Genomic DNA, 144,179 nt, shown 5'->3' on the forward strand with positions numbered 1-144,179 from the left:
GAAGCGAATTTGGAAAAACATATCAAACAAGAACAACAATGGAGCGGCTTCAGACGCATGTGCAAATTACAGAATACCGACAATCTTTTTCACTGGTGGATGATTCAAGAGGTCTGATTAACTGTGCTTCCTGCTAGAACTGCTTCACTCCACGAAGGATAAAACCGTCTTTTAAGTCTGGTTAAAGCCGTAGTGTACTCTCCTTCAGTTCTAGATTACGTACACCCAAGGTTATTTACATTATATATATATTTGGGTGGGTGGGTGAATAATACTAGCTGTTAGTTACTTCCCCCCCCTCTAGAACTAAACGGTAAGTCTTAAGGCTTATAATGCCAAAAAGAGGGTTTCAGTACTTATGGTTGGCACAGGTAGCCCAGCAGGTAAAGAAACAAAATTTATTTTTACAAACGTCTGAATCACCTCTCCACTTGAATATTACCCCAACTCAAGAATGTGATGACTTGGAAACATAGCTAAACGAGTGTAAGATATTTGACTTTGTCACTATGATATATAACCCTAGTCGTAAGTAGAGATTAATGCAGGTTTGTAACAATTCCGATATACTTCATAAGAGCTTAATTAAGTACCGAATACAAGTATGAAAAGTCTGAAAATTTTACCCAAGTATTCTGACGAAAGCTACAGTCGTATTCTAATTACTGAGTGAAAGTAAAGAATACTGTAACAGTATGCACGCCACATTATATCCGGTATATCCAGTACCGATGATGCCTTTATGTGGAAAGTCGTAGTTATAAATGATGTATTTGTTAAGCGTACAGTTATCTCTATTTCTCTGAATTCTGTAAACGTTAAAAACACTTTATTTATTTCTTCTTATAATTTCATGCTTTTTCTTCTTTTTACTGTGGATAAGAAATTTCCATTTTATATATGTACAACCACTTCCAGTTTGATGCCTCCCTACTGACACAGCGGTATGCCTATGGAGTTATACTGCAAGAAACCAGGTTTCAGTACCCGTGGTAGGCAGAGCATAGATAGTCCATTGTGTTGCTTTGTTTTTAATTTAAATCAATCAATCCAATTTGATTGACATTTATTAACATACACACACACACATAAATATATTGACAATTTATTTTTCAATTGTAGAAGATATCACTACCGTCAATAAAGTTAAGAAACAAAAACAGCAAAAGTTAACAAAATAATTTATCAATGACCTAGGACTTGACCTGTCATAATGATAACATTTTTGGTAAAGATCAGCTTAAATTTTAGAAATATTGTTTCTCTTCAAGAAATAATAAATTTCTTTACTTATTCACATTGTTTAAATACGATAATTGTAACAATCATATTTCATAAATAACAATTTGAGCCATTAGTAGATGTAACTGTATCATGCTCGTAGAATAAAGTTTCTGAAGCTTTCGCAAAAATATAATTTTAAATAAGACCATTTTCAGAAACTGAAAGAATATCTAGAACACAGAAAACAACTTCGCAGATCCGTGGGTTTTTCATGCCTTCTAAACTTTCCATTCTATTCTATTGTGTTTTTCTGCAAGAGTTTTGACACTTTTTAGCAACAACATAAGTTAGTTATTATTAAATTCACTCCTCATTGACGTAAATACTTTATAATCTACTCTATCCAATGGCATTTGAATATTCTCTGCTGCTATTTTAGAAACTGTTTCACTAGCAGTCGTCGACATCGCATGCTGTGAGACTACGACAAGGTGGATTATAATAATAAAAAATAATAATCTCACACAGAAGTTTAAAAAAAATGAGAAAAATGTATTCTCAAGGTATGATAATTTTTATCAAGCAAAAACCTTTCATTTGAAAATGTAGAAAAATGCATTGTTCAAGGCGATACAAATTAAAGCTGTGTAGATACGTATGTTTGATTTTCACCATTTATCCCATACTACACTAACATTAATGTTACAAATTGACAAAAATATCACCTCTAAAATACTTGTATGTAAAAAAGTATTAGATAGACTCAGAATTATTATTTTTACTTAGATTTTGAAATTTGATATACAGATGTGCACTTGACACCTGAAAGATGCTAACCAGGCTAGATAAAGTTAAAAAATTAGCAAAAGATAAATTCATTGTCATAGAGCATTTGTATGATTATCAGTTTTTTTGACAGTGATGCAGCTGTCAATGGATTAACACCACAGCTTGCAAGCCGTATAGAGAAACAAACTAGACATAATGTTCAAAGCTTAAATCGGTGGGCCTAGGAAGGAATTGGTCATTAACACCACAGCTTGCAAGCCGTATAGAGAAACAAACTGGACATAATGTTCAAAGCTTAAATCGGTGGGCCTAGGAAGGAATTGGTCATTAACACCACAGCTTGCAAGCCGTATAGAGAAACAAACTGGACATAATGTTCAAAGCTTAAATCGGTGGGCCTAGGAAGGAATTGGTCATTAACACCACAGCTTGCAAGCCGTATAGAGAAACAAACTAGACATAATGTTCAAAGCTTAAATCGGTGGGCCTAGGAAGGAATTGGTCATTAACACCACAGCTTGCAAGCCGTATAGAGAAACAAACTGGACATAATGTTCAAAGCTTAAATCGGTGGGCCTAGGAAGGAATTGGTCATTAACACCACAGCTTGCAAGCCGTATAGAGAAACAAACTGGACATAATGTTCAAAGCTTAAATCGGTGGGCCTAGGAAGGAATTGGTCATTAACACCACAGCTTGCAAGCCGTATAGAGAAACAAACTAGACATAATGTTCAAAGCTTAAATCGGTGGGCCTAGGAAGGAATTGGTCATTAACACCACAGCTTGCAAGCCGTATAGAGAAACAAACTGGACATAATGTTCAAAGCTTAAATCGGTGGGCCTAGGAAGGAATTGGTCATTAACACCACAGTTTGCAAGCCGTATAGAGAAACAAACTAGACATAATGTTCAAAGCTTAAATCGGTGGGCCTAGAAAGGAATTGGTCATTAACACCACAGCTTGCAAGCCGTATAGAGAAACAAACTGGACATAATGTTCAAAGCTTAAATCGGTGGGCCTAGGAAGGAATTGGTCATTAACACCACAGCTTGTAAGCCGTATAGAGAAACAAACTAGACATAATGTTCAAAGCTTAAATCGGTGGGCCTAGGAAGGAATTGGTCATTAACACCACAGCTTGCAAGCCGTATAGAGAAACAAACTAGACATAATGTTCAAAGCTTAAATCGGTGGGCCTAGGAAGGAATTGGTCATTAACACCACAGCTTGCAAGCCGTATAGAGAAACAAACTAGACATAATGTTCAAAGCTTAAATCGGCCCAGGAAGGAATTGGTAAACTTGTGGATAATCTAAAAGCAAGCATGTAAAAGCATTACCAAACATGTCGCTACTGCTTGTAAAGATATTCTGATCAACAGGTTTGTAGGGTTTTGCATAGAAAATTCATAAAGCACAGTGGATCTCTCCTTTGACGGAAGCTACTTTTTGGCAGTGTGGTTTGAGGTAATTATACTGAATCAAACAATAACAGACAAGAATAATCCAGCAATAGTGATTACAGGCATTGATGATTCTGCTTTCAAGCAAACTCAAGGGCCTATAAGAGTCTCCAAAGTTTGATTTCAATCAATGGCATCAGCAAAGCTTCAACCAGTAGTAACACTACATGACACCAAAATGTGTCATGGTGCGGCCTTCATAGTTTCATTTGACTACCATGGCTTCCATATTCATTTGTCATGGTTGCGTTACTTAATCAACATAAATTTTCTTCTCAAAGATACCAGTATCGTGAAGCATGGAACATCTGTTTTTTACTGGGGCTTATCTAGTGATTGGATGTAAACTAGTTTATATCTTGTTAAAAGACAGGACTCGTTAGATTCAGATTTTATCCAGTGAGTGCTACAACAAATAAAACATTGTTGATGAAAAGCTGTAGCTGATGCGACTTCTTCTAATTCTAAGTGGTAGAACCTGAGTTAGGCATGTATATCCGCAAGCTCAAACAGGTGTAGCATTCAGTTTTCACATAGGGGTATGGCGTCTGATTTCAATATCTATTGCATGGCTTGTATCTGTGATAAAGTATGAACGTGAGGTTGAATTTCTAGTGGATACTGAAAAAAGAAGAATCTTACCCAATTGTACTGAGAAAAACCACTACTTTAACCAGTTGAAAAATTTTCATTCTTGTAATGCGAACATAATGGGTGTTAGTGAGTGAGAATGTAATTTTCTTTTATTTTTATTCGGGTATTAGTAGTTTAGAGTTTGTTCTACTTTACAATTTGTCAGCCAGTTGTGTTTTTTGGCGAAGTACAGATGTCTTCTACATAATCGTACCTGTCTGCTGAAGTGATAGAACTGATAAATGAAACAGGAAAGCAAGAACACATTAAGCAAGCTGTTATCAGTCGAACAGCTATGCGTTCAAGTATTGGTATTGTACCAGTACTCTTCTGTAACTATAAAGATTTAACAATTCATTTTTTAGCTGGAATGATCCTTATCACTTTAATGGAAGGAGATATCATGCACAGGTGCCATGTAACTGGTTCTGTTTGAGTTTTATCAGGTTCGAGGGTAAAAGGTAACACTTCCACATCTAAGGTCTCTAAGTTCAGATCGTGTGACCCATATGAGCTCAACCCAACATAGAGGTAGAGGTTCAGCAACTTGCTGATGAAAATTACTGATGTACTTCAAGGACCAGATAACCATATTGGTCAGATATCAATAATATAGCATTGAACTGGCACCATTCATGCATATGCATGCCTAAAAAAATCACAGCTGTGCAAATTTCCTTCGAACACTAGAAAAGTTGTTCATATTATAAATGAGTAAATTTTAAAGAGCAAATTAGGCTAACATATTTCTCTCCTTTATCATAAATCAATATATTTCTGGTATATTTGATGGTCTCATTGGTTCAACATATCAGGTCTCATTAGTGATTACTAGCAAGTTGAACTTATGATGAAAACATAAGTAAGACTGTTTCAGCACTCAGGAAGTAATGTTTAAAATCTACATCATATCATTTCTCTCAAGTTAAGTAATGCACCTGACATTTTTAAACATTAATAGAGCTCACACTTTGAGAAATAAAATGGGATGACATTTTATTTTTCAGGCTGCTGCACTGAACCTAATAATAGTATTTCAGGACGTTTCATAGTATCCAGAGAAGTGAGGATTCTTGGCCATGTAGGGATTAAATGCCAATAATTCTGTAAGAGCCATAGTGGTCAGTTATTATATCTATTCTAAGAAAAAATGAAAAATTCACATCTTTCTATGTTATGTATCATACTATCAACGACTTATAATAAATTTGTTAAAGGCAAGTGCATCACCATCTGCACTAAATATTCTGGGTGTTTGGACGAATGCCAGAAGTCATCCCAGTCTCGAAAGTGTACTTGGTGGAAGTACTGGTCTTGACTTATTCTCATTAAGGTTTTCCATTCATCATGGACGTCGATTGTAGTTATAGCAGAACTGGAACAGTGTTACCATAGACACAAAATGATATGATTATGGATGTGAGTCACACACTAACAGCTCCTGGGTGATGATACTATGAAAAAAAGAGCGAACTGTTCCCATTTGTTGTATTTTATAAAACATGTTTTATGTATGTTACTTGTATGTCAGAAATATCATCGTTTGATGAACGATGAATCGCTAAAATGGATAATGAACAACAACATTTTATAAAATATGAATAGATATTAAATAATGATATTGTATATACACAGGTTCATTCTATAATATCATCAAGGTTGGCAGCACTAGAATATCAATACATTATCTCACTAGATGATGAGAGAACACATGAGTTAAAGTAAAGTATAATATGTTTTAATATGCCAACCACATTACACCTGACATATGAAATGTTGACGAGGCCCTTCTTCCAATAGCATGGCTCATCAGGGCGGATGAGACATAAAATACAGTTTTCTAGGTTATATATATGTTTTGATGAATAATGACTACTATGCAAATGAAATGTAATTACTACCAATTTTATTTAAATCATTTGCAAAGATTTGATATTTTAGACACGGTACACATTAGAATAAACTGGTCCCAACTGGCATGTACCTGCTGGACAGCCTCTACTTAGGAATGAGGGCAAAATGAAAAGACTGAAATGTAGAAAACTGTGTAAAAATGTGTGAAACGATTCAAGAAAGATCAAAAGGTTGACTAACAACTTAGCTGAATTGTAAAGAGCAATAAAGGACATTTAACACAACTTTCACAATAATACATTGATAAACGTACAATAGTATCAAAAGCAGATGTATGCTCTGTTTAATGCAAAGAGGAATATTAGTACATTATATAATTCATCTGCTTTTGTTTAGTATTTTCTGTAATAAAATTATTATAGTAATTATAGATACTGATTATCCATTCTTATGTGACCCATTTATATATATATTTATATATATGTAACTGTACACTGTGGCTTTTACAGTTACTATATCTATACTAAGAAAAAATGAAAAATTCACATCTTTCTATGTTATGTACCATTTACATATTCCTTCTGACACTGTATATTCACACTTGCGTTGCCTACAAAATGTATCCCAACCATCTCGAAACGTCTAGTTCAACAGGAAATGCACTTGACTAACAGAGTGCCACTCTGCCTGATAAATGGTAACTCCCTCGTGCTAGTATGGTTACAAATTACATGTTGTGGGTCTTCCATTACTGTCTGGTTGTTTAAAACAGAATTTAAATAAAATGAAGAAGGAATGGGGTAAAACTGTTTGTGGACTGTCTTACACAAGTTATTGAAATCAGCCACTTTATTGAGACCAATCATAATTTCTTTGCAGTGATTATACTAACACAAGCATCATACATTTACAAGATTATTTATATGCAAAAACGGCTCGTTTGGGTTGAGAAAATATTTTACATAGAAGAGCGAACAACGTTTCGACCTTCTTCGGTCATCGTCAGGTTCACGAAGAAAGAGGTAACTGACCGGAAGCTGACCACATGTTTGAAAGGGGTTGTGTAACTGTGTGTCGAAATGTAGAGGGCGGTATTAGATGTTTGAATATATAATTTTATTTATTTTATTATATTAATATAGGTATAAAGGCGTTCTTTTATATTGGTTTATTTTGGGTTTAAGTTGTTGTATAAGTAAGGCTTCTTTAATTTTGCGTTTGTTTATGTTTGTTTCTTTATTTAGTATTTGAGTGTTTTCTATGGTTATGTTTTGTTTATTTGACTTGCAGTGTTCGAAAACGTGTGAAGGTGACTTTTATGTTCTTTGAATCTGGTTTCCATTTTCTACTTGTTTCTCAATATAGAAGTCGTGGCAGTTATCACATTGTATTTTATAAATAATGTTGGTGTGGTGTTTGTCAGTGTAGTTTTTACAAAGTATAGACCTCAGTTTTGTGCCTGGTTTTTGAATAAATTTGGTATTAACTGGAATGTCATATTTTGTTACTAATTTTTGCCAAATGTTGGTTATTTGTTTGCTGATGTCAGGAATATATGGTATACAGCAGTATATGGTTTCGTGTTTTTTTTATTCGTGAGCTGTATTTACTTTAGTTGGTTGATTTTGCTTTCTGTCTAGGTGTGTGCGTATAATGTTTTCTACGGTTTGTGGAGGAAACTTATTGATGTTGATGAAGTATTGTTTTATTTTGTCTAATTCATCGTTAATTTTATCTGGTGAGCATAGTTTTATGGCTGTGTTTATTTGGTTTCTTAGTATGTTGAGTTTTTGTTTTGTTTCTGAGTCCCAAGGAATGTATAGTCCAGTATGGGTGATTTTTCTGTGGATTTCTGTTTTGAATTGTGTGTCAGTTCTTGTAATTTTAAGGTTAAGAAATAATATTTGATTGCTTTCTTCCTGTTCATATGTGAAGTTAATGTTGGGATGTATAGAGTTAATGTGATTGAAAAAATTAAGTATGTTTTCTGTAGATTTGAATCCCGCAATATGTGTCATCTACATATCTGTACCAGTATAGTGGTGGATGTAATACTGTGTTAATTGCTTGTGTTTCAACTTGTGTCATAAAAATATTGGCTAGAACTGGTGATACTGGGTTGCCCATGCTTAGGCTATTTGTTTGTATATAGTTTTGGTTGTTGAACACGAAGTTTGTCTTTATCGTGGTGAATTCTATGAGGGTTGCTAACTGGTTACTGGGAATTTCTATAGTTGGGTTAGGGTCTCGGATATAGAGTTCTAAGGCTATCTTGCAGGCTTCAGTGGTTGGAACTTCTGTAAAAAGGGATATAACATCGAAACTGGCCATTAAGGCTTTATGATTAAGTTGATTTAGATTAGACTTGAAATTAAAAGAGTCTTTGATGAATGAGCTGGCTGATGTTACCTATTTGGAGAATGCCCATGCTATGTATTTACCAAGATTGTAATTAAACGATTCATATCTGGACATTATTGGTCGTAATGGACAATCTGGTTTATGAGGTTTGGGGATGCCGTATATTTGCGGTGTACGTGAGTCGGTTTTACGTAGGTAGGAATAAAGTGTTTGTGAAATTGTGTTGGCTTTTTTCATTTGTAGTAGTAATTTGTTCAGTTGCGTCTCGTGTGTCTTTGTTGGATTTGTGTGTATTGGTTTAAATTTGTTCGTGTCTGATAGGATGTTATTCATTTTTTGGATGTATTCATTCGTGTTCATTATGACTATAGCGTTACCTTTATCTGCTTTTAGAATTTTTATGTTTTTGTCTTGTTTTAGGTTTTTAATAGAATTAATGTCTCTTTTTGTAAGGTTGTTTTTTAGTTTTCTGTTTTGTGAGAAAATTCTTTGAAAAAATCGTTTAAGATGTTGTTTTTTGGTGTTTCTGGAAAATATAAATTTGTAATTTTTACCTGGGAAGTTTGGCTGTTGGATGTCAATAAAATTATCTAAGTTGTCTTCTTTCTGTTGGTTGTGTTTGGTTGTTTCCTTGTTTTTCTTCTCTGTAGGAAGTATCACAAGTCTCCTGGCTAGGTCTTCTAAACATGTTTTGATTTCTATGGTTGGAATGTACCTAGGTGCTATTGCGAAGTTGAGTCCTTTGTTAAATAGATGTTTCTCGTCTGTGTTTAATTGACGGTCGGATCTGTTAATTATGAGGTTAGTCAACGGTTTGTCGTTTTGGTGTCTTTTCTGTTGTTTGCATCTTAGTTTTTCTAGTTTTTTGTTGTGGCAGATCTTTTTGTCTCTGTCGTTCTAAGTATTGAGACAAATTATATATTCAAACATCTAATACCGCCCTCTACATTTCGACACACAGTTACACAACCCCTTTCAAACATGTGGTCAGCTTCCGGTCAGTTACCTCTTTCTTCGTGAACCTGACGATGACCGAAGAAGGTCGAAACGTTGTTCGCTCTTCTACGTAAAATATTTTCTCAACCCAAACGAGCCGTTTTTGCATATATATTTCTCTACAAGTGGGTTTTCTCGACATCACTGATTTACAAGATTAGTTACACCTTGTGAATACAGGAAAGCTGGACCTATGACTTCTGACGGCAAATCTTTCGTTTAGTTTGTATAACCAATTTATGATGGGATTTAAGTTTGAATTACTATTAGAATGTTAATATTTATGTTCACCTGTAAGTTGTTTTTTAACATTGTATTTCCCTATGATATTAGTTCACCAATACTTGTTTTTGTTTATAGGACTTATAAATAAATTTAAAACCAGGTACTGTCTTTTCTATGGCATCTTTTGCCTTCGCTAGATAAGTTTGCATATCTAATCTGAGATTCAGCATCAGAACTACTACTGTCGTTGAAATTATTACCACTCAGAACATCACAGTGAAATTTTCTAAGATTTGGTTTTATTGGAAATACAAATTTAATGAAAGTTACATATTTTCACTCGAAGTGTCATATATATATCCGTATATAATATTTTCATGCATTTAACAAGTAAAGGTTTGGGTAAAATACCTTATACGTATTTTGCAATTTGACTCCATTACAGTAAAACGGTTGTTCAGACTAATGTCGAAAGTATAAATTGTTTACACTCATGACATTAGTGAGCATGAGCAGTTGAACTGTTCATGAACAGTCGGAGTTATACTCAGATCATTTATGAGATCCTAACAACTAGTGTTAATTACTCTTAAACTGCTTACAAAAGATAAGAGATAGATATATTTTTCACTAAAAATGATAAAATTGCTAATTGATGAAAACAAAACAATAAGAGCCTTCCAACAGAAGTGAAATTTAAAACAACTGACGGGGTAACAATGTTTGACCATCATTGTCTTTTTTATTTACCCAACTTCAAATTGTATTGTATATGAAAGTTTTTAAAAGTTAGGCTGGACCTGGCATGGCCAAGCGCGTAAGGCGTGCGACTCGTAATCCGAGGGTTGCGGGTTCGTGCCCGTGTCGCGCTAAACATGCTCGCCCTCCCAGCCGTGGGGGCGTATAATGTTACGGTCAATCCCACTATTCGTTGGTAAAAGAGTAGCCCAAGAGTTGGCGGTGGGTGGTGATGACTAGCTGCCTTCCCTCTAGTCTTACACTGCTAAATTAGGGACGGCTAGCACAGATAGCCCTCGAGTAGCTTTGTGCGAAATTCCAAAACAAACAAAAATTAGGCATACATTACAGTTTATACAATCTTATTATTCTGGTACTGCTGGTTAACACTAGTTTAGTGTAATGAATTGCTTGAAGTTATATCCAATCAGCAAGGTAATTCTAAGTGTTGGGTGTGTAATATAATTAATTAAACGGATGTTGTTACTTACTCCTGGAACATGTTTTATATAAAACCGGCTTATGCCTGGTAGAAGGTTTCACACATTATACCTATTTTCAGCTATTCAAATAATATTTCAAAATTTGTTTGTATTTAAGTACAATGCTACACAATGGAACATCTGTACTTTGTCACTGTATCAAAACTTTTTATTCAGAATATACGTCTTCAAGCTTACCACTGGTTTACTGGGAAAATGATACTCTGAAGCACGTTTATTTACATAAAAATATCTCATAAGAAGTTTAGAATATATCTAACAAAAAAACACCGTAGAAAGGGTATGAGTTTCATCCTACAATATTATTAATTATTTGAATCTAAAAAGCAAGCTACTTAATTTCAAATACATTATGATATTTTGAGTAACTTAAAATCCTTCCGCCATAAACAGTATTTTTATTTTTAATGTGGTAGCAAAAATAAAGCGTAAACTAAAGCTGTAAAAATTACTCTATGTAATTTTAATTAAAAAATAAACGAATAGAAGTACGAAGTAATAATATGAATTACATATGAGTTCATTAATTTATGGAAGATCCTAGTTATTCGAGGACCTTACCTTTACGATGAGAAGGTAAATAATTAGCGTGCAAAGAAGCATGTGTCAAAAAACGACCACGTATGGGCTATACTATATGTTTTCCACTCCTTTTATTTTGAAGCTAAGTACACTAAAATGTTATTTTCCTCTATACATCCTAGGGTTGGAAAATAACATTGCTCAAGTACGTTTCTAACTTCAACGTTGTCAAGGGGTTGATTAAGTCAAGTGGAGAATAGGTGTCTTCTTGTCTGGTTAATTTACAAGAATAATAATGCGCATTTTAATTAGCATACCGAGTTATTCTTGTCTATAAGTCTGACAGTAGTTGAGAATGGGTTTATCCATTGTCCACCTAATTTAATAAGCACCAGTCATTTTTTCTTTTGTCGGAAACTCAAAGGCTTATTGTCATATTTTAAACAATTTTGAGGCCCTAGATAGCATATTTTACAGTCTTTAAATAGACTTTATCTAACATTTACATAGTTTCAAACAAAATTTACTAAATTTTTTAAATTTAGATCTGACCCGTGTAGAAAGATATTTAGAAAGAAAACAGAGTTAGGTTAATTTTAGACTTGAAGAGTGTTTCTGTAATTTTAATTCCTAGTCTACTGTTAAAGTTCTTGCTTTTGATAGCTGGTCACGGATCTGTGTATTTTTGTATTGTTTTACTTTCCGAGAACTTTTGAAGTTCTCTTGTAACTTTAAAGTTCACTTTCATTTTTGTTTCTTATGGTATCGTTTGGCATTCGTCTATAATTTGGTTAAGTATTTACTTAAGTTTGCCAGCTAGCGAATAGTGTATACGCTTCCCTACAGAACAGATTTTTATTTAAAGTACACGGTACTATTGTTATTTGATAAACGCATTTAATTCAGTTCTTCTTAATAAAAGTATGATTTTGTGGGGGGCACTTCCGTTTGTCTCCACGTCTGTATTTGCTTTTAGGGCATTGGATTTACAGACACCAACTGTCTTCTTAATTTCTGGATCTCCTTCTTTCCTCTTGCAACAATTTAATTTTTATATAGTAACTTTGTCCAGGGTTGATTGGATTAAGGGGAAATTAAGCACCTACTTGTTTAGTTCCTTTAGAGGAATAATAATATGGATTTTAATGAGAATAACGAATTATTATTGTCCGCAAATCAGTCAGAAGCTGATCTAACTGGTACCAATAAAAAAGGTGGAAGTTAAGAGTTTAACATTGTAACAAGTTAGGGTGTTTTATTTTAATTTTAAGGTTGTATCTGAATTTTAAGGGCAACTGTCTTCCTACAGTTGGCTGCAGTAGGAGCTGAGATGTTATGGGTTCAAGTACTCAACTGCTAATCCTTAGAAGATTTTCAGTTGCTGGCTAGTTTGGCATTGGTACTTGGATCTTGGCTGGTAGATCGCATTTGAGTGCTATGGCCTCATATATTTTCCGTTATGAGTTTTAATGATGATAACAAGGACTGGCAATGATGATGTAATTTTGATTTTTAAGTCTCTACGTAAAGTTTTGATTAATGTTAATTCCATCATCATTGTTTTATAGCGCTAGTTAATTAAAAAATCGTTTATTTACAATTAATGTCGTTGATAGCTTTAAAACTATTGGTTTATTTATGCACACACACACAATTTTTATTTATTTTTCCTTCCTTACGGTTAGCTCTTTAAACTAATTATCGTGTGCTGGGAAAAGGAGAATTGTTTAGTCTTCGAGCTTTTCCACCTCTAAACTACCATATCTATTCACACACATTTTTTTGATACACAAGTAAAGACATATTTACTTAGATTGTATTGTATAATAGGGCATTGTTGTTTTTGTAAATTTTGAAAACTACTATTAAATATTGATTCCTTTTGTAAATATGTGTGTCCTGCATCATTAAGAAACACATCCACATACGAGACCTATGAACCTCCTGTTTTTATAGACAGGATATCTCTGCTTTGCTGGATGTTCTCAATATACTACATTTTTTTACATAGCCTAAGGATAATTGCAGAATATGATTAATGAAATCATTATTCGTTGCATGGAAATAATTATGACATATTATTGATAAGTATATTAATAACTCTCTGGAGTTAATTACTGAAGATGATTAATAAGGCCATTTATCATAGTATGAGGCTATGATGCTATCTAATATGGCCGCGGCCACTGGGAGCCTCCATGTCGGTGAATGTGATGTCATCCACTATGGCTGTGACCATGAGGAGCCTCTCTGTTGACGAGTGTGACATCACAGTTCAAAAGTCAAACTGATCTAGCCTCTAATAGAACCTGAAGGAACTTAGAGCAACGCTACACAAATGGTACTCACATGCCTTAAATCAAATATAACTTGTGTTAATTAACAAATATTAACGAATAACAGAATGAATAAATCATTCACTATCATTAATTAATACTTCGTGTAGCACCGTATATTGCAGTGATTATAAATACGAACGTTTGGATAAAAATAAGTAAGGTTGTATAATACTACGTCAACTGACTAGTCTTAGCGACAATTTTCTCTTTTTTTAACCTTTCCATTGAAAACTAAGTAAAGTTTATAATGATTTGGATCTAGAAACTTAACATATTCATACTGTCTAACCAAAACCAATGAAAATAAGGGGTAAAACCAAATCGTCCCTTAATGAGGCACAGATTTACTTTTTATATCTCTACATTATAACATTCTGGTTAAATTATTTTGTGATTTTCCGTTCCTTTTCTGTATATTTTCTTAATGCATATTAAAATTAATTGGTATTTAAGTGACTTATTTGTACGCGACTGTAACCATGCACAAACTCGTGCATATTAGTATTAAATACTATCATATATGCTTACAGTAACAGTCAGACTGCTTGGTGAATTGTTTACTTTAACCACAATAACCCAAACAACCATCTCATCGGAAATATCTCGATGTTGACATGCAAAATATGTAATTGCAGAATTCAGCTGAACTGAGATTTTTCTGATAGAATCCACAAAACATGAATAAATATATTTCTTGACACATTGATAGACATTAATACACCATAATTCTAATGAACAATAAAACAATAATCAACAGTAAAATAAATTTACTCATGCAAAGGAGCTGGCCTGTAACTATACTGTCTCGCCATCTATGGGCTGATCAACTCACTATAGTCAACATCACAGAAAAAATAAAGAAAGAAGTATATGTAAAAATCTTGTGAAACAATGACTTTTTCCACGATTATACGTCGGATCCTGATCCATATCTGATGCTATTTCAGAGAAAAACTATCAATGTACACTGTTAGAAATTTGTAAAGTCCTAATACAACAAGGAAATAATAACTGCGTAGATATTGCTTAAATTCATTGTCATTCATACACGTGTTATAATTTAGTTTATTGTATGAACGTTCAATTAATGTTCTTCATACAATACCACCAGAGTGTTCGGTAAACAGGAGCTACAAAGAGGCTTTAACTGCCTTAGAATTCCTAGCGATAATATTAATTGACCATTACATATAAAAGTATCAGCTTCCCCAGTTATCAAGTGAAACTCTACTTCGTAGAAAAAAATTGAGGGTTATCCATTGAACTATCTACATTAACTGCACTATAATTTCAGATACCACAAGATCAAAACAGGAATAACAACGCAATAACTTTAAATGAAAAATGTGGCACTTGTCTTTGGTTGTTAGTTTAGCAATTACACTATGTAACACAAATTTTATTCCTGGATAGTATGTGTTATTTATTAATTCTTTTGTTGTAAAAGTACAGAAAATGGCCATTATTCCCTTCAGACTTTGTTTTTGTGACCTGGATAATGAAATTTAGAAATTATGTAAAAACAAGCAAATTTGCACATTTTCATTTACATAAGGTCTGAATAAAACAACACATGAATCAAGATTTACATGTATTTATACTAAAGTTATACAAAAATGAACAAAAATTTTAGAAGCGAGTAGTTTTTCTAGATTTTGACTGTAATGAAAGTCACTTTCACGTATCAGACCGCAATTATAGCCTCTCATCATGTTTACGTTATACGCTCCTTGTTAGCAGAGTTCAAAGTCCAGCATATCTTGGTGTAAGCGTTCGCCTTATTCCTCTATGTATGCTCCCATGTTCTCCTTGAATTTATAAAGATGAGCGTCAAGGATATGGACTTTCAGGGACATCCTGCAGCCCATTTTGCCGTAGTTTTTCACCAGAGCCTCAACTAGTTCCACATAAATTTCGGCCTTGTGATTGCCCAAGAAGCCCCGAACCACTGCGACAAGGCTGCCCCAAATATTTTTCCTTCCTACTGATATTTTTGGAGAATTTTGTGCACTCCAGCATCTTCTTTATTGGTGGTCCAACGAAGATACCAGCTTTGACCTTTGCCTCAGACAGCTTAGGGAAGAAGTCTCGAGGGTACTTGAAGGCTGCAGACTCCTGTTGAAGAGCTGTGATAAATTGTTTCATAAGACCCAGTTTTATGTGCAATGGTGGGAACAACACCTTTTGGAGGTCCACTAGTGGCTCACACTTGACATTGTACCTCCCCACAATGAACTTGGTCCGTTGTTGCCAGTGCTTTCTGTTGTAGTGTGCTGTAGTGTCCCAGCTGTCCTAAAATCAAAGATAACAGGGAAACTTGGTAAAGCCTCCTTGGAGACCCATCAGGAATGATATACTTTTGAAGTGTTCGATAACCTCCCATCCGTACTCATCGTACTTCAAGGCTTCTAGCGAGGTCTTGACACTGTTGTATTCCTCTTTGAGGTGCACCGAATTTTAAAAGGTCTAAAATTTGTATAATATAAAATCTTACTATTCAAGCAAGCAAAAATTGTCCATCTTACCTTCTAGAGTGTTTTTACAGTGTTCATAGGTAAAATGAGGTGCCCAGGGTTTATTTTGATCCATGACAGACATGCCAAAATATGTCTTGTAGGTTTCACACATTTTAACAGATGCTGTTACAGAATACGTTTTTGCTTTTGTCTTCATAAATTGGCCACATACATATCAGAATGCGTCTGGAGAATGCTTGCAGCTTCTTGATGCCCTTTCTGATAAAATCAGATAGGTTTATGTGTTCATTTAGGCAGCTAGAACTAAACTGAAGCCGTGAGTTGTGAGCCTCTGTACATATATTACTATGGAAAGTTCTAGAAAATTCTAAAAGATTCTTGAACATTATTGTAAGTTCTACAACATTCTAGAAAGTTCTTGAAACTTCTTGTAAGTTTGAGAAAATTCTCTTTCAGCTACTCAGCCCTGAATCTACCTGGAATGTTCTGGAAAATGGGTAAATTTGAAAATTTCATTATTCAGGTTATAAAAGCGAAGATTGAAGAGAAAAATAGGTCTTTTCCATTTACTTTATGCATAAGCAATTGGGAAATAAACTTTATGCCCAAGAACAAGAAAAAGCAAAAATTTTGTTATATAATGTTATCCGACCGCTCTAAGTGCTTGTCAATTAGCTGGATATCATAAAGTAAGTAATGATTCAAAACTCACAAAAACATAAAGCTCACTAGTATTTAGTCAACAAAGATGAAGTGTAAAGTCGTATTTAGTGCACATCAATTGTACGCAAAAATCACACGTTAAATAATGAATACAGTTTAACCTGGTGAAAACAGAATGAATGCTAGTTGAGTATGAAAACAATGATAAATAGCTTGGATTATTAGAGAAATGCAATATCTTATATATATATATACACACACATATATTGTTTGTGCTCAAACACAGTTATGACTATTAAAGGTCTCAAAGGGCGACCAAATCTTATATATAAATATCTCATCAGATATAAAAAGACAAATAAAAGGGAAAAGAAAGTATTCTTAGTGAATATGGTTAGAACCTTGACAACAAGATCTTAACAGCTCTTGTGTTTGTTGCTTGGTAGATAATTTGCTTTAACATTCACCAGATCCTGATTATTTTGATCATTTCTGTCCAAACATGGCAAAAGTCTTCAACCACTCGGGTCTAGGTTTCTGTTCGCTTAGCTATCTGAACCTGACAGCAGTGTTTTAGATCTGATTTATCTATAGGGTGTAGTATGTTAATATGATTATGGAAACCATTTTTGGGAATTTTAGATGGATAGAATGCTACTGGAGAATTCTGGGTTGGAGCACCCCAAAAAAGCAGATGTACACAGCAGTAGTAGCAGTCTTTGTCATCATAGAAACAGCTGGAATTGATTTCGAGATTGTTAATGATTACATGCCCTCACAGGACGTCTTTATCTCAAACCTTATCACTAGAAACGTCTTTATCTCGAACCTTATCACTAGAAACGTCTTTATCTCGAACCTTATCACTAGAAACGTCTTTATCTCGAACCTTATCACTAGAAACGTCTTTATCTCGATCCTTATCACTAGAAACGTCTTTATCTCGAACCTTATCACTAGAAACGTCTTTATCTCAAACCTTATCACTAGAAACGTCTTCTTTGGCTTTACAAAATAGAGAGACATCACTTAGATGTATGCATTTATTTAACCTTTTTCTGTCTGTTATAATAAACAAAGCCTAGTTTCATTGAGGAAGAATGGACGCTAAAACTATATATATTGACTCCTATATTAATAAGTGAAATAAAGCTAACCAATGTTTAACTGATGACCTCTATCTTCTGACCATTGGAATAGTTTAGCACAAATATCTTAGTCCTATAACAATTCACTCAGAACAAGTGTAGTATAGTTTTAAATGAGTTTACAGAAATGATACAGTAATATTACCTTCTTTCTTGGCCATACAATCAGAATTCACAGTAGTGTATGTTCTAACTGCGACTTGTATCAAAATAAGTGTAAATAAAATATTCACTAAAGTAATTTGCTTATGGGATCTATCAATATGCATAATTTAACTTATTGTTTCAAAGCATATAAAACAATAGGTATACCCAGTTTGCTATTGAAACATAAATACTTAAATTTAGTCCATCGATACATATTAACCATGCTTTCTTGAAATGTCAGGCGAACTTACTTGGTACTTTTATTACTGGACAAAAACATTCACTAATTTTCAACAACACTGTCGAAACTGAAATTTTCATCAACAAAAACAATAAAAATATCTTTTAAAGATACTATACTGTTCAATAATCACAGTTTAATATGATATTGGCATCTTAATAACATATATTTTCCTTTCTATTCATTTGTTGCCTGAACATTTGTTGTTTTCATTGTCGTAATACAATATGCAGAATCACCACCCATATACAAATCCATACATGGATAATTCTGTACATAAAAACGTCACATTTCTCACTACTTAAGCTGACAATAGCAGACAGTTTGCTCATGTCTATCATGGTATCTGTGGTAACCTTGACGCGCTGTTCCAACAATCAGCATTTCGACAAACATGCTATCCAATACTTTTCCGTTATCATAGAGTCGATAAATTCGACTCTTTATTAGCGCAAATAGATAATTGTAAGCAGGCATCAGGTGAACAGATACTTTTATTTAAGATTCATACCGTAAAAATGATATTCATTAGAGCACACATCAAAACACAGCCAGACTAAAAGAAAGTGTAACACAGACTAAGCACAGTATGTATTATTAAAATACGTTCACGGTATTACTTAGCCTCAATCTCCAGTTAACTGTCAAAAATTTTAGCACAACTCGTAGAAGTCTCTCCACTCACTTCAGTGAATACCACAGAAAAATTAAATACATTAACACAACCCCATTTATTTTGTGGATATATTATTATTGAAAGATATTGAACATATCTTAGTAGCTCACAAAGTAAGGGGTAAGTACTTTACATGCTCACAAATGTCAAATTTCTAATATTCACTAACATTCATGAAAGTTGTCAATACCTCAGCAATTACATCTATTAAAATCAACTCTTGTAACTGTACAAGAATTTAACACACATTATCCACTTAATACCTCTCAATTGTAGTATTCTTAATAGCTCAGAGACAGAAAGTCTCAATGTTACTTCGGTACCATTAATCTTGTAATCAAGTGGCTATTGTAAGTAAATAATAATTAAGTAGCTGTGAAATGATGTAGTACATACATCCTGTTCTGAAGCACTGCTAGACAGTTTAGAAACTGATGAACTGAACTTTCTTTCGGCCATTAATTCTCAAACCAATAGTCCATTGTAACTGCTGGTCAGGTAGTTAATTTCAGACGCATTGAAGAGATTGGTAGTGATGTCTTAGTTAATCATCAGAGCTATCATAAACTTCTTCTATTGGTACTTCGTTGTCTTACGTACTCCTAATTTACAGATAAATAAGCACTCCATCATTTTCCTTCTTACCAGATGAGATCAGATGAGATAGAACAATACACTTCACATCTAATTCTTGATCAGCCAATGCAAAAGTTTCGTCTGTAACATTTAGATTTAACTTGTCAATATGATCAACTTGTTTATGTTCCTACACAGCTAATACAACTCAATATTAGATGAAGTGAGTTGTTGAAGAATGTGACATATAGATTTATTTGGCCAGAACATAGTAGCTTTCATGTCACAACAACAAACAATTTGCACGCTCGCGTTTTAATTCCTTCATTGCCTTTTCATAAACGATTTTCTAACGCATTGAAGCCTTAATCAGGCGAATTTATCTATGTAAACTAATGCAACCTAGTCCTCATGTTTTTCCAGGCATTATGATATAGATGGAAAACCATACATCACGTCTACATAGAGCTATAGTTTTTGACTCAGTGTGAGTACGTTTAGTAAACAATCATTCATCTCCTTAGGTGTTGCATGACACATTATTAGCATATATGGTATTTGCTTCAATTACTTCTTTCAATATCAATAGATTTTCTAGGCTATATTTGATGGTCTGAATAACTCATTCTTTTAAGAAATCAAACTGGAGCTGATAAGAAGAAGTGAGGTTCTTCACTACGATTAAACTTGACTCAATTGAAAAAAATTGGCTGTTAAAATTATCCCTCTCTTCCAGTTTCTCCATATTCATCTCGTTAATCCATTGTTCAACTAGCACGCCAAAGATATGCTTCAAATTTATTGGAAAAATAACTGATAATGACAACTTAAGGTTTTGGATAGAGCTCATTACTCCTTTCCATGCAGCAAAGTGGAGCCACAAAGAGTAGAATATAAATCATGTTCACACGATCTATGGTACATATTCAACAAGCTAGGAGTGTAGAAAAACGTGCACTACATTTGTTATAAGATATTGAAATATGTTTCTCAACATGTGATGAAGCTAGTTTTATCCAGAGTTTTCAATCAGGCACTTTTAGAATTTGCATTATGGAAAGATTATAGTTCACCAACACATAAATTCCATAAGTGTTATTGTTTGAAAGTGTTTATATCTTTCTGGCTATACCTAATCGAGACATATAACAACAATGCTATCACTGTGTATGCTGCTGAGAGGATGAAACAGAAAAAAATTCCAACAGAGAGATTTAAGCTCTGCTTGTAGAAATAGCTTTGTATGCAATTGGTCCTATCCTAGTGACTGAAACAATAATAAATACGTGTTTGACATTATTAATTACCTTGTCAAGTTGGTTGAAGCTTATCTTTGGTTGATACCTTTGTAGAGTCCATCTCTGATGTGTTAGCTGAACAATGGTTATGGTGGTTTGAAGCACCCCAAAAATATCGCATGAAAATGGAAGCTAACTTCAACAACCAGCTATTTTCTGAGTTAATTTTAATTACAGTAAAGATCTTCATCTTTTCGTATCACTTCCAGAACTCCTGAAGCATTATTTATATTGTATATTCACGAGGAAATGATCATTTCCTGTATAAATTTTCATTTAGGCTGTTAAATAGATAAACCTTTATTCTACGGCAAAACAATCTTTTCAGATTTCTATTTGGTAGGCTTAATTGATAAACCACAATAACACCATACTCTTTCCATGTTGCAATTAAACATGTAATCGTTTTCTCCAGATTTTTAAAGTTCAAGTATTATTTAAGCAACACATGATCCATTAAAATAGTAAGCGTCTTACCATTCAAGTGATTTTTGTAATGATTAACAAATACGACAACAGAAAGACGTGCTTCTTTTTTTTGCAGTATTTCCATTCAGATATCATCAGCAAATGATTATCACACATTACCATATGTTTCACTCCATCCTGGAGCCACAATACTGATCCAGTTCCACTACTGTTAGAATCAGTATGTAATAAGAGTGGACAGGTATTTCTCAAGTATGATACACTAGAACTTCTACAAAAGGACAACTTTGTTACTGAAAGTCTTTGATGACAGTCTTAAGTGCATCTGAAATGTATTTCAGCTTTATTCAAATTGAATAATAGTGCAACAAAAATCTTGGGAGCTAGCCATGAATGATCCGTACTACAATGTAAAATGTATGAAACTGTGAATTTCTCATTTAGTCGTGAGTGAAGACCAGTTTCTAACTGTTGAGATCTTTGTAAAATTAGTAGACATCCTGAAATGTGACCAACGGATTCTATCTATGTAAACATGAAATAATACTCCATTAGTTATAATTTCAAGCTTCATTTTCATATCAATTGAAGTATTAGTAATAGACTAAAGTATGTAACAAAACTTAAGAGGTAATCAATATACACCAGCCATCTCTTTCGTTTCAATTCACTCAGTGTGTGCTCTATTAGCCACTTGAATGTGATGAGCACATTATACAAGCTGAACGACATGACCAAAAATGTACATGACCAATCTAGAGCACTGAAAAAAGTTTTGGTGTGCTTTCTCGAACCTAAAAATTAGGTCTAAATGTTGAATAACTAGGCATCTTCCAGTACATGCAGATATCCATCTGTTTGTTGGAATCGATCAATGAGGATCATTGGCAAGGTAAATTTCTGTCTGACAAGAGATAACCAAGCACTTTATGAAAGCTTTAACATTCTATTGTTGAATATCTGCTATATCTCACTTCTGACTATATATCCTTAGCTCTCTAGTGAAGTCTGTGCAGTAGTTGTTTGCTATACATGACCACATTAGCATATTAAACCGGTAACACCTTATATTTTTGATATTGTGTTGTATATATATATTGCTTAAAAAATCATCCACTAATAATAAACTGTTCTGGTAGCTATGCGTTTGTTCTCGGATGTGGTGTGTGTGTGAGACGCAAGCAACTGTAGTGGTACCACTAGTTCCAGCTACTTCCAGTTCACATTTGTGTCAATAACCATTCTAGTAGAAAAATTAATGGCTGAGAATACATAAATCCAGAACAAAATTGGGACATTACTCCTATTCAGAGATATAACTGTTTTTCAAGTTCAGCCTGCCTTTCATATGTCGATTCCATAACCACAGCAAATGTTTGTTTGTTTTTTGAATTTAACGCAAAGCTACAAGAGGGATATCTGCGCTAGCCATCCATAATTTGTAGTGTAAGACTAGAAGGAAGGCAGCTAGTCATCATCACCCACCGCCAACTCTTGGTATACTCTTTTATTACCGGATAGTGGGATTGGCTGTCACTTTATAACACCCTCACGGCTGAAAGGGCGAGCACGGTTGACATGACGGGGATTCGAACCCGTGACCCTCACTCAGGTTACAAGGCGAGCACCATAACCACTTGGCCATGCCGGGTCTTCCACAGCAAATGTCAATAATATACTAAACAGTATTCAGAAAATAACAACACACCATTTATAAATTTGGAGGTACTTTTACTCCCTTCTTAACAATAACTTGTACAGTCTATCGCTCTTGGGTTGACAATGGATAGCGTGCCGCGAAAACATAAAAAAAATGTAATAGTTGAAAGTTTCTATCAGGAGATTCATATTCAGTGTTAGAAACAACTGCATTAATAGTAAGCGACACTTCCTAGATTTTTATGTGTAGTCACAGACGTGTTTCTTCATTTACATCAAGTTAATCATTATTTCTCAGAATCTTTGACACACTGTAAAATAAACCAGTGTTCTAAAACATTTAAATCAACCAGAAACTAGACCTTATGTAAATGTACTTTAAGGGCACATAAGAATTAATACCTTTTCTTGAAAGAACTGGGCTAAACTTAAACATTTAAATTCAAGCTGGTTACTCTGCTCCTAGATCAGTGACTAAAGCCAACTTAAACTTGACAAGTGTTTCTGTTTTCCAGAGAAGAGCAATATACTTGATACTGATGTACAAGTTCACAACTAAAAAAAAAAAAAATTCATTTTCTCATCCAAACACCATTTGATGAGAGACATTTAGAGCATTTATTATTGCCAAACCATGGAACTCCTGTTCCCTCACATATAATTACTGCATCTTTGTCGAAGGGTTGGGATGTGTTTATAGCTTGGTAGTTTTCAATAGAACATGGTTTTCTGTGATACGGTAACCTGCCAAGGAATAACTATCACACTTTTATTAATTTCTTGCGACCTACTCAAAGTTACTTCTTCAAACCTAGTTACTACGGATACTACCTCTGTTAGGGTTTAGACACGTTGTCTCTAAAATCAAATTATATCACACCATTTGTAGTTAATCTATCTACATATTTCTCTATGGTTATTCACACAGTTTGCTGATGATATAGCAAGATATGCCTTCCTACCGAGGCAATGCAAATTCCTCTACATAAGTAAACACATTATCCTTGTGATCCTTCTTTCGAGTGTTGAACTGAGTTTTATGAATATCAGGTTCTCTAATTTTTCAGACTGTATTAACCAAAGCTGTATTCTTATCATTAGGTTGCTTCTCATCTAAGTGCTCGTCCATAACATGTTTTTTTTAATGAATATTAGACATAGTTATACCTATAACTGACTCCAACTGTTCTAGTGACCTGTTTCATATGTTTAACAAAGCATTCCAGACTTCCTTAGGTGTAACATTAAATAGTGGGGAAGAAGTATGCTTCATCTCACCCAAAGACTTGAGCCACATCATTTAACTAGTGGCTTCTTATCTAATATCAGACTGAGGTTTCTATAACATTAATGGGGGAATAATTCTGTTGGTACTCAAGCCTGTTTTCATTTAGACAAGATTTAATCTATACTCCTTGATTACAGAATAATAAATTGCCATCAGACATTCATCCTCATATATTGCATAATGCATGACTATAGTGGTTAGAACAAAATGTTTCTCATGGCAGAGAAGTTCCCACTGTGGGTCAACATGTTGAATACTTCTGATAGAACAACAAATATAGCTGCTAGATTTCATCCTGCATTGGCACCTCCAGTATTCTTCTAGAAACAACAACGTTCATAGTTGGGCTTAGTCTGTCCTGATCATTGACAGTCTGAGAGTCACTGCACTGACTCTTATTCATCGGTGGCTTTTACACCCTAAAGTATAACCTCAAGGGTAGAATCAGTTCTCGTTTATAGATGTATAGATTGAACTTTCTCAGCCTGATGAAGGCCCGTCATTCAGAATATTATTTCTTCTGGACCTTACCATTCTTTTGGAAAGCCGTCTACTCTCAACCACAAACTTCCTTGTGCTTATAAATTATTCAACTTGTGATAAAAGCCATTTTCTCTTCTAAGAAGATTTAAACTTATACTACACAAGAGCTGAGAAGATAGCCAAAATACATCCACCAGAAAAATAAATTCTGAAATTAAGAAATTCGATGGTCATGGTGTCAAAGGATAGGTCCTCATAATTGCTAGTCTTAACTCTAAAATTCAGTGAACAATAAAATACTGATAAAGGGAATAGTAAGACTTTTTGTCGCTAGTTATGGTGTTACACGGCCTACCAGCAAGTGAGTATTACAATTCGTGCAAAATATTTCACAATACGGGACGTATATTATAGGTATTTAATCAATTTCCGCTAAAAATCGGTCATTTACAAACAAGTTCGACATTAATATCAAGAACATGGATACACTACCACAATATTTGCACAGTGTATGTAATGGGATAAAAGATATACACTGCTGGCCAAAATCTTAAGGCCAATGAACAAAAAGAAAAAATATGCATTTTGCGTTGTTAGACTCAACCACTTATTTGAATAGAGCTTCGAAAGATGAAAATAAGAAAAATGAAAATACAAATAACTGTTTTAGCATTTAATAGTGAAAATGTGAACACTATGAAATTAGCCTAAATACAAGCTGGTCAAAAGTTTAAGACCATACTGAAACGAAGCGTTAATCGGTAAACACGTAAAGAAATTTAGTCTTTTGTGTTCAAGCATTAGCGTTGTCAACATCTCCCACTGACATCTCCTGTGTTACATTGGGTAAAAACATGGCAAAGGCTAAAAAGTTTACAGAGTTTGAATGTGGCAGAATTGTCGAGCTGCAAAAGAAAAGTCTCTCTCAACGTGCCATCGCTGGTGAGATCGGGCGTAGTAAAACCGCTGTTGCAGATTAATTAAAAGATCCTGATGGATACGGAACGAGAATTTCAAGTGGTCAGCCGAAGAAAATTTCGCCGGCATTGAGCAGGAGAATTCGACGGGTTGTCCGGCAAGAACCAACCGATCGTCGAACCAGATTAAGGCCCTTACGGACGCAGAATGCAGCTCAAGAACAATAAGACGGCATCTACGAGAGAAAGGCTTTAAAAACCGTAAACGTCTTCAAAGACCACGCCTCCTTCCATACCTCGAAACAGCTCGGTTAAACTTTGCTGAAAATCACCAAACATGGGACATAGAAAAGTGGAAGAAGGTTTTGTTCTCTGATGAGAAAAAATTATTCTGGATGGTCCAGATGGCTTTCAACGTAACTAGCACAATAAGGATATCCCACCGGAGACATTTTCTACACGACACAGTGGAGAAGGTTCCATTATGATCTGGGGTGCTTTCTCCTTCCATGGAACAATAGAACTTCAGGTTATACAGGGTCGTCAAACAGCAGCTGGTTACATTGGCATGTTGGAGAGAGAGTACTCATTGCTGAAGGCCCTCGCTTGTGTTGAAATGACTGGATCTTTCAGCAGGATAACGCTGCAATCCACAATGTCCGCAGGACAAAGAACTTTTTCATGGCGAATAACGTGATTCTTTTGGACCATCCAGCGTGTTCGCCCGAACTGAACCCCATTGAAAATGTTTGGGGGTGGATGGCAAGGGAAGTCTACAGAAATGGACGTCAATTCCAAACAGTGCATGATCTTCATGAAGCCGTCTTCACCATTTGGGATAACATTCCAGCCAGCCTTCTGCAAACGCTTATATCGACCATGCCAAAGCGAATGTTTAAAGTTATTCGCAATGACGGCCGTGCAACTCACTATTGAGACCTTTTGTTGGGCATTTCCTATCCTGTTTAGGACTTCTTTTTTAGTATGGTCTTAAACTTTTGACCAGCTAGAATTTAGGCTACTTTCATAGTATTCACATTTTCCTTATTAAATACTAAAAAAGTTTTATATTTTTATTTTCCCTTTTCTTATTTTCATCTTTCGAAGCTTTACTCAAATAAGTGGTTGAGTTTAACAATGAAAAATGCATAGGTTTTCTTTATGTTAACTGGCCTTAAGATTTTGACCAGCAGTGTATCATATACAAAAATGAATATTGCATGTACATATGCTCAGAGTGTGAGGGCAATAAATAAATTGTCACAAAGTTTGATAAACTCAGTAACCATAATATTGAATTTTCATGTATACAGTAACACCATATATACTCTTACATTCACAATACAGTAACATCACATAAACTCTTACATTTTGAATACTCTAACTTCTCTTATTTTTCAAGCTTGAACCGCTGACTTGGCTAAATATCGAGGACATGACATTAGTCCAAGGATGCTCACAGGATTCCTGAATTCTTTGTTTGCTTGTTTTTTAATTTCACGAGAGCTATCCGCACTAGCTGTCCCTAATTTAGCAGTGTAAGCCTAGAGGGAAGGCAGTTAGTCATCACCACCCACCGCCAACTCTTGGGCTACTCTTTTACCAACGAATAGTGGGATTGAGCATCACATTATAAAACCCCCATGGCTGAAAGAGCGAGCATGTTTGGTGTGATGGGGATTCAAACTCGCGACCCTCGGATTGCGAGTCGAGTGTCTTAACCACCTGGTCATGTCGGGCCTCTTCCTGGATGCTTTCAAGATAACATTATAGACGTGACAACGAAGTAGTACTTATGATGACACCGATATTCAATGTTTTAGTGATACAGTATGGACATGTGGGTTTCATATATTTCGCAGCTCTATGTATTGTTAAATACGATCACGATAGTTATACTTTCTTTGGGTTATAAACATAACATTGTGATTTTATGTATATGTTGTTTCTTTCGTAGTTCCTTCTTTAATAACACCCTAATAAGATAAACAAAGGAGTTTTTGTAGCTAGTACATGTCAGGCTATTACGTATTTGCCAGCGATTGAAATCCACAAAGAATTCAAAACATCCCTTACGGGAACGCATCTTTCATCTTTACTCTTTGATATTTTCACGTCATTGCTCACCTTTCATGTTGAAACAGTAATCAATAGAGTAAATGGTAAAATTTATATTTGGAATTTTAACTGAATTTATGACTCTGAGTTCCACGTAAAACTAGGCTAAACACAGTTTTGAAACAAAGAAACAAAATAATCGTTGTTAATACCAAGCAAAAGTGAAAGTCAATAAGCGTACAAAAACAATGGATACACCATTATTTAAGGACTAAAGAGAGCACTTGATTCATAAGATCCAAAGGAGAATCTGTCTGAGACTGAGAGAGCTGATGACTATACACAGAACCCACAGCATCAGCTCTCACAGAACGGGTGAAGAGAAAGAAATTTTCTGAGCATCCCCGGTTATCTCTGTTTCTAAGCACTGGGGACAGAAATATTTAAACCGAAATATCTGTCAGGTTTTTCTTTAATAATTAATAAGACAAATCAAATAAATCGGTAAGTTTATGTGCTTACAACGATAAACTTTAGGGGGGCCGATTACCAGCGATAGACACAGAAAATAATCCATTGCTGCTGCCAGAACGCAGCTCCGGTACCTGAAATTGAAGCCGGGACCCGACATTCTAAAAACTAAAAATATGTCTGTAAAAATAGTTTGTTAGTTTTCTACACAAAACTACATTTATTTATATAAACAAAGTCAGATTGTCAGAGGACACTCAAATTATTTGTGAACCTCGTGTTACCCGCTGGTACTGGTAGAGTTTTCTCGAACCTTCTAGAATATGTTAAACATTGTTCGACCTTCTCACTTTGAAGCAGGTAGGTGTTAGATTATTAAAATGGTGATAATATTTCTGTCATATGTTTCGTGGATATTAAAAGAGTTAAAGAAACTCTGTTTTACGATAATAATGTGTTAAAAACGTATACGTTATTATTCACACAGTATATGACAAAGGTAAAGAAAAAGTGTTCTTTAGTTATTCGTGTTGACAGACAATGCATAAAGCATTGTAAAGAATGAAAGCTATCAATACTGTAATGCAGTAACAAGTAAAGTATGTTATTAAGATATGCAATTTTAAAGCTTGTTTCAATGTTAATGATTTCAATTTAGCATCCAATTCTTGTTTGTTTTGTCTGTACTGCTTAATGTAAATTGAGTAGCTTGTTTTCCCTCAGTAATACATGCGTATTTCATTTAGTACTAATATAAGTAATATCAGATAATTAATTATACATTTATCTTCTTTATTTAAAATTGGCTCATAAAAATCGAAATGGAATTTAGGTATTAGGTCTTTGCCCTAACTGGGACTCGTCAAAACTCTCCAACTATTTAGCAATACATCCACCATTTTTTCTTGGTTATAACATCACTTTTTCGGATCAAAGCTATGAATTGACACTTTTTTCGGAGGGTTAAACTCCTCCATCAGTATTGTAAACCTTTTTTGTTTAATTTTAAGATAAAAAAGATCCCCAACTTCCTTGTGCAGGAAGCACGCGAACTAGCACGTGATTTTGTTTTGTTGAGCAGATTATGGGCTGGTTAGCTTCGGCGTTCATCGAATAGCAGTTAACGCACTGAGCGCTTTAGTAACGTGTTGATAGTACAGCACGTGACAACCCACAAGCTAAGCAGTTTCGAAATTTCTGTTTAAGGAAGAACGTTAAGAGATGACAAAACATCAACTTATTGCAACCTTCCAAGGTATTTTATATTCTCGGAGTTAATCATCTATTATAAGCCCTAAGACTGAGTCACTGGGAAATAGAGAAATGTAATGTTGTTATTCCTAATATAGTGCACCCCAGCGGCACAGTTTTTTCATCAACAGAAAGCTCTCTGTGCATCTTTGTGCTTAATTACAAACAAACAAACCTAATGTAACACTATTTTGTAAACTTGTTTTCTCTTCTACTCTGCGAAACACTACGTTTGATGATTAAATAAAGAAGTTTCTAGCTTATTGTGTTTATTTTTTTGTTTTGATAACATTTGCATGAAAAAAACCAAAGAAATAATGTTTCCACAGCATTCATACATTAAAATTAGCACATAGAGAATTCCATAATTCATCTACGAAGATTTCGAAATTATATCCTTTTTTTTTATCATGAAAGGAATTTTTATAAACCGTGGAGAAAAAAAACTCTTACTTAGATCGTGGCCTGGCATGGCCAAGCGTGTTGAGGCGTGCGACTCGTAATCTGAGGGTCGCGGGTTCGGATCCCCGTCGCGCCAAACATGCTCGCCCTTTCAGCCGTGGGGACGTTATAATGTGACGGTCAATCCCACTATTCGTTGGTAAAAGAGTAGCCCAAGAGTTGGCGGTGAGTGGTGATGACTAGCTGCCTTCCCTCTAGTCTTACACTGCTAAATTACGGACGGCTAGCACATATAGCCCTCGAGTAGCTTTGTGCGAAATTCAAAAACAAACGAAACAAACTTACTTAGCTCACATTATTATTTCGTTTATCACAATGAACATTGTTTAAGTATTATGTTTGTTACGTTTGGATCCTAGAACGATTGATAAAAATCTCAAGTCATGACTGGTCCAGAGAAATCTACAGCTAATAGTTATCAACATTTTGAATATAACAAATTGTGACTAGATTTCAAAATAAAATGACTCACTTGTATAAAAGTTCATATTACGTTTTGCGAAAAACAAACAAACCTGTACGTGATGAAGAAAAATGGATATTATTTTTGGATTCAGCGTACAGGAATTATTGTAGAACAGGCATGTGTAATTAATAAATAATATGATATTTATATGCATAACTATATTGTATATATAATACTGTTTAGTGTAAGAGCTATTTCTTAGTTTATTTAGTGATTTGATATTAAATGATTATTTAATAAGAGTGTTAAAAGTTGATTATTTTGAAAGTATAGTTATGAAAAGTTTTGTGAAGCAGTCCGGTAAAAATTGTACATGGTGTGTTTAGTTCAATAGTTTTGTTGACGCCATCCTTCTAGAAACATCTAAGTTTTTCATTAAGTAAGTAATGCTGCATCATAGCGTATCCTAGTTGGTGGAAAGTTCGAGGCTTCAGTAAGATAACATACATATATATATATATATATATATTTAAGGTTTCTTACTTTACATGCACACACACATATATATATAGGAGACCAAACAAATGCAAGTTAATAAAAGTTAGCAGGTGTAAGTGATTAGCCTCAACAGGTGATTTCTTTAGTTTGTTTTACAGCTGGAGATAGGAAAATCATCTCTTTGTTATTTTGAAATTAAGCACAAAGGTACACAATGGACTATCTGTGCTCTGTCCACCATGGGTATCAAAAGCCGGTTTATAGCATTGTAAGTCTGCAGACATACTGCTGTGCCAGAAAAAATAATTTTTCCTGTCTAATGGGTTCTAAACTAATTGAACCAGCTTATGATAAAAAGAGACAATTATTTAAAGCTCTGGAAGCAACTGTCGTAACCAACAAAAGTTAAGGAGCTCAGAAAAGGTTAAGTTAGAGGAAATGAGGTTACACTGCGAGATGGTTAGTCTGTCTAGCTGTAACGAGCGACGTCATAAAGTGACTTTTACAGTTTTACAGACAGAAGGATAATAATTACTCTTTGTAAAAGGTGTCCTAAAGTATATAAATCTGCCTGTGTGGACTTTAACGAAATGGAAAAATTATTGGCTTTAAGATATTGGTCAGCACTGTATTATGTCGTATATACGGAAAAGAATCACCATGGTAGTCTGTTTGTTTGTTTGTTTTTAATTTCACAAAGAGCTACACGAGAGCTATCTGTGCTAGATGTCAACACTAGATGCTACTTTATAACACTCACACAACTGAAAGGGCGAGCATTTTTAGTGTGACGGATATTCGAATCCGTGATCTTCAGATTAATCTTAAGCACCCTAACCATTTCGGACCCCATGGTAGTCAAGAATGTAAACCATCACTACTTCTAACTATTAAAAATTAAAAACACAAAATTAAGTTCTTGATACTGAATCAATAAACAATTACAAAATAGAAAGGGAAATTTAACACATATTTTACATGGTTAGAAGAAGTTTTCTGAGACTGACGTTCTTGATTAAAGTGAACAAAAGTTTCTGTATAAGAATTATTTCATTAATTATCTAAAATGTATTGCAGCTTTACTGAGTTGTTTTTTTAAACTGGTTTACAGTGTGTTACACAGGTGTAACTTGAAGGTGTCCCACATCATTTTAAACTGGTTTAGGGTGTCACACGTCGAATTAAACAGCTTCACAGTAACGGGTGTCTTAACATTTTATCAGATTTATTTATCTTGTCGGCTATCCCACATAATGCTAGATTAGTTTGCCTTAATGGGCGTCCACCACTGTGTTGTATTGGTTTGCCTTGACGTTTGTCTCACATTGTATTGTATTGGTGTTCCCTAACCGTTTTATGTTGGTTTGCCTTGATGAGTGTTCCACATCGTGTTATACTGATTTGCCTTTTCTAGTGTACCAAACAGTGTTGAACTGGTTTACCTTGACGTGTTCCAATTCATGTTGACATGGTTTATACTGACCAGGTTTCTAATTCAGGTTAAAGTGATTTACAATGACGGATGTCCAACATTGTGTTAAGGTGATTTACCATGACTGGTGTTTAACATCCTCCAAGTTGAAGGAGACTCACGAACCACTCAAAATCAGCGTTTATCAAGTGTGCTAACTCATCACTCTTAACTTACGACCATAAGGTTCATTAAAAATGTTCTTTCTTTCGATGTCTTATAAAGTTTTTCACCTAAGCTAGAAATATAATCAAATCAAAACAAAAGAAAATTCTCAAGAGCTGCAGCACTTGAAATTATTTTAGGTAGGAGTGGAGTAAATTAAGCTATGACACATTCGTATCTTACAGTACAACTATTTTGGAATTTTGCTTAAGGATATTTTATATACAGAAAGATACCTTTTGTTAAATATGGTAGGTTGCACCTATTCAAATATCAACCAATCTAATGAGTATTAACGTTGAAACATTTCATTTTTTAACGTTGTTATTTTAAAATTGGTTTTCTTCTTTTCATTAACGGGAGTTTGGTCTTTGTAGGCCAGGAAAGGTCAGGTTTAAAACTAGTTGTTTACTAATGTTGGTTTGTTTTGAATTTCTCACACAGCTAGCTGTCTCTAATTTAGTAGTGTAAGACTAGAAGTAAAGCAGCTAGTCATTAAAACCCCCTGCAAACTTTTGGGCTACTCCTTTAATAACGAATATTGGCACTGAACGTCATATTAAAACGACCCCATTGCTGGGACGGGGATTCGAACCCGCGGCCCTCGGATTGCGGGTCAAGGGCCCTAACCACCTGGCCTTACTAATCTAATCATAAAGCGCAACACCTTAAGACGTATCTTACATTTGTTATTTTAAGATTAGATACACTTTTTTCATTAGGTAAGTGAAGTATCCGTGAAGTGAAGTATTATCTGAACGTACACTTATAATCAAGAAACTTCGAAAAGTGAGAAAATATTTTTCTCCTCTGATGAGTACGACCAACGGGCAACACGTATGTCTAATTTTGTATACTACGATTTACAGAAAGCAATATTTTGCATGATTTTTTTTTTTCATTTTTAATCTGCTGAAACCCATATTTCTAATAGACACTACTAGAAGGTTTTAAAACACGCTCCTCTTGCACGTGAGCTTGATATTTGCGTGGGGGCATGACGAGTAAAGCATGAATGTGCGCGTGACATTAGGCACGTTTAAAGAAACGAAACATTAACGCTACGTTTATTCACGAGGAAATCAATGTGACATTTTTTATTTTGTTGTAAACACTGAATGTATTCGGTTTGGATGAATTTAGTCTTTACCGTGTTTCTATGGAGATATGTACATTAGAAAATAGTTCAACACTGCTTTTTCAGTCGGAAAGGGATTTTAATACATGTATGTAGGATAAACCAGAAATAACACAAGTTTTGTGAGAATGGAAATAAGAATACATAAATGGAAAAGATCGCCTGATGCCCAGCAACAACAGCTGAGATTTAACAAGTAAGTCTACTTTAAATATTACTACACGTTTCTGAATGTTTGTGCTTTTGTTTCCTTTGAATTTGTGAAGTATAATATTTCTTTGAAACACGAACCTTTTAAAGGAGATATTTACTCCTTTAGAAAGAAAAGTTGAAAACAAGTTTCAGGAGTGGAAATTTAATACAAATCGAGAAAATACAGAAATCTACCTCAAAACATGTTTGGATCACGTACAATTAATTTATTCAAGCGGTACGTATAAAATCCATGCTGTTTGTATGAAGTGTTAAAACGTTTTAATTACATCACATTGACCTGTGGCCTGGCATGGCCAAGCACGTAAGGCGTGCGACTCGTAATCCGAGGGTCGCGGGTTCGCGCCCGCGTCGCGCTAAACATGCTCTCCCTCCCAGCCGTGGGGGTGTATAATGTTACGGTCAATCTCACTATTCGTTGGTAAAAGAGTAGCCCAAGAGTTGGCGGTGGGTGGTGATGACTAGCTGCCTTCCCTCTAGTCTTACACTGCTAAATTAGGGACGGCTAGCACAGATAGCCCTCGAGTACCTTTGTGCGAAATTCCAAAAAAACAAACAAAACAAAACATTGACCTGAATCTCTTTGTAAGCGGGTGCGTAAATGACTACATACATCATACTTATTAGGAACGTTTATGCAAGCTACAGCATAAACAGCTAGGACGCATTATGAATGGTGTGGTAAAAGCCTATCAGGCTTCGTGTTTTTGTGTAGGAAGGTGAAAACTTATAAATATTTGTCATCTGGAAAGAAAGAAACAAAAAAGTACGAAATATCAATAAGAATAAACGGAAGTCTAAAACAGTTTTTACAAACCGATTCAGACACTGAGATTTTCGGGCGTATCTTGATACAACTATCTAAACCGTGGGCTTATGGGTCACATTTACAGAACCGTTTAATTCAACTTGAAGGCTTGAACTACTATTTTGCACTTTTTCTAAATTTATTATAATTGCCGCTATAAAGCAATCTTAATTTCCTTAACCAAGTTACGAATGGTAATTAGTAAGCCAAATTTGGGACCTGCTTTGGAGGAATATCGTTGAAAATGTTTCCGAGAAATCCTTGGATTCTCTGAGGAGTTGTGTAAAAAATTTTACCTTTGTGTAAGCCTAGGGACAGAGATGATTCGTTTGGTGTGAGCGTGACACACACACAGACACTTAATCTTATTATACAGTTGTTTCTTAGCCATCATTCCCCACCAATCACCGTGCTGGTTCGTGAAATTTTACTAACACAAAAAAATAAAAACTGTTAGAATACTGTTACTTCATTTTCGTTAAATTTAAAATATCGAGTTTAAAGTTGTCATTTTACTTTGGTCGATTAGAATCGAATCTAATTTCCATTTCTTTCAGGTTAATTTCTTTTTCGGCTTTAATAAGAGCTTGTTCGGCCTCGTGATGGTTAGTTTATCTTTCATCTTCGATACGGACTTGCTTTTTCTCAGCTTGATCTTTCTGAGTTACAATATAGGCTTGCTCTTTGTGGGTTTTAATACCGGCTTGCTCTCTCTCTCAGATTTGATGCAGACTTCTTCATACTCGAAACGTTTATTTTCTCTTTCAGCTTCGATACGAGATTGTTCAAACTCGATTTGTTTGAGTTTATGCTGGATTTCTAACTTATCTTTATTACTCAACTCTGATTGGCTAGTTGAGACACTAGAGTATTCTTCTAATACTTCCTTGCACAACAAATCATCATCGACTAGTATTTCAATAATACACTTTTTAGTTCATTTTCTCTCGTTGATTTCTTAACTTTTAATTTTAAAATTTTAACAATTTCGAGCAATTCTCTTCTGTTATATTTTTCTAGTTGTTTGATGAAGAGTGAATCAAGAAAAACTTGATAATTAGACGTGATCAAATCTTGTTAGCATTGATAAACATAAATTCGATCAAAATTTTAATTTTAATTTAGAACAAATTTTGTCTCCGATTCAGATACCAGACAAGCATCCAGTTTATTATGTTACATATTATAATTAATCTTGGACGAGTCTTCGATTTATCATGTTACGTGCGTTTCACGTTACGTATTATTATTTGAAATAAACGGAACCTGGAATTTGAAGGTAGAAGTTAATTGTAAGTCATTGTGCAACAAGTTTATGAAATTTGCCAACAAGATTAATACATGCATTTTTTCTAAACACAAATATGTTTTAATACACAAACAATAATACAATTCGTAATAACAGTTATTGCAAATAACGATTTATATACAGAGTGTTTTACAAATTTAAAAACAATCCTGAGTCTTCTATCTTGTCTGGAACTGAATATTTTATCGACGGATCACGGAGAACGAATTAATTCTAATTTATACACAAAAGTTTTACAAATTTATAAACAATATTAAATCTTCTATCCGGTCTGTAACTGAATACTTTGTCGACGGTTCAGCGGCCAAATTAATTTTTATGTTGATACACAGACACACTTTACTTGAAGGGAATGCTAGCCAGCTCTATTCTTCACACATGAGTTTCTTTTCTTGACGAAAATATTTAATGTCTTTGTAGAAGTATTAAGTTCTGAAGTTAATTCACTGAAGTTTGTAATGTTAGAAATCTATAAACATTCTTTGTGGAATATATGTAGTTTTCCTATAAATAAGCGTTTATCACAATTATAGCTTCCGAGGCTTATAGTATACTGACTGTAGCAGACCAACAATATTATTAAACTATGTCTCAGCATGTTGATTTATAAATTTTAAGGAGACATTCTAAAAAGTTCACTTGGAAACAATACTGTCAATCAATAATATTAAATATACATTTAGTACATTGTTGATTCTTACGCTCAAGAATATTCTACAAATTTAGAGAACGGGCGTAACTTTTGCGAAATACATTTAATGAGATAAGTTACATGCAGGGGCGTAGATCCTGGGGGGATGGGTGGGATACATCCCTCCTTTATTTTAGAAGGGGGATATGGTGCATACAATCATCCCCCCTACGGTTTGGTTTGTTGAATTGTTTTATTGCATCACAGGCCTACAAATTGTGTGTTTGTTCATGTGATTTTTGTGTTCTTACCAATCGAATTACATAATTAGTCCTAGATGTAGGCTTTTTAAGGAGCCGAAATGTACATCTTTAATATAGGCGTGCTTCTAAGCTTTTCGATCTAAGCGATAGTTCGTAAGTATCAGTCAGTAGGCATAAGTATACATGCAAGGCTTGCAAGCACTATCAAGACCTACGTCTTGTACGTAGTGTAAGATTAAGTAAAATTTTCATCACAACAGATTGAACAGAGCATGAAATTCGAAAATATAACTCCCAAGCGTAAACTCCTGTGACCAAGATCTGGCAGGCCATTTGTAGCTTGTAGCTGCATCAATCTTATGTGTATATTGTGCGGTTTTCCTACGCCATTTGTTCTTATGCATGTCTAGCCGGTTTTATTGTCGAACGCCTTACTCTCCTTAGCTGCCGAAGCTGCTGACCATAGTGTACGTTTAGTGCACAGCGAGCGACAGGTTCGGGCCGCTCGGATCCAGACGCGCCATACATCACTCCCCTCCGTTCCCTTTAGTCTGAGCTCACCTCGATTTTACAACAGGGCTCATTAGACCTGTGTTTGTGGCCCTCATTAATCCATGAAATTTCAGATTATCACCGCCCTCTAATAACGTGCTGGTGCTTTATGGTAAAAGAACAATATATTCTCCTATCATTGATAGTAAAAATATTGTATTTTCTTGTATAACAAAAGGAGCGATTTCAACGGCCTGAAGCCTCTACTCGAATTGTATTGCTAGTTTTTGTTTAGGTGTTTTTATTTAATAGACGTGCTTATAGACATTATATCACAACGTGTTTGCCTTTTGATGAGTTTTAACAGGAATATAATATATTTATGATTGTTTAAGTATTTTTCTAGAAACTTGCAATTACTTGTGTTGTAACTAGCACACATTATTGTCTCAGCGATGCCCAGGTGGTCAGTCGGCTTGGTAGTCACTGTGAGATTCGCGCGTTCGACTTAAATACATTGTACAGTTCAGTCCTACTTCCATTCTGTTCTATCTTCGTTCGTTGTACGTTAGAGTTTTTTAATAAAGACTGTATTTTAGGCTGTTCAGTCATCTGGGAAACAGATTCCAATTATGACAAGCAAGCGTCTGAAACTTTCCGATATTAGACAGTTCTGCAAGCCAGTTACTAGTACTACAAGTGACAATGTAGATGCAGATAATCCAACAACCTCAAGCAAAGGAATAGAAACTTGCCATACAGAAGAAATACCATGTTCATCAGAGGACGAGTCTGGAAATGCCTGTGCAACAATTGCACATCATGAACCACCAGATAGTTGTGAAACAAGTTTGTGCAGTAATGAAAAAATTTGACACTCCACAGATACATTGGGAACGCCATGTCATCCAGATGCACAACTAATACCCCAACAGAAAGCAAAATCTCAAAATATCAACTTACAGGGCAAGTGGTTTGATGAGTTCCCATGGCTGCACTTCGACAATCAGACTCAAAAAGTCACATGCTTTAATTGTGCAAAGGTGGAAAATAGAGGCCTTTTTACAGGGAAATTGGAGAGGCCAGTGGAGTATATCTTCATATCTACCAGGTTTTAGAACTGGAAAAAGGCAAAACAGAAATTCAACTAACACCAATCCTCCTCTCAGCACAGATTCACTATATCTCCAGAAGGTTCACTTGATGTAACTCCAGTGACTGTACAGCTACATGATGGAAAAACGAAGCAGCAGGAAGAATACAAAAGAAGTTTAGCTAAAATATTCAGAAGTTTACGTTTCTTACTGTGTCAAGGTTTAGCATTACATGGACATACTGATACGGAGGGGACCTTCCTGCAGTTAATGAAGCTCCTGGAAGAGGAAGATCCTGAGTTGATGGCCTATTTGTCAAAGAAAACCACATTCACATCACTCCAGGCTCAGAATGAAATAATGGAGATGTTCAGCCATCAAATATTTGAGGAACATAGCACATGAAGTGCAGCAAAGTAAAATCTTTGCATTAATGGTTGATGGCACTCAAGATGTTACAGGTGCCGAACAGGAAGCAATATGTGTACGATACGTAGATGAGAACCTTGATGTCCATGAGACATCTCTTAGTTTGTACAGTGTTTCCAATACAATTGGTGAAACAATATCCTCGACTATATTTGATGTACTGACTAGACTCAATTTATCACTATCAGGATTAAGAGCACAAACTTATGATGGAGCCGCTAACATGAGTGGTGCGTACAGTGGATGTCAGGCAAAAATAAAAGAGAAGAAACCGTCAGCTTTGGTTTTTCACTGTGGAACACACAAGGCTAATTTAATAATGCAACATAGAGTTGAAGCTTGTGAACGTGTTCGAGATTCTATCCAGTGGGTACATTAACTTGGTGTCTTGCTTCAGAGGTCAGGCAAAGAAAAGACAATCTTTGAAAATATTGTATCGTCAGACAGCCACAATGGTCCAGTTAAATACATTCACCTACTGTGTCCAACACGCTGGATGTGCCGCCTGTCTGCAGTTACATGTGCTAATGATCACTACAGTGACATTGTTGATTCTTTGTCTAAATTAGCAAATGAAAAATCAGATGTAGCAGTAAAAGCACGAGGTCTGCTGGACAGATTTGACAAAGGAAAGACAGTTTTAGGATTGTTGATGGTTCAGCATCCATTAGCTGCATTAGAGGAACTAAATCGTGCATTTCAAGCAAAATCAGCGACAGTATCTGGCATGATTGAAACATCTGCAATGACAGTTGAGCAATTGCGGGTATTGCGAACAGAGGAAAATTACAACAAGGTATTTGATGAAGCTGAGAAAAAAGGTAACTTTCCTGGATCTGGTGCCTATTGAACTATCACGCATTCACAGACCCCCCAGAAGGATCACAGGTGATGGCTCAGCACACCATTCTGCAACAGCTAGAGATTACTACAGAAGCCAATATTTTGAATTTTTGGACACAGTCATAAAACATCTGACCACTAGATTCAATGCAGACAACAATGACTTGAGGCAATATCTGGCACTTGAGAACATGATCACATCAGGCAAGATTGACAACTCGGTTATAAACTTCTATTCAGAAATCTCTGCACAACGGCTCGAGTTTCAGTTGCCCATGTTCAAAGGAACAACAAAAGCAGTATCTCTGAAAGGTGCGAAGGATGCTTACTGTAAAATGCATGAAACAAGGCAGAAGATGTTTAGTGAAGTGTTTCTTCTCATGAAAATTTTGCTTGTAAGTCCAGTATCCAGCTGCGAATGTGAACGCAGCTTTTCTGCATTAAATCGTTTGAAGACGTGGTCAACTATGTCTCAGTGCCGCCTCAACCATGTAGCAGTTTGTCACACTCACAAAGTTGAGGTCGACAAGATAAATATAGAAGAGCTTACGAAAGAATTCATAAACAGATCATCACAAAGGAGGTCTACGTTTGGGAACATGTAGACTAGAGGACTAAATGAATCTTACTTCAATGAAAAGTATGAATAATTATGTGCTACATTGTATTAATGTGTAATTTTCAAGAGTTCGCAAAGACATTTTAATTATTTTTATCAAACAATATGAACAGGTTTTCAGTAGATATAAACTTATCAAAGGTAATTACTAATTTTATTAATATTTGAAAACGTAATTCATGCAATGAAAGTTATTAGTAACCTTGTAAAGTATAATGGCCATCTTTTATACTGTGCAGTGTGCAGGAATAAATTCATGTGGCAGTTAATTTGTGACACATTTGTCTTTATCCTATAAATATTATGAAAACTGTTTACAACACCTCACTTATACAATCCTACATGGAAACCTTGAAGTATCGTGGCAACAAGATTACTCTGTGACTCCATGTTTACAGCTTTCAGGTTCACCTAATCAGAGATCACCAATTTGCAAATTGAACAGTCCACATAAGTGGTTGCAAAAATCACCCCTCTCATCGGGTGTAAAAAATCTACGCCCCTGGTTACATGCATTTTAAAACATATATATAAATGAAACAAACATTAAAACAAGTGCATACTAGTAAATCTGTTACAATACTAATTTTTAGATTTAACATTTTTTGTCGTTCTTGTATTTTATTGGTTTTTGATAGTTTATACAGCCATTCTCTGGTATCGAAAAGGTTGAGTAACTCTGTTCTAACTGAAATTTATCAAGTAAGTTATTGTATAAGAGTAGTTGGAGCTTCACAATGTGAAAGAAGGTTTAAACTAACTAATCTTTCAAGATGAACCACAAGAAACTATAGAAACCAGTCGAAACGTTTCCAAATAAAGACAAACATGTAATATATGATTATGAAGCCTGTTGAGTCTTTCAACACTACCTCCTTTTTATTACAATACTAATACATTTTTATCATCTTATTGAAAGTTAATTGTCAAGTTTTTATCGTGATTATTACTTGTAATTTGTTTTATGATAAAAAAGTAGATTTAATTATTCATAACATTTTAGGAGATATGCAGAGATTTGTTACTACTTTTACTTAGCTACTGGAAATACGGACAGTTATCTTTTGTCTCGTGTGGATAACATAGCTATTGTTAATAGTAATAAAAGCGGAGAGAACGAGTGGCGAGATTTTGTCATCCCATTTATGATAGATGACGGGAAGTTACGATATGCGCGCTTAGTATAACGATTCCTAATAATAACGATAGAATTGCACAGGTACACAATGGACTATCTGTGTTCTGTCTACCTCAAAGAAATGAGCCACGGATTTTCGCAATATAACACTGCAAACTTGCCTTTGACCAACCGTATTCGAATAAAGATGCTAAATGTATGTTTTTATTTATAGCAAAGTCATATTGGGCTATCTGCTGGTTCCACCGAGGAGAAACTAACTACTGATTCTTGCATTGTAAATCCCAAGGTGTTGAAACAGTTTCTCAATAAAGTAATTCTAAAATACAATTAGTCGAAAGTGTAAACGAAACTGGTCAAAAACTTGAAAATCTAGCATTAATTCGCATTATTCATGTGTTGGTTTATCCGCAGATTCCTTTTACAGTTGAGGGGCTAATAGAACCAAACTAGGCAGAAGGAAAAAGCCCAGGGTAGGTTCTTTATCTATACAACATAGTTCACTGTCGTAACCGGAGGGGGACTACAATGTTTTCAATAATTTATAATGGGCATAAAAGTAAATTTTCAGTTTCGCTGAAACTAAATCAAATTTTATATTTCTGTTTTCTACCCCTCCAGATTCCGAAGTTGTCTTGTTCGACACTGCATTCACACCTCTCATTCAAGAGCTATTTAAATAAAATGTGGCACACGAGGTCAGGTATTATGGGTGGTGTTATAACGGGCTTATTTTAATATATACATACTCCTGCAGTAGATATAGAGGTAATTGAATTATCTGAAGAGCTCTGTGAATAAGGAGAGAATTGTAGGTATATTATGCTGGTAATATTATTCAAATGAGAACCTCCTCGGAATTAGTTTGCTAAAAATTATAAGCAAACTTACCTTTACAAATACAGTAATATACAGTCCTGACCAAAATGTTTGCATACCGTTCTGTTTTGATGTTACATGCATGATGTATTTGTTGAGTAAATGTCCGGGTAGTAACAGAAAGTTATGATTCCATAAACATGTACGAAATGTTATTTTGGTATACATAATTTTTTGAGCATTTTTTGTCAAAATACACTTACACCCCAGTTTTTTATAAAAGGGTGTGCTTTTTATATAATCGTTTTCGAAATGCATCAACGCCTTGTTCAAACAATTTCTCTGTACTTGGTTTAGCGTCATGTTTTATCATATACAAGACGTTATAAGGCATCAAGTTGTTCGACTGTCCAGAAATGGTATGAACCAAACGTACATTTCCAAAACAGTAGGGCACCCCAGAGTACTGTTTCCAGAATACCGAAACATCATTGAACTACAGGAAACACTGTTCCATGAAATTCCACTGATAGACGCCTAAAAACTACTTCCCGAGTTGACTACGTTTTGATCAGGTTAAAAGGTTAAGTTCGAAAGAAGTCTTGCAATATCTTATGAGAGGAATGGCATGAACACGTTAATTTCATGATATCCAGAAGAACAGTGAACAGGAGACTGACCAAACAAGGCTATTTTATATGAAGGGCTATTTATAAATTAATATTAACCAGAATTTACCTCAATCACTGTGTTACTTGGGCAAGACAACATGCCAAGCTATACTCAGGACATTGATGACATTTCATTTTTTTCAGAAGAGTTCTGTTTCTGGTTTATTAAAGCTGATGGTAGGCTTCTTGTTTGTCATTTGGGTGTCATTTTTCCACAGGGAACATAGATGAAGTGGTTCAATGGATGTCTGGGCAGCTATTTATTATGGTGAAGAAACTTCTCTTCATGCCCTCTAAGGAAATGTTAATGGTATCTCCTACAGACACCACATGTATATAATATTTTCCCAAATACTAGAGCAAAGCTTGGCAACAGTTTTGCCTTTCTGGATGGCAATGCCACTTCCCACAGTGTATGTATTGTACAGATTTATATTGACCAGGAAGATGATACAAGATTGCCATGGCTAGCAAAGTGTATAGATTGTAATTTCACTTAGAATTGTCAACCAAAACTGAACCAGAAATTTGATAATCACGATATTAAATGAGCCAATAGCTGAGTTGCAGGATCTTCTGGTCACAAGTTTGGATGAAGTCACGGTGAATTGCATTAATAACCTCATTATATATAGCATGACACATCGCCTTGTAGAGATTATAAGAGTACAAAGAGGACCAACCAAGTACTGGAAACTTACTTTTTGGCCATTTATAATAACTTGGAGTTATATTTCATCATTTTTTTGTGTTTTGGTAAAGTTTTGTTGTGATAGATTAAATGCTGAATTACACATCTATAGGTTATGATAAAAAAATGTTTGCTGTTCTAAATAAATCGTTCATGTTTTATAGAATTTGTCTCATTATACAAATTATATATGTAGATGTTTAATATGACAAACATTTCTCAGTTTAACAGTTCTAAGTGTATTTGTTTTCCGTTTTACTAATAAAGATTGTATTGATTATAAAACGTGCAAACATTTGTGTAGTTGCAAATAGTTCGGGTTGAATACTATATGAATTATGTTTTCCTTTTGACAAGTTTTTTTTTCTATTAATTCCCACATTCATAAACTTTGGTATTCAAGTCTTTGTTTTGGTACTATTGAAACTGTAAACTATTCCATTATCTTAGTTGTAAATAAGTGTATTTAAGTTTGTTTATTTCCAGGTGGTTAGGGGTGCTTTACTTTCAAACTGAGTGTTGCAGGTCCAAATACCCGTCACATCAAACACGCTCGCCCTTTCAGCCCTTCCTTAGGAGGTGCTAGAAGCATGAGTTTAAAAAAAAAAAATCTTCAATTTTGTTTTAAGATTAGATTATTTGTTTGGAGTTAAGCACAAAACTACACATAGGACTATCTGTGATCTGCTCACCATAGGTATCGAAACGCGGTTTCTAGCTTTGTAAGTCCGCACACACACACCGCTGTGCCACTGAGGGACTCTTCTGTTTAGAATTTCAGTACACGAATAATTAAGATATGGTCATTACGTATAACCTTCCAAACTGAAAATAAAAAAAATTAAAGAATTAAAAAAAAGAAGCATATTTTGTATCTTCTCCATGTGCTTCTATGGTGATCTATCATGAGTCTAATGCTTGCAGACTTAATTATTTAAATAAATACATTGTACTTTACCTGTAACGGCATGATCTTTGAGTTTGATTACTCTTATAGGTGATACACTACTAAATATGAATATTATTTTACAACAAGAAAATAACGTTGCTAAAATGAAATTTGAACATTTTCCCTTTACCTAACCATCATTAATTAGTCGTGAAGATGAGAAGTGCTTATTTTAAAACCTACTTTGAAAGCAGCATGTTGATTAACCATTTATCAGTTATGACAGGTTTCTTGTCACTGGTTCCTAGTTCGACACATATTTTTTCTCTCTAACTCCATAACGATTCTCAGCTGATTTTGTAGCCAGGCAGCACACGAATAAATTGATGAAATGCGAGTAATGCAAAGTTGCTTTCTTTTATGTTTATTTACTCTTTAAGGTCAAGGAGGATTTGAGTTTTTGTCGCTTTTTTGGGTCGATTTCACGTATCTTTTGTGTGCAACTTTACTCTTGTAAGGCACTTGTAATTGTAATAATTATTACATAAAGGGAAATATTACTCTGTTCAGGATATTGTTAATATAGCATAAATTATGAATTACATTATACATGAGATTGAAAATGCGTTGCCGTTAAGGATGTCAACATGTAAGATACAATATGGAAGCAACATTAATACCAGCAGACACTCTCGTTAGGAACTGGATTATGTAAAATGAGTTTTGGGAATGAGAATAGCTGGATAAAGAAAGGGAGCGTATTTCTTATTTTTAGTAATTTATGTTATTTTTCATTCCCATCAGGGAAAGGAAAGAAGCAGTCACACAATGACAGTTACAGAAGGACGAATATTCAAGAATGGTATATAAAAGGCAAAAAAAAGAGCAGTGCCGAAGAGCAAGGTAGTTAAAATTGATGTGACAATATGGAGATACCAGAATAGCCAAACAAATAGAAACAGAAAAGAGAGACATCGCATTTATCAAAATAACTAAGGAGAACGAAGAGAAGTGCTTGACAAAAAAAGGCTGTAAAACAAAAATGGGAACAGTTCTACCAGAAGTTAATTAACACTTTGAAAATGAGGAAAATAATTGAAGGTGATACCACCAATAGCAGTTTAAATACTAGATGTAAGTAGAGTGGAATTAAAATAATAAATCAGAAAAATTAAGAAGGCAAGGTGGGAGGTTTATCAAATATTGAAATGGTCAAGGGACTAAGTGATGAGGAAGTTGAATGCGCATAAACCCTTTTGAAGAACATCTGGAGGGAAGAGTGAATACCTGAAAACGACTAGAACACTTATTGATATTCACATCTAAGCAGAAAGGAGATTTTTTTAAGGGTGAAACTGTAAATGATTAAAACTGGTGTAGCACTTGCTGAAAGTGAAATAAAAAGCTCTGAAAAGAACAATAAGGGAAATCGTAGACACTTAATAAATACAGTTTTGATATAGGCCTGGAATAGGAACAATAGATGCAGTCTCAATTTTGCGACAGTTGCAGTAGAGGTACCTTGAAGGGATTATAAACGAAGTTAAAGTATGGCAGAAGTGTTTGTAAAAAAAATACCTAAAAGTGAATTTTAGAAAAACGGAAATTTTGGTGAGCAGAAGGAGTAGACAGTCAATCTGATGTTAACGGGGTTGGTAGAATAACGGGAAGCCACCGGGCTTGGTAGAAAGCTTCATTAACGGGAAGCCACCGGGGTTGGTAGAAAGCTTCAGGCGAACGAGGATGTGAGAAAGCTGTTGAAGACAGAATCCTGGTTGATTGGAATAAACTTTCATTCATGACAAAAGTGTGCTATGGGTCCTAAAATCCAAATTGTATAAAATCGTCACTTCTTTATGGAGCCGAGACTTAGACTCTGAAGAAGAAGAAAAAAGACAAAAACAGAAACGAGAATGTTGCTGAAAGGGAAGAGAACAAATAAGGAAAATGAGTTAATGTGAATGACAAGAGAAGCGAGTAATGAGAAGAGAACAACCAATAAGGAAAGTACTAGAGCAGCCAGTAGCCGACAAAAGAAGATAATAAAGTTGGAATTAAAGAAAAGATTAATGACAAAGGATTTTTAGTTATGTTACAAATGGACACCCCTTGTAAGAATGAAATTTTGCCATGGCTGTATAAGATTGCTTATAATATTGCATATCTGGTAACAATTTGATTATCTTTCTTTTGTTCTTTTATCGAAATATGTATTAATGAAGGCACAGTTACATTTGATAACAAAATAATTCTAAGTAATTCTGAGTGAAAGTAAAGAAAAATGTTCATCAATACGTCAGCCACATTATATCTGTTACTTCCAATACTGACGAATCCTTTCGCACAGTGCCATGGCTTTTCAGGCCGTCTTGGATACAATAGACATAGAATCATATGGGACGTTATTTATATTAGCAAACTGCTTGACAACAACTTTTACAACGAAAACGACATTAAGATAGTAAAGCGTAAAATTTCATCAGTTTCATTGATGTCATAGAACACGTTTATAGCAAATCTCTTCTTGTCAGAATCTAAGCAAATCCCAATCATAACGAAAATTCTGAAATGCTTCAAAAGATTATTACTGTAAGAGCATAATTAGACAGATGACCACTCACAATAACCTGTTCCCGGTGGGGCAGTGGATAGATACAGATTATTAAAAAATAAATACCTTTTTTACTTTCACACTAGCTGTAAATAGTAGTTCTAGTCAATCCAAGCTATTAGATATGTCCCCCATTGGCAGAGCTGTATGTCTGCAAACTCACACCGCTAGAAACTGGGTTTCGATACCTGTGGTAGGCAGATCACAGATAGCCCATTTTGTAGCTTTGAGCTTAATTCCAAACAATCGATCGATTAGATTTGGATTTCTATACATTTAATATACATTCTTAAAATAATTGTTTTCAGCATCCACGCAATTAACCCGAATGTCAGACCTTTCAGTGCCATTAGTTGAAATTCGTTTTTTCAGAATATACTGTATGAAATACTTTCTAGTTCATTACGTTATAACCATGACGACAACAGTGAATGGTTTTATTATTTAATCCAACTTGACGAAAAAAAGTTTAAATCACATTTGACATATTTTATAAGTAGAATTAGAAAAGGGTTTCCCACCATGGGCTCAGTGATACGTCTGCGGACTTATAAACATCGGGTTTCAATCCCTTTTTAGAGATAGCATATATAATGATTTGTGTATCATTGTGCTTGACTACAAGCGAAAAAACATTTTAATATTTAGCATGGGCCAACTTTTCAAAATGCCAAGAAACATGTACATCATTAAAGGCAGAAACTATGTGATCTGGTAGTTGTCAAATGCCTATTTTGTTATCATCACTTACAACACTATTATTAATATTATTACAGAAATCGGAATTTCTTGTCCGTTATTCGTCATGGAGAAGAAAGAAATGATGAAGTTAACAGGAAAAACAGTATTCGGGTAAGTCAATTATATTCGACTTTCACAATAAGAATATTAGCTACGTTTTGAACATCCTGGGAGAATGTGAAACCTTAGGTTTTGACTGTTTTGGAAGGATGTTAATATATTTTATCGTTTACTTTACGCGCAATTTTACCAAATAAAATTACGTCTACGTAAGTTAGACTGTGTAAAAAAAAAAGCCAGGGTTTACCTGTATAAGATAATTCCTGCAAAAAAGCGTATCTTAGATGCATCGCGTGAAAATGATAGTGTATAGGACATTCCAGCAAAGGGCATGATAATTACTACAAATGTTTTGCGGGTAGCAGCTAGTATATATATTAATGTTTCACTAAGAATCGACACACACACATTAGAACTTCAATCTATTAAGCTTTGTCAACATTTTAACATAACATAAAATATACGTAAACCAAAAATTTAATCAAGGAAAACTTATAGGGGTTGGTCAACTGTACACACGATACAGTAAACAAAAAAACAAATCATGTCTAACGACACGATAAAGTAAACATTCAAAACACGTCGTACCTAACTAATGTTGTACAAATGTTAAGAATACTTCATGTTTACTAACGTACTAAACAGATAGAAAATATAATACCTAATTAACTTGTTATTGCAGTCATTTGCAATTCATCGTGTCTAAAATGTAATATTAAACATTTAAAACCCAGATCATTTAAATCCCGATACAGAATATATAGAGAGAATAGTATATATATATATATATATATAATTAACATTTTACGGTAAACGTTCAAACTATAGCATGTTTAATTTGCATGATAGAATGTACTTTAGGATAAAACATATCAAACCAAATTGTTACAACAAACATTTTGAACAATAAGAATGCAGGTTATGTAACTGATATGTTATGGTGCATGGCAAACTAAAATACTAGAGTAAAGGCATAGTTCACATGTTATAATAAACATTTAGAAGCCATCATGTGTAACTGGTTTGTTATAGTGAACATTTAAATGTATGATACAATATTATGCCAAAATGTTTGCATACTGTTCTGTATTGATGTTATTGTCTGTATGTATGTTACAATGCAAATGCCAGAGTAGTAACAAAGACCGTAACATATGATCGCATTAACATGTACGAGTTGTTATTATGGTATGTATAAGATGTTTTGAGCATTTGTACGCTAAAACACACACAACTAAACATAATGTTTAGCTGCATCTTGGATGTTTCATCCTCTAAGACAAATTAAACATATTAAAAACATTTAAAGCCAACACATATGTGTCAAGTTTCCTTTCAAACTCACTCACATTTACTACTTCCAAACCATCAGAAGGCAACTCATACAATAGGCCAATCACTCTATTTCAGAAATAAAATTGTCTTAGCTGAAGATAGTTTCTACCTTGCCTAAATCTATATTTGTATTCCCTAATTCTATAATTCTCTCTTTTAAGTATGAAAAATGTTGATGCATTAGCATTATCATCATCACAATCATAAACATTTCCATCAGATTATCTCTAACTCTTCTTTTTCCAAGAGAAAACAGTTTTAAGGATCTTATTGTCTCCTCATATGACAACTCTTCTATCCCAGGTACGATTTTGGGGTTAACAGTTTCCACTGAGCCCTTTCCAATAATTCGATGTTTTCTTAAGGTAAAAATACCAAGGCTGAACACAATACTCCAAATGTAGTTTAACCAGAAACCTACACAATGCAATTATAAATTATTTATATTTGTATTCAGTACTTCTGTATACACAATCTAAAATTCTATTTGCTGTACCACTAGTAACAGCACACTGCTTGGATGGCTTAAGAGAATGATCAGTCTTTACACCAAGATCCTTTTCTTTCACGTCACTATTAAGGTTATTCCCATCCAAATTATACTTTAATTCAAATTAAGATAATCCACATACAATATCTTGCATTTATCATAATTAAAACCCATCTACCATTTATTTGCCTAACTCACTAAATGATCTAAATCGTTTTATAAAGCAGCAGCATCTCCTTTAAACCCAGCAACACCCAAGACTTTGATATCATCAGTACAGTTAAGTAATTTATTGATTATTCATTTATCTTTGTTATTAACTAAATCAAAAAGAGCAATGGTTCTAAGAGTCTTGAGGTACACTATTTGCAACATCAATCCAGTTTGACTGAACTCCATTTATAATAACCCTCTGCATTCTTTCACCAAACCTCTCTTCTATTCAATTAGTTAACTTATCAGCTCACACCTACAGAGATAAGTTTCTTTACAAGCCGTTTTTTGTAGCACTTTGTCAAATGTTTTCTGAAAATCCGAATACACCTTACCCTCATATGCATAATCAGTAACCTTTTCAAAGAATGTCAAATGATGTTTAAGGCAATATTTCCCTCAGTGAAACTATGTTGACTATTCCATAAAATTCTAAACTTTGTTAATTGGCTTTGCAAAGTATCTTTTATTAGACTTTCCAAATCCTTTCCTACAACTGATGTAAGGCTAATAGGCCTACAATTAATTAGACAGCTTCTATTACTTCCCTTGAAAATAGGAATGACATGAGTTAATTTCCAATCACAGATTGGTACTTGTCCACTATTCAAGGACTTACAACAAATTGTGGCAAGTGGCTCACATATTCAATCCTTCGCCTCCTTTAAAACCCTTGAGGAAATATTGTCTGGCCCAGAAGCCTTATAATTATTTAAACTTCCCAATTTTATTTTAACAAGCTCAGAATTTATGCAGTTTTCTCATTCAACTTTATTTTCATTTATCAATTACTCAATATGAGGAATACTGCTCAAGTCTTCATTAGTAACAACTGAAGAAAGAACAGAATTTAATATCCTACTCATTCAAAAACATCAGATACAAGCCTTCATTTGTCATCCCTTGAAGATTCTATCCAAATACTAACATTTTGGCTACCCCTAATGTAAGAAAAAATATTACTGTTAATTTTTTATGTTTTAGACAAATTTGTTTCATACATCAATTGAATGTCCCAATTTCCTGTTTTACCAACTTTCTATAGGCCCGGCATGGCCAAGCGTGTTAAGGCTTGCGACTCGTAATCTGAGGATCGCGGGTTCGCATCCCCGTCGCGCCAAATATGTTCGCCCTTTCAGCCGTAGGGGCGTTATAATGTGACGGTCAATCCCACTATTCGTCTGTAAAAGAGTAGCCCAAGAGTTGGCGATGGGTGGTGATGACTAGTTGCCTTCCCTCTAGTCTTACACTGCTAAAAGTAGTTTTGTGCGAAATTCAAAAACAAACCATCTTTGTATATACTCAGTGATATTTTATATTTTCTATAATACCAGTCAATTTAAATTTCTTAAATTTGTGATGCTTTTCCTTAATTTCATTTCTTGTAACCTTCGTAAGCCAACCTGTTTTTCTTTACATGTAGCTATCCTTTTTTCTTTAAGGAATATATTTGTTTTAAATATTCAAAAATGTTTCTTTAAAAACATTCCACTTTTGATCAGTGTCTCCAAATAACTCAATTGCCCAATCCACAACAGATGCCATTTGTTACGTCCCCTCATTTTTTTTTAAATTTAAAATCCAAATAACGTTTTTTTTTTTCAATTTCTATATACAGCAATGATCACTTGCAGCTAGGTGTTCTACAATTTCTTCCCTTTCAACCATTTCTGTATTAGAAGTTAATAATAAATATAAAATAGCATTATTTCTAGTAGGTTTCTTCATCGATTAGTGAAGAAATACATCTTGAACAGTTTCCAGAAACTTTTATCCATCGTGGTTTGATTTTAGCTTTTCCCAATCAGTATGTCTAAAATTGAAATCACCTATAATTATGACTAAATTAACAGCTGAAATATTAACCTCACTGTAAAGTTTCGTCCTAATTTCATTAGTTTAATCTGATGGTGTGCGACAAATTCATACTAAAAGCTTTGTACATAACACAATTTTTTTTCCCAAAATATTTGCCTACTGTTCTAAATTAATGTTATTTTCTACGTTTATGGAGTAGTTATTATATAAATGCCACAATAGTAACAAAGAAGGTAAGGTTGGATTTTACAAATATGTATGAATTGTTATTCTAATCTTTAAGATGTGTTGAGCACCTGTTTGTGAAAATACACATATGCATCTGTTTTATATAAAAGGATGCGTTTTTGGTATAATCTTTTTCGAAACAGATCAACGTTTCTCTGTACTTGATGTAGAGTCAAGAATCATGTCTCGTCATGGTTCAGAGGTGAGAATCTATGTGAAAATAAGAAAAGATTTAGCTCCATCCTCTATGAGGGGATGTACAACAGCTATACCAGAGTTTAATGAGCACTATACTTAATCATAAGCATCAGACATAAAAGTCACAACACGTGTTAAGGATGTCCAATACCAGCACTCAGTCGACTACAGTTTCATAATACGAGCTGACTGATTGTGAAGAACCACACCTGAGCCACCTATTTACAATAATTCAAGGTCAAATGATGCGATGATTTGCGCATACCACTAATTAACACATATCAGGTACGTGAGTGGGGCCCGGCATGGCCAGGTGGTTAAGGCACTCGACTCGTAATCCGAGGATCGCAGGTTCGAATCCCCGTCACACCAAACACTCTCGCCCTTTCAGTCGTGGGGGCGTTATAATGTGACGGTCAATCCCTCTATTCGTTGGTAAAAGAGTAACCCAAGAGTTGGCGGTGGGTGGTGATGACTAGCTGCCTTCCCTCTAGTCTTACACTGCTAAATTAGGGACGGCTAGCACATATAGCCCTCGAGTAGCTTTGCGCAAAATTGAAAACAAACCAAACGTGAGTGGGTGTTCTGACCCCATGGAATGTAAACTACATACAGAACCTTCTCTGGGCATCCACTTTCCACCTACAGGAATCCACACAAGGGAGAAAGTTTTATATAAGACGAGAGAAATGGGAGAAAATCAACGATGAGAATTCACCTTCTGTCAGTAGAAGAAAGAAAACGATGATAGCATATGAAGGCACATGGAAAATAGGACAATGATAGTGACGGGGATTCACCGTCCAACAAAAGGAAACAGAAAAGTACAACAATACAAAAAACGCATGAGAGCTAGGTAAGAGGCAGCGATGGAGATTTACCATCAATCAAGGGGCTACTAATTTGTAAAATGAAAATCAACCCAATAGAACTACATAGAACAAATGAAAATAATAAAGATTTTGTAGTGTTTAAGAACTATTTTTTGTTCAGAGTAGTATGAACTCCACTAAGAATTATATTATTACTTTGATTTTAAATAAGTTCTGATTATTGTCGTTGCATTCTATTGTTCACAGACATTGTGACAAGTAAATTTATATACAAACTTCCATTGGGTTTACTAATTGCAGTAACTAAATACAGAGAAAATATATAGTTAAATATTACCCTTCATCTTAATGAACTTATATACTTTCAACAGCAAAATCATGAACTATTGTACTGGTTCGTAACAGGGATCACCCATTTGTTCTCCTTTGTTATTATTTAATATTCTTCCACCAACCTACAACAAAACTAGCTGTGAGTATTATAATAAAATCTGAGAAGCATTACCAAATGCATCATTGCGCATCGTGTACAATAGCTTTTATATTTATCTGACTACGAGGCAAGTAACAGTGACTATGTAACAGTTGACACCCAATCATTTTAATGTAGTCTGTGGTTTATAGTACGTTTGCCTCATAATCTGTTATATGACTGTGGATGTAATTTAACGTTTATATGGCGGGCATGATAAAGGTATCATAGCGATTATTAAAGTATTATTGCAACTGTATACTTGTCGCGTATCCTTTGCTTAGGTATAGGGTCCATGCTCTTTCGGACATGACGCTACTGACAGGATCACAGTATTTTCAACTTTATCCGTTTTACAATAACGCCTAGGCTGTGCCCCTCAATAAAAAATGTTAAGTCATAGTTTAAAAAACAGCATCAAACTAAAGTTCGAGCACTGGATCAGCAATCAAAGTGATGGCTGATGGTAAGTTTCGAATTATGGCCATACTGCGTGATTGCGAATGTTATAGATACTGAAGTTAAAGTAGCCATTCTTGAAACTGACTGTAAGGAATACAATAATAGTTCAAGCATGAGATGACGATTCTAGGTGAAACTGGGGCAGAAATTTTGTATCTATATATTTTATTTAGAAAATATTTAGTTTCAGACAAAGTACACATGAGCGACTGCTCACCTGAGTTTAGACTCGTCACAGTGGACGAGGGTCGTGGAAGTGTCACGACCTAAAGTTTATCAGATATGGAAAGGGAAGGTATATCGTTATAATCAATTCATAATTGCTAATAACTCGTTTTTGACCTTATATCATACGAATCATACTTGTAGCACCGCTATCAATGATAACATTATTGTAATGATATCAGGAGAAATAGTAATCCAATCTACATGAAGCAAATCTAAAAATGCCAATGTTTCCCGAGATAACATCATACACTAATTACGTATTTCATTAAACTAAATTGTTTCAAATGAGATAGTACTGCTATTATACAAATTTATATCTACGATGAAAAAGAAAGAAACTCAATAAATAAGATTATTAAAAAGTGTTAAATTAAAAATTAGAACAGGGATTTTCATAAGATCACAGAAACAAGATAGGAAGCTTAAAGTGAAAATGCTTTTGTTTGTTTTGTTTTTGAATTTCGCGCAAAGCTACTCGAGGGCTATCTGCGCTAGCTGTCCCTAATTTAGCGGTGAAGACAAGAGAGAAGGCAGCTAGTCACCACCACCAACTCTTGGGTTACTCTTTTAACAACGAATAGTGGGATTGACGGTAACATTATAACGCCCCTACGGCTAAAAGGCCGAGCCCTAGTAAAAATGCAATAAAAAAAAACGGTAAAAATTCTTATTTTTAACTCCATGTCTAAAAGCTGTAGCTACTAACGGTATTTAATGTTTTCCATATATTCTTCAATCTTCTGTTGAAGTATTAACATTTTTGGATTGAAATAGTAGCATGGCTCCAGACCCTCGTATGCTTTGTATGCTGATTGTACTCTACAAAATATATGTTGATTTTTTTATCTCACAAATTAGTACACAATATCAAACATTTTCCGTAGGGACCTGGACCTTAAACTTGTTGGTTTACTTTTTGCGATTGCATTTTCACTTTAATCTACCTTTGTTGTTTCTATAATTTTTGAAGATACCTATCCCCCCATTTTAAATTAACTATTTTAATAATATTGTTAATGTGTGTTTTCTTATAGTAAAGCCACATTGGGCTATCTGCTGAGCCCACCGAGGGGAATCATAACGCTGATTTTAACGACTTACTGCTGTACCAGAGAGGGACGATATTGTTAATATAAGTTTCACACCAGTAAGCGGATGACCCTGGGAACTACTTTGTTCACTCATTAAAGTGAAGAAGTCACGTACTTTAACACAGTACTACTGCACATGGCCTAGAAAAACAATTCAGTAATGCCTATCATTTATTTCAATTACTCGACCAGAAATAACAGTAGCTTCTGCCATCCTGTTTAGAGTTAACTTCTGCAGAAAGCAATATCATGTTCAGGGTTAGTTCCAGCAGACAGCCGTATCCTGTTGAGAGTATCGATAGAAATCAGTAACAATTCTTTGCCCCTTTACTCCGAAAATAATCAGTAGAGCAGTGAATGTAATGGATAAAACAATCAAAAACATTATTTAAATTACCATCACTTCGAGCAAGCTGGTATATGAAAGACACAGTATCATTGCTTTGATAGTTTTTAACTGATTTCGCACATAAAAGACTAGCTGGTTACAATACTTCCATTTTTATTGGTTCTGTACTAATCTCTAATACAAAATACTAGATGGTTGTAGCATCATCACTTTAATTGGTCTCGACTATATTGATATAGGAAAAGTAGCTTATCACAAAAAATGGTTCTTGCTTATTGATTGTTCTAGATGGTGAGTAAAATATCTACCGTTCTTATAAAACTACCTTGACAATGATAATGTTTATTGAAGGTATGTATTTTGTCAGTATGTAAAATGATTTATTTTACCTTAAAATAAATTTGTCAATTATAGTCTTTACCAAAGTGTTGCTCTTGATAATACCCACAATTATTAGTTTAGTTTTGTCTAAACCTAACCAGTAAAAACAAATCTTGCTGGAAGCAGCTTTCTTAGGAAAACGTAGATTAATTTACTTTCTTCAGAAAACACACTTGTCAGATAAAGTACTATCATAAAGTATTTTACTTTAGAATATTTAAAATGATCCATATTGTCTTAAAATTATCAATACCAGTGCTTAACGAAAGCTCTTTTCTTGTCGATAAAAAAAAAAAAAAAGATTTATTTTGTGACAACACTTATCAACCGTTAGGCTATTCACTCTTAGGCCCGGCATGGCCAGGTGGTTAAGGCGCTCGACTCGTAATCTGAGGGTCGCAGGTTCGAATCCCCGTCACACCAAACATGCTCGCCCTTTCCGCCGTGGGGGCGTTATAATGTGACGGTCAATCCCACTATTCGTTGGTAAAAAAGTAGCCCAAGAGTTGGCAGTGGGTGGTGATGACTAGCTGCCTTCCCTCTAGTCTTACACTGCTAAATTAGGGACGGCTAGCGGAGATAGCCCTCAATTAGCTTTGTGCGAAATTCAAAAAACAAAGCAACAATAAAGCTATTCACTCATACGACGGTTAATTTCAGCCGTTTTCTGACTTTTCTCTGAGCGTACTTCTCTTTCCATTGGCCCTACTTTTCTTTCTTTCCGCTCTTTTCGTTTTATCGGCTGTCTGGTCGTCTCTGTTTAGTTATCTCACTGAGGCGTTTTTGTAATATCCGTAGCCTTCACAGACCTACAGACTTCCAATAATCGTCTGCAGTTAGCTCTCTTATTATAATAAAAAAAACTACAATTACACAATCATGAAATATTAAATCACAAAGTAAATTAATTAAAACTGCCTACACTAAACAGCCGTTTATATCTGATAAAGTTATCAGTGATGAATAAAGAACTATAAATCAAAATCAGATATAAATAGCAGGTTACTAATAGTGCCTGCTGATGATATTGATCTTATAGATACATAAACAAATACAATTTTATTTTAAGGATAATTTGTTAATAACAGTATGAAGTTTCAGTATATTTTATGTTAACAGTATGACATTTTGGTACTGTTTATTTGAAGAAGAATGTATTAAGCATATTGAGAATAATAGGGTTCTATGTTACAAGTTTAGTTTCTAAATTATCATTCCTAAGAGATATGATTGTGATTTATTTTTAACGTTTCAGTTTGACCACCTATTGTAATATTCATAAATATATATTTCTTAATGTTACAGGATCCGATGTCTCATCGAATTATTGAGAAGAGAAGAAGAGATAGAATGAACAACTCTCTGGCTAACTTGAGGAAACTAATACCGACATGCTACATAAGAAAAGTATAAATTCAATCTTCTTCATGATTTAGTATTTTTTTATGTCGTTAAGATTCATGGGATTATTCATGTTTGATTTTAGAGTTCCACTTAAAGCTTACGAGTGCTTTTGGGCTATCTGCGCTAGCTAACTCCAATTGTGAAATGATAGACTAGAGGGAAAGCAGCTAGTTAACACAACTTATTGCCAACAAAAAAGTGGAATTGATCATAACATTATAACTCCCCCACGGCGAATAGATAATCAGGTAGTTCGAAGGTATACTGATAGTTGGAGACACAGACGGATACAGTTATTAATAAAGGTACGTAAACATGCTCCAACTCAGATAAGAAGTTGAGCGAGTAAAAACTATTAATATCTACTGTTTGTCAGCTGATTCGTATATTTAAAGTATTAACAAATATTTAAAAATGCCATTTCGATGAACAATCCCAGCCATCCCTAAACAGGCAGTATTACTGCCTACCTAATTAATTAGATATATTGGGTAATGGTAAAAGGTAGTTATGAACTGCAATCAAGATTTTAAAACAGTGAAACCAGTTAAAAGCTATTTTAATAAAATTGATAAAATAAGTGTTTTAGATCATAAGGTAAATAAAACTCCATGATGAATAATTTTCTTTTGCACAGGAATAATATGTAATGCAGAATAAATAATTTACTGAATAGTGATCTTATTTTTTTGGCATTGGAGTGCTAGGCAGTAGCTAATAAATACATCTTCAGTTCAGAAAATAGGGCCCAGCGTGGCCAGGTGGTTAAGACACTCAACTCGTACTCCGAGGATCGCGGGTTCGAATCCCCGTCACACCAAACATGCTCGCCCTTTCAGACGTGGGGGCGTTATAATGTGACGGTCAATCTCACTATTCCTTGGTAAAGAGTAGCCCAATAGTTGGCGGTGGGTGGTGATGACTAGCTGCCTTCCCTCTAGTCTTACACTGCTCAATTAGGGATGGCTAGCACAGATAGCTCTCGAGTAGCTTTGTGTGAAATTCAAACCAACCAAAACCAATGATCTTCTCTAAAGTTCTATGTGGCTAACAATAAGTAACATTTCTGTCATTTTGTAATAGATTACTATACAGTGAAGAACAGCAAATACTTGAAATGTCAATGAAACATTCTATTCTGTAGCAAAAGATGCTATGTATTGATGAATAAATAAAGCTTCACTTAACAGTGTTCTTCTGATACTGTGGTGTGCTATGTAGTGGAAACAAAAAGCTTTCCCTCAGTAATGTTCTACTACACTGGAATTTTATATGGTTGATAATGTATAAACATTTTGGGAAAAATACTTTGAAGTAGGGTGCGATGTAGTACAGAATAAATAAAGTTTCAGTCAATAATGTTTATCTGTTGTAATAGAATGATATACTGTGTAAAACAAGCAAAGCTTCAGTAAACAATGTTTTAAAAAAATGAAGTAAAATATTGTTGAAAATCATCAGAGCATTAATAAACAATGTTCTTTTAATATAATTATGTGTTATGTAGTTCAAAATAAATACGTTAAAGCTTCATTTATCAACGTTCTTCTGTCGTACTGAAGTACTACATAATGAAGAATAAATAAAGCTTCTCTGAACAAGTTTCTCCTATCACACTGGAATGTAAATTCTGTGAAAAATTTATTTTGTTTTGTTTAAGAAGAGTGCTATGTAGTGAACAATAAGTAAAGGTTTAGTGGATAATGTTATTCTGGTCCATTAACGTGCTATCTAGTGCAGAACAAATAAAGGTTCAGTGAAGTGGAAAATAAGTAAACCTTTAGTAAACGATGTTCCCTTAATATAATGTTATGTTATGTAGTTGAAAATGTATAAACCTTGAATGAACAATTTGTTTCGCTGCATGAAATACTATTTAACGGGCAATGATTAAAGCTTCAGTAACTAATATTTTTCTGTTGGACTTGAGTGTTGTGTAGTAGAAAATGAATAATGTTTCACTGAACAATATTCTCCTGTTGCAATGTTATATAATGGAGAATGTTTCACTGAACAATATTCTCCTGTTGCAATGTTATATAATGGAGAATGTTTCACTGAACAATATTCTCCTGTTGCAATGTTATATAATGGAGAATGTTTCACTGAACAATATTCTTCTGTTGCAATGTTATATAATGGAGAATGTTTCACTGAACAATATTCTCCTGTTGCAATGTTATATAATGGAGAATAAAAAAATTACTGAATGTTCATCTTTTGCACTGGGATGCAATGTAATGGAAACAAATAAAGTTTCAGTAAACAACGTGTTTTTGTTGCTCTGGAGTGTAGTTAAATTATGTAAAAGTTCAGTGAGTTATTTTGTTGTCTTGCACTGGAGTACAATGCAGTGGAAGACAACTACAGCTTCAATAAATTATGTTTTCACTTTACACTGGAGAGCTGTGTGCAGGGAATTAAAGAGTAAACAGTGTTTTTTAGTTGTTATTTAGTGGAAATAAATACCTTCTCTGCATTGGAGTTCAGTGTCATTCATATTCTGTAAAACTTATATTAATTTTTTCTTTTTTAAAGTAAAGTTCTAGGAAGTGGAAAATAATGTTCTTTTAATAATGGTAAATTGGGGGAAATAGATACATTTCAGTGAACAAAGTTCTTTTAATGTAAAGATATGTTATATAGTTAAAACTACATAATAAAACATAGTTAAAGTTTCCGTAATCTATATCTTATGATGCACTGGAGTGATACGTAGTTGAAAATATATAACTCAAAAGCAATATTTATTTTTTGCACTGGAATGTAATATAGTAGAGTATGAATAAAGTATCAGTGAACAGTATTTTGTTTGTCCTATTGTAGGCTAGGTAATGAATGTGAAATAAACCTTCATTTAACATTATTTTACTGTTGCACTGGAGAGACATGCAGTTGAGAATATATAAAACTTTAGTAAAAAGTATATTTCATGTCACTAGAGAGCTGTGTAGTTGAGAAACTTCAGGGAAAACATTTTTCTGTTGCATTGGGCTGATAATTAGTGAAAAAAAATCTTCAATGAAGAAAGTTTTTATTGCAGAGGAGCGTTTTATGATGGAGAATAGATAAACCTTCAGTAAACAAACTTCTTTTCTGTATGAACTGGAGTGCCTTGTAGGGTCAAATAAAAGCACTGTTGCACAGCCGGATATGCAATGAAATCCTACATCAAACATTTTAATACAATGGTTGAAATTTCTTTTGATATTAAACACTTAAAATCTGGTTGTTTTTCAATGATGTTACTGATAAGTTTGTAAAAGGTAAGTATATTGAGGCAAATGAGGGACAATATTGTTAGTTTTAGTGTCATGTAAATCTATAAACGATCATATGTGCTTTAAGAATATATATTTTGTTAACTATAACATAAGTATCACCCACCTAGCTTACTAACTGTTTCTTGCCATTATTGCAGGGCCATGGTAGAATTGAAAAGACAGAGATTATTGAAATGGCCATTAAGCATTTACAACATTTCCAGACTCACTCCTGTAAGGATCCAAGTAAGTCAGAAATTTTTATATTTAATAACTATATTAAATGTAGAGCAATTTCAATTTCAAAATGAAAACATTAATACTATGTTTATAAAAAGTTGTATTTTTATCTGTGGTGTCTGTCCTGTGTCTACCCTAAATTAGGTGTAGAGTTTAGAAAAGCATAATTGCAAATGTTTCATTTACCACAACTTCAGAGATGTATACGGATTTATCATCATTAACATTTTAAAAAGTGCAAAGATTTCAAAATTACAACCACACTGCTAAAGTTAGGACAAAGAAGGAGTTCAAGAGGTGCAATATATGAGTGATGAGATTTGTACATAGCACAGTGTGAGAGCTACTTCCATTTGATTCTGACCATTTATCACTACTAAGTGGTAATACATATTATTTTATTTTCTCCAACACTCAAAGTACGTGATTTGTGTCTTATCCAATAGTGTGGCTTAAGTGTAAAAATGTAATTGTATATACTGCAACTCTTTGTAGTGTATATGTATGTAAGGTTTTTGAAAACCATTCAAGATGTCTTTCTTCACCACTGTTGTTGTTGTTTTGAATTAAGCAAAAAGCTACACAATGGGCTATCTGTGCTCTGCCCACCATGGGTATTGAAATCCTTTAGCATAGTAAGTCTGCAGACATACCGCTGAGCCACTGGGGGGGGCTTTCTTCAACAATTAATCAATGAACCTACTAGAAACAATGTTATTTTAGAATTATTCTTAACTTCAAATATATAAATGATTGAGAGAGTGGAAATTGGGGAACATTTGGGTGCTAGTGATCATTGCTCTATTATGTTCAATGTTTTTTTTCCATATGGAGGTAAATAATAATAACATTTTGGTTACAAATTAAAAACAAAAAGCAAATTTTGAAGTAAAGCAAGAAGAATTATACGTTGTGAATTAGGTAGCTGAATTATTGGGAGACATTGATCAGATGTGGAAAATTTTTAATATTCAAAGTAAGCATATTCCATACAGAAAGAAAAGGGTAGCTGAAAGAAAAAAACAGGCTAGCCTTTAAAAGAGTATAAGAGATAAAATTAAAGAAAAGCACTATAAATTTAAGATATTTAAATTGACCGGTATTACAGGAGATTCAAAAAATTATATCAAGAAAGTTGATGTGACAGGAAATTAGGGTATCAAAAAGGATGCATAAAAAAGGTTCACTGACAATGTAAAAATTAACAGTAGGGATTTTTTTAAATACATTAATGGTAAACAAAATTTTAGGTTGGTGGTAGGACTCTTGAGGGATGATAAAAAAAAGGCTAATATATGATGATTATGAGATGGATGTGTTATTAAATTTTGCTTTTTTCTTCAGTTTTTACTAATGAAGATTTAAACAGTATTCCATATCTTAAACATTTGACAGATGGAAACAAGATCAGACAAGATGATTTCATAAATTATGAGCTGATTAAGAAAAAAATTGTGTAGTTTAAAGAACAATAAGGCTCCTTGGCCAGATATAATCTACCCAAGGATAGGATATTTGAGCCACTTGCTACTGTTTTTTTAATCAGTCCTTGAATAGTGGGCAGGTAGAGGAGGAAAGTATTTGACAAGATATCACATAAAAAGCCTTGCAAAAAAATTGTCTTTATTGTTGTGGGACATAAGTTAGCAAACTAAACGAAAGAGTAGCTTGATGGGAGAAAACAGAGGGTTGTTATAAATGAAGTTCAGTCAAACTGGAATAATATTACAAATGGGGTACTTTAGGGCTCAATCTGAGGAACTTTGCTCTTTGTGATTTACATCAGTCACATAGGTAAAGGAATTGTCAATAAATTACTTAAATTTACATATTACATTAAGGTCTTGGATAGTGCTAGCTTTTAAGAGGAAGCTGCTGCTTTACATAATGATTTAGATTATTTAGTGAGTTGGGCAAATAAACGATAAATGGGTTTTAAATGTAATAAATACAAGACAATGCATGTTGGTTGTCATGATTTAAATTACAAGTCTAATTTGTATGTGGATAATCTTAACAGTGTCAAAAAAGAAAGGAATCTTAGTATAATAGCTAATAAGTCTCTTAAGCCATTTAAGCAGTGCGCTGTTGCTAGTGGTAATGCAAACAGGATTTTAGGTTTTATCTACAGAAATACTGAATATAAATTTAAGGAGGTTTTAATTTCATTGTATAGGTCACTGATTAGGCCATATTCAAAATACTGTGTTCAGTCATGGGCTCCTTACTTTATTGAAAATGTCTAATTCTTGGAAATGGTTCAGAGAAGGGTTAATAGAATAATGCCTGGAATGGAAGGGTTGTCATATGAGAAGAGGTTAAAATTTCTCAAATTGTTTTCTCTTGAAAAAAAAAGAGTTATAGTGGATCTGATTGAGGTGTTTAAGACTGTTAAGGGATTTTGTAGAAGATACAATTATAAATTTTGACAGGATAAGAATCATCTTCAGCTAAAACAGGGTGGTTGGTTTTGGGTTGCCTTCAGATTTTGTGGAGGCAATAAATTTAAGTGAGTTTAAGAGAAAGTATAGTATGTATATGAATTATGAGGAATGGCTTTAAGATACTTATTTATTAATAGTTTCAGTTTAGAGAATGGAATAGCTAAGATATACCAACAGTTCCCATGCTGTTCTATAAAGGTAATATGATGTCTGTATGAATTTCTTGGTAAGTAGCCTATTCAAACAGACAATACAGAATCAGATACTATGGGCTTGACTATAATTGAATGTAGAACACTGGGACAAATATGTATCCTGTGGCCTTGAGGAATATCTGTCAATTTTTGGTGAACTAGAATATACAAGTCAGATATTTTCATAGTTCTATATTTTGATTTTTCTTGATTTTGGTTTTAACAAGCATCAAGATAAAATAAAATAAGAAGAACCTTCGCCAGTTTAGTTAAAAAAAGCATTTTGTTTGTGTCTAGTAGATAGCTATTCTTTCAAGTTTTGCTAGTGTTTTCTTCTTCAATTTATTATTATGGACTGTATCTTGCATTATTTTTACCAAATAATCTGAGATTACCTACACAATTGTAAAATATATTTCTAAACTTATGTTAGAAGTGGGATTATTTTGGTGAAAAAAAAAAAAAAAACAATGAGTAAATTTCAACTTTTAAGTTGGCTTCATAGAAATTGAGTTTCAAAATTAATTGTAATTAAAGAAGCAGTTAAATAAAGGTTAAAAAGAATGAGTCAGAAAATTTAAAAAATCAAGACGAAAGAGACAGACAAATAGAAGTACGAGAAAGAAAATTAAAAGAAGACAAAGAAGAAATTTATAAAAGATGCAAGACTATCAAGAGGTAGGAGACGAAAATTTAAGGCAATCATTAAAAGAAAAATTTGTAATATTTAACTAATTTAAAACAAAACTAAACCTGATTTAAGGGAAGTTTGAATGAGCTATAGAAAATGTGAAGATATTGGAAGAACAATATTTAAAACATACAGAAAGTTTTTAATTATCAAACTGAAGAAGTAAAAATACATAAATGAAGTAAAGAAAAACATAAACGAAGGACAAAAACTGAGAAAATGCACAAAAATCAATGGCAGAATAAAATATCTGTAAAACAAATTGGTAAATGCAAAGATATACCAGCCATGTCTCTTTCTGCATATGCCCAAGAATTCTTATCTAAAACGTCATCTACCACACAGTATGAAATATAAAAATGCATTTGGCCAACACCTATTGCCACTACTTTTGTGCTCTGTTATTTTAGGGCTTTCCTGAATACCTCCAGCTATATTAATACCAAATACATTTACAAAAGTTAGGCAGCCAGTTCAACAACATTGCCTGATAAATAAATCATGGAGCTTATCATAAATAGTTTCAAATAATTTTCAAAACAAATAGGTGAAATAGTAAACAACAAGCTATTCATCTTAAAGTCTATGTAAAAGTAACAGTTTTAATTATAATAAGAAATTTTCCAGCTGAGAACCATAACAAAGATGGAATCTGATAGCTGTCTTATCCAACAGGCTCAAAAGAACACACTGAATGAAATTATTTAAGGTTTAAAACAAGGAATATTGGGAACAAGAGACTTCAACTGATCTTGTGGAGATTTAGAAATACGTACTTAATTATCTTACCTAGATGTTCCATATGAAATGATATATTCTTCATGATGTAACTAATTTATAGATGTCATAATGCATGAGAATTAATTTGAGGCAGAAGAAATGTACATCATTAAAAAAAGCTGTGCAGTTGGCAACAAAACAGCCACAGAAAAACAACTAAAGATACTGTTTCAAAGCTGTCATTAGATTGAGTAGAACTGATATGGTCTGTATGAACTAAGAGGATTAGTTGCATGAAATGAAAGAAATAAACCTAAATACCTCAGATATTTCAATTGTAATTTGAAAGAACACATTGTCAGGAACTGTACATAACAGCTTGTGTGGAATAAGAACTTCTTTCAGATATTTCAATTGTAATTTGAAAGAACACATTGTCAGGAACTGTACATAACAGCTTGTGTGGAATAAGAACTTCTTTCAGATATTTCAATTGTAATTTGAAAGAACACATTGTCAGAACATGAGATAAGAGGGGCTTATTATAAGTTATTAATCCAAGGGGTCAGAGCCTATCCAGATCAATGGAAAAACAAATAACTAATCAAATATAAAGAAAACAGAAATTAATTCACATTATGAAGGGAAGTTCACCCAAATATATCAAGTCTACTCCATATGAGATAAAACATTTACCACAAAGTAATAAACACTGGTTTTAGATCTACAATACAGACGCTTAATGAAATGTGGCAACTAACCTCTACAGATGGAGAAGGAATAAGGATTGATGCATAAATAAACAGATATATAGCTCCAGTAAAAAGGAAGTTGGAAATTTCCATATTCTTTGTGATGTATGGGTAATTGAAGAGTGCATATTGGGAATTGAAATTCACACATGGATGTATATATAAGTGTGTGTGAAGTAAGACTAGCTTCAAAGTATATGACCAGAAAATCCTTATGTACTACATGGCAGTTACTATACTAGACATTGAGCTTCTAGTGACAATGGGGAAGTGGGCATTGTACCACTTGGAAATTAAATATCCATACTAGGAATTATTAGCAACAAACTGAGATACCCATCCCTTATCTTGGTTATGAATTTAAAAGAAAGTAGTGGCAGATACTATGACAAGTAACACAAAAATTCTAACATTCATGCAGTTTATTTATAACATTACATATTATTACAATAGTCATTATAACCCCACCACATACCAGTAAATCCACCAAGGACTGGCTGAAAATTAAGGAATGGAGAATCCTGGAATGGTCGAGTCAAAGCCCAGATTTTAATCCCATTGAGATGCTGTGGGGTGACTTGAAATGGGCTGTACATGCAAGAAACCCTTCAAACATCTCACAGCTGAAAGAATTCTGCATCAAGGAGTGGGACAAACTTTCTTCAGACCAATGTTAGAGACTGGTAGATGGCTACAAGAAGCGTCTCACTGCAGTTATTTCAGCCAAAGGGGGTAACACTAGCTATTAGGGGTAGGGTGTTCTAACTTTTTCCTCAGTTAGAATATGCATTTTTGTAGAATTACATTTACATAAGATCTTGAAAAGTCTTTTCTTCAGTTTTAATTGTTTAGTTATATTCCTATAATCTCTCAGTATTGTTGAAATTGAGATTAAATATCTATATATCAAAAAATGTTACACAAATACACAGGCTTTTATAGGGTGTCCTAACTTTTCACATGACTGTATAAGATGTTTGTGTACAATAGCTCATAATGTTTCTATGTTACAGCAAATTTAATAACATTTTTTGAAGGAAGGACATAGCATTATCCATATACATAGTTAAAGTTAACTTACGTCAAAAATAATAAATGCTCAATAACCAACTCAATAATGAATCCTCCATTAATATGCCTCTTCCAAAGTATTACCCACAAAGTTTGGTTTAGACTGGCCCAGTGACCGCAGAATAGTTATACAGGGTGTTCGGAAAGTCACTGTGCACTTATATATTTATTAACAGACAAAACTGCACAGTGACTTTTCGAACACCCTGTATAATGGACAAACAGATAGACATAGATTTTTGTTCTTTGTTGATTGCAATAAAGGCAACCATTTTTTTCCATTGCATTCCTAGGTTGGGAGTGTTAGTGCACTTTCTGAGATATATAAAACGTTTATGTACCTTCTCTCATACTATTTCCGTGTTGTATTATAGGAAATTTAATAACATTTTCTGATGTAAGGACGACGTCATCTGTGAATGTAATTAACGTTAAGTTACATCAAAACAATAAATACTCAATAACAGCAATAATGTGATGTGAAGGCAGTTGTGCCCCCATTAACATACCCCTTGGTTTAAACTATCAATCAGCTCACAAAGTCGGCCCGGCATGACCAGGTGGTGAAGGCACTCGACTTGTAATCCGAGGGTCGCAGGCTATGATATGTTCTATTTCATAATATTTTTATTGAAATGGGAAAAATGTGCCCGCTAGAGTTTTAATCCCAATTCTTCAAAGTAATGATATTTTATCACGAGTCATGCCATAAGTTCACGAACGTAGGTAGCGCCAATAAGCCAACCTGTGAAGCACGCTATTACTCTGGTAAAATTGGAAACATAAATTTAATATCATCATCATCATCATTCACCATTAGATTCCATCTAGGAACATAGGGCCGCAATCGCTTGCGGATTCTTCAACAGGTATTTAAGTGAGTAAGTTGTTAGCCCACTGCGCCGAGCCGTCCCTAATTTAGTAGTGTAAGACTAGAGGGAAGGCAGCTAGTCATCACCATCCACCGCCAACTCTTGGGCTACTCTTTTACCAACGAATAGTGGGATTAACCGTCACATTATAACGTCCCCACGGCTGGGAGAGCGAGCATGTTTGGCGCGACGCGGGCGCGAACCGCGACCCTCGGATTACGAGTCACACGCCTTACACGCTTGGCCATGCCGGGACCATAAATTTAATAAGTATGCAAATATTGTTAGCATTATGTTAACTGATAATAATACAACTTTCATAGAATAATTTGAAGTTAATAAGCTCGATACACAATTCACTGTTACATAAAATTTAATGCCCACTAGCTTATCCAAAGCCCACAAATGGTAGAGTACACTGAAATATAAATCTCAAACATGTTTTTGGGAAGAGAGCCACTATTATTTGTAAAAAAAATACTTATGTTCAGATAAGCTGTTTTTATAATATTTATTTGAAAACAAACAAAATTAGAGATAATATAATGAACGATGACCTGTATTTCGTATTTCATAATATTTGAGATAATTTAAACTTCCAAGTCGCTCGTTCAAACCAATGAGTTCACTTTGTTTCCTGCTGTTATATAACAATGATACTAAAGTTACAATGCCATTGAAAGTGATAAGCACAGGCAACAGTACTCACAATTGAGAACAGTCTCCGTGTACACAAGTTGCTTTCATGACATATCTGTTTAACTAACACTTCATTCACACAGCTGAAGAATGAAATAGATATTCTCATTATTCCGAATGACGATTTTAAATGCAAGTCTACAGATTTTTGTATACATCTAGGTACTTGTTATACTCTTAAACTGGATGACTTATGGAAAGCAAGCAGAGTGTAGTATTGTGTTTTAGGAAAGAGCCTGTTGCGATGAGAATTACGCTGCAGAGATATTGCAAAAGTGCATCATTGTTATGTAGAAAATGACTGAACGAGATGATATAGACTGTAATGATATGGCGAGCCTCCAAAATTCGTGTTAATATAATGTACTCAGCCTTTGAAAAATATATTTTTGGAGACTTGTATTCATTTACTATAATAATACCCAGTTTTTTTTCTGTCAGGAAAATGTGTGCACGTCTTACTATCTAAAAGTGCATGCAAACGCACTACATTTCAACAGATATAAACAAAAGACAGATGTAAATATACTTTAATAAACATTTGGTATAACAACATATTAAAAGCTTATCGAAGTTTATCGTGAACTAAGATTAAAGTTTATTTATTGAAAGTACCAGCAAAAATACTTAGGTTTGCTCGAGTTGGTATGTTATATATGATTATGTCAGTGTATTTTAAACCCATTTTAGCATAAAAATATAACCTATATACTTTTGTTGATAAGCAACGTGACATAAAAGACATTGCTGAAACACATTGTTACCAGAATACACTGGTTTTTTTTTCTATTTATTAGGAATTGTTATATAAGGAACGTCTTCTCTATGTGGTTTATCTCTAGCTTGCCACATTAAAAAATGTGCACACACACACAGTAAATATATGGTGTGGACACTTTTTAAATATGTTACATCACCTGGCTCCTTTTTCAAAGACTCTCTTAACTTTAAATTAATTCTTGACCAATTAAATTATAAAGCCTGAATGGCCAGTTTTCATGTAATCTTCCTATTCACAGAAGTCCCAACTCCTGAGACCTGCAAGATAGCTTTAGAACTTTATATACACATCGCCAGCGAACAATTAGCAATCTTTATAGAATTCACTACCATCAAAACTAACTTTATGTTCAATAACCAAAACAACCAATAAATAAATGGCATAAGCATGGAAAATCACGTGTTACCAATTTTAGCCAACATTTTCATGACACAGATTGAATCTCAAGCCATCAATTCAACCTTACACCCACCACTATACTGCTACAGATATGCTGACAATATAGTTGCTGGATTCACATCTACAGAACATGCACTTAGTTTTTCAACTATGTTAACTCCAAATATCATTTCTCAACCTTAAAATTACAAGAACTGATACACAATTCAAAATAGAAATCCATAGAGGAATCATCCTTACTGGGCTGTACATTCCTTGGGATTCAGCATATTAAACAAAACAAAAATTCAACATATTGATAAACCAAATAAACACAGCCACAAAACTATGCTCACCCGTTAAATTAACGATGAAATCAACAAAATAAAACAACACTTCATAAACAGATTTTCTCCAAAAATTGTGGAAAAAAATATAAACACACACTCCTAGCTCAACAACAAACAAACAATAATAAATCTCAAGGTGGAACAAACTACAAAACATTATACCCCTGCATACCATATATTCCCGATATCAGCGAAAAAATAATTAACATTTGGAAAAACTTATAACAAAATACAACATTCCAGTAATCACCAAATTTATTCAAAAACCAAGTACAAAACCGAAGTCTATACTATGTAAAAACTACACTGACAAACACAACACTAACATTATTTATAAAATACAATGCAACAACTGTTACGACTTCTATATTGGAGAAACAAGCAGAAAAATGGAAACTAGATTCAAAGAACACAAAAACACCTTCACACGTGTTTGAACACTGCAAATCAAATAATGAAACACAACATAACCAAAAAAACACCCAAATACTGAGTAGGGGAAACAAACATAAACAAATGCAAAATCAAAGAAACCTTACTTGTACAACAGCTAAAAACAATGTAAAAGAATCCCTTTATACTTATAATAATTAATAATCTAACATTTTCTGCAACGTCCCCTACAATCTCGTATCAGTTTTCACTTTTGTCCCTAAGACGTGGCCCCCAGTGGCTCAGCGGTATGTTTGCGGACTTACAACGCTAAAAACCGGGTTTCGATACTCGTTGTGGGCAGAGCACAGATAGCCCATTGTGTAGCTTTGTGCTTCATTCAAAACAACAACCCTAAGACGTGTGCCTGGTAATGGTCTGTTGCAAACTCTGTTAATCTGAAGATTATGTAACAAAGTCGAAACGTTGTGTTATACTTTATTTTAATACAAGTTTTAATACCCACATCAGCCATCTTGAGATACATTTTTACTTCAAGTGGGTTTCTTGTCATCACGAATTAATTAAACATGAAGTTTAAATATATTCTCTGAATATATACTCTTCAAAACAAGAAACGCAAAAGGGATATTTTTGTTATTTTAAAGAGAAATATATGTAATAACGTTACAAGCTCAGAGTATGTTATGTTACACGTGTTAAGGCACTGATTGTGAGACCAAAATAACAATAAAAGTTGTGCACTTTGAAAACGGAGGAAAACATCGGATTTTTCGCCAAAACGCATGCGTGTCCAATAAATTTGTTTGAGAGATCTGCATGTTCTGCAAGTGCAACATGTGCGAAATCCCTATAAAAGTGACGGGTTCTCGGTTTCCATAGCTCAGTGTTAAGCCACCGACGCGCAATACAGTTACACCAAGACTGACTGAAGCACAACGCAACAACGCCATTGGTCGCTTGGAAGCAGGCGAATCTCGATCAGTTGTTGCCAGAGCTGTGAATGTCCACCCAAGCACCATCATAAGGCTATGGAATCGTCAACAACAACATGGATCAACTCGTGACCGCCCACGATCTGGTAGACCTCGCGTGACCACGCCCGCACAAGATCGCTCCATCCAGTTACGTCACCTTCGGGATAGGACCACCACTGCGACGTCTACTGCCTCAACCATACCAGGGCTGTGTAAGATTTCCGATCAGACCGTACGCAACCGTCTACGACATGCAGGAATCCGACCTCGACGTCCAGTCAGAGGCGTCATCCTCACCCAGCAACATCGTCAAGCACGGCTGCAGTGGACTCGGGCACATCGAGTATGGCCTCATCGACGATGGAGGCATGTTTGGTTCAGCGATGAATCACGTTTTATGCTTCGTAGGCAGGATGGAAGGACCCGTGTTTACCGTCGCCGAAGTGAACGTTTTGCAGCAAACTGTGTGCAGGATGTTGACAGATTTGGTGGTGGCAGCGTCATGATGTGGGTTGCCATCGCCTACAATGCCAGAACAGACCTTTTGCACATTCGAGGGAATCTTACGGCTCAACGATACGTCGACGAGATATGTATCGTTTTTTATGTATGATAATAGACGCGTTTTAGTGAAATGTAGATTATGACATCATCGAATAAGATTGTAATAAAAGTCTCAGGAACACCTATTTTGAATAATAAATAAATACGTGAAATAATGCGCAGTACCTTTTGGGAATGTTACAATGCAGCACACATTTTATCTTATTGTTTATGCAACCCTGAAAATTCTTTAAAATAAAACGTTTATGAAGGCTGCAGTTTAGATACGAATGATATTGAATAGCAGAGCTAAAGCAGCAATTGTAAACATCTTTAATGAAAGTTTCGGAATCACAAATCTATGAAAATAATAAACTGTGTAGTCATGGAATTTTTGTAATTATGCTAAAATTCAGTTATAGTATTATTTAAACACTTAACTGACATTGTCGATGGTTTGACAGCTTGGGTAACAGTACTGTCATTCTGTTCTTCCTTTTTTGTGGGGCTCTACTAAAGAGGAAAACTATTACTTAGCAATGATTTCAGTATATAAGCATGTATTATTCCCTTGTTTCATAATAACAGTTTCATTTATGGCCTTTAGATGACAGCACAAATTGTTATTATGTAATGACCCAAATAAATATTCGCAGTGTCAAAGAAATCAAGTACTTACGCAGCTAACAGATCTATCTACATGTTATTGATTTCTGAGTTCAAAAATAATGTTTCTTAATTATCAAAACAATACATTATATATAGCAGTCTACATTTCTTTAAACTTTAAGTGGGGTGGAGCCTAGCAGCTTCTGCGTATGTGTGGTAACGAATTTCATGGTCTGGGATCTTTATTATGTCCTCCCTTTTAATTAATATAACCCTGTCATATGGTGGAGTCGATTGTGTACACATGGAGTGAGTTGGGGTAAGGTATGGGTTTTATAAATATTTCTTTAACTTAGGTCCAGCATCAGGAGTACTTATACCGTACCTGGAGGAACTATTTCAGCTTTGATGATCCTCAATGTATTTCAAAATTACAGAAATTAATATGATATTAACAATATGTATCACAATTGAAGCATAAAAATAAATCAAATGTTCGCTTGTCAACCTAAGTCAATTTTTTTTGAAAAATGAAAGATAACGTAGAGATTGCAATGCCAAAAAGTGCAGAAACAGAAAAGGGATGAATACGCAAAACCATACAGAAATTCCTAGATGAGTGTCCAGTAAGTACCAAGTCAATTTTACAAGCTATGCTTATTATCTACTGTAAGATTGCATGTAATATTCAGTTTAAATGCCTTTATTCAAGTTTGAATTCCTGCAACTGATAGGAGCTCAATATTTAGTAGTGAATAAAAGGTATTCTGGACAAATTGCGTTATTTATCTAGCGATATTTGTATGGTTTGGGGTATTTATACTCACCTTATTTCTGTACTTTTGGGAATTGTCATCCATACATCAAACGTCACTTATGCAAATTTTTATTACTTTTGTATAATTAGATATGTGGATATAGTAAAGCTGTTTAAAGGTCAGTTTATAGGTTTCTTGTAGTACACACTAAAATTGTAGCTGTTTAAACACATAATTGTTTATAGTTTATGCTTTAAATGCTTTGTTGAAATTCTGTAATCATTCATCTGTTCATATAAATAGTAGTTGAATATAGTTATTGTATTTTAGTAAAACACATCGTTATAATGTGTCACTGTTTGTAAATTGTCAACACATCGTTATAATGTGTCACTGTTTGTAAATTGTCAACACATCGTTATAATGTGTCACTGTTTGTAAATTGTCAACACATCGTTATAATGTGTCACTGTTTGTAAATTGTCAACACATCGTTATAATGTGTCACTGTTTGTAAATTGTCAACACATCGTTATAATGTGTCACTGTTTGTAAATTGTCAACACATCGTTATAATGTGCCACTGTTTGTAAATTGTCAACACATCGTTATAATGTGTCACTGTTTGTAAATTGTCAACACATCGTTAGAATGTGTCACTGTTTGTAAATTGTCAACACATCGTTATAATGTGTCACTGTTTGTAAATTGTCAACACATCGTTATAATGTGTCACTGTTTGTAAATTGTCAACACATCGTTATAATGTGTCACTGTTTGTAAATTGTCAACACATCGTTATAATGTGTCACTGTTTGTAAATTGTCAACACATCGTTATAATGTGTCACTGTTTGTAAATTGTCAACACATCGTTATAATGTGTCACTGTTTGTAAATTGTCAACACATCGTTATAATGTGTCACTGTTTGTAAATTGTCAACACATCGTTATAATGTGTCACTGTTTGTAAATTGTCAACACATCGTTATAATGTGTCACTGTTTGTAAATTGTCAACACATCGTTATAATGTGTCACTGTTTGTAAATTGTCAACACATCGTTATAATGTGTCACTGTTTGTAAATTGTCAACACATCGTTATAATGTGTCACTGTTTGTAAATTGTCAACACATCGTTATAATGTGTCACTGTTTGTAAATTGTCAACACATCGTTATAATGTGTCACTGTTTGTAAATTGTCAACACAAATTACTTCATTTCCTCCTTTAACACTTCTACAAACTTGAATACTTCTATAGTGTTGTACATTTTCTATAGATCTACGTTACAACCTCTTTTGCAGTAATTGTATTGTAATTTCTTAGACATCCTCTTGTAACAGACAATAAATCTATCTGAAGCTAACTCCACTTTGTCTCCAAATGAGGTCAGTTCACAAAATATACTCTTCCACAACACCAGTTACTCACACATCATGAGATATAGAAAAGCTTTCACAGTTTCTATTGCTGACATTGTCTTTTGGGTTATGGCCATGGATTCCTCGAGGTCTGCTCAGGCTCTCACTATGTTCCACAACAGCTTCATCTAGCTTGTCCCACAAGCACTGGGCAATTTCATAATATCACAATAGAGAGGTGCCTATATGCCTTAGCCTCACTTCTTTCCATACTACCATCCATTTAGCTGCACATTTCATGACAATGGTGCTTGAACGTTGAAATCTGCTCTAAAGTGGGCTAGTGCATGATCACTTTAGATGGCCCAGAAGGGAGTTTTGTGCTCGATTTCTTCTGAGATGTTTCTTGCGGTTTCTTCAGCGATGATGCCTGAAAGATTATAATGGCATATAGTGTACTGTATCGTCTGGTAATTAATAAAATCCATTGAAAAAACCATTACATTTTTAGTAGCATTTCACACGTACAGTTTCTTTAATTCCAATATATAATTTTGAAATTATCCTGCAGTTTTTCTTCACAGGCTTACAAACATGTCACTAAAAAAAAAACACAGTTTGTTTTTCATAATTCTGTACATATGACCAGGTCTTGCTAACCTCTTTCTGGTTCATTATGAAAACAATGGATAAATGGTTTTAAGATGATACTTTTGCAGTATTAAAGAAAAAAAGAACATGTAAACATTTTAAGACTACTTGAATAAATTTAGTGTTGAAGAAAGGAGCAACTTGAGGTCATATTTCTTGATTTAGAAACTAACTTTGGTACAGATTTAGAAGTAGGCATTTATTATAAACCTACATATATAGGGTTATATAGTAATTTAAGTAGTTTTACACCCAGCAGCTAATAAATAAACGTAATTATAGAGCTCACTACATTGTAGCCACAAGTGCCTCAGACGTATGACACTATAAACCAGGTTTTTTTTTGTATTCGTTGAGGGCTGATAACAGATAGCCCATTGTGTAGCTTTGTGCTTAACTTCAAACAAACAATACTACATTATAATCAAAGTTTATTTCCAACATGAATTGGATAATATTATAAATATATTATTTAAAAACAACTCTAATTTAACCTTGACAAGTAAAGTGTTGAAAAGCAGAATAAAACTCTTCCTAAAGTATGTCATGATGTATCCAAATGTGTTGCATACATCAGTGTATTGTTTGTGGGAAAAAACACATATGAAGTGAAGAAAAAGAACAAGAATGTCATCAATACAAACTATGCACACATATTTCTAGTAATGGTTCTTAAATATACACTCAGAATAGAGACATTTTTCTGAAATTCTACGACATCTGTGGTTATTTTTCATTGTTATGTTGTTGTTTGTCACTGAGTGTGTTTTCACTGTTGGCAGGTTTTTGTTGGTTCAACTATATTTTCCTTGGTACACTGTATAACAGAACATTTGAACACAACCCATGTGTCTACAAACAAGTGGACAGAGATTTCGAAGAAAAAAACACTGAAGGAGAAATTCAAAAATTGTGTGCATGACAGGCAGTGAAGAAGTTTTTCTGGTTAAAAAGATAGTGCATCAGAATACTAAAACCATAATTAAGTAACAGCCTTGTATTTCCAGTTCTGGCCGACATGACCAGGTGGGTTAAGGCGTGCGACTCGTAATCTGAGGGTCGCGGGTTCGCATCCCCAAACATTCGCCAAACATGCTCGCCCTTTCAGCCGTGGGGGCGTTATAATGTGACGGTCAATCCCACTATTCGTTGGTAAAAGAGTAGCTCAAGAGTTGGCGGTGGGTGGTGATGACTAGCTGCCTTCCCTCTAGTCTTACACTACTAAATTAGGGACGGCTAGCACAGATAGCCCTCGAGTAGCTTTGTGCGAAATTCAAAAAACAAACAAACAAAACTCTGCAGTTATTCAATTCCAGGGGTTCTCTGGACTTTCCAGTGTCATCAGCTTCTTCATCATTTCTCTTGGGCATTGTACCTTTTAGAAACATCAGTGTCCGCCCATTCACTAATTCTGTGAACTCTCCAAAGTAGGATGCATCAACAAGCAAAATATCTCTTAACACCAGTAAAAGTTATAACATTATTCTTTGGTTTCTTGAAGACTTCATCTTTCGTGTTGTAGTGAAAATCATGGTAACTAGGAAATGCTGTGAGGTTTCAAAATTTGATGAGGAATCCAATCTGTATCATTGTCTTATATAAATAAAACAAAACTATGATTGGAAGAATGGAACAGGTCAGTTTCAAGTTCATTGTGAGAAGTCTTCTGTGATTAAAACTTCATCTTTAATACTAAAAATCCATATTTAAATGCAAAGGTTAACTGAGTTAAAATTGGCCGAAGTTTCAGCTGAATGCATAGATTAAAAGGGTATTATAATGTTCGATTAAAACATGTACAAGATACTGGTCAGACAACACTCTTACACGTGTACGCGTGTTCATCATGCTGTTAGATCATGTGTCCATATAACATGAAGACTTCTTGATATTTAGTTTCTCTTGGTTTGCATTCGACCAGCCATTTGTGTGGCCATGCTGATTTCTATTACCCTTTCAAACAACGGGAATGTGCACAACAGTTTTCCAATCCAGTCTGTCTGGGTATCACGTAGATAAAGCTCAGTTCTTATACAAAAGAAAAAAAAGCTGATACAGGTCTAGGAACCATTATTCGGACCCTTTGTTATTCTTTGCTAATGTTCTGATTTTCTATTCTTACAGGTATATTTCAATTTGCAAATTGTGTAACAGTTATAGATCGAATTATAATATTTTGTCATGTAGATAGTATCTTTTGTCTTCTCCTATTACTTTTACAACCAGAATTTCAATGATTCAAAGCAATTTTAAGAAAATATTCAGTAAAACTGTTTTCATATTGAAAATATTTCTATTGTTCATAAAAAATAAAGAAACTGACATTTCAGTTACATTTCAACCTGATCAAATTAAAACACATTTATGACATTCTTATGATGATAAACACCAAATAAAACTCGTTTTCTTGAAACTTCAGAGAAAAGTGGTTACTTTATCTTACTGTAGTGTGACATCATTACATTTTATCGAGTTTTCTGCTAATCTGGTACATCGGAGAATTTTTATACTTGAAAAAAAAAAAGATCTTTACAATCTACAATTAGTTATCAAATTTCATCTAAATATAAGCTACATGTACAAAGTTATTCAGTTTTATCCATCCGCCCCCTTACCTGGTTAACTAATGAATAGATATTTGCTGTAGTTTTTATCAATGCTGTAAAGGTAGCCAACAGTTTGGATGCTAATTTAGATTTAATTCCTTTAAGTTGCACACTCAATTATTTTCTAGCCACACCTTCTTCGCACATGAGTATTTGTTATTAGTTAAATCTAGGTGGATCCCAACTGTTATTATGCAGCTGGAATGTTTCGCAACAACACTTAGTCGCAACATTGCAGTATCTGTTCTTTTACAGTCTAATCATATGATATATATTTTCGTTGTGTTGCCTTAGCAAGCTTCTGTTACCAAATTCTTATGCACATAGCTACTCTAGAAACTCTTGGAGACATTGGAAAGCTATACATCACATCCACAGGATGTAACACTACGCAAGGAAGAGTAGGTTTAAAATAAACTTCTCTTCCATTGATTAATACTATCAGTTAATTCTATCTGGAGTAACAAAATTCACAAGCATATTTTGATAGTTTTCATTGCCAGTTCTTCCAGTATCAGACTAGAAGTAATCAAGTAATAAGAAAGAAAGACAGGATTTAACAGATAAACTCCTTTGTTTGTCCAGTTGACAGTATTATTTTGTTACCTCGTAGCATTGGTTGGCTGTCACATAACTCAATATCATAATCAGACAGCAAGGGATAATAAAAGAGTAATTATTTCAATCCCACAGTAATGATAATAAATATGGACACCATAGATTATCTTATTCTGTATATTATAGTAAATGGTATTGTAGATAGTATAATCATTCATTACCCACTGATTCTCATTATAATATATCTTTCTTCTTTCATGCTTAATAAAATTTCTCACTTGCGGATTATTATACCATTATAATCATTAACTTCCTCTAGCAAAGATGTAACTTAAAACAATGAAAATATATCTTGCAGTAGTATTTTTTGCATGCTTGATATTGACATATTATGAAAGGAGTTCTTTGGAACTGGCCAAGTGGTTAAGGCACTCGACTTGTAATCCGAGGGTCGCGGGTTTGAATTCCCGTCATACCAAACATGCTTGCCCTTTCAGTCGAGGGTGTTATAATGTGACGGTCAATCCCACTATTCGTTGGTAAAAGAGTAGCCCAAGAGTTGGCGGTGGGTGGTGATGACTAGCTGCTTTCACTCTGGTCTTACATTGCTAAATTAAAGACGGCTAGCGCAGGGCTACTCGAGGGCTATCTGTGCTAGCCGTCCCTAATTTAGCAGTGTAAGACTAGAGGGAAGGCAGCTAGTCATCACCACCCACCGCCAACTCTTGGGCTACTCTTTACCAACGAATAGTGGGATTGACCGTAACATTATACGCCCCCACGGCTGGGAGGGCGAGCATGTTTAGCGCGACACGGGCACGAACCCGCAACCCTCGGATTACGAGTCGCACGCCTTACGCGCTTGGCCATGCCAGGTCCAGCCTAATTTTTAAAAACTTTCATATACAATACAATTTGAAGTTGGGTAAATAAAAAGACAATGATGGTCAAACATTGTTACCCCGTCAGTTTTAAATTTCACTTCTGTTGGAAGGCTCTTATTGTTTTGTTTTCATCAATTAGCAATTTTATCATTTTAGTGAAAAATATATCTATCTCTTATCTTTTGTAAGCAGTTTAAGAGTAATTAACACTAGTTGTTAGGATCTCATAAATGATCTGAGTATAACTCCGACTGTTCATGAACAGTTCAACTGCTCATGCTCACTAATGTCATGAGTGTAAACAATTTATACTTTCGACATTAGTCTGAACAACCGTTTTACTGTAATGGAGTCAAATTGCAAAATACGTATAAGGTATTTTACCCAAACCTTTACTTGTTAAATGCATGAAAATATTATATACGGATATATATATGACACTTCGAGTGAAAATAATTCCACTAATATGTAACTTTCATTAAATTTGTATTTCCAATAAAACCAAATCTTAGAAAATTTCACTGTGATGTTCTGAGTGGTAATAATTTCAACGACAGTAGTAGTTCTGATGCTGAATCTCAGATTAGATATGCAAACTTATCTAGCGAAGGCAAAAGATGCCATAGAAAAGACAGTACCTGGTTTTAAATTTATTTATAAGTCCTATAAACAAAAAACAAGTATTGGTGAACTAATATCATAGGGAAATACAATGTTAAAAAACAACTTACAGGTGAACATAAATATTAACATTCTAATAGTAATTCAAACTTAAATCTCATCATAAATTGGTTATACAAACTAAACGAAAGATTTGCCGTCAGAAGTCATAGGTCCAGCTTTCCTGTATTCACAAGGTGTAACTAATCTTGTAAATCAGTGATGTCGAGAAAACCCACTTGTAGAGAAATATATATGCAAAAACGGCTCGTTTGGGTTGAGAAAATATTTTACGTAGAAGAGCGAACAACGTTTCGACCTTCTTCGGTCATCGTCAGGTTCACGAAGAAAGAGGTAACTGACCGGAAGCTGACCACATGTTTGAAAGGGGTTGTGTAACTGTGTGTCGAAATGTAGAGGGCGGTATTAGATGTTTGAATATATAATTTGTCTCAATACTAAGAACGACAGAGACAAAAAGATCTGCCACAACAAAAAACTAGAAAAACTAAGATGCAAACAACAGAAAAGACACCAAAACGACAAACCGTTGACTAACCTCATAATTAACAGATCCGACCGTCAATTAAACACAGACGAGAAACATCTATTTAACAAAGGACTCAACTTCGCAATAGCACCTAGGTACATTCCAACCATAGAAATCAAAACATGTTTAGAAGACCTAGCCAGGAGACTTGTGATACTTTCTACAGAGAAGAAAAACAAGGAAACAACCAAACACAACCAACAGAAAGAAGACAACTTAGATAATTTTATTGACATCCAACAGCCAAACTTCCCAGGTAAAAATTACAAATTTATATTTTCCAGAAACACCAAAAAACAACATCTTAAACGATTTTTTCAAAGAATTTTCTCACAAAACAGAAAACTAAAAACAACCTTACAAAAGAGACATTAATTCTATTAAAACCTAAAACAAGACAAAACATAAAAATTCTAAAAGCAGATAAAGGTAACGCTATAGTCATAATGAACACGAATGAATACATCCAAAAATGAATAACATCCTATCAGACACGAACAAATTTAAACCAATACACACAAATCCAACAAAGACACACGAGACGCAACTGAACAAATTACTACTACAAATGAAAAAAGCCAACACAATTTCACAAACACTTTATTCCTACCTACGTAAAACCGACTCACGTACACCGCAAATATACGGCATCCCCAAACCTCATAAACCAGATTGTCCATTACGACCAATAATGTCCAGATATGAATCGTTTAATTACAATCTTGGTAAATACATAGCATGGGCATTCTCCAAATAGGTAACATCAGCCAGCTCATTCATCAAAGACTCTTTTAATTTCAAGTCTAATCTAAATCAACTTAATCATAAAGCCTTAATGGCCAGTTTCGATGTTATATCCCTTTTTACAGAAGTTCCAACCACTGAAGCCTGCAAGATAGCCTTAGAACTCTATGTCCGAGACCCTAACCCAACTATAGAAATTCCCAGTAACCAGTTAGCAACCCTCATAGAATTCACCACGATAAAGACAAACTTCGTGTTCAACAACCAAAACTATATACAAACAAATGGCCTAAGCATGGGCAACCCAGTATCACCAGTTCTAGCCAATATTTTTATGACACAAGTTGAAACACAAGCAATTAACACAGTATTACATCCACCACTATACTGGTACAGATATGTAGATGACACGGTTGCGGGATTCAAATCTACAGAAAACATACTTAATTTTTTCAATCACATTAACTCTATACATCCCAACATTAACTTCACATATGAACAGGAAGAAAGCAATCAAATATTATTTCTTAACCTTAAAATTACAAGAACTGACACACAATTCAAAACAGAAATCCACAGAAAAATCACCCATACTGGACTATACATTCCTTGGGACTCAGAAACAAAACAAAAATTAAATATATTAAGAAACCAAATAAACATAGCCACAAAACTATGCTCACCCGATAAAATTAACTACGAAATCAACAAAATAAAACAACACTTCACCAACATCAAGAAAAAACCGTAAAAAAATTATACGAAAATACCTAGACCGACAACAAACAAACAATAATAAATCCCAAGATACAACAAGCTACAAAACCTTACACTGCTGCATACTATATGTTCTCGAGATCAGCGAAAAAAATAACCAACTTTTGGAAAAACTTATAACAAAACACAACATTCCAGTAACACCAAATTTATTCAAAACCAGGTACAAAACTAAAGTCCATACTATGCAAAAACTACACTGACAAACACAACATCAACATAATTTATAAAACACAATGCAACAACTGTCACGACTTCTATATTGGAGAAACAAGAAGAAAAATGGAAACTAGATTCAAAGAACACAAAAAAACACCTTCACACGTTTTTGAACACTGCAAATCAAATAAACACAACGTAACCGCAGACGACACCCAGACATTAAGTAGGGAACCAAATATAAACAAATGCAAAATAAAAAAGGCGTACTTCTACAGCAACTAAAACCAAAATTAAACCAATATAAAGGAACAACTTTTACCTATACTAATTAATAACCTGACATCCATCTGCAACGTCTCCTACAATCTTGTACCCGATTATACTCTCGTCCCTAAGACATGTGTCTGTCAACGGTCACATTCAAACTCTTACGTTCTTAACCTGAAGATGACCTAGGAAGGTCGAAACGTCGTTCTCTTGTTATCAACAAAAGTGTCAATACCCATACCAGCCGTTCTGAAATACATTTTGCTTACACTGTTTCTCAATACACAAGAACAAACCACAGCAAGTAAGAAAATTAAATCGATAATAAGCAACATCAGCGATAGAATACTTGCAATTCTATTATTTGAAAAAATAGACCTGTATTTTACAGAACCAACCTGATTCTTTTGAATAATTGTCTTTAAATCGAATGAGAAAGACTTGAAGGAGTCCACTTTTAATGTTAGATGAAGCTGTGGTAACACTTTCAGACCCATAGCTCGTGTGGCTTTTTGTATGGGCATGCATTAATATTTTGCTCAAAACTGAGATTTTATTGTTTAACAATTTTGCACATATGACTTATATTGAAATGAAATGCACACCTAATTGTAGGTTCTAAGCATCTGCCAGTGTATCAAGTTTAAAGAAAATCCATCAAAGTTAAGTATGTTGTTTATCAAATAAATTTTCGGCGTTATCAGTACGAAGAAGAAAAAAAGAAATTCAGTTAATGTAGGATACTTTATGTATTGTGTAATTCAGTTAATGTAGGATACTTTATGTATTGTGTAATTCAGTTAATGTAGGATACTTTATGTATTGTGTTTCTTAATGGATTGCCTTGAAATTCAGTATGTGAAGTAATTGTTTTCTAGAGCACTTACACTGAAAGCATAGGATAGTTTGGAAAACCACAGTCTGACCTATAGAAAAGAAAATTGCTAAACTATCACTCCTGTTAATAGCACACAGTTTTTCGTGCAAAATGTTTTGGTGCACGACACACTACTCTGTCTTAACATATGTATTTCAAAATTCTTTCGACTTAACAGTTATATTGAGAAGGGTCGTGTAGTTCTTAACATCCTCGTCGACATACGTTTGATTATTTGAAATAGGTTATTTGCAAAAACTTGAATACATTATGTTTTCTTAAACGTACCTAATAGTTAAGTAGTTTTAAATTTAGAAATCAGTTGAAATATAAAACAAATGATCGGAGCAGTAATACTCTGTATTTAAAAATATATTGTATTAAAGCAAATAATCTTGCATTCAATGGTGTAATTAATGTGATAATCTATACGATAAAATCTTAAAAATGGCTAAACTGCAAGATGTATTTTAGAGTGTATTGTAGTATGATATATTATTGTTTGTACACTTTGCTATTGTCAAATTCTCTAACTTAAAAAAAAAAAAATCAGCGTAGTTACTAAAGAAACCTAGTTCTACAAATAAATTATTTTTTGGGTAAACTAGCTAACTGTAATGAAGCTAAGATATCAGAATATGAAGGACAACAGCAGTACTACATGGGATTTCAACAGTGCATGCATGAAACTACAAAGTTCTTAACGGAAATGAATGGAATATTTTCTGGTGATAACCTCCGGGTTCAGCTGGTTCACCATCTCCGAAAATATTATAATAAACTTTGTGAAGGTGAGTTGATATATGTGTATTATAATGAGAAGATATTTTCTGAATTTATACACTTCATGTAAAGTTTACATTTGATAAAAAATTTTTATAGCATAATATTGAGTAATATTTATCACGTTAATATTGACGGATTACCTTATACCGCATAAACAGTATTGAACATGAAATCTTAATTTATTAAATTATGCTAAATATCTATGATAAGTCTTTTAAATTAGCAAATCAGAATTGGTGCATAGACTTATATTTTAAGGAAAAACAATGTTAAGGCAATAAATATATAATTAGTTTAAGTTGTTAAAAATAAAACCATACATTTGGAGTAGTTTAGCAAATTAATAATTTAAGTTTACTTTCTTTAAGGAATCGAAATACTGTGCAAAACTGTACTGTAGTTGGAATTAGTATAATATTAAAAATATAACTATAGATTGTTTACCAAATCATCATAAATTAACTTTAGTTTGAATTATAGTTTTTCAGACTTAGAGGTGCGTACTAGAGGAAGTTAGCCACTGCAGCAATAAAAGTTGAAAATTCCAATCTATAATCTTCAAATAATGATAAGCTAATATAAAAAGTACTTTTTACTATTATCTACCAGATTTTCAGTCTTTTAAAACATGATAAACCAATTCCAATAACAATTTTTATAACATAATAACCCAACTCTAGATCTTTAGATATACTTCTTCCATGACAGAATAAACCATTACCAACTAAAATTATTTTGTAACGTGATAAACCAATTCCAACTACAGCACTTTAATAACATGATAAACTAATTCCAGCTATAGTAGTTTAGTAACATAATACATTATCTCCAACTACACTTCTTCCACAACATGATCAACTAATTCTTGCAATTTTTTTCATAAAATTATAAAGAAGTTCTAAGTACAATGATTTAATAAAACCATAAACCACTTTCAACAATATTTATGTTATAACATGATAAAACATTTCTAATTTCAAATATTTTATATCATATGAAACAAATATATACTAGTTCTTTCACAAATTGAAAAACAAATTGCAATTAGAATCTCTTCACATCTTGAGAGATCGTGTTCAATTACACTTATTTCATAACACGATAAACCAATTCTAGTTACACTTCTTTCATAACAGGATCAACAATTTCAACTAAACGTTTTATCATAACATAAAAGCAAGTTATCTCATAGCATGATAAATCAATTCTAGCTACAATTCTCTTATAACGTGATAAACGATGAAAGATAAATTCCAACTGTACTTTATTTTATAACATGATAGATCTATTTCGTTACATGATAAACCAATTCCAACTACATTTATTTCATAACACAATAAACCAATTCTAACTATAGTCAGTACATAAATAACATGATAAACCAATTCCATCTGTTATTCCTTTTTAACACAGTATCTCTGTCTCCAACTACAGTTCTTTCAGTACGTATTCAATTAGTTCTTGCTATATTTTTATAACATTATGGACCAGTCCCAAACACAATGATCTTATAAAATTATAAACCATTGTTAAATATATTTCTGTTAAAATATGATAATACAATGCCAACTACAAATATTTTATAATATATCAATATCAACACTACAATACTTTCAAAAATTAAAAAAACAAATTCTAATTAGAACGCCTTCACAGTATCATAGATTGTTTTAACTACACTTAGGCCCAGCATGGCCAGGTGGTTAAGGCACTCGACTAGTAATCCGAGGGTCGCGGGTTCAAATCCCCGTCACACCAAACATCCTTGTCCTTTCAGTCGTGGGGGCGGTATAATGTATGATCAATCACCCTATTTTTTAGTAAAAGAGTAGTCCAAGAGATGGCGGTGGGTGATGATGACTAGCCGTTTTCACTCTATTTTTACACTACTAAATTAGGGACGACTAGTGCATATAGTTTTTGTGTAGCTTTGCGCGAAATTAAGAAAAACAAACAAACAAACAATTACACTTATTTCATAGCCTGATAAATCAATTCTACCAACATTTCTTTCATAACATAATAAACCAATGTCTACTAGTGTTTTATCATAAGATGATAATCTCCAAGTATAGTCCTTTCGTATTAATATAAACAAAGTCGAACTAAAGTTCTTCGTAACACAACAAATCAACTGCAGCTACAGTTCTTTTATAATATGATAAGCTAAGTTTGATGAATATTCTTTCATGGCATGTTACATTAGCTACAACTAGAGTTTTTTTATAATATGGTAAACTAATTCTAACTAATATTATTTTATAATATAATAAAATTATTCCAACTATAGTCCTTTTACAACGTGTTCAAGTAATTACTTTTTAATTAAAATTATAAATCAATAACAGATTAAATTTCACAATAAAATTTGTGAAAGTGACTTGAATTGAAACATCATGTTATGAATGATGTAGTTGAAGCTATTTCATTTTCCAGTTATAAATGTATTTTTAATTGGTTTATCGTGTTATAAAGGAATTTTAATCAAATTTAGTTTATTATATATGACAGAATTGTATTTGTAAGTTGTTTGTAATTGTATGAAAACTTCTATTTGAAGATAGTTTATCATGTTCTGAACAATTTGTAGTTGTGATTAGTTTATAATCTAATGAAACCCTTGTAATGCTGTATCAACAGTAGTATGATAACATACCACTATTGATGGAATCGATTTATCATGTTATGAAAGACCTGTAGTTGGAATTGATTTATCATATTATGAATGAACTCTACTTTGAATTGGAAAATGTTTCTATGAAAGAAGTATAGTTGTAATTGGTTAATCATGTTATACAAAAGCTGTAGTTGGCTAGAATTACGCAAGAATTGTAGGAGATTTATTATGATATTAACAAAATATAGGGGGATTTGATTCATTATAACATGAAAAAACTGTATTTGTATATCATTTTATGGAAAATTTGTAGTTGGAGATTGTTGATCATGCTATTTAAAAACTGTAGGTAGAAGTAAGTTATCACTTTATGAAAGAAATATAGATTAAATTTATTTATTGTACTCCCTAAGGAATTAACTTTTGACTGCTTTATTATTTTGTGAAAGAGCTGTAGTTGTAACTGGTTGGTGTTCATATAATAGAGTTATACACACAGTTAATATATTATATTACCAAAACACTGTATTTTCAATTAATGTATCTTGTTACGAAAGATCTGTTTTTTAATTCTTTCATATTGTTTTTAAAGTACTGCAGATGGAAATGATTTATCGTGTTATGAAGCATCTGCAGTTTAAATTGTTTTTTCATACTATGAAAGACGTTTAATTGAGTTAATTTATCATGTTTTAAGTACACTGTAGCTGTAATATGTTTATCAGGTTATTAAATAGCTGTATTTGGAGTTATTCTATACTGTTTAATGTTTTGAAAGAACTGTACTGAAATTTGGCGTGTCATGATATGAAAAACTGTACTTGGAACTGGTTGATCATGAAGTGAAAGAAGTGTAGTTGTAGTAAGTGTAACATATTATGTTAGTAATGTGGTTTGAATTGATGTATCTTGTTATGAAATATTAGTACTTTGAATTCAATTATATTATGTTATGAGAGATCTATAGATGAAGCTAGTTTATTATGTTGTGAAAGAACTGTATTTGGAATTGATTGTTCATGATGTGAAAGATGTGTATTTGCTGTCAATGAACATTGAACGTGTTATGTTACTATTGTATGTGAATTAATATATCATGTTATAAAAGATATATAATGAAATTGTTTAACTATATTATAAAAGAACTGTTTTTGGAATTTGTTTACTTTAGTTAATTTATCATATTATACAGTAACTGCTGTTGTAATTATTTTATCATATTATGCAATAACTTTAGCTGGAGTTATTTGATTGTTTTCAAGAAAGGCTGTAGTTGCAATGGGTATATCAAATTAAAGAACTGTAGTTTGAGCTCACATCTTGCTATAAAACATACATAGTTTGTATTGTTTTGTCTTGTCATGAAAGTATTGTAGTTGTAATTTTAATTGATTTATGGAAGGCTACATTTACAATTGGAGTATTGTGTTATGAAAGAACTGTATTTGAAACTGTATTCTTTTATCAAAGAAATATAGTTGGAAGTGGTTGAACATGGTACGAAAGAATGGTAGTTAGAATTAGTATACCACACCATACTAAAGAACTGTAGTAGGAATTGTTTTATCATGATACGGAAAAACTGTTAGATGGTTTATGGTATTATGAAAGATTTGTAATTGGAACAGATTTTTCATGCTAGTAAATAGTTTCACTTGGAAAATGGTTTAGTATGTAGTGAAAGAACTGTAGTTTGACTTAGTGTAACATATATTAGACATGCTATTAGAAATGTTTTTTAATGTTTTGAAATAATTATAATCAGAGTTTTTATAGAGGTCATTAAAGAAATGTAGTTTTAGTTAGCATAAAGGTATGTAGAAAATGAATTGGGGTTAATGTGTTAAGTTTTAAATATTTTTAGTTATTTTAAAATGTTATGAAAGAAATGGTGTGGATAGGTTTGTTATGTTAAGAAAGAAATTTATTATTCTGTTAAAGAACTCTAGTTGGAGTTATCATTTAATGTTATGAAACAACAGTAGTTAACATTCATTTTTCATGTTATGAAAGAACTGTATTTTAAATCAATTTATCATGTTATGAAAGTCCAATAATTTGAAGAAATTTATCATATTAACAGAAAATGAAGTTAAAGTTAATATATCAAGTTGTGGACGATCTATAGTTAAAATTCATTTATCTTGTAATAATAGGAATGCTGTTGGAACTGCTATGAAATGGTATGAAGACGTTTCTCTTAATTTTACGAAAAAAATATAATGGGAAATAGTTTGTCATGCAATGAAAGAACTGTAGTTGCAATAGACTTATCACATTATGAAAAACAATAGCTGGTGTTAATGTACTATGTTATGACAGATCTGTTGTAGGCATTGGTTTATCATGTAATACATGAGCTATACTTGGGAATAGTACACGATGTTATGAAAGTTTTGTAGTTAGACAAATACTTAGTAGTTTAACTACACTTTCAATAAGCGTTCTCTAATGCTAGACTGTCTATTTAGTTTTGTGTTTAGATTTATAATAGCTAATCTCTCTTTTATTGGTAATAATGATTTTCTGTTATTCCAATAATTTTAAACTATGCAGTAGTTACATCTCACAAACTAGAATATGTTTCAAAATGTGTAATGCCTCCACATAGCGTATGTTCTGTTATTTTATCCACCAGTCTTCTTGTAGCAGATCCTATATAGATATACTCTAGAATACTGAGAGTATTTGTACATATAAACGACATTCGGGTGGTTTGATTTTTCTTTGTTTATCTTTGAATACAAAATGGTTCTTTATTCTGACGATGGGTTTAAGGATGAGCCAAAGTTCTAGTTACAAATAAATTTTGGAAAGTTTTGTGTTCTTTCTTTGTTTTCAAGGCATGTTTGCTGCTTAATGGTATTGTTATATGAATAATCATTTTTCATGCAATTATATATCTTACTTAGAGGTATAATCTTTCTTCTTGTTCTTATTGATTATACTAAAAATGACTTTCATAGGAAAAAAATTGTTACTTCAATAATTCTGTGTTACTGGTAAGCTTTGCATACCAAGGCTCTAATTAGGTTTTGTTTAAGTTTATTTGGTACAAAATTATTGTAATTAAAATATTAACCTACATTTTCAGTAGGTTTCTGATAAATTCTAGTTTCAAATTTTTCACTGTTCAAAGCTAAGAATTACCATTTTACGAACAAAATTTAATTGTTTGATGCTCTCAGCAAATTCCAAATCGTATTTTAAAGTTTATGATGTTATGAATGAGATGCAGTTTATAACGATATCAAAAACTTTATTTGGAATTATTTTATATGTAAATTAAACAACGATTTATCATGTTGCTATTAGATTTGGTTTATCATGTAAAGGAAGAGCTGCAAATGGTGTTATCATGTTATTAAAATACATAACATCAGATTTTTTATTTGTCTTTGAAATAAATGTATTTGGAATTGTTTTATCAAATCATGAAAGAAATCTATTTCTGTTAGTTTATGATGTGATAAAAAATCTGTAGCTTGAATTCATCTGGTCTATCAAGAAAAAGTACAATTGGCATTGTTGTGTTATATTATGAAAGAACTGTATTTGGAATCAATTTTCTATATTATAAAAAACTGTTGTGAGATTTTATTGACGTTATCAAAGAGTTTTAGTTGGAATGGGCCTACATGTTACTGAATAACAGTCACTGGAATTATTTAATTGCGATACAGCAAATCAGTTAGATATAATTTATGGTTTCATGAAAATGTTCTAATTTGAATAGTTTCTTCAGAGTATATTCCTTACATATAAGTTACATTAAACTGTTGGTCAAAAATTTTGTTAATTTATGGTTATAACTTCCAATATTATTGACAGTTTATTTATAAAATTATCTTTTTAACAGCGATAAACATCTACCCATATCTATTTAGATATTTTATAGAATGCAAAACTTAGTAATATAATTTATAAATTTGAGAGTTTATCATAATGTACTTTTTATGGTGACAGTCTTATTCCCTTTATCTATCTTAGTGAATATCATATTTTTATTTTTGTTTCTTTTTCCTTAATGCCTGTATTCCTGGCAAATCAAATGTTCAATCACTTAGGATCAAATTTGGACACAAGTAAACCATTCAAATCTATACTCGAATTATGTTTGCATATGTTATCAAACTTTTCTTTGCTGTTAGACAAGTTACACAATGCATAAGGCTTTTTAACAAACTCAAATCCAAGTAGATAATCATAAAATTCCAATTTCATATGAGTGAAATCAAACTAGTATCCTTTAATAACATCATTTGGATTTCCTAAAAAGTATTTAATATATATCTCTACTTTAACTGCTAATAGCCTTTGTTGACTTTCTTAATACTCCTTTCTCTTTTTAAATCTGTAGTTAGAATTTTTTTCATTATGTTATATAAGAACATCAGTTTAAACTAGTTTATCCTGTTATGAAAGAATTCTAGTTGCAATCGATTTACCATGACATCAAAGAAAAGTTGTTGGAACTGGTTTATCTTGTTATGAACGTATGGAGTTAATATATTATGATATAAAGGAACTGTTGTTAAAATTGAATTATCATGTTATGAAAGAATTGTATTTGCTATTAGTTTATCATAATTTGAAAAGGCTGTGGCTGGAATTTATTTAAGGTCTTATGGAAAACTACTTTTGAAGTTAGTGGATTATGTTATGAAAGATGTGTACTTAGAATAACTTGATTATGTTATGAACAGTTTGTAGTATTATATAATGTATATAATTTCTAACTGTTCGAAATTGAGTTAAATGGTAATTTTGGTCTACAAATTATATAAATGTTGATATGTATCCAGTTTCTAATATTTGCAAACAAGATTGATAATACAAATTCTAATGCAAATATATTTAATATACAAACAATAACACAATTTACATTAATGGTTTTATAAATAATGATCTGTGTACAAACGTTTTACAAACTTACAAACAATACTGAGTCTTGTATCTAATTTGGAACTTCTTTGATATTTTATTAAGGGTTTACGATGAGTAAATTGATTTTGAGTAGATGCATATACAATTAATTTAAAAGGGATGTAGTTAGCTCTGTATTCTTCATCCTTCGCCAGCCACACTGCTGAAGTTGTATAATGTTTTTGTAAAAATTTCTAATCTCCAATGTGAATTTTCTGAAGTTATATGGTATGTAATATTTGAAATATATAGATATTCGTGGTCAAATATTTGAAGTTCCAGATTAATAAGCATCATATCAATCACAGTTATAGCTTCCGAAACTTATAGCATTCCAATTATAACAAACCAATATATATATATATGTCTATTAGCACGTCGCATTTGTTATTTTTATAAGCGTGAGGAGAGTATTTTGAAAACTTCAGCTTATGCAACAATATAAATGAGAATTTTCTACAGTGTTAGTGGATAGGCAATAATTTCACAACATTGTTAAATCTTTAAGTTATGTGCATTTCTAAATATAAATTTAACTTAAACAGACATCGGTATTAAAATATGTAGTAAATATATGATATATGACAGCAAATCAGTCACAGTAATTATAGTTTATGTTATTAAAGAACTATAGTTGGAAATTTTTACTTGTTATGGTAAAACAATAGTTAAATTTTTTATCATTTAATAGAAAAACTCTTAGATTTTCTTTATTATGTTGTGAAACAAGTGTGATTGGAATTATCGTTTCATGATATGAAAGAGCTGACAATAAAATTGCTTTATCATGTTATGAAAGAACTATAGTTGGAGTTAGCGTATCATGGTATGAAGGATCTGCGGTTAGAATTAGTTAATCATGTTATGAAAGAAGCATAGTTAGAATTAGCTTATGATATTATGAATTAAATTCTAGTTAAAGTTAGAGATCTGCAGTTATTATTTGTTTATCGTGTTATGAAAGACTTGCAGTTATAATTAGTTATGAACAAGTATAGTTGAGTTCGTTTATCGGAAAATTAAAAACTGGAATTAAAGTTACTGTATCATCTTTTAAGTGATCTGTGGTTAAGGTATTGTTGGAGATACTTCATCGTGTTGTGAAAAATCTATAGCTGGAACTGATTTTTCTTGCTAAGAACAATATTGATTACAACTGGCTCATCATCTTGAGAAAAACGTTTCGAATCGTTTTACCACGTTATTGAAAAATATGTTAAATTTTTTATTATTTTCTATAGCACCTCTAGTTGGAATATTTTAAATGTTTTTTCTAAACTGTGTTTGGAATTGATTTAAAATATTTTAAAAGAATTGTAATTGAACTTTGTTTCTAAGGCTATGAAACATCTGTAGTTGAAATTATTTCGTGATGTTATGAAATAAGAATAGATAAAAATAATGTATCATCTTATTAAAGTAATGCAGTAGTTTTCTATTATGTTACTAAAGAACTGTAAGAGTTAGTGTACTATGTTATCAAAAGTTGTTTTTGCAGCTAGTTTATAACGTTGTGAAAGAGCTGTATGTGGAATAAATGTATCATGTCATTAATGAATTTTAGTTGGAATTAGCTTACCAGCTTATCAAAGATGTGTTTTTGGAGCTCTTTTATCATGTCATGAAAGAACTACGGTTAGAATTGTGAAAAACTGCAGCAAAAGTATTATATAATGCTATGAAAGATCAGTACTTGGATTTGATTTATCATGTTATAAGGTACCCGTAGTTTTAGTTGATTCATAATGTTATCAACAGACACAGCCGGAAAAGATTTATCTATCATGATTTGAAAGAACAGTGTTTGAAGTAAGTGATTTATGTTACAAAAATGGTTGTTGAAATTACTTTATAATATTCTGTTCTGAAAGAATGATAGTTGTAACATATTTATCATATCAAATGAAAACATAGACGGAGTTGTTTATTATTAAGATTCTTAATAAATGTTCTTAAATTTAGTTTATAATATTGCAAGAGAACTGTAGTTGGAGTTAGTTTATATTGTTAATAAACATTTGTCGTTGAAATTGGGCTAACATGTTATGAAACATCTGTTATTTGTGGTAGTATACAGTGATATGAAAGCACACTATTTCCAATAATTCATATTGTTAATAAAAGGACTACAGATAGGGTTACATTATCATGCTATGGAAGAACTAAGGAGTTAGTAAACGGGTTTAAAAAAAGAATTGCAGATGGGATTACATTATCGTTTTATGAAAGAACTGTACAAGCTAGTAAGCTGTTTTAAAAAAAGAACTGATTTTTACTTAGTTTATACTATTATGGAAGAGCAGTAGTTAGAAATTATTTTCATGATGTGAAAGAACTGTAGTTGGAGTTGCTTTATTATGGTATGGAAAAACTGCTTTTATTGTGTGTTTGTTATCCTAAGTATGAACTGTTGTTCCAATTTATTTTTCACGTTACGAAGGAATTTTACGTGAAAATGGTTTTTAATTTAGTGAAAGAACTGTAGTAGGTAGCTTACAGTGTTATGAAAGATCTGTGTTTAAAACTTGTTTATTATATTTTGAGCACTATACTTGAAGTTCGTGTATAATGTCATGAAAGATCGATAGTTAGAATAAGTTAATCATATTTTGTAAGATCTGTATTGGAGCTAGTTTCTCATATTATGAAATAACTGTAGTTCGAATGTATTTATCACATTACAAATGAACGATAGTTGTAACATATTCATCATATTAGTTATGGACATAGTTGTAATTGTTTATCATGATTTCAGAGAACCTTTGTTTGAATTAGTTGATAATCTTATGAAAGATCTCTAGCTGAATTTAGTTTTATCATGTTATGAAAAGGTTACAGCTGAAATATCTATAATTTTTATGCTATTAAAGAAATATAGTTGGAATTGGTTTATCTTAGTATTAAAGCAATACATTTGAAATTTTTATCATGTTGTGAAGGAATGTGGTTAGAGTTCGTTTATTATGTTATTTAACACTGTACTTAAGAGTCAGTTTGGATTAATTCATCAAAATAAAAAATAATTCATAAATGTCTTTGTAAGTTTATAACGATAAAAGAAAGTTGCTGTTTGTATTCATTTATTGAACTATGAAATACGTGTAGGGCTGATTTAAAGAATTTAGTTAAATTAGTATCTTAATATAAGACGGTGTAGTAAGAAGATAAGTCTATTGCTCTTAGTCTAAATTTATAGAATATACAATAATGATGATAATCACTATTAGCTTTAGGTATATGTAATATTATACAATAATTTATATAGTTTTTACAGTTACTCGTTACCTAAATAATTTTTGAAATACTTATACTTTTAAGAATAGTTCTATACAGTTAGGATACATTTATTCTTTGATTATCGGATATAAAAGTATAAAATATCAGGGTACAAATTACCACGTGTAATGTCATAATTAAACGTGTAAGATTATTGGGAATTTCAGGTACACACTACCAGACTGCAGGAATTATACGTTCTCCATTGTCAACAAAAAACACATTTGAAATTTCCATGGATACTGACTGTTACTCTCCTTCCAGTACTCCCTCTGATGAGCCACAGTCTAATTCTTCACTTGGAATAGCCCGCTATTACCAGCCTTCTAGGCAGGTAACTCTAGAATCTGGAAAACAGTTCTCACTAAAAGCTGCTAATACCTCTCGTGGTATCACAGATGGGCTTCCTCAGACAGGGTCACTCTCTTCTCAGCCATCACAACTCGTTGAATCTGTTACAGAGAATCAAAAATCATTTCAATTCAGAAAGGTACCTCAGAACCCTGAACACCCACTAAAACATTTTCATAAGAGCAGCGAGAATGTAGGTACTAAGAATGTATACCCATTTCTCTCAACTCCTCATCTTTCTCCACGGGGTAACTCCCACGGTCTTCACAAGGGTGAGGAAGTTTATAAATTCAAGAAAAATATTAAAGAACGGTTCACAGCAAACCAACAGCAACATATGTCTCCTACGGAGGATTCTTCTTCTCCTGAGCATTTGAATTACAATTCCGAGCCACTTTGCGGTGATTGGCATTCACCATTGAATCCTCATAGATCAATAGAGCATTCATACACTCATCTCACTCCTTCAATGCTGTATCGACATAATGATAATATTTTATCAATGAAAGCCACTGAGAAGGATTGTCCTGAAAATGATCTCGTTTCAACTGGTTTGTGGGACAATTCAAGGTCTTCAACTGTAATAAAGTTTAATGGTAGCAGCAGTAACAATATCAGCTACAGCACTGTGGATACTTGCAGCAGTAACAGTAGCAGTTGTGGATTCAATCCAAGTTCTTCATCTTTTGTAAGGTCTAATGGTAGCAGCAGTAGCATTTCTGGTTATAGCACTGGTAGCGATGTAGCGTCTTATATGTCTAAACATATCATCCATTCGCCTCAAAAGGATATCCCACTTCCCTATTCAAATAATCGCCCTCCTATGCAAGCTTCGGGTGTACCAATTTTTGCCCTTCACCCCAAAGGCACATTCTATATTCCTTTGACTTTAGACATTGGATTGCTAAGCCCATTTCTTAACAACCTTGGCAACAGTGTCCCCGTGTTACACCCAGTAAACATTTCAGTGAGTTTCGGCACCAGAAGCAGCTAGCGCTTTGGCAGACACAGGGTGCTGTGTAGCTGAGTTGTCGTGTCGAAAATGAAGCGTTTTAGCTGTCATAATTTATTTAACCATCCCACTCTCTAAAGGATCGCAAGTGATTGGAACGGAAACTTTACATACATTCTGGAATTATTGTTATGGGTCTATAGTTGAAATTATATTTTATGAAAATCAACTAGAAGAGTGAAATATAGTTGATGATTAGTTTATTAAGGTGTTTATTTGAATTATATGATAATAAATTATAGCTTAAAAGTCAGTTGTTATTTTTTAACTTTTAACGTATAAGTTTTCAATATGAGAGGAGGTTAACATAGGTTTAAATAACGTTAACTTATCAGTAATGATTTTTTTGAGGCTGTAATTATTTGAAAATCTAAAACTTGTCAGGTATGTATAATGTGGTATTCAGTATATTAAAATGTAATAAATAAAGCTAGTCTTTTTTTTTCTTGAGAGCTTTCTCGTATTTCTAACTTTTGCCACAGCACAAATATCAGAACTATAGGATTTAAAAACGTTTTTAAAGACATTTTTTCCAAATAGTTATTTTAAATTTTAAAACAAATTATATGACATTTTCGCTTTTTGAAATATATGCGACATCTGTTTTCACTTAATCTTGGTTTCCTGTTCCAGCGTAAAAAAGAGCTCTTAAAAAGTTTCTTTGTTTGTTTGTTTTTGAATTTCGCGCAAAGCTACTCGAGGGATATCTGCGCTACCCGTCCCTAATTTAGCAGTGTAAGACTAGAGGGAAGGCGGCTAGTCATCACCACCCACCGCCAATTCTTGGACTATTCTTTTACCAACGAAGAGTGGGATTGACCATCACATTATAACGCCCCCACGGATCGGAGGTCGAGCATGTTTGGTGCGACCGGGATTCAAACCCGCGACCTTCGGATTACGAGTCGAACGCCTGAACACGATTGGCCCTATTAAAAAGATTAAATATCGTTCAAAATAAATTAAACAACAAGAAATTCGTTAATACATTAATCGTTTCCTCCAAAAATAGGCAATATTTTAAAAAATATTGTAAAGACGAAACATAAGAATATGAAAGCAACAAAAATCGTTATTTACATCCTAATCGAAAAGATGCATCCAAATTTGAATTTTATTTTTACAGTATAAGAAGATTAATAGATAAATCTTTTGCTTTGACCAAGATTAAATGTTAAAGATCGTCATTAAAATATTATAAGTCAAAAATCGATAAGGATGTTTGTGAAAATAATAAACCTAAAAGACTGATTTTCTTTATTTTTGTTAAAAGTTTGATTTCACAGAGTGAGTTTTAAATCATTGTTTTTTTTTATCTTTTAGTTTTACATGTAGTATCTAATTGTATATAAATTTTGAAATTATGGTTATAACATTATTTATATACCTAAATTAATTCAAATTACTATATGGTGAACTAAAACGGAATCAAATCCCCATAGAAACAATAGTTGTTGAAATAAATGGTTAACTATAGATTACAAAATAGCAAACTAAACTACTTACACTAGGCCATAAGCACATTATAATTGTTTCTAAAATCATACACAGAGATCTAGATCTAGCTCCATATGTTACTAGTTAATACCTGAAACGTTTTAAATAGAATACATGCATCTAATTTATTACTTTATGTTAAAGTTGAATTCTAATTGTGAATTTAGAACTGAACTAGTTATTGTTATCGTTTATAATGTTCTTCGAAAATGCTTTGACTACGTAATTCTTATCTTCAAATCAAATTAGGCCTTACGGCTGTTGTGAAAGTTATAAAAGTTTATAATGATAAAGTGATTCTGGACATCGTTTACAAAACTTTTGAAATACTTGAAATATATTTAACGTAAAATCATCTTCTATAGTTTTCATATTACTCTATCAGAAAGTGTTTCGATATAGTTAATAGAGAGTGTATAATGACGCTAAGAGTAGATTATATGCAACATTCGCGAGTATCCACTAGCGTTTAACAATGTTATTAAATTCATGCATCACTAACTACTACATACGATGCAGGATTGAATACATGAAGTATTTGGATATTAAATTACAGGGGGCTTTATGACGTGAGTATCTTTATTTAAGATGTATTTTGCCATCTTTGTTTGGTACTTTACATAAAGTTAATTCTCGCTATTTATGATCTGTGTAATACATTCAACCAGATTATAATTTTCCGTGCTCCGCGTTAAAATTTCAAAACTGGTTATTGATTGAAGCATCGACTATTGTATCACTTAACAAATCTGTTCTTATGCTTTCTTTATATACTTAAATATTTGAAATGTAATAATTAATTAATGCGCTGTAACAAATAAAAGTGCAAAATCAAAAGGAGAAAAAAATTTAATTAGTTAATAAGATATATTCCCTTAAGAATATTGGTATGCGATTTCAATAAAAATTAGTGTTATAATTTTTTTTTTACTTTTACATGTTTAAGTGAGTATTTTAATATATTTGACATTTTTACCTTTATGTATAGTTTCTAAGACACATCACTCGCTTAAATTTTAAATAATAAATATGAGAGACAAACTCTGTTAATTTTCAGGACAAGAAAGACATTTTATTTAAATATACATAAAAATCTGTATCTATAATTTTGAAATTGTAAATTCTTTGCCATTTCATTTCTGAGGTTGCTGATTACGGAATTATAAATTACAAATTGATTTTGCTTCAGGAATATTACTTGTGCTTAAAAAGCTTTTATCTGTTGTTAATATGTAGAGTTATATCTGTATAAGCGTTTTCTTCGAAAAATGCAATAATTAAGCTTATGCGCTTTTAAAAGGATATTGAAGTAGTGACATATTGACACAACGAATAAAGCTAAAAACATCATTTTATAAACCAAGAGAAAGTAATAATACATAATGAACACACTGTCAATAATTAAATTTATAATAGATTTTCATTCATATTAATCTATTAGTTAAATAATAATTAATAAATGTAGATATAAACAGTTAATAAATAGTTGAGATTTTAACAGAGACAGTGAATAGCAACCACCTTAAAAGTACTAAACAAAGTATTGGTGTTAGGAATCAATGAATTTCACATCATTTTTATTTACATGTGTAAAAACCACATCTGTTTCGAGATTAGTGTAAATTTATTTTTGTGTATTTTCAATAGAACTGAAATTTAATCCTATCGGAAAATACTTAACTTCAATTTTCGCGTGAGTGTTCCATTTTCCCTAAATATTAGTATATGACCTGCCTTCTCCCTAATGTCACACTAGAAACCGAGTTTCGATACACATGGTGAACAGAACACAGACAGCTTTTTGTGTAGCTTTGTGCTTAATAACAAACAATAACAGTGTGTGACCGTAATGGAGTCTTCAGAAAATAACTGAATTCTAGTTTGAATTTCACGCAAAGCAACACGACGACTATCTGTGCTAGCAGTTCCTAATTTAGCATTGAAACTAGAAAGAAAGCAGCCAGCCATCACCACCTACCGCCAACTATTAAGTTACTCTTTTATCAATGAATAGTGAGATTAATCGTCACATAAAACGCCCTCTCGATTGAAAGGAGCAGTATAATTAGTGTGACGGAGATTTGAACCCGCGACCCTCAGATTGCGAGTCCAGCGCCCTCACCACGTGGCCATGCTAAGCTCAGTTTTTTAATGTATAATACTTTATTTAATATGTGTTGTTTTCGGCGAAATTTACCAGCATGTTAAACTAGAAACACCAAACACAATATAATTGGCAGCGAAATATGTTTTATATATAATCCGAGTCCGCAAATACAGAGAGGAGAGATGATTTACTGCTCTTTAGCTAACTCGAAGAGTTTTTCAATACATTTCTGTCAAAATATAAAGAAAGAGAAAATGTGAAACTAATTATTATTTGACATCAAATATAAAACGTGGGTCATATACGTAATTCTACGACAAATTGTTACTAATAAACATTTCTTTCAACGAAAGTACAAAAACTATTTTAGAAGCACTATTTAACATTTTCGTTACAATAACACACCCAGGTAAGCAGTATAATATATTAGAGTACACCCCTGCTTCTCGGGATGTCACACAGGTTGTACTTAATAACTTTAATGCCAGAACACTTAGGTAATCAGTGTAAGTTCCAAAAGTACGTCTCCAAAACTGGGGATAACAAACAGACTGTATCTAATACCTTCAGTATCAGAAGGCTTAATTAAGCAGCATAATCTATTGTAGTATATAATTAGCGGATACGTTCTCCAGCATGCTGTACCAAACGTCCTCAGTACCAGAATTTTACATACTCTTTGTTAATAAATTGTCTAACGTTTCAGTACCAGGATACCAGATAGTATTTATATATTTCGGCTTGAATTTAGAGCAAATCTACATGTTAGCCATCCCCAATTTAGCAGGGAAGGACTAGAGGGAAGGTAGCTAGTCATTATCACTCACTGTCAACTTTTGGGTTACTCTTTTACCAACGAATAATGGAACTCACCGTAACATTACAATTCCCCCATCGATGAATGGGCGAGCATATTTTGTGAGACGAAGATTCGAAATCACGACCCTCAAGCATCCCTAACCACCTGGCCATACCAAAACAGAGAGTAAGTAATATATCCAAGTACGTTTTGCCACTGCATTGTTATTTTTATTACACGAATGATTATTAACATTTGTATTTTATACAATTAAAATATCACTTCACGAATCTTTTCCAAAATGTATCATGTATGGTATCACTACTCACCTCGATTTTGTCCTTCAAACTGTTTTCCATCTTTAGTAAGAAACACAAAAAGTAATTAGAAAAAAACGATTAAAATTGTATCTAATGATGACAGTAACATAAATCAACAATATGCTACAGAAATACTATATTAGTTTTCATGACTATTTCAGGCAACCTTCACGTTTATCATAACGTTATTGATCAAACAGTTAACAAACAAATTATTTTGTGAGCTTAGTATTCGAATTTAAAAGCTATTTCGAAAAGTACAAAAAGTGATGGAGAACTCCCTGTGATTTTTCACAAACACGACAATGAAATTAATATGAATTGGGTATTTGTTATAAAATATGTATACACGTTGTGTTTGAACAAGGTACGTAAGTGACATCGTTCTTACCTTTGACAGTATGTCCTTTATCAATTGGCCAATGCATTCTTCCATCTAGGGACAAAAAATACATGGCAAACAACGAATTTTATGCATATTGCAGACTGAACTGTTGATAAAACATAAATTAATTATTTTAACGTTTAGTTGACAATAAAAACAAGTAAAGTTTACATGTTTTTGAACCATTTATATTAATTAATGTTTTCTTATAACGATTTCGATTTTTGAAAGATTTGTTGAAATTATTTATTAACAAAAACAAGGTTAGCTCCACATAACTGTAACTAAAATTCTGCAAATTTCATGTACTAATCTAACGTTCATTGAACCATTGGCCTTACTTCAGGAGTAACATCAGACAGTGACTTGTTAATTTATAGAATCTACATTGCTTCTCATATATCTATGAGTGAGTTGTTAATACAAACTGAAAATTTACATCACTGAACTAATTCACTAAATAAATAATCAACTAATATATCCTCACATGCGTTTTATACAACTCAAACTATTATAAAACTATTTAGGAAATTTGTAGACGTTCGATAACACACTTATCACGTGTCGTCAAATCTCCCTCTGACAATACTAAAATAAAAACATAGTCTACAGCTATATGACGAAGTTAACATTTTTTTCTAAATTGATGAGTGAATGCCATATTTAATATAAACACTTAATAAATATTAATCTCTATAAAACGATCGGTATCTCGAATTATTTTGCAAGTTTTATATCTGTTTTTTTTCATAATTTTAGAGAATAAGTAAAAATAATTTAGAAACAAAGAATTATTTCGAAATGAGTGATGTTTCATACTATATATTAAAAATACGTTTTTTGGAGGAGAGGATTAGTGAACAGTGAGGTATTGTTATATACGTATAATTTTGAATTAGTTTTGATGATCAAATGTTCATAATCATCGTTTAGTTCGATTTTTCATAGTAATTATAAATATACACAAGCACATTATTTTTGAGTCATTCTACTAAAATGAGTTTTAAAAATATTGCAAAGAAATATTGTACGTCAGGAAATAATTTTGCCTATGAGTTATTTTTGTTTACTTTGTCTAAAAACTATTCAAAATGGAATTAAAGAGAAAATGATATGTACAACGTATAGTGTTTTGATATGTATTTCCTTCCAAGGGAAAACCGAAATACCTTTGGACTAATAGTCTTTTTGTTCTTATTCTAAACATTTTAAACTCGTTTTACGTTCAGGTTTAATAAGTTAAACCGATGTCTTCATTTGTTACGTTTTCACGAAACATGCTTTTTTATTGTAAGCCATTCTTACGTTTTCACGAAACATGTTTCTTGTATGTAAGCCATAACAAAAGTCTTTCCATGCTTCTGAACTGTCTTTATTCAATTTTTTCAGACACATCTCCCAAGCATTAAATTCCTGCAGGAAATAAAAGGTTACAACTTCAATTTGGAATTACTTTTTCATATGTAATAGACTGAAATACAGGAAACTAATTGAGTCTAAAAATAAATATATAAAAACAGCTTAAAATATACATAATCTAACAAAGGTAAGTTTGAAAAATAAAACAAAGTTAGCTAAATCATATGCAATGTAAACTTTTATTAATATAATTTAATGGTACAGTGGTCGGTCTTACAAGTCCACCAAATTTCTGTTCTTACCAACCAGTTCTTACCTAAAAATCAGACTATTTAGCAAACCAGGTAGCTTAGTTTGATAACACTTCTACTTTTACCTACCCCTGTTGAATCAGAGGCAGTAGCACAAGATATTGCAGTCAATCAATAATAACTATCTGAAAACTTACATCAGATCACTAAAGGAGTACGGTTGTGCAATAGCGTATATTCCTGTCAAATTATATTTTCAATAAATTTCCGATACAGCAATAAAAGAATAATCAGAATAGCCCGCCATCTACCAGTTTACACCTTCCTCCCAATACTTAAAATAAGCTATATGTCCATTGTCAAGGAACGATAACGTCAAGATTTTACAAACACGACATGCATATAAGGAACGAACAAATAAAATTTTGATCTCCAGCCACCACTCTGAAATCCTGAAAGAAATGTCTATTACCATTAAACCTAACTGTTGCTGTTATTGATTGGAAATTAAGCATAAAGCTATGCACATGCTATTTGTGCTCTGCCCACCAGCCTTTTGCCAGGAAAGTACACAAAAACGACGGAAGAAACATTAAAGTTGGAAACAACGATAACATAACAAACTATCATCACTGTGCTCTTAAAACTTTATGTGATAACCTTCACTCATTCCTTACAAATATTTTTTTAATTAAAAGTATTAAAAACAGATAAAGGGAATATTGGTTTTGTTGCGATCACTTACGGAAATTATTTTAGTGTGAAGAGGGGCTAAACGGAAAATTTCCGGAGTTATAGGGGTCCACAACTTAAAGTTTGATAAACATTGCATAACTCGATTTATTTTTAGTTCTGGTTTCCTTTGCCTTGCTCGAAAGTTAATAAAACTTTCTTCTTTGATAGTGTTAATTGTCATGTTCCACTGTTGTCTTCCATTTAACGGGGCACATTGATTACTAGTTGTTTTTAGTCCGTTATACATTAGGATTTATGGTATACGAAACAAGAATATTACTTTATCTTTAATAGTTTTTCTTTCTATTCAGAATATTCTTGGAACATTTAGGAGTAAATTTCTCATTAGTAAAAAAAATTAAATAAAAGTAAACATTTTTTCTATCACTCTAATTTGAAAGTGGATTATGAATAGATAGTCAATTTTAAATAGTAAATTAAACATTACCTTGGGTATGATGTCATTGCATTTTTCTCGTTGCAAAATAGCTAAGGGATTTGCTGTGAAAAATATATTAAGCACACATGTGATATTAATAAACATTACCGAATACTTATTTACGCTATATTGTTCAGAATCGTTTCAATGTGTTAACAATTTAATGTTGACATCAAGATATCACAGCACTTTTATGTAATAGCAGTAGTTATTATTTCATATATTACATTACAAAAGTCATATTATACGAAGGAAAGATTTAGATTTAAACAAGACAAAGCCAAAAATAAGATAAGAATACGGTTTAAATAGATGTACACAGTTTTAAATATATTATCAGTCAGAAGCAGTACAAAATGTCATGCTCTCTATAATAATACATCGATAGTAATATATTTTAAACTATTTTTTAATCAGTTGGATATACGGAGGGCTGCATCGTTTTGTTTGTGTACATGGAAATTAAAGATAAAGTTATAAAGCCTAGTTTGTTAGCAGGACTCTTACAGGGAAAGCTATATAGTTTAGTCTGTCATATGGAAATATATACCGAAAGTTACATAGCATAGTTTGTTAACAAAACGTAATGATGATAAAATCAACACACTCTAGCTCGAAATGTCACTAATAGTACAGGGAAGTAACCTAATACATAATGTTGATAAAAATATGAATTAACATTTTATAAATATAGTTTTGAAGTTCATTGTCGAAAAAAGAGATAGATTTAATTATATTCACATACTGGCTTGTATTTCCTAACATTTACCCTATTTTGCATAAACTGAAGAGCTAGTAATCTAGTGCAACGTCATTTTTAGGAAAAAATAAATGAACAACAACGTTAATTTTTAATGACTAAATAAAAAATATACTTACTACTCGTCATAGCTTGGCAGATTTGGACATAGCCGTTTATCTGATTAGCTAACACTAAAGTCGTGCTAACCAGAAAAGCGATAATCTGTTGTGCCTTCATGGTGAGGGTCTTGTAGTAGTTTCACACTTTGATGGTTATAGTTTAGCTTCTTTTTATATACAACTCATTCGAATATTGGTTGAAATATCTGTTGAAACCTTTGACTACCTGAAGATTGAAACAGCTGTGTTCGTTAAACAGAAACCTTCGTCTAGCACAGCGTTTATTTGTCAGCTCATTATGTATATGTGCTTATCACCATCTACTCAAACAAGTCGTGAGAAATTCCTCTGTGTTAGAAACTGGAACACTAAACATAAGCATAAGCAGATACTTCTACTAAGAAAAGCTGAATAATCATATCGGCTGAATAATGCATATCTGAAGCTAGCGTGGCCAACAGTAATTTCTATAAAATATATTTTCATAACAATTACATCCATTCAGTGTTTAATGACATAATAATTGCAAACCTCAAACTCCCTCGATATCTTATTCCGTGTAGTTAAGAATTCTTCGATATTGACATGTCTTACTTTTTAAGTCAAAACTTCCTTAATTACTGCTTTGTCTGTTTGTTTTACTTCAGTACTTCCTTTGTTGCTTTTATGCCTTACTATTTACGTTAAGACATCTTTTGTTACAGACATGTCTTACTTTTTAAGTCAATAATTCCTTCGAAACTGATGTGTCTTACTTTATAGATCAAGATTGCTTTGTGTTTTACTGGTATGTTTTTGTGTTGTGTTTTTTTTTTAAACAAGACTTCATTTGTTTAAGTTACAATAAAATTTAACATAATCATCTGTCACACTGTAGAATAAAATTAAGATCTACAGTATGTGGTCCTGGTGATGATTCTGTCATTTCTTGGAACATTCTTGACATTATTTTACAAAATCATTTTAATTCCAGATGAAATAAAGGCAGACTTAATCTCAAATCAAGCAAAATCATTTAGCATTTTAAAAGCTTTTCTACACAGTATAAAAAAAATCCAAGACAGAATAATTATTATACAAAATGATGTTTTTAATTTTGGTGACACTTATATTTCGTAAAATTTAAAAAAATGAGCATCACATAAGAATTTCTACTATTGTAGAAGCTTTAGCCAATTAGACCAACATCTTCTGAAAGGCACACTATTTCTGATGCAGTGACTTATTTATTCAAGTCATCTGTTTATTACGCATAGTCGTAGAATTCAGTCGTATCCGATTTTCAAATTTTCAGTTCTTTACAAATATCAAAATTTCACAGATCGGTGTTTCACGCTTAAGAATTTCCAAACTATTACCAGTAGATTATGGATTCTTGGGATGTTCCTAAAATTGTTTGTATCTGATTATTTATTGATTTGGTTTGGTTTGAATTTCGCGCAAATCTACACGAAGGCTACCTGCGCTAGGCGTCCCTAATTTAGCACTGTTATACTAGAGGGGAGGAAGCTAATCATCACCACCCACCGCCAACTCTTTGGCTGCTCTTTTACCAACGAATAGTGGTATTGACCGTCACATTATAATGCTTCAAATGTTCATGGTCAAATTCTGTAGTTTTCCGATTAATAGATGTTAAACACAAATATAACTTCCGAGGCCTATAGCACACTGACTGTAGCTGACGAATAATATTCTTCTTCTCTTTCTACACTTATTAGCTGCTTTTATACAAATCAAAATTTTTTTCGAAGTTTCAACAATGTTTTAGCGCATTTGGTAAAACAAATTTTGCTGATCCTTCACAAACCCAGAGAACAAGTGGGATCTTCGCAATACACAGTTGAGAGCAGACGTTACATGCAAAAAAGAAAATTATACTGAAACAAGCGTAGGTACCAAAATAAACATATAACGGTTTATACATTATATAACGGTATATACATTAGCAATCTACAAAGTTTTAAAGACCAGTGTCAATAAACTTCCTCAAGTAATATTTATTAATTTTGTTTATGTTTAATTGTAATACTACACAATACTGATATCGAATCCCAATTTTCAGTGCTGAGCAATAGGAACCATATTCATTTATACGCATTAAATCACCCCTTAACCACACGTTTGTACGTCACAAAACCTAATTATTTTTTTGTGCACAAAACTATTGGTAAACTGAATAGAGAAATAGAAGTAAAAAGGTAAATTGTTACTTGAAGAACACTTGGAATATACGATGGCGATTAGTTAAGTGCGAATCGATAGTCTTAAATGTGCCGGTGCGGCAAGGCCAACTGGTTAAGGCACTCGACTCGTAATCCGAAAGTTGCGGATTCGAAACCTAGTCACACCAAACGTGCTTGCCCTTTCAGCCGTGGGGATGTTATAATGTGAGGGTCAATCCCACTATTCGTTGGTTAAAGTGTATTCCAAGAGTGGGTGGTGATGACTATCTGCCTTGCCTCTAGCCTTGCACTGCTAAGTTAGGGACGACTAGCGCAAATAGTCCTCGTGTAGCTTTGCTTGAAAATAAAATCAAACTTAAATGCGCCAATGAACTTAATAGAGATTCAACTGTAGAATATTATGCTTTGTTATCAAATACTTTGTGTTCAAACACGTTTTTCTCAACTTAAAATTAAAACGTTAAGTTTCAGTGATTGCGGGTGTTTTTCTTTTAGCAAAGCCACAAAGGCTATCTGCTCAGCCCACCGAGGGGAATCGAACCCCTGATTTTAGCGTTGTAAATCCGGAGACGTACCGCTGTACTAGCGGGGGGCATTCAGTGATTGCATAAAAGTTATATAAATATCTTTATATTTCACATTTTATAGTTTCAAAATACCCAGGATTAAATATAAGTATATTCTATTAGAAAAGGTGTTCTGTATTTCTTTAATTGTTATTTATTTGTATCGTATGCGTTGTGTGTTCATAAAGTTTATGTAGCTAAATTTTATGTGCTATTGTGAAGCGTACCACATGAACTAAAAGAAAAGATTATGTCTATTTTTCTATTGTGTCAAAATTGTTCTGGAAATTTGCCATTTATGTTCTCTATTCTATTCTTCAATACATGGCCAAAAAGCAAAATAAAAAAAACAAGACCGAAAGAGAGAGGGGGAGAGACATAAACAACGTAATAGAAAATAAAGTTATAAAGCCTGAAATCAAGTTTTCATATTGCTATGTTGTCAAATCGTCTCAGCAGATGGTGCTGTATAACTATAAAGTTTTTTCGAAACAAGCATTAACGGCTATTAAAACACCACTAAAATCTCGTTTCCAATACAGAAACCTATTTAACATGCATTTAAAGAAATTTTATATTTCAAACAACTCAAGACTGAAATGAACCAGAGTGAATTAATAAAGAATTTTTGTTCATTAGTCCTATTAGTGACGTCAGGATAAGTAAAGCTTTGATAATCCTAATTTTGATGACATATTTTCATAGCATACCTTTCACAGACAAATTAATAATTCCTTATTATCTGTCTGTTCCACATTTTTCTTTCATGTTGAGTGTTGTAAGTATATAGAAAAAGAATCAAAACCAACGTTAAAGTGTTTAAACATATCTTTTCTTCTGTTTTTTCATTACTCTAGGTTCAGTTTTCTATGCGAATTAATTTCGTTTGTTTCGGATGACTGGCCCGGCATGGCCAAACGCGTTAAGGCGTGCGACTCGTAATCCGAGGGTCGCGGGTTCGCATCCCCGTCGCGCCAAACATGCTCGCCCTTTCAGCCGTGGGGGCGTTACAATGTGACGGTCAATCCCACTATTCGTTGGTAAAAGAGTAGCCCAAGAGTTGGCGGTGGGTGGTGATGACTAGCTGCCTTCCCTCTAGTCTTACACTGCTAAATTAGGGACGGCTAGCACAGATAGTCCTCGAGTAGCTTTGTGCGAAATTCAAAAAACAAACAAACAAAAAACAAACAAATTGTTTCGGATGTTACTCAAAGCTACGCTGGAGCTATTTACGCTATCAATTTTGCGGTGATAGATCAAAGGGACGACAACTAGTTAACGCCACCTACTGCCAATCCATGGGTTATTTTTTTACCAACGGATAGTAAGATTAATCTTCACGTCGTAACTCCCCACGGTTGAAAGATCGAGGATGCTCGGTAACGGATATTTAAACCTGCAACCTTCAGTTTTCGAGTCGAACATTCCTATTACCAGATCATAAAATTATTTCAGTACGATAAAAATTAAATTACAATGATGATAATCAGCAGTATAGCGTGGCAATAACAATCAGAAGTTAGATTCTAGGAACTCAAACGTATCTCAATTCCCATAAGACGTACAAACATTTAATTGGCAACAAATACAACTTCAGTGAAGTAGCAGGTAGCATTCTTGATTAACTCCTACTACAGAAAGTAAAACCAAGGATTAAATTAACACGAGTTAGACGACATTTTATTCAGTTTGAAATTAAACTCAGCAGAATTTACTAAAATTGAATATAATATATGATATGAGTCAACTACAAGAAAGTGTGCTGTATAATAGCTACTCATCACAACACTCCTATCGCTTACGTAAGGCTGGAATACCCGGTCAAATTACTTAAAATTTAAGGTCAAATATAAAAAGGTTTTAATCTAACTCAACTAGAAACTACGCTATTAGTAAGACTAGACACTGATTTCGTGCATGTAAAATGAAATAGACTTGATTTTGACAAACACTTAAAGATGTATATATAACAAAACAGTGAATACAATTTAATGAAAAACACCTTTGCACAACTTAGATTCATAATAAATTTGACACTCTTTAACTGCATAATGAATGTATGAGTTCAAAGTCATAAAATTACGAATGTTAAAGATACAGTTTAAATAATTATATAAAAGTACTAAACAACATCAAATAAGGCTTTTGAATTAAAATATTTAAGGTTGTGATGCTTAAAAAACAAGAATCGTAATACGGAATACACTCACTTTAAACTACCCTTTCAAAATAATTGATAAAATAGACATTCGTAAAATTAATACGATAAAGTGTATCTCAAATATACCTAAAACAGTATCAAACAGGAAATGCTCGCAGTGGCTCAGCAGTAAGTCTGAGGCTTTATGTCGCAAAAACCTGGGCTTTGATGGGCAGAACAAAAACAACCCATTGTGTAGCTTTGTGCTTAAAAATAAATAGGAAAACAGGAGATATATAACAAGTGAAAACACGACAAAGAGATTATATTTACCTGTTAACTGCGTTATAGGAAACCACAGAAAATATATATATATATATAACACAGCATTACAGTAAATCAAGCTTGAGTTAAAATATTAATATAAATCATAGAATTAAAACTAACAGCAACATCGGGTATACTCTCAAAACACACTAATACAAACACTCAATTTGTTTTTCATTTTTGCTTTACATGGTTAGATATAGCCCATCAAATTAGAAGAACGCTTTAAAATACAATTCACTACAACTCTCATAAAATAATTAAATTTAAAAATGCATACAATATTCATACAAGTGGGACGACCTACACACAGAAACCAAAATATAGTATAATAAAATTACAGCAAGAATCCTCCACAATAATCACACATAAAATTGGCAAACATTTGGCAAATGACAATTAATTATAGTAAGTGCAAGCTCATGAATCTGGGTTATGATAATTTGGATCATACGTGTAATATAATATATGATCCAACTCAGTAATGAGAATGCAAAAGTATCGTGGTGGAAAAGTCACTTGAACCATGAAAGCAGTAAATGGTCTGATGCTAGTGAAGATCTTGCTCTGTTTAGGAGTTAATTCTAATAATAAAGCTGAAGATGTATATATCAACAAAATATGTAATTATCTGTATAAAAATACCGTCAGACCTCACTTAGAAGACTTTTAATAGCTTTGATTTCCTTGTGTAAGTATAGATAGAAAAAGGTTAATAGGATGAGACCAAGTTAAGAAGTGTTGTGTTAAAGAGATTAATTAAGATATTTTATTTATTTCATCTTGAAAAACGAAGGGTAAAAAGTGATCTTATTGACCTTTACCAGATTATCTGAAAGTTAACGAATCTGAATATAATATTATGAAGAAGAAAGGGTTAAGATTTGGAAAATACCGTTTAGGCTCCAGTTAAAATAATTTTACCCTATATCACGCGCTGAGAGACTTATAGAATAAGTTAATGTTGGCAATAATGGAGGCCAACACCTTAAATATGTTTAACAGGAAAATGGATTATTTCTCGGAAAATAAATAAGAATTTGGTCATTTTTTACCTTATTCAGTGAAAAATGTACAAAATGTTAAATAATAAAATGGCCCCTTTTTTATCTTACGGGTTACATTTTTTTTTCAAATACCATACGTGAATATTAAATTATCCTTCAAAAAAATCATGATATTAAAATAAAAATGTTAACAAAACTCTTCGCAACATCGCTTAACACCAGAATAACAAAGTTTTGACGGTTTCAAAGTTACTTCTTTCTGAAGACGTCATCAACAGAAATTGTGGTTGCAAACATTGTTTGTTTTGGAATTTCGCACAAAGCAACTCGAGGGCTATCTGTGCTAGCCGTCCCTAATTTACCAGTGTAAGACTAGAGGGAAGGCAGCTAGTCATCACCACCCACCGCCAATTCTTGGGCTACTCTTTTACCAACGAATAGTGGGATTGACCGTCACATTATAACGCCCCCACGGCTGGGAGGGCGAGCATGTTTTGGCGCGACTCGGGCTCGAACCCGCGACCCTCAGATTACGAAGCGCACGCCTTAACGCGCTAGGCCATGCCAGGCCCAGGTTGCAAGTAAATGGAGCCACTTAACACAGCACAAACAACAATGTCAGTGTTGCATGAACTGTTCCCAAACTTGATAATGGAGATACAAAATGACCCCCACGATTCTATGATTTGTTAATAACAGACTTCCTTTTGTGAAATTACTTAAAAGAAATAATATATATCAATAACTCAGGAATATTACAATATTTAAGACTGAAATGAATAGCCTCACATAGGAAACATTGTCTTCTACAATGGAACTTATACTCCTTATAGTACGCCAGTGTGTGAACACCTACTGGACATCTTGCCCCCCGCTAGTACAGCGGTATGTCTCCGGATTTACAACGCTAAAATCAGGGGTTCGATTCCCCTCGGTGGGCTGAGCAGATAGCCTTTGTGGCTTTGCTAAAAGAAAAAACACACACTGGACATCTGAAGACGAAAATATGTAAATGTCAAGATCAATATATACTCTTCAAAAAAAGAAACGCAAAAGGAAAAATATGAGACAAATTGTTAACAAGTTTATTCCGGGTAGTTCTGTATGACATGTATGAAACTTTGCACATTCACTGCTGAACATCCAAAGTCTGCAAAGGCGAAGTCCACGCTCACTAGGTGAAGTTTAACGTCACTCAACGTCAATAACGAGTATGTCCCTCGTGAGCATCAACAACTGCTTGGCATCTCCTGCCCATGGAAGCGATGAGATGACGAATTACATCCTGTGGAATGGCTGTCCACTCAGCCTGCAAAGCTGCTGCAAGCTGAGGTAGAGTCTGCGGTTGAGGTTGTCGCCGTCGCAGACGTCGGTCCAACTCGTCCCAAAGATGTTCGATGGGGTTTAAATCTGGTGATCTGGAGGGCCAGGAAGAACGTTGATGTTGTGGTGTCTCAAGAAGACAGTGGTGAGTCGGGCTGTGTGAGGACGGGCGTTGTCATGTTGAAAAACGTCGTTGACGTTCACCATGATGGGTTGCACATGGGGCCTAAGAATCTCGTAGACGGTTGCGTACGGTATGATCGGAAATCCTACGCAGCCCTGGTATGGTTGAGGCAGTAGACATCGCAGTGGTGGTTCTATCCCGAAGGTGACGTAACCGGATGTTGCGATCTTGAGCGGGCGTGGTCACACGAGGTCTGCCAGATCGTGGACGGTCACAAGTTGATCCATGTTGTTGGTGACGATTCCATAGCCTTGTTATGGTGTTTGGGTAGACATTCACAGCTCTGGCAACATCTGATCGAGATTCGCCTGCTTCCAAGCGACCAATGGCGTTGTTGCGTTGTGTTTCAGTCAGTCTTGGTGTAACTGTATTGCGCGTCGGTGGCTTAACACTGAGCTATGGAAACCGAGAACCCGTCACTTTTATAGGGATTTTGCACATGTTGCACTTGCAGAACATGCAGATCTCTCAAACAAATTTATTGGATACGCATGCGTTTTGGCGAAAAATCCGATGTTTTCCTTCGTTTTCAAAGTGCACAACTTTTATTGTCATTTTGGTCTGACAATCAGTGCCTTAACACGTGTAACATCACATACTCTGAGCTTGTAACGTTATTACATATATTTCTCTTTAAAATAACAGAAATATCCCTTTTATGTTTCTTGTTATAATTACCTTTTTAAATTGTTTAGTCATTCAATAAAACTCGTTATAAAATGTTGCTAATAAGTTTCTATTAATAGCTTTCTTTTTTTGAAATTAGACTGACACCAGTTAGTGCCAAAAATGCAACCAGGTTATTTTATGCTTTTTGCAAAGTATAATTTTAACATAATATAGAGAACAAAAAGTAAAAATACTGAACAAAAGACTATCTAATAAAAGTTCGGCGTGTTTAAGGTTGTCGTATAAAATTTTCGAAATTAAAATACCATACATTATTATAGCCAACACATGTTAGTTCCAGTTTGCGCAACAATCATTCAGCGGAAATTGAAATATGAAATAATGTATTTTTATTAAAACCAACTTTTGCGGATTTTTAAAGTTAATATACATAGCTTTCTCTTCTTTCCTGTGTGATAGTGCCGTGTCTATCACCTCAGGGAAGTAAATAAAATATTGTTTTAAAGAAACATATTATTTTGTATTTGTATGGACTGTAAAGTTCGTTTTTCCTATCTTTTAGCAAAATGTATAATAGGGAAGACCATAGCTATATAACTTGATATAGCATTAGCTGCTGAAAAGTTTATTTCACACGTATAACAGTCCAGCATGAGGGAAGGAACCCGGCAGTATTATACACCCACATTATCCATAATAGGCATCCAGAGACAGAATCCGCCCACATCTGATGGAAATAAATGATGTAATTATTGTAAATATCTTCTATTTCAAGTAAGCTACGTTTTTTTTTTCATTTTGGTATGATTATTGTTATATTTGTAATTATTTTTATTGTATTTTTCATGCTTTGTTTTACATTGATCTGAATTGTAAATGTTTGATTTGCAATCTTTACACTTTGTGTTCAGTTTTGTTTTCTTTGTTTAATGTATGTAATTATCAGGAAATGTCAATTATATTTTATATTCCATTATTACTTTGATTTTCATATAACTTTTGAGGTGTATTTTACTACGGGTTGTTACTTTTTATTCTGTTTTTCTAAGTAATTGCTGAAGTTTATCTTGTTCTTTCCGGTGTGATGGTGCCTTGCCTGTCACCTCAGATGAAAGAATTACAGTTTTTGTGCCTTACAATTAATTGTTTAATTTTAAAATATTTACTTTTACGGTTTTTTGCAACGAAACCAATAAGACAAGAAATATGGTATTGTAATGACTAAATTAATCAGGAATTTCAACCTTCAACAACTAGTTTAGAAAAGTTTAGTCAGGTATATCTATGTAAAGCTTATAAATATTTATATTTTCATCTATGGCGAGTGGAACCTATCAAATCTGCACTGTAAGACCAGGGTGACTCAACAGTTATAATTTCCATGGCCACTAAACGCACACTATTGAGATAGGATGCTTTACAGACTTGTTCATAGGTTTTATTCGTGATATATGTGCTTCATTCATATAGAAGTTCCGGACTGTACTAACCCATGGACTCCATGGGTAATGCTTGTTTGTTTGTTTGTTTTTTGGAATTTCGCACAAAGCTACTCGAGGGCTATCTGTGCTAGCCGTCCCTAATTTTGCAGTGTAAGACTAGAGGGAAGGCAGCTAGTCATCACCACCCACCGCCAACTCTTGGGCTACTCTTTTACCAAAGAATAGTGGGATTGACCGTCACATTGTAACGCCCCCACGGCTGAAAGGGCGAGCATGTTTGGCGCGACGGGGATGCGAACCCGCGACCCTCGGATTACGAGTCGCACGCCTTACCACGCCATGCCAGGCCTGGGTAATGCAGAATGGGACAGCTGCCCATCCCTGCAATCCGATTTAATAAATGGAGAGTGATACGCTTTTGAGAATAGGATTTTTGTGTAGAATAACATTCTTGTTAATCGAATGTCGAAATTTCGTAAGGACATCCTAATTATTTTACCCAGGTAAGGCATATGTAACCAACAACTAGAAACTCACAAAGCTACAGTCCTGTGTCTGACGTTCGACTCGTAATCTGAAGGTCGCGGGTTCGAATCCCGGTGGCATCAAACATACTCGCCCTTTCATTAATGAAGGCGTTATAATGTGGCGATCAATCCACTATTCGTTGATAAAAGCGTAGCCCAAGAGTTGGCGGTGAGTGGTGATGACTATCTGGCTTCCCTCTAGTCTTACGCTGCTGAATTAGGAACGGCTAGCGCAGATAGCCCTCGTGTAGCTTTGCGCGAAATTCAAAAATAAACTGTCAGTGAGTAAGTTATTTTGAATTATTTGAATAAAAATAATGTTAAGTCTAGTCCATATAACCATAACAAATTACTTTAGTTCTTCAGTAGCATTTGCCACAGTATACGTCACCTTGACACAAATTATAGATCTTCCTTCACAAACAATATTCCATTAGAAACAATAATGCTAATGTTTGCCTTACTTACTTTTCAACATAAATTTCTTGTTATATGCTAGTAAAAAACTGAATAAAACAATAGATCTCATTAGTAACACTAAACTCACTAATTAGTGTTTTACTGTTTCTCGCACTTGTATCGAACCCTTGTTTCTAAACAGTAGACGAATTTTTTATATTCTACAAAGGCATTAACTTTCACAAATTTTCTAAATGTGGTCTAGTATCGCCTGATGGTTAAGGCAATCAAATTGCAATCCGAGGATCGCAGGTTCAAATCCTCGTCACCAAACATTCTCGCATTTCAGTCGTGTGAGCTATATAACGTCATATTCAATACCATTATTTCTTGGGAAAGAGTAACTTACAAGTTGTTGGTTGGTTATGTTAACTATCTCCTTTCCCTTTTGTCTGCTACTGCTAAATTAAGTATAGCTAGTGCAAATAGCCCTCATGAAACTTTCAAACCCTACCAAACATTATAAATATTTCTAGCAAATTTATATATATATAAAGTATAGTCACGATATTTGTTTCATAAAGTAACAGAAGGATCACCACCCTTTCTAAAAAGGACTTGCGGCCAACTGAAACATAACTTCTCCAACAGTGGAACGTTAGAGGAGTCTGATGTCGAGATAAATTGATATCATATATGAAGTCAAACAGCAGGGCAGTAACAATAGTACAATCAAAAACTATTGTTCACGAAGTTGGAAAATAATAAATTTAATTAATATCTTAAACGTACAATAATTTTTTTTTAATACAAAGCTACGCAAAGAGCTTTCTGTGATCTGCTCACCACAGGTATCGAAACCCGGTTTGTAATAGTATAAGTCCGCAGCCATACTATTAAGCCTCTTGGGGGCACCTACAATAAACAGTGGGACTATTTGTAGTCAGTTACAATGTTAAGTATAAAATGAAACAAAAAAGAATACACTTATGTATCCTGTATATTATATAGCGCCCTCTTACCTCAGTAATCAATCAGGTGGCAAAAAACGTGAATTCCAGTTATTGAGGTAGATAGAGATATAAGCCTAATTTGGTTGTGGAGTAATACGTTCGGAGACTTTTCGTTTTGTTATTACCTGTAGCATTAGGGTAGGAAACGTAATTTTGAATCATGGAAGTTGAATTGGGATTAGTTATAGCTATTATTTGTATTTTAATTATTCTATTTGGAACTGTATTTGCGTATTTGGTATATTCTGGTTTATTTGTGGATATTGAAGTAAAAGCTGGTAGTCCCCCGTTTGGAAGCCTTAATGTAGCTTACAAATATGCCAGAGGCCCATACAAAAACTGTGGAAAATTATTTACAGAAGTTTCTACGCTTATGCCTGCTTTGAAATGCATTGGAATATACTATGATGATCCAGAGGAGGTAAGTATGTACATATATGGATAAATTATTAATTATTTATTGTTTTAAAAGTTGTAATTTTTTATACACTTCAAGTTGTTTTTTTAAGTTAATGTCTTAACTTAGTACTTCATCACTGTACTTTAAAATATATAAGTAAATTAAAATGTCATTATCGTATGGTGGCCAAGAATGTTGTTCACTTAGTTATAGCTACCTCTCTTTTTGTGTCGTTTACCTAGAGAACCTAGAATAATTACCTTTTGTCTTCCCATGGGAAAGATAACTGCAATAGTGCAAGATCACTTGTACATGATACTGATAGTTTAGTACTAGTAATAGTTTGTAGATGCAACAGCTTACATTATAGTTATGTTGGAACACCAAATACTTGCACAAATAACAAATTTTGACAATTTCTCTCAATACAAGGGGGGGGGTACAAAACATCTATATTTATGTAGTACAACATAACAAAAATGTTGCCATTTCTGGTTGAAAATTCCTCATTGTATTAACCATGTAGTCAGACTTGATTTTCAATTTGGCCCAAATGTATTTAAGCTATTTTTACATAAATGCATTGACTTGTCATCAGTTACAAAACAGCATATTCTGATAAAAGTGATCTAGACAACAAGGGGCAGTTTAGTTTTTTAACAGTCAAAGCTGTCACTGCATACCAACCTTTAAGAAGTAAAAAGTTAAATTCTCTCCACTTTACATAAGCATTTGATTCCTCTCTTAAATGTGTCAGATGCTGGCTTCAACTACTGCAATTGGTAGCTTGTTTCATTAACTTTAAGCAAGTCATTTTGTCAGAAAAATTACAATGTCATAATAGGTCATTGTATTTTTGTGAGGTCATGAACTTTTGTCTGTATATTTTACCATACTTTGATTAGTGTCACATAAGATAATCAGTTAGTCAGAATTACATTTAATCCAGTTAGTGTTACAAATATAATCTAATTGAAATTACTGTTCCTGATTATTACTGATATTGATTATTCCAACCATCCAAATGCTCAAAATATTGCCACATATCTAGCTACATTTATGGCTGTTGTTCTTCTGTGTTTTGCTTGGACTAAATAATGTAGCTTTAACTTAATATTATTATTCATTACAAATATAACCAGTAATAATTAAGTTAAGACTGCTTTAATAAGGAATAGTTTTGACACATCACTGTTCATTATTTCATATTGTTTACTTAATTATATTTATTAAAAATTGTTAGACATGGATTAATAACAGTTTAAAAAGTATATATGTAAAAACGGCTGGTATGGATAGAGAAAGCTCTACTTAAAGGAGCAAACAATGTATCGAAACTGATGGTAGATTTAATCAATTATCTATAGCAGTGATTGTGTCATAAACTAATCAGTAAATTGGAATTTTAATTAAATTGATTAATCAAAATTAGTTTAGTCAGTTGTCATGACAGCAGTTGTCTAATTGAAATTTTGGTTTTCAGTGTTTTCAAGTAATCAAAATATTGCCACCCAAGCTATTTGTCATTTATTTGTTAATTAAGTCACAGCTGCTAAGGCTGTCTGTCACTGTCACTAATTTTTAACTGCCGAGTTGAGGGAAGATAACTGGCCAGTAGCAACTAATACCACCTTTGTCGTTGCTTTATATTTCATGCTTTGAGGAACACTGTACTAACTGAATATAATTATTTAATGGGACTATTGACTAACCATTTAATAAATACAACTAATGCACAGCTCTAAGGTGCCTCAGTCTAATACAGATAAAAATCTATTTTTTTGTTGTTTTTTTTTGGTAGGGAAGGAGAAAAGAAGGGTGGGAAAGCTTGCCTCTCTGAAACATTGATGCTAGGGCAATGATTAATTAACAAATTTCACAAATTCCCTAGTTTTAGTTAGGACATCACTGATAATTCAAAAGGCTTTATGGTGTCCCATATTTTATGATAAAAGATATATAGCAGTGTCTATTTTTAAAATATGGTTAGCAATATAGGGCAATGCATGACAATATATCTCTAAATTATTAAAAGTTATATTTAGTAAAAACACTGAATGAAGTTACTGTAACTAACAAAGTTAACTATACAGACCTTAGCAGGGGTAGAAATATTCTAAATTTTCAGCAGGACACATGTCCTGCTAGACAGTGAAACCTGCCGGACATTTGAAATTTTAGCAGGACACCTCAAAATTGTCACCTGACATTACCAAAAACAAGAAATCAAGGAGAGACAATTATTATATAAAACAGAATCATTTTATTTATAGCACTGAAACATTATTTCAAAGCAAGTGGCAACAAGCCTTGTATCTATTAAAAATGACACATCAATCAAACTGGTAGATTTAGTCATCCAGCACTAAGACATCAGCTGATGTAGACTCAGTATCTCTATTGTTTCTACGTGTGTGAGTTCCATGTGAACTCTCAAATCGTCTGGTTTTTTTACTGTCCTTCCACCAGGATTCTACAGACGTGCACAGTAATTCTGTGCTTGCAAGATCACAGGTCTTATTCTTAGCTAATTTTATTGTCATCAAGTTATTAAGAGAATCATTTATTAGTTTGGACCGCCAGTCATCCTTAATAATTGCCATCTGGTTTCAAAAATCCATGTTATGGTTCAGAAGATGACACGGAAATCACCTGCATGAGGCATACCAAGGCCAACACTGTTGATCCAGGGAAAAGTTTACTGTCCTCAACAGTAATTTGACTTAACATATGGGCCCACAATTCACTTGCACTACTAGCCAGGGACTCATCTGATTTGGCAAGTCTTGTGGCTTTGAGCAGTGTCTTATGTAAGTCAGCTTGGCAAATATCAGCTGCAATGTTGAAACCCTTAGCTTCTAGTAGAGCACCAAAGTGGTCCAGTAGTGTCTGGAGTTCATTATGGCCATAATATGACAATGCTTCCTTGCTTTTTGGCCAGTTGCTTGGTTCAAAAATTTGAAAGGCACCAATAAAAGCCTTATCAAATTCTTCAAATCTCTCATTCAGATATGTGACAATTTTACCTATGAATATGGCAGTTTCTTCAACCACGGATTGAGCAACTGTCTCTTTTGTGACACTTTTTGAGCCTCTGGCCCTTGTCTGACCACTAATAGCAATCACCTTTCCTCTATGTTTGCCAGTTTGTTCACATGTTGTGAGCTCTTTAACAGTTTTCTGGGATCTCTCAACATGATTCAGATTGTTCAGCTTCTCTTTGCAAACAGCGAGTTTGTCAGAAACAGTGTTCACAGTAGCAGAATTGTCTTTTGAGACTAAGAGATGTCAAGTCAGGCAGAACTGCCAAGAGTATGTCCATGTACAGGACATAGGCTTGTCAAAGTACTGAATAATCTTGCAGCTTTCTGTCTACATTCCTCTTTGTCATACAGCTTTACTTGATACAAATGCTCTGCTAAAGCTGGCCAGTTATGAAAACTGACTCCAGAGCATGCTCTTTGTAGGTCACCCACCAGGTTCCTGTCCCTTTTGTTGGCTTTCTAACAACAATGATGTTGTTGGCTTTACCAGCTTCTTTGAGGCCAGCCCAGTTCTGTGGTGAATTGTCATAAAACTTCCGTAAGTTTTCTAAAAAGGTTTGGATACTATCAAGGTAAGGGATGTCCTTGATAGTCTTCATAATTGCAAGTTCCAATCTGTGACTAACACGGTGGATTTCTATCAAATAAGGTTTTTGCACCTTCAATCTGTTGACAAGTCCTTTATTTGTGCCAAAATTTACAACTGCCCCATCAGCTGTCAGGCATACAATTGATTCAAGCCAGTTGGGAAACTTGCCATATATGGACAATGCTGCAAGTACAAAAAATGAGTACCCAATATTAGTTACTTTCTGAAGAAAAAAAATGTAAATTTGTACTTTGGAAAATTCAACTGCCCCGTTATCTATTATGCTAGTTGTGCTAGGTTAAGCTCCAATTCTGTCAGTGGTAAATACATGGTTCTTCTTTGTTTAAATTAATTGAAAAGTGCCTGAGTTTTCACTGATGTGTATTTAAAATGGAATGACTATGTAAACCTGAATTAAAACACACATGTATAAGAAACATTATCCATTTTAATTTCTCTTAATTAGGAATTTGGGAAAAATCCAGAAAATTCTCATCCCAGGTAATTAAAAAACCTTTACCTGAACTAAGTGCCTGTAGCAAGTGCTCAGAATCAGCCTTCTCAACTGACTGCAGACACAGGAAGTAGTTTACTGGGTAACAGTCACTGTCCAAGTATCTTACATAGACTATCTCTTGCTAAATGTTGGCAGAGTCTGTTGAACCGTCAGTCATAATGCCAAAGAATAACGAGGTGTGCAGATAAAACCCAACATTAATTCTAATTGTTTCTGTAGTGTACTTCATAAAGATAACTGCTTGTTTGTCATTGGCATAATGTTCTGTTAAGTTCACACCAAAGTTGTGCTCCTGCAGCAACAGAAGATCTTGAAAATCGCTGAATGGTTTGGCATTCAAAGTTATATAAAGGGGAGTCCTGAACAGCACAAGCAAACGATCTTTCTCAGTTTGGTTAAGTTTTCTCAATTCTTTCATTGTGGGAGTTAAATCAGGTGTTTCTTTTGCTGTCTTAGCTTAACAACTTAGACTGTGGACACGACTGTTTTCATGCTCCTTAACAGCACTCTCAGGTTGGAAGATCCTGTTATGGAGGTGTTCTTCTGTCTTCCACTACTTTGGTCATATTCCTGACAAATTGAGCAAAACATCAGTCCAGTAGCGTTATTATACTCCAGCCATGGTCGGCCTCTATTCCATTCATCCTGGAAATGACGAGTAGGCTTAGTGCCAGTACTAGCGGTAACAGTTTTTGCTTTAACACTTGGGCTTGGGTCAACAAGCTTGGGTTTTTTTCGCTTGAGGTTCCATAGTATTGTCTTTTGATTCATTAGTCTTGCCCGTGAAGCCAAACTGAAATAGATCATGAGACTTTCCCATTTTTTTACTATCAGATGCCATGGTCAGATCGTTGTGAATGTTTGGCAGTCACGTGCCTATCCAGGACGGCACGGATAAGTCGATCTAAAAAGCGTATCTTGTGAGTGTTCACGACTGTCTTTTAAAATTTGCTTTTTTTTTGTCTTAAATTAAATCTTAAATTTTGCAAGTTATTTTCCACTCATTACAGAATATACTTTTAAGCAAAATTTTTGGCTGTGCATACACAGCTTTTGCCTCGCTTATTTTTGAGGGGACGATGTATTTGTGTCCGTTATGCTAGGAATATGACCACCAGTCACGATGTCCGGTGATAGATGGGAAAGTGCTAGTCAAACATGATTTTTTAACAGACATGTCTGGCTTTAAATAGAAAATTTCAATCCCTGCCTTAGTGAAGATTGTCTATTGTGGATCTGCAACAGCAGCACTATTGCATATTAGGAAACATAAAATATTTGAAAGTTGCGCTTTGCTTTAGTAAGAATTACAAGAAAACTTGTACCACAGTAAGAGTGAGGACTAACTGGAAATAGATTAAGATTCCAAACATATAAAAGCATCACATCTTGCATCCTGGAAGTGAACAAACTTAATGTTGAAATATTTGGATAATATCAGTATATTATCTGTTTCTTTGAGAATTTCAATGTTGACTGGTTTAAGTAAACAACAGAAGTAAAATTTAGTAGTACCCATTAATGGTGGTGTGTAAAGCTTTAAAGTAAACATGTAAATTGAAAAAAAAAAATTTCTTCCACTTTGTTATAAATTAACAACTTAATGATATCTTCACACTTACATAATGATGGGTCTATAAGTTATTGAAAAAGGGTGATAATATAGAAATTTTGTGAACCTGGGTGATGACAAGAGTCCTTGTTTACATTGTTATATGTTGAACTTGGTTTTCCTTTCAGGTGGAGCCACTAAGCCTTCGTTATGCTGTAGGGGCTGTAATGAATGATGATCAGAATGCTGGAAATGATTCTAATGCTGCTAAGAAAATTTTGCAGGAAAAAGGTTACCACTTTGTCACATTTCCACCTGTGGATCATGCCGTTATGACAACCTTTCCTTACAAAGGCATAATTTCTATAATGATAGCCATTACAAGAGTCTATCCAAGGCTAAAGAATTATGTCATGGTTTGTAGCATTTTAAAGCAGTTGAGAATATATTGGAAATACATGAAACTTGATACAACAGATATTTTTTCTTTATACCAATACAGATTGATGTATAAATTTTCTATATGTATATTAAATAACATTGTTTTCAGTTTAACAACAAAAGTGATGGGAAGATATGCTCAAAAATAAGCATGAAAAAATTACACAATGATGTAAAGAGTTGAAGAATACTGTAAATGAGTAATCGATATTTCTTAAATAGTTAAGCTTCTAACAGTTTTGTTTGTTTTTAAAATGTGGTTCAATAAGTTGTAGATTTATTAGAAAATAGTAAAAAATAGTGTTATAATTTGAACTGTTTTAGAACTGTAACAATCTTACTACATATAGAAAATAAAATTTTTTACAGTGTAAACCTGGTATTGATGGTAGTCCTAATTGTAAGGAACAGGTTAAATTTGTGAGAAAAGTGATGTCATCGAGGTTAGAATGTTTGGTTCATGAAAGAAGTGGAGAACATGACATTTCTTCTAATTTACCTTTTGGAGAAAATAAAATGCATTTCTTTTTATTACTAATAAAGAAAATATTATTGTTATAGCTTACAAAAAGTCTTGCATCAAATGGTTCAAGTTACTTTAGTGTGTGTCAGGAGTTAAGCAAAAGACTTAGGATTTTTAAAGTGCTGTGAGAATTAACTGTAAAATTGTTAGAGGCAAAAGGTTTGGTTGCTCTTAGAATGTTTGATATCATAAGTGGTATTGAGTTATGGTTAAATGTTTATGATGACGTGATGTTAGAATGCTCTAAATTTGAACAAATGAGGTGAGGTGGGGTTTGTTTAGCAATAATGATCCAACTACTTATAAGAGAGAGAGAGAGAGAGAGCGAGTGAAATATTATGATGAGATTTGGTGATAATGCAGAATGTGTTGTTAATATTTTACAGGCTTCTATTTCAAGAAAGTGAAAATTTTAGGGATAGACACACAGGTTATTATAGTGCTAAGAAAAATTGTCTTATTGTTATGAGAGAATTTCATTTTAGGAACAGACAAGAGACTGAGTACATCTTCAGTGTGATAAGATGTTTTCTAAATTAACATGTAAATGACATTCATAATGGATAAGCCGCTAAATTGGTTAAGTGCGTAGTTGTAATAGTATTAGTAACTCTCTATCACTTCACACGAGTAATATCTACAAACACATACAGTACCAGTTAAACTGATTCACAAACTTGTCAGAAATAAACATTTTGTTAAAAGTACACCTCAATCTAGATTTCTGAAATTGTAATCTACTAACCATAAAATTCCCCCCTCAGTGTGGTTTCCTGTACATGGTGAGGGGATCTCCCAAGGAAGTTTCTATTCTTTCAGTTTACCTCCTCTGGGATCTAAACATCCACCTATGTGTTTGCTGTGCATGGCAACCCATGAAGGGGAGGAGAGGATCCTGGTGGTTGAGGGGTTCAACTCAAACCCACCACTTTGCCTTGAATTCCTGTAGATAGGCAGCCTTGGGGTGACCCCATGGGTCAATCGGCTGGTCTACTTGGGCTTGGGTCAGCCAAGTACTAGTGTTGGATGTTCTCAGCAGGTGTTGTGGACATTGTATCTGATGCTGGTGTTTGGGTATAGTGCTCACAAAACCCTGGCTTTGCTACAGTGTCCTTGTTTGTCATTGTAGTGTGTCCCTTCATAAGACTCCATGGTGGTTGTGATCAGTGGGCACCAAAATTTCCCAATTTTTTTTATTATGGATCCCCCAAATAAAAACTTTAAATAAAACGGTGAAAAAACAGTCCACAGGTAAATGACCACATCTTGAAGATTCTGAGCAGCAACCTTCAACATCTGTAACACCTTGACTACTTCATTTTCTTATCCTTTCATTCTCTTTCAGACAAACCTTCAGTGCAAATATCTCCCTATTTCATGCAAAAGGACTAGAGGGTCATATCGGTGGAAACATCCATATTTCAAGATAGTGAACTTCTCTTGCATTCAAAAGTAATTGGGGATATACCTATTGAGGATACACCTTATACTACTTTGAATTCATCATGAGGAGTTATTGTTGAGAGGGATTTGAAGAACAACCCTGAGTCAAAGATTCTTGCTGGTTTCTCCACTGAAAGAGCTTCTGCAGTTAGGTGTATTACCACTCACAAAGATGGAATTATGATGCCTACCAGTATCCTCATTCTGAAATTTACATCACCACATCCACCTGCCACTATCAAGGCAGGTTATCTGAATTGCAAGGTATGGCCATACATTCTAAACCCTCTCCAATGTTTCCAGTGTCAGTGGTTCAGTCACTCAAAGATGTCATATTGTGGTTCCTTGACGTGTGCTCATTGCGGTGGCAAGGACCATGATGCCTATGAGTGTAAAACAGACCCTCATTGCTTCAATTGCAATGTTTCTCACCCATCCTACTTTTGTTCTTGCCCTAAATGTGTGGAAGAAAAAGAGGTGCAGTGTTTGAAAACGATTCATAACATTACTTATCCTGAGGCTGCAAAGTTGCTGTCCGCCACTTCATCTCGGACGTAAGCTGCTGTACTTCATTCTACAACTACAGTGGGAGTGCAGACAGATCTCTCTGTGCCTCCAAAAGAATTGTTCTCAAAACAAATGAAAAGTCATTTAACCTCCATGGTTAAAAAGTTGATGAATCAACTTCAACACCCATCTCTGTCCCTTACATACACTCCAACAAATTCCAAGATCCACTTCCTTTGGTTCTGGGTACAGGCATTTCCTCGGATACATCTTCTTCTCCCATCCCAAGATGCAAAACGATCATTCGTTCACATCCTCAGTCACTGGAATCTCCTTCCAACCTCAAAGACCTTCCCAATCGACCCAGGGCAGGATCCATGGAGGTCAATAGGCCTCCCTTGAATAAGGACAGTAGGGAAAAAAGACGTGGTCGTAAACAGAAGGGTTCTCCACCCAATTCACCTACACATAAATAAAAATGGCCACCTTGATACAATGGAACTGTCGAGGTTAATGTTCTAATCTGGGTGACATCAAAAAACTGATTGCTTACTACCAACCTCTGTCTTTCCTTACAGGAAACATTTCTGAAGACTGCCAATACAGTCACTTTTCAGCAGTTTTTTTTGTATAGAAATGACAGGCTATGTGATGGATGAGTCTTTGTTACCTGACACACCCTTTGGGGCCATAGCCATCTGTGTTTCCTTGAGTCATACCATCACTTTTGTTCTCTCTACCTGTCACCTGAAGAGACATATGATCAATGAGACCTTGATGCTCTTATTGACCAGTTGCCATCTCCCTTTTTCATCCTGAGGGACTTCAATGGACTTCATTCCCTCTGGAGAACTGCTGATATTGATAGGATGGGTTGCTCTGTAGAGCATATGCTCTCTGATCACACCCTTTCTCTTTTCAGTACTGGTTCTTCTACTTATTTTCATGCACCTAGTCAATTCCTTACTGCTGTTGGTCTCTCAATTCTCTCCCCCTTCATTATTCTCTAAGACCTCGACACGTTTTCCACTATATCGTCGTCTGTGGTGGAATCCTTTTTGCCACGTGGCACGGAAGGCTCAAAAACAGGCTTGGGATACTTTCCTTAGCTTTCCCACACTCTGGAACTGCATCTCTTTCCAGCAGGCTCTTGCACATGCTTGGTGGGTAAGATGTCAAAGACAGAAGGAATTTTGGATTAAGTTCTCAACCAGCATATCTTCTACCACCAGGTCCAAAGTCATATGGGGCACAATTCGAAAGGTAAGCGTGAGGGTTTGACACTTTCCCATTCTTTTCTTCAGGAACTTGGAATCCCTCAGGGCTGTGTTTTGAGTGCCACACTTTTCAGTGTACAAATTAATGCCATAACTGAACAACTCCCTCTCACTGTTGCAAACGGACCCTATGTCAATGACTTTCACATCTCATGTCAGTCGTCGAACATAAGGTATATTGATCAGCACTTTAACTTCTCTCTCTCTAAAACTGTTTGCATGCACTTTTGCCACCAACAGGGTATTTATCCTGATCCTGAACTCTGTATCAACAAAGTTGTGCTGACTATGGTCTCTGAGACAAAGTTCTTGGAGCTTATCTTTGACCGTAAGCTGACTGTTATACCACACATCAAGCAGCTACGGGTCAAATGTACAAGAGCACTGAACATCCTCACTTCCACCGCTTCGGGTGTGGATCAACATTCTATGCTAAAGATATATCGTGCTCTTATTCGATCGAAACTCTACTATGGATCACTGGTCTATGGCTCTGCCAGACCATCAGCCCTAAAGGTGCTAGACCCTATTCATCATCAAGGACTTTGACTCTGCACTGGGGCTTTCTGCACTTCCCCAGTTCAGAGCCTATATGTAGAATCTCATGAACCTTCTTTGCACCTCTGCCGTTTGCAACTGTCTTTACTGTACGCTTCAAATTTCATTTCTTACCAAAGTACACAACCTGGGGTTGTGTTTTCCTTCCTCAGTGGGCCATACGTTTTCAGAACAGACGGTCTGCTGTTGCTCTTTTTGGCCTTCATATCCAGACGCAGTTCAATGAATTGAGTCTGTCCTTAGATAACATTGCTGTATCCACTGGTCAGCCCATTTCATCATGGCTTTTTATGGTCCCAAAATGTGACCTATCTTTAAGTCATCTGAAAAAAGTAGACATTCCTGATTGGAAATACTGTCTGCTATTTGTTGAAAATCTTTCAAACCATTTTTCCATTCCTATTTAAACAGATGGTTTGAAATCAGGTGACTGTGAGCTCTGTTATGGTTTGTTGTGGTTCAGTGGTAGTGCACAGAATCCCTTCTGCAGCTTCTGTGTTCACTGCTGAACTGTACACCATTTCTCTTGCCCTGGATCACATAGAAGCTAAGTAGTACTCAAACTGCACTATTTATACTGACTCATGTAATTCTCTACTGGCCCTGGAATCGCTTCATGTTGGTTCACACCCTGTTCTCACCGATATTCAAAACCAACTGGCCAATTTTTCTTTAACATCTACTTCTATTCAGTTTTTCTGGATACTGGGCCACGTTGGTATTCACAGGAACAAGCTTGATGACACTGCAGCTAAATCTATCTGCTCTGGCTCTATCACTGCTGTGTCTGTCCCATATGAGGACTATGGTCCTGTATTCAAGGCTTGGTTCTGTGCCAGCTGGCAGTCGACTTGGAGTGAGCAATGCAAAAACAAGCTTTTCCAAATAAAACCCTGTGTAGGACTTTGGTCATTTTGCTTCTGTAAGGATCGAAAAGAGGAAGTTGTTCTAACAAGACTATGCATTGGTCACAGTTTAACTCATCGTTTTCTTTTATCTGGAACTGATGCACCAGTGTATGGTCTGTGTAACACTTGGGTCACAATAAGCCACATTTTACTGTCTTGCCGTTGTTATAACTCAATGATGGCACCATTTTAAACATGTTCTGTCCCAGGGTTTGTTCATAACATTAGACAGTGTTGTTGGTGATGGTGACACTGTCCACCTTGGTAGTGTTTTTAGTTTTTTAAAGGCCATTCATTTCTTAATGCCATTTGAATTTAATTTATACATTAGAACATTTTTAATGTGATTCAATTTTAAGAATCTAAGTACATCTAATTCGATTTGAGATTAGAAACTGGCCATAACATTAAATAACTCAACTATGACTGGAAAGGCCAACTTCAGGTGACTAGCACTGCTGTTTGAACTACCTGTTAGTCATCCTGGTGAGTTATTAAAATTTTGCTGCAAGTCTTTTAGACCTTTTATTACTTTACTTTTAGAAAATGCTCATAATGTCAAATAACTTGGAACCAGGACTGGAAAGGCCAATTTCAGGTGACTGATGGTGTTTTTTTTACTTATGTGTTAGTTATCCTGGTGAGTTATGATAATTACAGTTATGCTACAGAAAGCCCTCTACAACTTATATTACTGTAGTTTTTCTCTTAACGTTGTACACTAGATGTAAACATTGGTTTTATGCAATTTTTTTAAACTTTGTTTTGTTTTACCTTAATTTCCTTTTATGAATTTTACTAGGTTTACTTTAATTTTTTACTGGATGTTTGGCACAGATAGCCTAGCTGCTTTATGCCATAAAACACCAAATCAACCAACCAACCATAAAATTCAAAATTGTATTTCCAACCTTTACACTGCACTGCTTAAGCAACAACAGGAAATTCTCAGTATCCATGGCTGTAATTAGATCTCAAGTTTATGAAGAGATATAGCCATGAGCTGTAAGTTTTACTTGAAAAAACTCTATCATTCTCTGATTCTATTAGCTGCAGTTCTCTGGGTAAAAATGTAAAGGTAGTTTTTTCAGATTTTTAACAACTTTATTTGTGATTCAATTTATTTCAAAATATTATGAGCACTATAAGGCCACAGTTAAATATTTCCTGAACACTTTAAGTCAAATAGCATTCTAGTGCCTCCTGTTGATAATCATGCCTTTGGTAAGAATACAGTACCAAAAATGACATTTTGCATCCAAATCAAACCACTGCTGATAAGGTATAACACAAGCTTGTAATTTTCTTTTTCTAAAATTGAAAAGAATTATATAAATATTACCAGCTATTTCAAGTTATTGTTTCATTCATAGCTCAGTAATCAACAGAAGGCTATTAAGCTAGAAATAATTCTCGAGTTTTATTTTCACCAGAGTTTGTACCTTTGTGCATCCCAAAATTAAAACTTGTAACTGTTTAAGTTGATCTCAAAAATATGTATTTCAAATTATTTTAAAGTTTGATGGATAAGTATATGTAACATTTCATTTTTGTTGGGCAGTTAGTTAATTTAATTGAGGTATAAATAGTTTGTTTTTAGCATGTACATTAAAATCCATTTTCAGTAATAAAAACAAATATTGTCGTCATTGTTTTGAAACTTAGGATTCTATTAAGAATATTATTTAGACATTGGCTGCTGTATTATGTTTTACTTTAGAATTTTAATTTTCTCTTAGATCAGGACCTGTATGCTTATCTAAAATGACTATATGGAAATTTAAAGGTATTGTTTTTATTTTTCTGAACCAAGATTGATGTGCTGAAGAAGATAAGATTTAGAACATTAATTTTCTATAGGACAAAAAGTTATGTGCTCATCCAATCATGGAGATATATGATGGGCACGAAATACTGTTTGTGGCTCCTCTTGCACGTCAGGAAGAGTTCTATGTGGGTGAGGCTCTCCAAGAGAGTGAAGAAGAGGCACATTCCGACCAAGGTATCCAAGCTGATCTTGACCAAGAGGATGAACAGCTTCACCTAGAAGAACCCTCTTATGGACCAAAAACTAATAAAATGACTGCTGCTGAAGGGAAAGCTTCAGAAAATATTGGTGGTGTGAGAGTTACACATGGCGAGGGAGATGGTCAGAAGGAGACGGGCAGTGGTGCCAGTGGTTCTTCTGTTAGTACGACATCTTCCTTTGAAGAACTACACATGGAGTCATGAAAAAGGAAGTGGGATATTGACTAATTTACAGATATACTAAGCTTTTACTACCATTTTCTTTTTATATTCAGTCTATATATATATATTATTGTAAGTTTCAGTGATAAATTATATAACATATTACTTCACTCCTATGGGAACATTCAAACTTTTTGCAAGGCTAAATAAGATACATGTGATTCATTTGAAAGTTATGGGATGAAAGACTCCAGTAGAGATGAGCTACAAAAATAGATTTATTTCTTGAATTGTTCAAAGTGATATGTCAGTCACAAACCTCTGTTATGAAATTCATTCTAAATTATTTTTATCATTGTTTTCATGTTTTTAACTATAATTTCACTTGCCAGTCACTTAATGAAGTATTCTGAAATTCCCCTTGTTTTTCTCTGAGAATACACATGAGCATATATATAAATTTCATTTTGGTTCCAAAATCTAAAGTAACTTGATGTGCACCACTGAAACAATGTACTTACAGTAGGTGATAAAGATTTTTCACTGAAACTTTCACTTGTATACAAGTTTTTCATAAAAGTAATGACCTTGAAAAAATTCATTTTTATATCAGTTATTCTCAACATATAATAGTGTGAATTTATTTGAATAACTCCTATAACTATAGTTGGATATCTCTTCACAAGATGACACTTGGATGGCAGTATATATCATACTGTAATATCATTGAAAAAAGAAAAATATACTGACTGTTTTACAGTTATGGATATAATTCAATTCTTTTTCAGTATGTGATCAATGAATTGCATAAACATTTTACAAGAACTTTATCCAAGTAATAGAGAACTGCATTTATGCTTCATAGAGTTATGATTATATTATAATCTGATTGGGTGCTTGTTTCAATGACCTGTAATGTTAGATGATATGGCATTACCATGTTTTGGTGGTGTTTGTATGTCAGCAGAAAACTGACTAATAGAAAGAAATAATAGTGTATGTTGTTTGTGAAACTACAATGAATGATTAATTTTTCTAAAAATTACTTGCATATATCACATTAAATAGCTGAAAACAACTTATTAATTTCTGTGTGAAATAATTTGTCATACAAATATATTTCAGCTATTCTTTTTTATTTATAAAAATATGTGAAGTTTCTCTTAAGACATTTAGATCAAAATATTCAAAACACCCATTGTTTTCTTCTTGTAATCTAAAAGCTTCTTTGAAAAACCTTTAAATTGAAAGATTTAACAAGACAGATAGCTTCCATGGTTGAATTTTATCTTTATAAAGCCAGTCCTTGATGTGTGGAATAAAAAATACAATCAGTATTACCAAGTTTACAACAGTGGACAATTTAGCACTTAAATTATCTCTAAACCCCTGTCCTCAAGAAGCAAAAAAGTAAAAACTAAATCTGCTCTTTGTTTTCAAGGAAATCTTCAATTTCCCCTTTAAATTGTAAAGTCATGCATGGTCTTCTCTAGAGGTAACTTACTCCATGATCTAATTACTTTTAGAAAAATAAAACTACCTACTATTTTGAAAACTTAAACATGTACTTAATCTTATCCTGTTAACTCTGGAATATTGCACAAAAATATTAAAGGTATTTATCGATTCTTTGCATAATCTTATAAACTTCAGTGAAATGCCCTTTTACCCTTCAGTCCTTCAAAGAAAATAAGTAAAAAAACAGTAATTATCCATATAAGATAACCCATTTCAAGAATCATCCTGATCGTAGTTAGACTCCTGAACCCTTTTCAAATAAGTTAATATTATTTTGTAGGTAAGAAGACTAAAATAAAACTATATACACAGTTTTTTTTCTACATAAAAAAAATTATACTATGAGTTATGAAATATATGAAGCAAGTAAAATAGTATAACAGTTTTCATTATGAAGCATGTGAGACATCACAATTTAAACTGAATGTGATTTTGATGGGAATAATTTTAACAGTGTTAGAGAAGAAATATATCTTTGTGTAATAATTGGTTAGTATCTTAAGTCATCAAAGCCATATGCTATTGCTTGTGACAGAGCAGAAAGGACTTCTGGTTTTATTTATAGATATATTGAATATGTGTATAAAGAATTTAAAATGTCATTGTATAAGTCATTGATTAGGTCATATTTGGAGTATTGTATTGAATGTTAGACTTCTTACCTTAAAGAAAAAAAACTGAATTCTTGGATATGGCACAAATTAAGGTTACTTGGGTGATACGTGGGATGGAAAGATTGTCATGTAAGGGCATGTTAAGATTTCTGAAGTTGTTTTCCTTTTTTAAAAAAAAAAAAGATATAGAGCATGTATGATTGAAGTATTTCAGATTGTTAAGAGCATTGGTAGAGTTAATGACACATTTTTTTCTGTTTAATGATGAGAATTGTGAGACTAGGAGAGATGTATATTTTGTCAGAGTCATCTTCAGATAAACAGCTGTCATTGTTTAACAAGGTGGTTATCTAAAGGCAGCTCATTTCAAAGAATGTAGTTAATATAAAGAGAATTAACAGAAAGCTTGGTAAATATTTGAATGATATGTATGGGCTCAATTTCAGTTTTTCTAGTGTTTAATTTAGTAGATGAGATGTCCTAGATGGACCAAATTCCTTTGTTGTCTTTAATGTCAGGTTATGTGTATTATGTAATTGTAATACCCTTTAGAAAAATCTGAAATACAGACTGTAATTTAGCATGTTATTATGAGAAAGATTAAATAAAGAAAACTGACATCATTGAAAATTAAATGCAGACTGTATTTATGTTTACTGCTAAATAATTACATGCATGCTTACGGGTATGCATTGCAATAGTATTGGATTTACAATGAAATGTATATATTTTAAATTATTCTGGTATAGAATGTTGAGGTGGAAGTTAACTGCTGAAGGGGAAATAACAATATGGTGGTAGGTTTAGAACCAAATGGAGATATAGGGTTATGTATAACTTGTTTCTTTACTTATTTTTACAGTTTTCTTTTACATTGTTTAGGGTTTTAAAAAATTTGGGAAATGAATCAAAGGGTGATATTCATCTCGTTCAAAACTTTGACAGATATTTGTTATAAATATAATTTTTGCTCTGATGTTATGCTGGTTGTATTGGAAAGCAAGTAATAAAAAAAATGCTGCTCGAAGTATTGATATTTGGACTTTAATACTTTTTTTTATACACCTAAGATAAACTGTGTCTAAATGCTAATAAAAGTGGATTTTTTAAAATTTCAAATATCAAATTTCCAAATAAACTAGTTTCTTTGTTCTGATATCATTTAATGAAGGTAAACATTTATGTATATATGATAGTTGTGGATTCATTTTGGACTAATTTGACAAAAAAAGTTGCAAGTGTTATGTATGAGGCTTAACTGTTGATGACAAATTAAAATATAATGGAGTCTCTCAGGCATTGCCGGACTAACTACCATACCAGACTGTAAATCCTAGGGTTGTTCATTGGTCGATCCATCCCACAAAATCACTTTTAACACTGTGTGATCAAGGGTACATTATATTGGTGATGGTCAAATTCTACAGTTTGCTTACAATATCCCAGTAGTTGACATTGAGTGATGCTGACCACCTGCCTTCTGATTAAACTATCAGTTTAGAATTAGGGAGATTAGTATAGATAAGATCTATGTATTTTGGAGTAATATCCAAAGTAAACTAATCTAATTTATTAGTCAAAAGTTTTTAGAATTTTACTTTCAGAATGTGTTTTTCTCTAGCGGAAGTATAGATGAAGATATGATACTAACAATAATGTGAAATTCATTGAGTAAAACTGACTTTTTTGTATATAGTTTTTTTTTTATTTCTATACTTCCATATGGTTTGCATTGTGAAAGAAATATAACCTTTCTGTTGAAACTTGGTATCTTGGAATAATGTAAGTTAATAAAGTTATTTGGAATGTCACTTATGTCACAATAATAAAGCTATACAGTTAAGAGAGACTTGAAGTAGTGTATGTGTTTCTGAATGCATTGAGGTAATTCTTATTTGCAGATAAATGTTTAGGTTAAAACGTTTAAAGCATACCCCATAATTGTTTTCCATTTAACAAAAGAAATAGTAAATGTTGAACATCATCCATGTAGGACCATATTTAGAACTTGCTCAGGGAAATGGAAGTTCTTAACTGCAATGGACTGGTGCCACATGTGCTAGCTATGTCATATGAAAACATTTGTTATGCAATTTAAATGATTTATTTATAAATTATTTATTGCATGTACAATAGTATAATTACTGACTATATGAAGTTGGTTAGTTGCTTTTATATTGGTTTCATTTCAGTTTTGCTGTTAGGAAAGTGTCTTCTCTGATTGCACAACTTGAGGGAGGAATTACTCTATTCTTTCTTTCCTATGATGGTATTACTCTTCTCTAGAAGGGCCACACCCATTTCAACACTGTCATTTTCCCTATTTAACTCTATCTGTAATATCTCCCTATAGCCCTGTCTGCGCTCCCTTGACTCCTGATATTCAGCTGGATGTGCTTTGGAGATTCAACCACATCTTCCTTCTCAGTAAGGCCTTTACCATTGCTTATTTCGTCATTGTGGATATGGATGATAAAATAATACCAAAGCAACTAGTTCTTTATTGAACTACCTTAGATGTCTAGCAAGTATTTGACAGATAGATTGTGAAAGAACAGAAATCATCTTCTTATACTTAAGAAGACATTGTATGATGTTCAGACTGTTGCAAGGAGAAGAAACAGCATCAGGAGTAGATAATCATGCCCTAAGATGGAAACAAAAATGACATGCCATGGAAGCCTTTTCTCATAACCATTGAGCTTAAGCTATTTAATGAATTTACTTTTATACGTTTATTTTAATATCTGTGCTTGTTTCAGTTTAGTGCATGTAATGTATTTTGTTAAATGTAAATTTTGCAAGTCCCATCTATTCTTTTAATTTGTAGAAGATTCTCAAGCGTAGAAATCAGCAATGTACAAGGTATGTCAAATACTAGTGATTCCAGTATTGTTGCCAGTTGAACTTTCTGGAATATTGCCTAATAAATATAAATGGTAGCTATTGCAAGATGCAGGAAGATAGTAATAGAATATTGTTGGTCAGTTACAGTCAATATACTATATGCTTCAGGAGCTATAATTATGGTTAACTTTTATTAATAAAAAAAACTACAGAATCTGACCAGTAATGTCTAGATTTCAAACATTACAAACAGTTCAACTTCAGGTAATTAAGTTCGAGGGTTAGCATTTCTACGAGGACATTAGATATCTATCTTCCTCTGTGAAAAGTAAGCTTGTGAACCATGTTAGGCCAAACAAGATTAGAGCTAGCTAGCATTCCCATCTAGAAAAGTGTACAACGTATCAACTCAGTATGAATTGAATTTTCGTGGATCTGCACCTTCGATAAAATATTTAATTCCAGACCAGATGGAAAACTGAATACTGTTCGAGTTTGTAAAATTTTTGTATATAAATCATTATGTGTAATAACCATTACTATAAATTGTATTGCTGTTTGTATATTAAAATATATTAGTGTTAAGAAAGAAAACTGTGTATCAATCTTGTTGGCAAATATCATAAATATATACTGACATTCAATTAACATCTGAAATAAAATTTCCAGCTATTTGAAACTGTAATACCTAACATAGTAACATAATAAACCAGAGACTCATCAGGGATATATTGTAATATGTGACATTATTCCATAATATTCTGATTTTGAGAGCATATAATTTTCTCGTCTTTCATGATTCAGTGCTACAAACTTAAATCCACGAGGAGTAATGCCACCAAAATATTCTCAATAGTTGTTTCTAGGTTGGCCAACCTGAAGTTTTCTTGTAGCAAACTCAGTGACGCAATCCTTAGCTTCCTCTGTGGCTTCTGTTACTCCATAATGGTACGTTCAGATATCTTAACTAGACTGGTAAATTTATTCCTAAGAATGCTAGGATTAATTGAAAATTGCAATATCTTCACCAGAAGAAAGGCCCGTATAGTGTTTATAAACGCATGCCAGGGCAAGTACAAAGATATGGTTCAGAATATTCCAGTACTAGAAAGTGACAGTGTGAATTATTTGTACATGGAATATTCTTGAACATTCTGAATACCGTGTAATACTTTGTAATATTTTACAAAATGCTACCGTATTTCTGAATTACTTAGAATATGAAGATGTAAGATACAGTGTAAAATCTCATCTACCGAGAGAAACCCCTATTCAGTATCGATTACATTTAGTATAAGTTAATTATTTATATATTCAAATAGAGGGAGAGGGTGTTGTAAACAAAAACCTCAAAAATATGGACCATACCATCTTCGTGTAAATATACGCCTCTCCCACAAACACACATTTTAATGTATGTAGAACATCATATTTAACAAAAATATAATACAATAAAACATTCACAAAGTATGGGAACAAATTCAAAATTTAAGCAGTATTCATTTGAATTTTGTTCTACCCACAGGAACTCCAAAAAGATATCTGAAAATCTATCTCCTCAAAGATTAAAAATCAGGGTTTGTGAAATGGATATGCATTAATGACTGTGTTTCTAATATAAGCTGAAGTATTGACTGACTATTTAAAGCATGTTTACCTCACAAGATGTAATTTTTTGACAATCACCATAAACTGAGATATTCATTAAACATTTAAAGTGAGTTCTTAACAAAATATTTAACTAGGATCTGCTTTATTTATGCCTTGCTTTGCTCTGTGGTTTACCTTTGATGAAACGTTATATTTATCATGTTGGACTTGCACTACCAGAATGCATGCTTAAGTCATTAACTTCTAGATATTGCCTGAACAACCACTGAAGAACATCACTAACTCGATCGTTATACAAGAGTGCATTATGTGATGTTCTTTACGAGTAATAAAAGAATATGCCTTAGTAGCTTCGAGTGTAACAAAGAAACAAAGGTAATTTGACACAAGATCAACTTATCACAAACATGTTTTGTGCGAAAACCTCCACATATTCGGAAGAAATAATACATTCAGAATGAAAATTATGATGATAAACACATATAAACCCATGCAATATTCCTATGCCACATTCCGTATCTTCTTCATCCAACACTTATTCTATCTCAGCCAATAGAGAATTCGGGGATACTGGGGCCCATGTCTCTGTGTGGCGCGAAAGAGGTAGACTTGATTAGGAAGGAATTTACCAGTTTTTATTATTGCTGCCTGTCTTATATTGAGCTGTGGGAAAACAGTTTTTGTGGTAGGGAATACTTTGTTTGGGTAAGAAACTGTTTTCGTGTGGTCTGACATAGAAGCAGCTGTTGAAAACGTTAATGAAATGCTGCAACTAATGTTGATGAAGTTGTTCTTGGTAAATCCTTGTGGTCATCAAAATGTAACAAGTGGAAAGTAAATGAAATAGGTTGTGAAGACAAATGGGTATAAGTTTTCAACCACTTCAAAGATCAAACTATTTCTGTACCTAATCTCAGGCAAGTTATGGAGTACATTTTTTGTTTACCTGGCACTTCTGCCCCTGTTGAAAGGGTATTTTCAGTGATGAATAGCGTTTGGTCTCAAGAAAGAGGTCTAATGAGTGAATCAGCAGTAAAAGGACTTGCATTGTAAACTCAATATTGACTTGAGTTGCAGTGAGTTCTTTGAAGAAATAAAACTAATAAAGATTTTTTGAAGAAAGTTCATTCAAGTGAAAAATATGAATGGTTACAAGAAAAAAGTGTTCAGTGAAAAATTAATAAAATTTTGATGTTTTTTGCCTTACTGAATTTAAATACATGTTAGAGATATAAACTACCAGTATTCCTTTTTTGTGGCAGCATTAAAACTTAAGGGGAGTTAGGTTATAAAAGCATGTCTTTATTATACTGGCGCCAGTACCTATAATAACAATTGAAAACCGTCCTGGTTTGAGGCTTGGAAATTATGGCAAGCCTAGTCATAAGGCATTAGAATTAGGCCTATTACATTTTAAAGACCACATTCTTTATCACGTCCCTTATAGATTTTGAATAATAATTAGAAAAAATGTAAAATGATAATATTCTAATCACACCATATCCGTTTCCATAACGTGTTTTGCTCTATTCTTATCTTTGCAGATATGTTAGAATACAAAAAACATTATTTTAATTCTTAGGTCTAATTAATGATTCTTTTGTGCACATTGTATGAAATCCGAATATGCAGACAAAAGGTACAAATACATAATATTACAAGAGGATAAGAATGCATGTTATACTCAAATACCATACTTTCCTTCTTCATCTCTTCAGAGGTCTTCCAAGTCAACACTCCTCGGTGTGGATTCCTCTACGTGGTGAGGGGACCTCCCAGGAAAGGTTCTGTTCTTTCAGTTTACCTCCTCTGGGATCTAAACATCCACCCATGTGTTTGCTGTGCGTCGCAACCCGTGAAGAGGATGAGAGGATCCTGGTGGTTGAGAGGTCCAACCCTAACACACCATTTTGGCCTTGAATTCCTGGAGACGAGTGGACCCTCTTGGGTCAATTGGCTGGTCCACTTGGGCTAGGGTAAACCAAGTACCAGTGCTGGATATTCTCAACAAATGTTGTGGACATTGTATCTGATGCTGGTGTTTTGGTATCACGAAACCCTGGCGTTGCTGCAGTGTCCTTGTTTGACAATATAGTTCATCCCCTCGTAAGGGTCTATGGTGGGTGGGGTCAGTGGGCACCGAAATTTCCTTTTTTTATTATGAATCCTCCAAATACAATAGTGAAAAAACAGTCTATAGGCAAATGACCAGGTCTTAAAGATTCTGAGCAGCAATCCTCACCATCTGTACCACCTGTTGTACCTCATTTTCTTATATTGCATTCAATTTCAGACAAACCTTTAGGGCAAATGTCTCCCTTTTTCATTCAAAGGGACTTGCTGGCTCTCTAAACTCAGTAAAGAATCTTTTATCTAGTGACATATTGGTGGAAACATCAACATCTCAACACAGTGAACTCCTCTTGCATTCAAAGGCAATTGGGATATACCTATCGAGATGGAATTATGATGCCGACCAATGTCCTCATTCTGACATTTACATCACCACGTCCACCTGCCACCATCAAGGTAGGCTATTTTAACTGCAGAGTATGGCCATACATTCCAAACCTTCTCTGATGTTTCCAATGTCAGCGGCTCAGTCACTCGAAGACGTCATGTTGTGGCTCCTTGACGTGTGTTGCAGTGGCAAGGACCATGATGCCTATGAGTGTGAAACGGACCCTCATTGCATCAATTGCAATTGTTCTCACCCGTCCTTCTTTCGTTTTTGGCTTAAATGTGTGGAAGAAAAAGAGGTGCAGCATTTGGAAACGATTCATAACATTACTTATCCTGAGGCTCGAAAATTGCTGTCCACCACCTCATCTTCAACTTATGGTGCTGCACTTCATTTTACAACTACAGTGGAAGAGCAGACAGATCTCTTTGTGCCTCCAAAAGAATTGTTCTCAAAACAAATGAAAATTCTTTTGACCTCCATGGTTAAAAAGTTGATGAATCAACTTCAACACCCATCTCTGTCCCTTACAGAGATCCAAGATCCACTTCCTTTGGTTCTGGGTACACACATTTCCTCGGATACATCTTCTTCTCCCATCCCAAGATGCAAAACGATCATTCGTTTACGTCCTCAGTCACTGGAATCTCCTTCCAACAGCAAAGACCTTCCCAATCGACCCAGGGCAGGATCCATGGAGGTCGATCGACCTCCCTTGAATAAGAACAGTAGAGAAAAAAGACGTGGTCGTAAACAGAAGTATTCTCCACCCAATTCGCCTACTCGTAAATAAAAATGGCCACCTTAATACAATGGAACTGTCGAGGTTTACATTTTAATCTGGATGACACTAAAATACTGATTGCTTCCTACCATCCTGTTTGTTTTTCCTCACAGGAAACATTTCTGAAAGCTGCCGATATACTCACTTTTCGGCAGTGTTCTTTGTACAGAAATGACAGGCTATGTGCATGGAGGAGTAGCACTTTGGTTGATCAGCATGTGCCCACTATGTCTTTGTCACTCGACATACCCTTGGAGGCCATATCCATCTGTATTTCCTTGGGTCATACCATCACTTTTGTTCTTTCTACCTGTCACCTGAAGAGACGTATGATCAATCAGACCTTGATGCTCTCGTTGACCAGTTGCCATCTCCCTTTTCATGCTGAGGGACTTTAATGGACATTATTCCCTCTGGGGAAGTGCTGATATTGATAGTAGGGGTTGGTCTGATCACACCCTTTTTCTTTTCAATACTGGTTCTTCTACTTATTTACATGCACCTAGTCAGTCCTTTACTGCTGTTGATCTCACAATTTGCTCCCCATCATTATTTTTCCATTTTTTCTGGAGGGTTGACAATAATCAACGAGGCAATAATTGTTTTCCTATAATCTTGAGAGAGACTGGCTGTGCTCGATGACACCCGATCCGCGTGCCCCGGTGGAAGCTGGATCAGGTAAACTGGCCCTCTTTCACTGCTCTTACAAAACTTAATCCTGCTATCATCTGTAAGCCATCAATAGGCGACTGCGTGGCAGGAGTAACTGACTGTATTATATAAGCAGCTGCTCAATGTATTTCTGAAACCTCGACACGTTTCCCACTGTATCCTCGTCCATGGTGGAATCTTGCCTGTCACATGGCCCAAAAGGCTCAAAAACGAGCCTGAGATACTTTTCGTAGGTATCCCACACTTTCGAACTGCATCGCTTTCCAGTGGGCCCGTGCACATGCTTGATGGGTAAAACGTCAAAGCCAGAAGGAATATTGGATTAAGTTCACAACCGGCATATCTTCTACCACTAGTTCCAAAGTCATATGGGACAAGATTCGAAAGGTCAGTAGGCAATACAGTTCTGTCCTCTCGATCTTCCTCTCTGATGGACAGGAATTAGTGATACCCAGAGCATCGCTGATACTCTAGGTGAAAGCTTTTGCCGAGTATCTAACACTTCTGCTTGTTCTTCCTCCTTCTTAGTCATCAAGACTCGGGCAGAGCAATCACCTCTTTCCTTTTGAGCTGATTGTCTTATGACTATAATCGTTCCTTTACACTGGTGGAACTCAAACTGGCCCTTCATCAGTCTATTGTCTTACCTTTCTCTAAGCCTGGGAAGGATCCCAAGATTCCTTACAACTACTGTCCAATGGCTTTGAGAAGCTGTCTCTGTAAGAACTTAGAAAGAATGGTTAATGCTCGTCTTGTTTGGTTCCTCGAATCAAACAACCTCGTCTCGCCCACCTAGCGTGGGTTCCAATGACAGCCTGATTCAACTTGAAACACTAATCAGAGAAGCCTTTTTCAAACAACAACATCTTGTATCAATATTCTTTGACATTGAGAAGGCTTATAATACAACATGGAGGTATAGCATTTTGAGAGACCTCCATTTATATGGGTTACGTGGCCATTTGCCCATTTTTATTAAAAAAATTTTAACGGACAGAAGATTCCAAGTTCGTGTGGGTTTGATAATTTCCCATTCGTTTCTACAAGAGCTTGGAGCCCCTCAGGGCTGTCTTCTGAGTGTCACACTTTTCAGTATAAAAATTAATACCATCACTTTTGTAAACGGGCTCTATGTCGACGTCTTTTACATCTTAAGTCAGTCGTCGAACATGAGGTATATTGAGCGGCAGCTACAGACTACCCTCAATCGTTTACTGAAGTGGACCACAGCAAATGGCTTTAACTTCTCTCTCTCTAAAACTATTTGCATGCACTTTTGCTGCCAACGGGGTATTCACCCTGATCCTGAACTCTGTATTGGTGAAGTTGTGCTGCCTGTGGTCCCTGAGACAAAGTTCCTGGGGCTTATTTATGACCGTAAGCTGACCTTTATACCACACATAAAGCAGCTACGGGTCAAATGTACAAGAGCACTGAACATTCTCCGTGTCCTCTCTTTCACCACTTGGGGAGTGGATCGACGTTCTATGTTAAAGATATATCGTGCTCTTATTCGATCGAAACTCGACTATGGATCACTGGTCTATGTCTCTGCCAGACCATCAGTCTTAAAGGTCCTGGACCCTATTCATCATCAAGGACTTCAACTCTGCACTGGGGCTTTCTGCACTTCCCCAGTTCAGAGCTTATACATAGTCTCGTGAACTTTCTTTGCACCTCTGCCGTTTGCATCTGTCTTTATTATATGCTTTGAAACTTTGTTCCTTACCAAAGCATCCCACCTGGAGTTGTGTTTTTCTTCCTCGGTGGGCCATACTTTTTCAGAACAGACGGTTTGCCATTGCTCCTTCTGGCCTTTGTATCCAGGTGAAGTTGGATGAATTTGGTCTGTTCTTGGATAACATTGCTGTATTCACTGGTCAGTCCATCCTACCATGGTTTCTTACAGTCCCCAATTGTGACTTATCAATACCGACTGGCCCGTTTCTCTTTAACATCTACTTCTATCCAGTTTTCTGGATACTGGGCCACGTTGGTATTTGCGGGAACGAGCTCGCCGACACCGCAACTAAGTCTATCTGCTTTGGCACTATCACCACTGTGCCTGTCCCATACATGGACTATGGTCCTATATTCAAGGGTCGGCTCCGTGCCAGCTGGCAGTGGACTTGGAGTGAGCAACGCGAAAACAAGCTTTTCCAAATAAAACCCTATATGCACTTTGGCCATCTTGCTTCCATGAGAATCGAAAAGAGGAAGTTGTTCTAACTAGACTTCGCATTGGTCAGTTTTTTAACTCATCGTTTTCATTTACTTGGAACTGATGCACCAGTGTGTAGTTTGTGTAACACTCAGATCACAATAAGCCACATTTTACTGTCTTATCGTCGTTACGACTCTCAACGACGGCATCATTATAAACATGTTCTGTCCCACGGTTTGTCCATAACGTTGATGTTATTGGTAATGGTGACACTGTAATGCCTTTAGTTTTTTTTAAGGCCATTAATCTTTTTATTGCCATTTAAATTTTTAATTTATACATTAGACCTTTTTAATGTGGCTCCGTTTTAAAAATCACAGTTCGATTTGAAATTAGAAAATGGCCATAACATTAAATAACTCGAAACTAGTACTGGAAATGCCAACTTCGGGTGACTAACGCTGCTGTTTGAACTACTTGTTAGTCATCCTGGTGAGTTATTATTAAAATTTTCTTACAAGTCTTTTAAACATTTTATTACTTTACTTTTAGAAAATGCCCATAACGTCAAATAACTTGGAACCAGGACTGGAAAGGTCAACTTCAGGTGACTGACGGTGTTTTTTTTTTACTTGTGTGTTAGTCTTCCTGGCGAGTTATGATAATTACAATTATGCTACAGAAAGTCCTTTACAACTTATGTTACTGTAGTTTTTCTCTTAACGTTGTAGACCAGATGTAAACATTTGTTTTATGCAATATGTTTTTTTAAACTTTGTTTTGTTTTACTTTAATTTCCTTTTATGAATTTTACTAAATTTACTTTTAACTTTTTACCGGATGTTTGGCGCAGATAGCTTAGG

The 144,179-nt window shown here is 33.9% G+C and overlaps 3 protein-coding genes across 5 annotated transcripts; 2 read left to right on the forward strand and 1 right to left on the reverse strand.

The window, feature by feature from the left end:
- Positions 1-33,443: 33,443 nt before the first annotated feature.
- Positions 33,444-96,382, forward strand: LOC143250528 (uncharacterized). The gene is made up of 6 exons (XM_076501201.1): positions 33,444-33,767; positions 47,868-47,943; positions 57,296-57,397; positions 60,816-60,903; positions 83,840-84,022; positions 95,004-96,382. Exons 1-6 carry the CDS (start codon positions 33,700-33,702, stop codon positions 96,179-96,181), a joined length of 1,695 nt encoding a protein of 564 aa, XP_076357316.1. The 5' UTR covers positions 33,444-33,699; the 3' UTR covers positions 96,182-96,382.
- Positions 96,383-96,398: 16 nt separating this feature from the next.
- Positions 96,399-105,118, reverse strand: LOC143250529 (uncharacterized). 3 transcript variants are annotated; one of them, XM_076501202.1, is made up of 6 exons: positions 104,971-105,118; positions 104,101-104,153; positions 102,613-102,720; positions 101,314-101,358; positions 100,932-100,961; positions 96,399-97,128 (listed from the first exon to the last, which is right to left on the reverse strand). In XM_076501202.1, exons 1-6 carry the CDS (start codon positions 105,068-105,070, stop codon positions 97,078-97,080), a joined length of 387 nt encoding a protein of 128 aa, XP_076357317.1. In that variant the 5' UTR covers positions 105,071-105,118; the 3' UTR covers positions 96,399-97,077. The 3 variants fall into 3 exon arrangements, with proteins under 3 accessions (XP_076357317.1, XP_076357318.1, XP_076357319.1); XM_076501203.1 differs by lacking the exon at positions 96,399-97,128 and adding an exon at positions 98,735-100,032; XM_076501204.1 differs by lacking the exon at positions 96,399-97,128 and adding an exon at positions 100,044-100,767.
- Positions 105,119-116,551: 11,433 nt separating this feature from the next.
- LOC143250530 (testis-expressed protein 264-like) lies at positions 116,552-133,804 on the forward strand. The gene is made up of 3 exons (XM_076501205.1): positions 116,552-117,117; positions 122,987-123,214; positions 130,316-133,804. The coding sequence occupies exons 1-3, from the start codon at positions 116,857-116,859 to the stop codon at positions 130,685-130,687; spliced, it is 861 nt and encodes a 286-aa protein (XP_076357320.1). The 5' UTR covers positions 116,552-116,856; the 3' UTR covers positions 130,688-133,804.
- The last annotated feature ends 10,375 nt before the right edge of the window (positions 133,805-144,179 follow it).

Source organism: Tachypleus tridentatus, chromosome 5 (assembly GCF_004210375.1).
Source record: "Tachypleus tridentatus isolate NWPU-2018 chromosome 5, ASM421037v1, whole genome shotgun sequence".
Taxonomy (NCBI): domain Eukaryota; kingdom Metazoa; phylum Arthropoda; class Merostomata; order Xiphosura; family Limulidae; genus Tachypleus; species Tachypleus tridentatus.

Bases quoted from the DNA above. Each gene is read 5' to 3' on its own strand.
- LOC143250528 (XM_076501201.1), top strand. From the start codon at position 33,700: ATGGAAATAAGAATACATAAATGGAAAAGATCGCCTGATGCCCAGCAA. The intron at 47,944-57,295 runs GTAAGTCAATTA...TTAATGTTACAG, and splicing joins ACAGGAAAAACAGTATTCGG to GATCCGATGTCTCATCGAAT. The intron at 60,904-83,839 runs GTAAGTCAGAAA...TGGGTAAACTAG, and splicing joins TCACTCCTGTAAGGATCCAA to CTAACTGTAATGAAGCTAAG.
- LOC143250529 (XM_076501202.1), bottom strand. From the start codon at position 105,070: ATGAAGGCACAACAGATTATCGCTTTTCTGGTTAGCACGACTTTAGTG. The intron at 101,359-102,612 runs GTAAGAATGGCT...TTTTGTCCCTAG, and splicing joins GAAACATGTTTCGTGAAAAC to ATGGAAGAATGCATTGGCCA. The intron at 100,962-101,313 runs GTAAGAACGATG...TTCTTACTAAAG, and splicing joins TAAAGGACATACTGTCAAAG to ATGGAAAACAGTTTGAAGGA.
- LOC143250530 (XM_076501205.1), top strand. From the start codon at position 116,857: ATGGAAGTTGAATTGGGATTAGTTATAGCTATTATTTGTATTTTAATT. The intron at 117,118-122,986 runs GTAAGTATGTAC...TTTTCCTTTCAG, and splicing joins ACTATGATGATCCAGAGGAG to GTGGAGCCACTAAGCCTTCG. The intron at 123,215-130,315 runs GTTTGTAGCATT...AATTTTCTATAG, and splicing joins GGCTAAAGAATTATGTCATG to GACAAAAAGTTATGTGCTCA.